This window comes from Centrocercus urophasianus, unplaced genomic scaffold, assembly GCF_019232065.1.
Source record: "Centrocercus urophasianus isolate 14NV4802_14NV808 unplaced genomic scaffold, USGS_Curo_1.0 seq_2, whole genome shotgun sequence".
NCBI lineage: Eukaryota > Metazoa > Chordata > Aves > Galliformes > Phasianidae > Centrocercus > Centrocercus urophasianus.
The window spans coordinates 11,540,274-11,684,452 of NW_024884755.1; the positions used below are offsets into that span (position 1 = coordinate 11,540,274).

At 38.9% G+C, this 144,179-nt stretch overlaps 5 protein-coding genes across 9 annotated transcripts in view; all 5 read left to right on the forward strand.

Annotated features, from left to right (window-relative positions):
* Positions 1 to 20,907: 20,907 nt before the first annotated feature.
* LOC122161916 (hypoxanthine-guanine phosphoribosyltransferase-like) lies at positions 20,908 to 28,177 on the forward strand. Of its 2 annotated transcripts, none has more exons than XM_042821689.1 (9): positions 20,908 to 20,925; positions 23,100 to 23,206; positions 23,669 to 23,852; positions 24,720 to 24,782; positions 25,327 to 25,344; positions 25,575 to 25,657; positions 26,545 to 26,591; positions 26,992 to 27,068; positions 27,896 to 28,177. In XM_042821689.1, exons 1-9 carry the CDS (start codon positions 20,908 to 20,910, stop codon positions 27,941 to 27,943), a joined length of 645 nt encoding a protein of 214 aa, XP_042677623.1. In that variant the 3' UTR covers positions 27,944 to 28,177. The 2 variants fall into 2 exon arrangements, with proteins under 2 accessions (XP_042677623.1, XP_042677624.1); XM_042821690.1 differs by lacking the exon at positions 20,908 to 20,925 and adding an exon at positions 21,230 to 21,247.
* Positions 28,178 to 28,633: 456 nt separating this feature from the next.
* NUDT7 (nudix hydrolase 7) lies at positions 28,634 to 32,076 on the forward strand. 3 transcript variants are annotated; one of them, XM_042821687.1, is made up of 4 exons: positions 28,634 to 28,951; positions 29,300 to 29,453; positions 29,705 to 29,863; positions 31,242 to 32,076. In XM_042821687.1, exons 1-4 carry the CDS (start codon positions 28,887 to 28,889, stop codon positions 31,623 to 31,625), a joined length of 762 nt encoding a protein of 253 aa, XP_042677621.1. In that variant the 5' UTR covers positions 28,634 to 28,886; the 3' UTR covers positions 31,626 to 32,076. The 3 variants fall into 3 exon arrangements, with proteins under 3 accessions (XP_042677621.1, XP_042677622.1, XP_042677620.1); XM_042821688.1 differs by lacking the exon at positions 28,634 to 28,951 and adding an exon at positions 28,958 to 29,053; XM_042821686.1 differs by lacking the exon at positions 28,634 to 28,951 and having other exon boundaries at positions 29,061 to 29,453.
* A 17,700-nt stretch (positions 32,077 to 49,776) lies between these two features.
* On the forward strand, positions 49,777 to 96,489 carry VAT1L (vesicle amine transport 1 like). Of its 2 annotated transcripts, none has more exons than XM_042821472.1 (9): positions 49,777 to 50,006; positions 55,097 to 55,226; positions 57,775 to 57,990; positions 68,536 to 68,678; positions 69,479 to 69,582; positions 70,662 to 70,717; positions 71,229 to 71,423; positions 92,483 to 92,608; positions 93,412 to 96,489. In XM_042821472.1, the coding sequence occupies exons 1-9, from the start codon at positions 49,777 to 49,779 to the stop codon at positions 93,508 to 93,510; spliced, it is 1,299 nt and encodes a 432-aa protein (XP_042677406.1). In that variant the 3' UTR covers positions 93,511 to 96,489. The 2 variants fall into 2 exon arrangements, with proteins under 2 accessions (XP_042677406.1, XP_042677407.1); XM_042821473.1 differs by having other exon boundaries at positions 92,483 to 92,566.
* Positions 96,490 to 108,543: 12,054 nt separating this feature from the next.
* CLEC3A (C-type lectin domain family 3 member A) lies at positions 108,544 to 114,180 on the forward strand. Its single transcript, XM_042821795.1, has 3 exons — positions 108,544 to 108,658; positions 110,602 to 110,682; positions 113,795 to 114,180. Exons 1-3 carry the CDS (start codon positions 108,544 to 108,546, stop codon positions 114,178 to 114,180), a joined length of 582 nt encoding a protein of 193 aa, XP_042677729.1.
* Positions 114,181 to 128,433: 14,253 nt separating this feature from the next.
* WWOX (WW domain containing oxidoreductase) overlaps positions 128,434 to 144,179 on the forward strand; it is a 468,833-nt gene continuing 453,087 nt past the window's right edge. Inside the window, exons 1-4 of the mRNA XM_042821839.1 lie at positions 128,434 to 128,580; positions 130,192 to 130,256; positions 131,837 to 131,894; positions 133,410 to 133,588. Of these exons, the coding sequence (XP_042677773.1) occupies positions 128,474 to 128,580; positions 130,192 to 130,256; positions 131,837 to 131,894; positions 133,410 to 133,588 (409 nt within the window). The 5' untranslated portion in view covers positions 128,434 to 128,473. The remainder of the gene's footprint in view (positions 128,581 to 130,191; positions 130,257 to 131,836; positions 131,895 to 133,409; positions 133,589 to 144,179) is intronic.

Consider the following 144,179-nt stretch of genomic DNA (forward strand, 5'->3'; position numbering starts at 1 on the left):
GGCATAGAATGCACTGCTTTACCATGAGTCTGATTTACCATTAGTTTTCAACCAGACTAATTCTATTGCTGTCAAGTTCCACGCTAATTTAATATTCACTCTAGTGAGAAAATGTTGGAATAGAATGGGTTTCACCTGTACTAAATTTTTGTAATGAAGTTTCAGAAATGCTGACACGCTAAATATGCACAACTCATAACTGTACCTATATGTGAAATCCTTTATATTTTTGCTGTTTGATAAATTTGAAATAAAAAAAATCAATGGTCGAACTTTTAACGTGTTATTTTGAGTTGCTGTTAAGTGTAGATGTGTGGGATGGATGGTCAAAATTTAATTCTAGGATTGCCTTTCAATCAGTCAGAAAATTCTTCCTCTACAATCAGAAATGTAATAGAATGCAAAACGGTAGTGAATTATTGGCCTGCCCATGCTGTAAGAGTGCAAAATACCCACCTAGTGCACATGTACTAGACTTAAGACATTCTGATCAAGTTTTCTAATTGCCATAAAAGTAAAGTCAGCTTATCATATTGTACATGTTGACACCAAAAAAGCTAGCATGCTTTCAACAATTTCTCACCCATCTTATTTACTTATAATTCCCCAATTCAAAATGGATATGCACAGATCTCTTACAGCATCCAGAAACTCCAGATGACTTGTAGCCACAACCTGCAGCAAAAAGGATGAGCAAAATAGGATCACATTTTATCCTTTATTTTTTCCTATTCTCCTTATCTCCCAGTTTGCAACTTGCATGATCAGAGTTCTCCTCTCCCATATGATGAATTTTTTCAGAAGTGTTTATCAGGTGTGCTTAGAAAGTGCGAAAAAAGAGTTTTTCGAATGTCATGTCTCACCTCATCTGGTGTTTCATTCCTGCCCAGCACAACAGTCATCAAAAACTTAACAAAAAAAAGCCAGTGTGCTTCATTCCTTCAGTAGGTTTTGTATAATTCTGCATATATAACTTCTGCATAATAGACTGCTAAATTATATTGCAAGAGGAGAAAGCCAGAATGGCAGACATAGACAGAGCAACTGCAGAAGACAATTAAGGAAGAATAATTTGGGAATTGGGTGGTAGATGGATATTATGCATGTTATGAATTCATATAAGAAATAACTTATTGGGTCTGAATGAGGTCAAACACATTTTGGGATGGAGTACATATGACTGTATGACCTTTCTTTCCCCATGCAATAATTGTTAAAAGAGCTGAATTATTTTTTCATAAAATGATTATGAGTTTTGAGAGGTGACATTTGAAAGAAGGGTATAAATTATAAAGCAAACATATAAATGTTTTCATAATGCTGAAATGGTTATTGTTATAAAATGTATTTGATGTAACAGGAAGCATATGTCTCATTAAGCTGAATGCACAGAAAATGTTCTCTGTAGCCCAACTGCGTAATCATTCACAGTGAATATGTGCCATTCACCTCCCAATATATGCTCACATGAAATCTGGTGAAATACAACTGTATGCTAATACAAATTTAGATGTATACGTTTCACATGCTCAAAGCTCACTTATGCCACTGAAGCCATCCCCATTATACTGAATCCAGTAATGTCCAATGGTTCCAACTGGAAATCTCTCCATTAAATTCATTGGACCTTTTGTAATAATCCACTCAAGTCAAATAACATAACCTTGAACTCACAGCACAAGAAAGCTATGAGGAGGATTTTATCAGCAACACTTACACCAATCTATCCTTTCAGCTGGGATGATTTAGAATTAAATGTTGCTAACCATGTGAATCTCTCACTGAAGTCCCTCTGTCAAGATAATATGGCCTGACCTCTGAAGTTAATACATTGTGTACAGTGATGAAAGAGATTTTAATGAGTTTACAATATACAGTCAGGTTACCAACAAAGCATTTTAATAGCTATTTGAAATATGCTTTACTTAGAAAATCATCATTCACAGACAAACATACAGCAGCCCCTATGGTTTACAGTGCTTTATTAATATCTGGGTTATATGGGCACCAAAATCTTCAAACAAAACTAAATAATCTTGATTTTGTAAGTGGTAGACCTTTGCAAACAATATTAATGTAGGAAATATACATATTCTTCTGTGAGGGAAAAATAAGTATCTAATCAACCCAGTGCAAAAAATCACAAAAAAAACCCTACAGGATTACATACCCAGTTTAACTGAATGCTCAATGCTAACTGGGCTCTGGATGCAACTGTTGCAATCAATATGCTGGAATTGAGAGGGAGTGTGGCAAGTAGGTGGCAAATGGGTGGGGGCAGGTTCTTTCCAGCAGGGCCCAGAAACAGGACAAGGGGCAACAGGCACAGACACAGGAAGCATCACCTGAAAATGAGTGAACAACTTCTTCACTTTGACAGAGCACTGGAACAGCTACATGAGAGGCTGTGGAGTCTTCTTCTCTGGAGATGTTCAAATACCATCTGGAAGCTTTCCTGTGCAACTTCCTGTAGGCAACCTGCTTTAGCAGGGGTTGGACTAGATGATTTCCAGAGATCCCTTCTAAAACCTACAATTCTGTGATTCTGAGTTACTAGAATTACAATTCAAACCTGCTTCAGTCTGAGTTTACCTTAAGTGTGGTTACTGGAAAACTGAGCTTCTGATTAAATTCCTTGTGACATATTGCTGAGCACATAAAGGCTGCACAGAAATTATGTGCTTTGGAGTCCCTTCAGTGTCTGATGCTGACAATCAGGATGGCAAGTGTTCAGCATTAATGCTGATGTAAATGTCACTTAGGACACCATGCTTAATTATGTAAAGACATAATTTTTATGAAGCAACAGATTCACATTTAATATAAACTGTTAAAAAACAAGGAGTACAAACATAAAAATGCCATAAGGGGAAATGGAAAATATAATGTTTGAAAAGAACATCATGGATTGAGAAAAATAGATGGATTCCATAATAAGGCACTGAATGAAAGTCTCAAAAGCAGAAGACAGTCTGTTTAATCACTCAATCTATAAACACACAATGATCACAGAGCACGATGAAATGGCTCAACATCAGTCAGCTTAGACTGAAAACTATTTAATTCATCATAGCACTGCAGTACTTACAAACTAAATATGTGCAGATAACTCTACATCCACTGAATTCAGTGGAAAGATTCTATGATTATTAGCGAAGTTTTCTAGTCTATGAATTATCGATAGGGAGGAAAAAAAAGACGATAAGAGATGAAAATACTCCAGTTATGAGAATTCACCAGGATAGCCATATACTGAATCTATATAAGGCTTTGATTTCATACTATCTCCTCTCCCACAAATGGTCTACATAGCCCACATTCACCCTCCCTTCTTCCACTTGCATTATCTGCAGCTGGTGACATTTTCTTATCCTAATTCCCAAGACATCTTCCCCAACACAATTCTTTTCTGCCCCTTTGACATTCTGATCATTTCTCCAAGAACACAATTCAGAATACATTCAGCATTCTATTCACCTGGTGATTCTCAACAAGACACAGAATTATTGTATTTTATTGTGACATTATCTTACTGAACATAGGAGAAAGAAGTAACAGAAGAGCTTGCATGCCAGCTGGTGTGGAGCAAGGACACAGAATGCTTATTAATGTTTGAGGCCATGACCCATGTCTTTTGACAACATGGGAAATGTTCTACAAATCACCAACCATCCATTTTTTTCCTCATTTTGTTATTGTGCAAATACTTTTCTCTGACTATTTTGCTTTCTTCCCAATAAATAAATAAAACCCTACTATTTTTCTTGCATTTGTATCATTCATCAATGTATATAGCATTAGTCATCAAGTGGACGATAATTTAACCTATTTTTGTCCTTCTGTCACTTAATAATGCATGAATGTCTGCAGTAGAAGCAAAAAAAAACCCAACCCTTCGTTTCCCACCAAATGATTTTGAACAAAATTTACTCTTCAAAAATAGCTTTCACAAGATGGTTCCTTTTAACGTTGTTCTAGACTTTCAAAGCCCTGGCTATTACTTGACAAATAAGAATGTAAGAATGAATTCAGAATGTAGCTGTCACTGGAAATTCACTTTCATTAGACATAGCCATTCAACATATCTAAGTAACTATTTTTGCAGCTGTTCTGTAAGTTAAATAATAGCTGATTCATCAACTCATAATAAACAATTTTTTTTTTGTCTTCTGAATGTTAATCTTCAAAACACACTTATCATTACAATAATCTAGGTCAGGCCAGATTATTTAGAAAAATGTAAAATATTAGCACTAACAGAAGATTCCTTGTTAATAGCTTTGTGAAATTAGGTGGACACATCTTTTTGTTACTTTGGAAGGAGTGCAGGTACGAAGTGATGACACAGTTTAAGAGTTGGTCTCGCTTACTTCTGCACAGTTAGCACACAGTCAGAGAACAGAAGGGCCCTTAGTTACTAACTGAAGGTACCCAGCACTTTTGAGGACTGGTCACAAAACCACTGATTTAGTCCTTTCTTAAAAAGTAGAACAAGCTTTCAAGCCAGAAAAGATTTAGACAGTTTGCCATGACAATTTAGGGCTTCTATGAAAAGCTCTGTAACTGCATCTCCCACATCACATTTCCATGCTTCTATTGTCTATTCAAGAGATACTTAAGCTTCTTGAAATTCCTGTGTCTGACATTCATATGCATGAGTAAATATATAATCTTTTAGTGAAGACATCCAAAGCAGCATCAATGTCCCAGTGCCCACCCTGTCCGCCATAGAAATCTTTACCAAAGGTGTCTGGAGCAGAATATACTAGTTGTCCAAATTTAACTGAAAATACAAGTTAGGGTCATAAATGAGAACTATGATGAGTCTCTCTGAAAATGAGCACAGATGGGACCCGGAATGGACCTTTGCCAGTGGGGTAAACAGCCCCTGCAATAAATAAAACCAGAGCAACTCTTCAATTACAGGAATAAAATGTGATAGGCATGAACAATTTGCTTTCCTTTGGCATCTCTGACCTACCATTTTACTACTCAGTATTTCATTGTAAGTTTCCTCTGAGCCAAACCTGAAACTACACTGATTGTTTTACATGAGAGAGTCTCCTTCATTAAAAAGTGGTAATGTGGGTAATCTGTTGTTTTGTTAGGAATATTTTTGTACTGAAAATGAGTGCTCCTGTGATGGGAAACAGCCTGTGGGCAGCAGTTAGGTGAGAGTGCTAAGTGCTGCTGAAATATGGTCAGAGTTGAGGAAAACTGCCATATCACATACCAAAACTAGGTCACTCTTCTTATTTGGAATATAATCCACCTAAGGCTTTTAAGAAGAGTTCTCCAGATACATCTCAAAGAATTTGCCCTGACAGAGCACCTTTTCAAGCTTCATGATCTCTGCACAAAAAATTACATCCTAAATGTATGTCATGAGGATGAAATGGAAGTTACATCCTAAAGAAAACAGAGTAGAAAGGAGGAGTTCTGTGAAAGGGCATACATTTCTATATGTACTTGATCCAAGAGATACCAAAGAATAACTTTGGTAGCCTAAAGTGATGCCTGGACTCATATCCATATGTTTCTTTTCCCACTGTCACCAGCCAGAATGCAAACTTTTTATAGAAATAATCCCAGGTCTAAGAAATTCACCTGAGATCCTTTGTATTTGTCATTTGAAAACACTGTGAAGTGAGATAGGATAGATTAGACCACAGACAGAGCACAGTCATGACAACAGGTCAGTTTGCCCAGGAGTACAGCCTACACTACCAGAATCACACAGCTCGTAGACTAAGGAGGTTAAAAGCACAAGGTAGTCATATACAGACTAGTCCAGAGGAGAGCAGACAAGTCTGCAGACTCCAGTTTTACTCATATATTTCTGTGTCTTTACTTCTGATGATACTGATATCATTTTAAGTTCACTTGGAATATGTGTAGTTGTGCAGGTCTGGAAAGAGGTGGCTAGCAGTGTGACCCAGTATAGCAGTTTAGAAATAAAGTTAACAGGTTTGTCTTCTACATACAAAGAGGTAAAAGAAAGAGATGTAGTTCTATTGAGGATAAGAGCAAATGAAACCAAGCAGGCTTTTGGCCTGCCTCATCTGAGCCTAACATGCCACTACACAGACTGGAAGATTTTGGAAGATTTTATTTTATTTTTTTTATTATTTTTTTGCCTCTCTCTCTTTCTCTGTCTTTTCTGACGCTTGGAAATAAAGGAACATAGGACAGTCTTGATTTTTGCCCTTCCTCTGATGCTTCCCCAAAGACTCAATCCTGCTTTCAGAGATTGACTGCTGTCCTGCTTTGCCTCAGACAGATATAGGGCTGTTTCCCTGTGGTGAGATAAAATGCGTTCCTACCAGTACACAAAGCCATACATATGGCCTACCATGGCACAAAGCCACGTTCCACACACCAGGGAAAGAAGACTGTGCAGAGGGACATCATTCCCCTGACAGCCAGTTAGCAGTGCTCTGGAAAGCAAAACAGAAGTACTTTCAGCTGGGAGTAGCAGTGGTCATAGGCCTAGGAAGGTTTCCAACTACATCAATCCATTTGCTGAGGCCTTGAATATAAGGAACTGGAGGATGACACATATTACTACTTCAGGCTGCAGTAATAACTGCAGGAGACAGTTCCACTGCAACAGGTATTTATTGTCGCCATCCATCATTCTTTGTGAAGAACTGCTGAACAAATGAAAATCACCTTCAACAAAAATTCAGACCTAAGATTTGAGTTCAGATTTACTCCAACCTGTCCACTTCATTAAGTCAAAAGTGATCCCTTAATAAAGGCACATTTCTTCTTCAGGAAATGTTTCTCTGAAGCATTTACTCTTGAACAAATCAAGCTCAGCAGCATTGCTCTAGAAAACAGAACTATGAAATTGAAATAAAAATTGCAAGAAAAAGTGATACCACGTTCTAACAAAATAGCACAAGGTTGGGTACTGTTCTTAAATGATATACAGTATGTAATAATATAAATTACAATTAGGATATACGTCTGCAGAACCCAACGCAGTGAAAGCAATTGCTTGGGTTTAGATTCAGCATTTGGTATGATCAAGCCACTTTCAATTGCTATGAGGTTTGCTTTGACATAGGTGTTTTTGTGGTGGTGCTGTTTGTTTATCTGTTTATCTGTTTGTTTACTAGAAAGCAGCTCATACAAATTTACTTTGTTTTATCTCCATGGTAACTGTAGAGCCATGGCCTGACCCACTGATTGAGCACCTGGGGAAAGGACCCAGGCAGCCCTGGGAGCACAGGTGAAGGCAATTCAGCTGTGTGAGCAGAAGGGCCGCAGCCTGGCTGCATCTCTCTTAGACCTCATTTAAGGGCTGACTGGCTCTGGAGAAGAGTCTCTTTCTGGAGCTCTGTCCTTTGTGGAGTCTTCCCCTGTGAGTCTAGATCTTCAGACACAGGTGAGCAGTCCTTTTTTTCCTTCCCTTGTAACATCTTTCTATTGTGATAGTCTCTGACAATTGTCCTCTTGCTAATCACCTTTCCATGGCATTGATCTTTCTGATTGTTACATGTATCATCTTTCATATCATATGTATTAGTGTATGGGAACTGCTGAGTCACGGCCTGAACCTCTGATCACCTGAGGTGAGCCATGAGTCAGCCAGAGGAGCACAGCTGAAGGCAATTCACCTGTGCTGCCAGAAGGGGTGGAGCCAGGCTCCAGCCCTCCTAGACCTATTTAAGAGCTGGCTACCAGTGGGGAAGGATCTCTTCTGGAGATCCCTTCTTCTGGTGCTTTCTGTAGGTAAGCCTTCCATTTATTCTCCTTATTATCCTAGTCTATTTTGCCTAACTCTCTTGTGATTATAACATCTTAATATCCATTCATTATACACTTTCCAAGAGAGCTGACAGCCATGGATCCTCCTAATGCTAAAATGGGCTGCGTATCACTTATCTTTTGTTCAGTTTAAATGTTACTTCAGATCTGGAGTTACTATAACTGTTTTTGTCTCCCCCATCTTAGATCCTAGGGGATCTAAAAATACACCAACCAACAACATTAAAAATAGCTTGCTACATATTACTGCTTTTCTAATTTGGAAAGCCTCCAGAGGGAGTTATTATTCTGTGTATGTTCTCAAAAGGAAACTTTCTAAGTGCTCATAAAATATAGCAAGGTAGAGCTGAACGGTGCTATAGCAGATAGTTGATAAAGAACTGTGTGCTTTGTCTTGTCTTCTTTAAGACTTCAACGTCTAAAGCATATTTCCATATTTAACATGAAACATTTAATAATAGGAATAGGTTAATGGAGACAATTGCTGGAAGCTTCTAATTCTTGGAGTATGATATGATTGTAGAGCTCACAGTATCAACTCCATATGTTTTGCTGTCACAATGGGAGATTTTATGAATGAGTTAGAATCATAGAATCACAAAGTTGGAAATGACCATAAGATCATCTAGTGCAACCATCATGAATGAGTTGTGCTCAGCATCTCTTCTCTACAATGTTAAGTACACTTCATCTTGTTTTGCTTGATGATAAAGTTGGGCCACAAGACATATTCCTCTACAGTTATCTTTTTATCAACAGCCACTTAGAAACTAAAGAAATAGATGAAGTTCCAGGAAAACATGCACTGGTGCCTGGAACTGGTTGTACTTGTGTCAATTATCAAGTGAAAGAAAAAAAAAATTGATGGATCACTGACACTTTAGAAAGTATCCCTTATGGTTACATAGATGTTCTTATCTGACAAAGAAGATTTATTGAAAAGATGAAGTTCGCTTCTGAACTTGCACTTCAAAATTCCTCATTTTGCAGCCAGAAAGGTAATGGAAAACTACACTCCATTTGAGATTCATCTAGCTTACAGCAGAGCTTCCAAGATCAGAAATGTCTTGCTGTTTCTGATAATAGAAAGGTAACCTCTTCCCCTATAGGTAAGGGGATACAAAAAGGAGGCAAACAGACTTAATGCAAAGGAAATATCTGTGGAAAAACACAACTTTGTCTTTTTATTCTCTTGAGTAGTGCATCTTTTCTTTTTGATTTCTCTGTGCTAACTTCTAATTTATGTAAGTAAAAAGCTACTAGTTCAGGTGGATTTGATTATGAGTTGCAGGAGGTGGCACATTTCCAACATGCTACTGAGTGAACTGACATGCTTGCTATTCATGAATTCTTCATTTTGTGGGATCTTATCCTTTGATTTATGGGTTGTTGGGGTTCATAGCTCTTAGACTTATGCCCAAGTTTCAGTATTTTTTTCTTTTATACTTTGACCACTATTTATTAAGTCAGAGTTCTGAGTAGAATTCTGGGTAGCATTCCTGTACTTTAACAATGTCTGGGTAAGGTTCTGAACAGCTTGCAACATGGTAATGAAATGCTGTTTTCCTACAAACAAGATGAGGAATAGACAAGGATTAAAGAAAAAAAAAAAGGACTTTTCCCAGTAAAACTACAGCTGTGGAACAAAGCAGACACCAAACATTCTAAAAAATGTTGACCTTAATCCTGTGGTTTCTTGGTAAAAATCAGTTCTTAAAAAGCCTCAGAAGTGAAAGTCAGTCATTTAAATACGTCAACTAATTAGCGATGGAATAAATGTTAAAAGAATCCCTATATAATTTAGCTCAGTCAAATCCTGGACTGTCTGGCCTGGTGTAAACCAGAGCAGATTTCAGTGAATTTACTGTGTCTTCTCAGACTTGCTCCAGCTGAGGTCTGGCCCTCTTTATTTACTCAGACATCTCAATGTCCCTTATCTTCCTCTCTCTTTCCATCCATGCCAAACCAGAACTGTCTCAACTCTCCTGACCCAGTCATTCCAGCCCTGTGACTCCTAAATGGCTCAGAGTTAAGCTATTTCAGATTTTGTACAGCAAGCAGAATTTGTTTTCCCATCACTTCAGAAATTGAGTTAAGCTGTGATTTTGCTGGTTAATACAAAAACAACAAAAAAAAACTTTGCAGAGATAGACCTTCTTGCAGATAATAACACCTTGGTTTTATGAGCATATTGATGCTACTATGCCTGATTCCCTGGCTTAAACTAAAGAACCAGCAGTTAAATATCTGTCTGTATGAGCCAGGATTTAGGAATATATTTCTGCAGTAAAAGAGAAGCAAAGCATTTTATCAGGGCCTGAAAACAGCAACACCAGCTGATGGGCACAGAGGAAAAACAACAGTCGTTCACAACAGGCAGTTTTACCAGTGGGATGTCATCATTACACATGACATGAGCACTGTCTAAACTAGAGAGCAGGTAAATTCTGTTATCTACAGATCTAGTATTCTGAAAGCATTTCAACATACACAATGGACACTTTTCACAGCCTGATTCCATGACACCAGTGTGCATGTTGCCAGAGGATGCACTTTTCTCTGCTGAGTTAGCAAGCTGAGAGTGAGCTCCATGTCAAGATGACCACAGTGCTTCCTGTTTGGGTTGGCAGGAAGCAAGACCAGCCTGCAATGGAGTCTACCTCTGCTCCTGTGATATTTCTACATGAATTTCATTTTGTTTCTTCTCTAAGTGTAGGCTTGCCTTCTCCAGTATGGTTTATCCAAGGGAAAAATTATTCTAACCCCACGCTACTTGCACAGGTTAAAGTTTTAAGAACTATTTCTCTCCTAAAAGTTCTTTGATTCTTTTAAACTGTAAATGATTAAACACAAGGCTAACCATATAGCAAACATTCCCACACTGTCATTCACAATGAGAACTAATGTCAGTAATGAGGCTATGAATATCCAGAATGCTGAAGCACAGAAGTCTACTACTGTGATCTGACATTGTAATGTTTCAGTGAAATCATGAAGTCCCAGTTCTGCTGAAGTCAAGTGGACTTGCCACCAATTTCAGTGGAACCAGATTTTTATGTGTATAGTGATGGCAGTTCTTACTGTCCTAACATAGACATTTTATTTGCTATAGAAAATAAAACCATTTAGCTAAAATGAAGCGGAACATCTATTGCTACACTGCAAATGGAAGTAAGGCTGGAGCCAAGGCTGACATTAGAGATTCTCATCTTGTTATTGTGGCTTGGCTGCTTACCATCTGGTACACTACTATGGTTAAGGACTTGAGAGCTCCTGCACTCCAGGGAAGCAAACAATTCCAATGAAGATCATTTTAGTTCATTACTCTTCTTTCAAGAATGATTCAGACATTTTATGCAGACAATACAATAACCTTTGGGGCACAAAGGCTAGCATGTAAATGCTGTACTAGTATTTAATCTTGTACTAGTCCAGTTTGTAGTTAATTTTACTGGAAAAATGATAAAATTGTAATGTTTTGCCATCAATTATGGGAAGAAGTTGCTTAGTGGTGGAAACTACAGACTAGACATCTTGCACTTGAGCTTGACATGCAGCCAGCAAAAGCATTATTATCTATCCAACCACACTTCATTTCCATTGTTATTTTTAGGATCACTTTTTCATCATGCTAATTAACTACATTCACAGTTGTACCACTATAAAGTATGGCTTAATTTTTTCCTTCTTTAAGCCTTCCAAACAAGGAAGGGGGGGAGGGGAGGAAGATGGAAGCATTTAAAGGTTAAGTAAAAATTATTTGCTTTCTATAGCTTTTGGAACAGGAGAAGAACTTGGTCAGCCTCTAGGTATCTAACACTGCATCTCATCAACAAGGCAGATAAATTGTTCCTCGGATAAAATTTTCAAGCTATAGCTAGATAGACAGTCCTTGTATACACGGTTACAGAGGCATATTCAGTGAGTATACATGTTAAGAAAACTGGAGTCATCTGTAATGTCAAATAAATAAAGGAATTAGAATGTGGCCCAAAGTTATCACTGTGACTAAGGTGTCTTAGGGCAGTCCCTGTATTACAGTACAAACTTGTCAGAGGAAACTTGTAACTCTGAGCTGTCTTCTCTTTGGATCACAATAAGGTCAAGAGACGTTCAGTAAAACACACAAATTAGTATCTGCACACAAAACCTGAGAATCAGGTGTACTTCAAAAAGAGGGAAATGCTTTTCATCACTTTCAAATCAGTACTGAAGTAAACCAAGGGAAAAGAAAAACACTTCACTGGAGAAGGCTGCCCAGGGAGGTCATGGAGTCTCCTTCTCTGGAGATGTTCAAGACCTGCCTGGATGCCTACTTGTGTGACCTGGTGTAGAGAACCTGCTTTGGCAGGGGGGTTGGACTCGATCTCTGGAGGTCCCTTCCAACCCCCACAATTCTGTGAAGCAAAAAAAAAAAAAAATCATACATGGGCACAAATTACATTTAGAACTGACAGAATAATTTGTTGACACATAAATTATTTATTGAATATTTTCTTTCATTTCTCTTCTTTAGATACCAGTTTTGAAATTCTATTTTGTGTATATTATTACTCAGAAGGAGCTAGGTAAAGTTTCACATATAAGTCTGCTTCAGTGTTGAAGTTTGCCCTGTTCTGGTAAGTTGTAGGAGGCATTAAAAACCTACATTCCTGCCTCCAGCAAAAATGTTTCCCATGTGGCTGTGTCTCTTGGCTGGCAATCCAATAAAAAGAACAGCTTCTGTGTTTCAGGTCTGAACTAATGAGAGCCCTTAGAACTGAGGATACACAGTGCAGATACTCCCCAGGAGGTTGCAGAAAGCTCAGGACTGCCTGGTGATCACTTCACCTGACCTGTAGATTTATTGTTTGGCTTGAGTGTGGACCTGTCTCATGACTACAACCTCAGCTGTGATCTGGATTCTTTGTTGACCTGAGCTGCCATCCACAGGCCTGCCTTGCCCTCATCAGTGAGGTACTGTAGGATTAAGCCCTGGCTAGTGGGGCCCCTATCCTGCCTGTTGTTACTGTGCTTGGCTCCTTGTTCTTCAGGCAGCTGCTGTCCCTTGCAGCTCCTGGCAGCCTAATTCTCAACATTTTCCAGAAAGAAAACACAGCTTGAGATCATGATTTTTTTAATATACTTAAACATAACAATATACTGTGTGTTTTAATTCAGTGCAGAAGTCTTTACTTTGAGCCTACTGACACAGCTGTGTAAGAATACTGTTCTATCTCCTAGCTGCCCAAACCTTATTTTTCTTTTAATAGATTGCCATGTTTTTTTTTTTCTGGGTAGATTCACTATATGCACCATTTTATCCTTGCAGAAACCTCAGTGTTACAGACTGACTAGCAAAGTCTTTATTGGTTTAAATTATTATACCATTTCAAATGGACTTTCGTACTGCTTTCTGCATAAAACCATAAAGTTTAGAAGTAAATGTCCTTCTAAAGCTAATGGACTGAAATGATTTCATTAAGACTAAATACTGTCAGCAATGAAAAGCCTGAGCGAGCAGTATGATCACATGCCCTCCCTGTCTCACAGGCTCTTTTTTCTACTGTTTGCTAGTTTATGTCTTATAATAAGAAAGATTATTCACAGCTGTAACATCCCTAGTTGTTAATGAATGTCACATTTTCACAGACCGTAGAAAACAAAGTGTTGCAAAAATTATAAGTTATGCTGCAACTATCAGGTAAAAAAATAGAGATGTTCTGCTTGTGTTTCAAAGCACAAATTATATGTTGATACAAACTCAGTTTGTTCTGCAGTACCAAGCTGCCACTTACTGCTGAGGTCAAAGCCTGCCATGAGCAAGGAAGACATATCTCCTGTGAATAGTGTAGAAGTCATAACCCACCTTGTTTGCCAACTAAAACCTCCAACAAGCAATCTTGCTTCAAGCAGTTCAGAAATCATAACTAAATTCTTTGTAGATTGTTTCTTTGAAGTCCAGTCAGATACTGAATCTCTAGATTTTTACTGGAATAGTTTTATGCAAATATATTTGAGTTTAAAGAAGCCTTACAGAAAATCTTCAGTTCAGTCAAGCTTTCATAAATCTTAAGTAAAAATTCCTCCAAGAATGGCCACATACGCAGACAGCTGTATTTTGTATTATGGATCTTCAGTCTTATTAAAACTAAATCAACATCTTCAGACTGTGAAATTTGTGTACCAACAAAGGCTGTTCTGTCCTGTGGGGCGCGAAAGGATTCAGAAGCTACATGCTAGCCTCCTGTCTTTAAACACTGAAAATCTTAAATTACACATGTGGCTTCAGAAAGCAACTTGGTTAAGATCTAAGAAAGGGGTCTAAGAGTATGAGATATTTCTCGTGCTAGAAAAAAAATCTGAAGAAAAGATGTAGTGAGCTCCTGAGGAAAGAAGACAAGATGATCATCTTCTCAGAGTGTGAGGAAATAATGGAATCAGTGGCTCAGTTAGAGGAGGAAACTGATGGATATTTTTTATCCGAAAATGTGAAGGTACTGACTTCTCAGTTCCTACTGATGACTCCCAGACAAACCTAACTTCTACCACTACACAGTGCAGCTGTCAAAGAGGTGCACCAAGAAAGGCTGCAAAGCTACATAGGAGATTTTTTTCAGTTCAAATTTACCCTAAGTCTGAATCAAATGCCTTTAATTCAAGGATTGCAGCAGACTGAAACCTTAATACATCCTGAACCTAAGATGGGTTATAGCTATTGACTTCATTAGCAATAGACTTAAATTCATACTTCTCTGCTTTTCTAAATTGGACTCCTGCTGCTTAAAATAAATTTTTGAAAAGCCAGTCATGGTGGATGTTTTTAAGTGGAAGTTGGTTGAAGATAATTAAAAGAATAATTACTATAATGAAAATTTAATGCATCCTGACATGACCTAAATTATCACAGCTGTATTCCATGAATTTAACTTTCTTCTTTTTTGTTAGTAAAAGCTAAGAGATATTCCAGCTTTATCATACAGTGGTGCATTTTGAGATTTGTGGCTAGACTGAATGACCTTCAGCCAGTATCAGACCCTGCAGTCTCGCATTCTGTTTCTCTTGATTACCACTGTGTCATAATTTTGTTTTATAAGTCATCTTTTCTTTCAGTCAGTGCTAGAAGTCACTTTCTAAAATGTATGTTAAGAACCACGAAGCTGAAAGAGAAGCTGCCATGTCACATAAGGGCATCACAATGTTACATAATCTGGTTTGTGGAACATACATACAAAATGGAGAGACGACTGGCACAGGAGCAAAGAATATACGCTGCTGGCCTTTAGTAATAGTCAGTCATTGCAAATTTCAGTTGTGGTTTTTGGTTTCATTGTGATGTGCTATGGCTGAACACAGCTAAAATATTTGCTGCATCTGTTATGCTCTAAAAAAGAGTTGAGTGGCTCTTTTGTTTGTAAGATCACTTGGATGATACGCAAGCATTTTGATCTTAGTCAAGGTGCTTCTAGGAGAAGTGAAGGCAAACCTGCGTTGTTTTTAGCTGAATATGCTTATGTACTCAACACTTATTATGAGAATGAACAAGAAACCCTTCTCACTGAGTCTGAGACATAGAAGAGCAGTATCAAACCCGCATTACATTAAAACTTGATGAATGCTTTTGGATAAAAGAAGGCTGTTTGTAAATATACAATTTTGACTTTATTAGTATCTTTCAAATAAAATGATTTTATATAAGCACACAAAAACTTCAACTATTACATTTTAAATAGCTTATATTTTAAATGATTTAGGGACTCAAAAGAAATAATGTTAATTTCACTCTTTAAACAGATAATGGCATAGGTTTAATTACCAGTGTATACATATTTTGAAGCAGATGTAAATTAACTAGAGTAAAACTGTAATAACTTTTAACAATTCAGATTCTAGTTTTATTATTTTTTCTCACAGATTAAAGTTACTCTAAAAGCGTAAGAGAACTCTGAAGCAATGTGCTCCCTTAAAAATTGTTATTTGTCCCACTAATGTCCATGTATCCCCAAAGCAAACCCATTCTCCAAATTCTGGTTAGATTAAAAATGATGTGCAAGTAATTTAAATACCTAGGTCTGAAAATCCAAAGCATAATGAATTGGAAATAAAAGCTGGATGTCAGAAGTTTAGCATCTCCAGAGATGTGAGCTGTATATCTAATTTCTTTAAATTCCTTTGAATCCTGTTTGATTTCAATGAGGTCAAATCCCTGATTTGCTTCTATGTAAAAAGTACAGTGTTACATAGAATAAATCAGTATTTCACATACAATTTTTCATGTGGGAGGACTTAACCTGTACTACACTTTACATATTAAACAAGGAATACTTGACCTTGCAGGTGGGCTAGAATGATGACAGCAAAAGGAAAGCAGAAATGAAGCTGTTTTTGTTACATTGATGACAGTTCTCTTGCACATTTGCTAAATGCTAGCAAAAGATTTTTGAAAGGGCAAATAAGTCAGTTTCTGAAATATCAATGCTGACAACTTACCCTCTTTCAGAACTACTGTGTAAAAAAATGTTGCCTAAGGAGGCTTTATAAGAAATTTATGTTACTTTATTAACAGGTAAACATTTACTGGAAAGAAATCCAAAACTAAATGCAAGCCTCCAGCATAACAACTTTGCAGCTTTGTCTTGTTTCAGTAATGTCTGTCAAGTACCACAAACAAGGCACGTTTAATTTTAAGGCTGGCAAAACATGCACACTAAATACAAGAAACTGTCAATTTGGAATATAGGCTGTTAAGGGGTGAAGAAAAAACAATTAACTGAATTGGAGAATATGTGCAGAAGAGAAATGTGGTGATTCTGAATTACTCAGACTGTCTGGAAGCTTTTGCTTACAGAGGACTCTGGTAGAGATAACTGACTACAGTAACTCCAATAGAATGTATTTCACTGCATTCACTGAAGTAAAAAAATTGAAATTGAAATTAAAATGAAGTAAACAGATTCCAGAGTCACCCATGCTATCAACTTAATGGAAGAAGGAAACAAAGCATCAAAATCAGTAATAGCAGCTTTCTCTTGGGTTGTTCCATTGCTATATTTCTATAGAAAGACCAGCACTGAATTCCCTTTTTAGATTGAAGGTGACACCAAGCAGCCAATGCACACTAGCACTGGTTTTCAATGCAAGCTGCCAACCATGGGAACTGCTTATATGTAAACAGAAGTAGTAGCAGTAAAATCTTTCTAAGCAAGGCCATATAAAAGTGTCGTATCATTAAACAAGATCTCAACAAAAGGCATTGGCAGCACTGAAATAGCTGGCTTTCTAGATTGAGATGAACTATCTTTGTTTGAATATGGTAATTGCATGGTATTTTGGAAAGAGTCCTTTTTTTTATTTTAGCAAAATGCACACTCCACATTTTTCTTATATGCTGTTATTGGAAGATGGTATTTATCTTTTCTAGCAGTCCAACATTGTTTTGCAGAACAGAACATTGTTAACAATTAAAAATAATGATTAGCTGTAAGTAAAGGGAAGAGTTTTAAAGTATTTTTAGTTGTGACATCTCTTTGGTATGTATTTTTGCACTGTTTTAGGTCTCAAGTAATAATATAATCATAAAAAGGTAAGACAAGTAATCCTAAATCAATTACATACAGTTCTATCTTCTTGCAATTCCCATCAAATTCTTTCACTGCACTAAGAATGAATTCAGGAAAATAAATATCCAAGGAGGAATATGGATTTAATTGTTACTGCTGTTACATTGCTAAAAGAAAACAGCTGTAATCACATACTCAGCCATTGTTCAACAAATATTTCTATTAAACATCTCTGCAGTGAAGATGAGTCCAGCTCCCCAAGAGCCAAGCAGACCACTTCCTGGACCACCCATTGCTCCCTAGGTAAAACAATTCCACCAGCTTTTGGCAGGGGAGACACATTGAACACTATGGCAGCTCTGGAACAACTCATATTTGCTCAGTGACATATTAAACTAGAACAACCATTCTTTAACATTCAAGTAAATAGAACACAATCTTTTTCAAATCATTAATTTGACCTAATGACAGCAATGTTGTTTTTTTTTTTTAAATGGCAATTTCCCAAAAGTAACTTTGACCTTCACAGCACATGGAAGAGAAGTATCAGAAAACCATGGTCAGCTCATTACAGGAGACAACAAGGGAAAAGCAGGCGCATAGGAAGGTCAGAGGTACAACAGAAGCAGTCATGAAAATAAACTTGCCAGGGTCATACAGCAAATAAACAGTGTGTCAGAGCTGTGAATAAAACCCAGAAGTCCTGACTCTCTGTCTCTGTGCTCCATTCCCCCTGTCCTAACCAGACTCTCTCTCAAAATGACTTTCCGATACAGACAGTCCAGGAGACTGAAGTGCTTCTTTCTATCTATGAAACTGATGTGGCAAAATGTATTTAAAGATTTTCTCCAAACAGTTGTACCAACATTTTCTTCATGGTTGGAAAGATTTGGTCAGTAAACATGGTACATTTCCTCCATATCAGTGATCAAAATGTCTGTGTCTTCAGAACTGGGATTTAAGAACTGATGTTGGGGTGTTCACAATAAATATTCAAACTTAAATCTGAGTCACCTTTTACTGGGGTGTTTCCTTCAATTTCTGCCATCGATCAGTCAGCATTTCCTAAACATTACAGTACTAGAGGAGTTGTAAAACCAGAAAACCTTTTCAGGCATGATATTTATAGACATCCAATATTGGCCAAGACCTAAATCACTTTTCTGCTTTAATGAAATAATTTACCTTGTATTTGCCAAAAGGCAAATAGCCAAGGAAAGTAGGAATGTTCATACCAATCAATTTTTTTATGTAAAGGAATTATATAATCTATAGTATTAGAGTACACAAAATATAGTAAAGACTTAATATTGTGAAATTGTTTCTAATTTCTAAAAGTAAATGTGCAGTATTTGGCACAGATGTGTTGTGTGTTTCTTCCAAACAGCTTTTTAGCAAGCTGGTTAAGTAGCTGGTCTTATCGATGACTTAAAGCATCCAGATTTAGGATGGGATCCAAATTACCAAAATAGAAATTTTTCTATAGCATATTAATCAGTTTGCTTAATAACACATTGGTCACCAAATGAAAGTTCTTAGCATTAATTTAATGCTTTATCAGCCTCTTATCGTCCATGGATCAAGTCTTCAGGGGTGCCAATTAGAGCAGCTCTCCCATAATCTACAATTATACACATTCAGAAACTGGTCTAAATATACAGGAGGCCTGTTTTAATTTACCTGACTTTATTTGTATTTGAGTGAGAGATCTGTCCATATATTACTTGAACATGGTCTTATTTTTGAAAGTTGTTTTTTTTTTATAAATACTTTTTCTTTCTTCTTGGCAAGGACTGCCTTCTGTGGTAGAGGCTTCCCTCTAGTGGACACTTTCTCTAATGTTTTATTTGTAAAGTTTTAGCAAAATAATGGAACAGATGCAGAACGCATCCAGCAACATGAACTTGCTTCCCAATTTAAAATAACTAAATGGAAATCCCTGACAGGACTTAACCCATACCTGTTTCTTGAGAAGATATAAAATTGCTGCTGCACTTAACAGCTCCTTCAAACTGTAAGAAAATGTAGAACTGTTTAGCAAACTGACAAGTACGTAAACAGCAATGTCCTGTAAAAACTACTTATTGATTCAATAGTTCAGGGAATGAATGCAAGGACAAAAGCAGCATTGTTCTGCATTGACTGGCTGTTGTTTTACCAGTGCTGATATAATTAATCTCCAGTCTCTTTGTGCAGCTACACCTACTGGCTGAACTTTTCACCTGTAAATTTAGAATGTGTTCATAAAAACACCCACAGTAGCACTAATTTTCATAATGTAAATCTCTGACCAACAGCATCTGAGACCACTAACACATCTACTGGAATTTCAAGTAATTGCCCAGTGGCAGTGTATGCACTTACTGTTAGGGCTCAAATAAAGATGTGAGAAGTTTTTCCCAGTTTCAGAGGAAGCGGAGGATTCTTGAATCAGCTTTAAGTTTAATGAAAGCATATATTTTGTCCAATGCTAAACTTTTTTATTTCAAGCCTCCGAGAGTTTCCAAGATCTTTTCTTTCCCCACACCAGCTGTTGACCTGACTATTTCTTATGAATCCATTCAGAAAATACTGGAGTGGAAGCCACATGGTGCCCATTTGGCACTTCCATCTATGGGGATTTAAGCAGAATAGACCTATTTCCCCAGTCTAATGAGGGGAATCTCGTTCCAGCTGAACTGCTGTCCACATCATAAAGCAATGTCATAACAATAATCTCTTTGGTTGCCATCCCAGGTTTTTGAACCCAAATTACTACCTTTTAGAAAGCAGTGTCTTATACTAGAAAATAGAAAAGCATGGCTTTTCACAAGATAGGGAGTTCATTTATACCAGGTAGAGAAAATGATACAGAATTCATGGAAGGAAGATAATGTTTGTTGTATAAAAATAGAGGCCGAATAGTCTCAAGGCATTAATAATTCCCAAATACTACATAAGATATCAATGCAAATTGCAAATATGCCCATTAATCCACTTCAAAGACTGCTCCTGCAATATTCCATGTTATCAGAAATGATCTAAAGAGCTTCTACAAGATTACAAAGACACGGAGAAAAATCTTCTTTTGTTACTCTGCCCTTCCGCCCCACCTCCACCAAGAAAACACTCATATAGTTGAATTAATAAAATGTACTCAATCTGGTAAGAACATTCTGTAACACGATGTGTGCAAGCTGCCTTTAGCTCATTTTGTTAGTAGGATTAATTTTCAAAAATCTAAGACTTTCATGTTAATCCTAGATAATGCTAGGTTTGGTACATTAAAATAATCAGATTACAGTGAATGTCAATGCTATTTGATTTAAAATGTTATGGAGTACAGAACTGGAACTATCGACCTCTCTCCATAAAATGATGACCTGGGTTCACCACGTCTCAACAGATGCAGACCTCTGCTTCAAGTCATTGTGAAAAAGCTGGCTTTGTTTATCCAAATATTAGTTTTCTATAGCAAATAAAAAACAAATATGTGGGCTTTTAAAGAAAAATATTATATAAGAAATTGGTATACAAAACTATCTTCTACACGTAGAACACTGAACTGCCACCTGCTACAAGCAATTAGCAGATCTCTGTTTTCAGTTAAAAAATGCTATCCTGCCTTGTCGTTTTAACTAATTTGATTCATGCACTTTCCTTTTGCATCTCCCTCATTCTCCATTCTATTTACTCTTGATTGGCTGCAGCAGGACTAATGCCCATTTTATTTCTGGTTAATCTAATTAAGTAAAAACCTGGGATTGTGATGTCAGTACATTAGTAGAAGGAAGTAACGCTTCCTCTAGGAAGGATAGCAGTTCTGACCTTGCTGAGAAGCAGGTCATGATCTAACTGCAGGATGAAAATAAAGCAAGACAAGCTGCAATAATAACACCACCTCATTCTCTGGTAGTTTAGTTTAAAGTGAGATTATGGCTTGTGGATTGCAGGTAAGAAAGCATGATGGATTCATATTTGGTTATCTAACTGAAGAGAGCTTTTAAGATGGGGGAAGGTTAATTACAGCCAAAAAAAAAAAAAAAAAAACATTTTTAGATATATTGACAAAATTAAAAGTATTTTTTCTATTCTTACTAAAAAAATTCATCTTTCATAATAGTTTTTATAACAGATGCATGTCTTAAGCTCAATTATTTACCAATGTGACAATCTGTATTTAACTTTAATGTACTTATGTTTGTGTTTTTTCATTCTGTGCTGATGAAACAACACATACTTATGAATCTCACTGCATCCAACTGTTGTAGCTTGTTGGTTTAATTTTTATCACTTTGTAACTAAGAAATCTGGCTACATCAATAAATGAACAGAAAATGAGAATGAATCCCACTTAAACAACTAATTCCACGAGTATGAGCTCATGATAAAATAAATTCAATGACTTGTGTTACAGCTTCGTAGGCTTCTTTATTATAAGAGGATGCTGCTGTACTATTTAGCATGTGCCATGATACAAGTGCTTTTGTGAGCCTGTAAGGTACGGGCAGCATGTTGCTATGGTGATGTGCTCAAACTGAGGCAATCCTTAATGTTCTGTTTATGAACCTTTCAGTAGACCTTACTTTGTTTAGACGTAGTAGAAAACAAAACATTTCTGTAATGACTTTGTTTTCAAAAAAACTGTCTTAATAAGCACAATTATTAACCAAATAAAAGGTATTAAACCGTGCTGTTGGATTAAGCAACTATCACTATGCATGCCTGTATGCTTCAAGATGTGTTTTGTTCAGAAGTTACATTACCACTGGCAAAGCGTACAGCTGATACCAGTGTAACTGCCAGTATCTCCTGCAAGATTAATAAGGCATAAATAAACTTGATTTGAAAACAATCCCTCATCTGAGCTTTCACTTCACTGACTTCAGACATGAGGGATACAGTAACTAAAAGAGGCAAAAAAGCAGCACTGACATACTAGGTTGTGACTAGTGACTATCAACTGCAAGAATATTCTTGCAAGTTTAACTAGAAACATCAAGGCCTATTAATTTTGAGCACTTGTAGAATGCTTAGAATCTCATCCAGGCTGAACAGTGTGCATTACCTTGTATTACAACCTTCTAATATTTTGAAGTTTATGCTAATTGTCCATTTTATTTAATCCTTAAGTGGATTTATGGACAATTCAGAAGGTGATAATTGATTATCTCATTGCAACTGTTACAAATTTTGCAAGTAATAAACTACTTCTATTCCCTACAGTCCTTTTTCTTTTTTTAAGAGCTCATCTCTCCGATGTCCAAAAAAAGCAGGTGTTAACTTCAGGGCTCACAACACTTTATTCTATCGCTACCAAATTCGTAGCTCTGTGCTGTCCGTTAGCAAGCCAACAAATGTTTGGCTCTGAAGTTTGTTTTGAAAAATGGAAGGATGCTCAGTTGGTAGCAGAGTGTCATGCATGCGGAGTCTGACTTACAGTCTCAGCAAGAGGGCAGACTACCATCTTTACATTAAAACTTTGTGTTCTCCTGGAGTACCTGTCCACTTTGTTGCTAAATAAAAAAAGGTATTGGGAACATGCTGTTCCTGACTTGCTCATCTCAAAGTTAAGTCTACTCATATTGCTTCTCCGTGAGTTTCTCTTGCTATTTTCTGCCTTTAAGTGACTAATCTGTAACTTTGAGTATGTTTTAAATCCAAAGCAGGCTATGACTGTGCAGAGGATAGAGGGAAGAGATAAGGTGATTTTCTGTCCTTTCTTTCTGTGCTAGACTGTAAAGCTTTTCTCTTTTTCTCACCTTTGAATGGCTCCATCTTCACTCTTAGCTATTTCCTTTTCAGATAAAAGATAAAGACAGTGGCTATAACAAAAACCTGTTCTGCATTCCTAAGCATTATGAAGAAGATATAGAAAGAGTCTTCATTCCTCACGGACTAATCCTGGACAGGTATGAGAACAATAAATAGCAGTGGTATTGATGGCAATGACTAGTTTCCCTCCAAAAGAAAAGATTGCTGCTCTATCCTGTCTGTATAGCCCATAAGAAGTACGGAAACTCTGTGGCTCTAAAATTAAGTTCTACTCTGGATTTTAATACAAGAGGTGTTTTTTGGAGAGGACTCTTCTATAACTTCAGCTAAGTTTCTGCTATCTCAAATATCTTTAAGCTTTCCATTTCCATGTTATTTACATACGACTTAAATCAGTAGTACGTCAGACAGAGTAGATGTCATTTGGTGAACTTAACTGCATATATGTAACTAGACTGCCAGGGTCTTAATCTAGTCATAGTTTTGTTATTAAAAACAAAAACCAAAATGGCTGGACATTGCTTAACAAGTGGACAAACAAACAAATATGATGTTCAAAACACTTTACAGATGTTAGGGTTTGTTTTTTTTTCTTCCAGGACAGAACGTTTGGCTAGAGATATCATGCAAGACATGGGAAACCACCACATTGTTGCACTCTGTGTCCTTAAAGGAGGCTATAAGTTCTTTGCTGACTTGCTGGATCACATAAAAGCACTAAATCAAAATGGTGATAAGTCTGTGCCTATTACTGTGGATTTTGTTAGAATAAAAAGTTACTGTGTAAGTAAGTTTCTTTTCCTTGGAAAATTGATTCTCCTCGTATGTTGCCATTCTGAATACTAAATATTTATAAGGAAGTTCCACAGAAACCAAATTTATCATGTTTAGAGCAACTTCTGTTCCGAAAAGCAGTTCATAAATTGATTTACTGATCTGTCCAATGATCAGAAGGATATTGTTAATTTACTGTAATTGGTGTATAGATGGACATTTCATGTGACAAAGTCAGGGTCAGATCTTCAGTGTCCTCCTCTCCAGCCTGCTGTTTCCATAAAGGTTCTATTCTCTTTCAAATGGCAGCCTTTCTTAAGAGGGAGAGTGGAGAGGAGCTTAGCATCAGAGACTTACTTACTTTCTCTAGCTGCATTGCTTGCCATTCCTGCAGAGATTTGTTTTGAAATCCATGTGCTGGGGAAGGGGAAGCTTGCTCAATCAACCCTGGCTGGTCTGAGCCAAGTGCTGAAAAACAATGACTTACAGCATTTTCTCATTTCACCTTCTCCTCACTTTGAAGGCTTAAGCCCTGTGCGCTGATAAAAACGTATCCCATGTTAAATACATCAGTTTATAATATCTTATTTCATAAAATTCTAAAACAAATTGGCAGTAACTAAAATAGCTGAAAGCTACTTGGTACCTATTCTGGGACATGAATGTATTTTTGTTCAGAAGCATTCTGTGCAAACATGACAGCATTGATATTTCACGTCCTTGTTCTCAACTATGTAAAAGCTCTCCTACTGAAGCAGTGCTGTGTACAGTTGCAAGTGCCATTTCACAGGTGAACAGCCAAAGCAGCACACATTACATAAATGCAATGCAGTACCTTTGAGTATATTTTGTGTCAATTTCCCTTTCTCCTTCTAGAACGATTCACCCACAGAGAAAATCAGTATTGTTGGAGAAGAACTGTCTGCATTAAATGGGAAGGTATGACTGAGGAACTTCAGTTTTAAGGAGAAAGAGCAGTTCTTATGTATCCTCCAGGAAGTCTACCCTTAAGATTTTGGTATTATACAAATAAGTTTTAATAATAATGATAATAATAATAATAATTCACACTTTTAAACAGTAATTCCCAGTATCAGCACTGAAATACTTCTAAAAGTCCTGTTCCATTTCTTCCCACAACCTACAGAAATGAACCATCTTAAACTGATGCATGCAGTATATTCTCAGTGTTCTTCCTATACACACGATACTATACAAGACCTGATAGTTTTCCCAATATTTTATCCTTCTATACACAATTTCAGAAGAATTCTTAAGAAAGCAACAAAATCCGAGTATTTAAGTAATTCTAAGTAGCTAAGTGACAAGCTCCTTTGAAAATTGATTACAACTTACATGTGAGTGAAGTTTTAATACAAACTGTTTTGTTTTTTTTTTTTTTTTGGCTGTTTAATTTGCTGAAGCTCTTCATGTAAATAAAATACTTCCTTTTCTTTCCTTCCCTATGTGGTTCTTTTTCTAGAACGTGCTAGTAGTAGAGGTGAGTAATGACCTCTTATTTTTGGGAGGGGGGAAGGAAAGGTGTTGTTCTGCCTACTTCGCAAGGTTAATATTAATTACATTTAAAACAACACTTAATCACATTAGCTAAAGTATGCATATCATCTTAATGCATGCTAGAGCTGCTGTTTTTTCTGCTTTACGTTAATATACTGAAAACATGTTTTTTCTTTCAGACTTGAATGATTTTTTTTTTATTATTTCTTTGAGGATATTATTGAGACTGGTAGAACAATGAAGGCACTGCTTTCAAAACTGAAGGACAATGAACCAAAGATGATAAAAGTAGTAAGGTATAACCACATGGTTATTTATTAATGTGTGGTAATAAGATATAGGAAAATCACTGGTGAATTATCAAGACATGCACAAACATTGTTAAAATAATAAAAAAGTTTCACGGCTTTTTTTGCTCAGTCTATAAAGTCTGATGTATTATATTTATGTTCAAAAGAAAACAGCTCTTTCCATAGGTTTCCTAACACCTTTTCAGCTGCCTCAATACTAGAATGATAACAAGACTTATTGCCCCTCCTCGATATCCATCCTTAATTATCTGAGTTTGTAAAATCTTAGAGTTTGTCAGCAATTATGAAATGACTTCAAGAGGCATTCTAGACCTGCTTTTGGTTGGTATCTAAAAGGAATTATGTGGGAATATCCACGTAGACCAACTTCTGGGGTCTAACGTACCAGTTATGCTCCCTGCAGCAACCTTCCAGGTTCCCAGCATCTTCAGAAGTGCACAGGAAAATAAGGGATGGATATGACTTTATGGCAGGAATTGGAGTAACAACTCACAGCTTGTATTTGTCTCTATTCTCTCTCCCCTAAAACCTTTAAATGCTGCTTGAATTTCCCCATCTATCAGTACTTCCCTACTTTGTTGATGCATAACTATATGGAGGGAGGAACAAATGATTTGCAGTACAAAACTGAAAAGCTTTCAGTGTAAAGCAATAAATACCATTTGGACTTTTTGAATGATCCTAGATTCAAGGCTTCATTTATTTCTCTATTATAAGGCTGAAAACTACTACTAAATCTGTTAAAATAAAACAATAAAATTATTTTAACTGCATTACTATAGAAGCTTATTCAGGAAGGGAGGGAGAAGTGAAGAACAGAGCTTGGAGTATGACATTTTAAAAATCTTAACCTTTACTCCTCTTTATTACAGCTTGCTCATTAAAATGACAAACCGAAGTCCAGGTTACAGACCAGACTGTAAGTACTGCATTTGGTTGTCCAAAGTAGGATTTCATTTCATGTATATGAAAACTAGTATGTAAGTTTCAGGAAGGTCAAAAGAAATAGGGAGAAAATATATAAAAGCTTTAAAACTGACAATCGGTTTTATGCTTCATAAGTAGTTTTAAATGTATTCTATAAAAAAATATACGTATAACATTAACTGATAAAGATGGCATAGATTCTAACGTCGATCATCAATTTGCAGCTCTGACTCTTTAACGTTAAGCATTCTAAGTACCTTGAAAGCAAGATTAAATATTTCTTAGTATTATGCTTAAACAGATGAACCATATGTTGAATGCAAACTGCGGACCTAAAAGATATTTCTACTACCTAAATCAAAAAAGACCTGTGGTGTGTGTTTGTTTTACAGATATAGGTTTTGAAATTCCAGATAAGTTTGTGGTTGGATATGCCCTTGACTATAATGAGTACTTCAGAGATCTGAATGTAAGTATATATAAATGTGCCTTGACTGTTACATGCTTGTTAGTTACCTGTGGTAACAGTAATGAATATTACCTTATAGTAGGTGCTTCTGGACGACTAACAAAACTTCAAATTTGACTAGATACTTTCATGAAAAGGGCAAAAACAATATGATCAGATGATAACTTATATGCAGGACTACTAGTCCATGTCTTACCTGTCTGTGAATCTGCTTCACAAGCCTAGTAGCTCAGCCTTGCCACACAGTATCCTGAATCCTCCAGGACGGTTGGCAGCATACTCTGCACACTGCATCTAAAAAGAAATTAATTTGTGATTTGGTTTTGATTTCATGTTTCTTTGTGAAATTCTATGCTGTTTTTCTCTAGTAAAATATTCAAAACTGGCAGTAGACTGGCCTATGTATGAAGGTGTTTCCTATGCTGCAGAATGTGTCAATCAGGACTTCAACTCCTTGGTTCTGCTATAGTCTCCTTCGGCTGCACTGAGTTGTAGATAGACTCTGAGAGTGAGAGATTATTTTCTTTTCCCCTTCACAGTTTTTATAAGCATTTACATAAATCTGTTTAGATGGAAAAGTGTCTCACTTGAAAGTCTTTAATATGACAAACCAGTTCTGTTACAGACACAGTGAGATATTGCAAAACAGTGTAACGGACATTTCACAGCAAGCATAGTGTAACTCAACTTGCAAAATGTTATGTTCTAGTTCCAACAGGAGAATGCAAGTAGGAATGTAACTTAAAATACTCTTTAAATTACCTTTGAAGGTTAAGTTTGACTTAAGCTGCATTTTTTTTTTTTTTTTTTTTTTTTTTTTTTTTAAGCACATTTGCATTCTCAAAGAGAAAGCCAAAGAGAAATACAAAATCTGACATCATCAGTCTTCTGGACTAACAGCTCACCAGCCTGTACTGCGTGTGTGAAGAAGTGATCTACTAGCCATGCTCATTTTACTGAAGCACTACTCTGAGGAATGAATGCATTTCTAAAGACAAACTTCTGCATGTTTTTTTTTCCCTATAATTTTGTGATTAAGGATGAATGACACCTTTCAGGTGTTTCAATGGAATGAGAACAGAACAGTGGTCATAAACTTGATATCAGAACAAAGTGGATACAGAAAGGATGTGCATGTAAATATGTCTGAGTTTTTATTTACTGTAAGAAATAACACGGGTATTGTACATAAGCTACAAATTTAAGTATGTAAACATTTGTGAGTAGTTAAACAGGCTAAACAACAGAGAAAAAAGTAATCATCCACATAATTAGTGTGAATTACCACTCATCATCTCCAGTGCCATGGACTGGGGGGAGAGTCTGGGGCTTTATTTGCTTTTCCTTTGGTTCAGGTGTTTCTCGTGCTGCTGTGCTGCATATTCCCTGAGCTGCGGTGAGCAATGACATTCACAGTTAAGCGTTTATGCCAAGCCAGTATTGCTTCAACGAGCCACATCCGCCCCTCGCCTTTCCATCAGCGCACTCCACGCGCAGCTCCTCGTCCCGCGCAGCGCCCCGCCCCTCAGGGCGCCGCCTTTCCCCTCAGGGGGAGGAGCGTGCAGCGCCGTATTTGGGGGACGATGCCGACTCGTTCCGAGACTTTCTGCTTTCCCAGCTGACACCTAGCGCTACCCTTCCCCGCTTGCTGGCGTGCGGGAAGGCTGCGATGGCTCGTTTGCTCCCCCGGGCTGCTCCGTGCCTGACTGGCTGAAGCCTCTCCACGGCAGCCGCCTCAACGCCGCTGGGCGGGAAGCGGGAAGGCCGCTGCCGCCTCACCTGCGACCCCCGCCTTGCTCTGTCTGCCCGCCAATCAGAATGCGGATCCCGGTGAGCTCGCGTGTTGATTGGAGGGAGCCGTCGTCAGTCTGCAAGAGAGGGCGGTGAGAAGCGAGGGGAAAAGTCGCGCTCGCGTCGCAGGTGGCAAAGATGGCGGCAGCGGAGCAGGAGGACGGGCGGGAAGGGGAGCGCTCCGCCCGGCTCGGGTAAACCACGGCTTGACGGACGGCGGAAGGAAGAATGGGGCCGGCCGCCGCCTTCCTGGGCCCGCTGCAGAGGAAGGCGGCGCCGCGCGCGTTCTCCGCTGAGTGCCGGCCGCGGTGGGGCCCGCTCATCTCGTTGGCGGGACGAGCTGAGGGCCGGACCGCGGCCCTCACCTTCCGTGCCCCGCTGCGTTCCCACGGGCCGCATACAGCGCGGGGCGCCGCAGCTCTTGTTCCGTTTCCTTCCAGAGAGAGTATAAAAGAGAAAGCGAAACTCCGCTTGAGGGAGTGCGATGTTGGGGACAAGTTCTCCCATCTGCCTCTGCGCAAGGCCTCGGTGCTGCTGCCGCTGCTGCTGCGGGACGGCGTGCTGTGCCTGCTGCTCACCGTGCGCTCCGTGCAGGTGTGTGCGGGCCGGGTCCTGGCGATCTGTGCGGCAGTGAGAGGTGATTTCCGGCTCTGAAATGTTAAAGCAGAACGCAGAGAGTGAATTACGGGGTGTTGTACAAGCGTGTAAAACTGAGTGCCATCCTGTGTAGCTCTTGACAAGGCTCGTTTCTTCTGTCTGCAGAAACCTCGGGCCTGAGATGGTTCTGTAATGTGAGCTGTGCGAGGTGAAACAAACTTATGATGTGTAACTCCTTTAAATTCCAGCTGAGAAGATCACCTGGGGAGGTGTGTTTTCCAGGAGGTAAAAGGGAAGAAAGGGATAAAGATGAAATTGATACTGCTCTCCGGGAAGCCAAAGAAGAAGTGGGACTGCAGCCGGAGAAGGTGGAAGTCATCTGTAGGCTTGTGCCTGGGATTGATAAAGTAAGCAATAAACTCTGTCAGTGTATTGTTAGAAAGCAAGTAATTTCCTTTTGTATGGTTGGTAATGGCCTTTTCAAACCTGTAACTGTAAATAATCATAGGTTCTTAAAATATACAGCCTGTGCTGCTGGCAGAGTGAGGGGAAGAGATTCTTTCTGGAGTTTGTGAGACCACTTATGAAGTCCACTTGGAGAGTATCCAGAAGACAGTGGTAAATGGGTGAGAGTCTAGCAGAGAGCCAAGGAGATGCTAAGTGGGCTGGAGAATGTGAAGTAGGAGTAGAGGCTGAGAGAAGTGGGTTGGCTCAGCTTGAAGTTAGTGGGGGATCTCATTGTCATCTTCAAGCACCTCCTGAGTGGTTATGGAGAAGATGACGCTAGACTTGTCTTGACACAATGGACGCAAGCAGCAACAGGTGCTCACCATGTGGTTAGACAAGCAGTGGAATAGATTGCCTTGACTTTTAGGAAACTGGCAGGATTTATCCAGGCACACCTCTGAGCGCTATGATGTAACCTCAGAGTTATCTGATTCAACAACATGCTCAGAGCAGGATTAATTTAAATTGAAAGGGACCTCTGGAGGTTGTGTAGAATGATTCTGTATGGAAATTAAGATGTTATCGGCATTGAAGTCATTGTGTGTAAAGTAACAGGCTGCCAATTTCAATAGTGATATTTAGTATTGTGTGGGACCAGTTTTCCAATAGAGGGGAAAATTATTCAAAAGTGTTGATTTTTGTTCTTCAGGTAAGTTTTCTTATTAATGCGTCAACAATCAGTTTCTGTTAGCTGCTTACTTTCAACAGTATGCTCCTCACATTTGAAAAAATATTAAAATTGCAAAATGCTTTAGTTAACTTTTTTTAATACAAATAACATAAAAACCACGTACTTCAGAGGCTATATGTAAAAAGGATCACTTCAGTTTTCAGGTTAAGTGGTTTTGGACTGCAGAAGTCTGGGCGCTTAGATTGTGCTATGTTTTCTCTACACATACATTCAAAGCAATTTAATTTAAATGGAGTCCCTCCAGACTTCCATCAAATAACACAGATGTTGAGCTTTGCCATCAGTGCTTCCTGTTGAGCAGGGATGCTTTCATGTTACTAATAAATAGAATTAGTAATAGGTCTGAAAGAATTACGGTATGGTGTTCATACAACTTACTATTTTAAATAAATTGCCCCTGCGTTTGAAAGAGGGAATGAATGTAAACAACCAGCTCCAAAAAAAAGTGCATATATCTTCTAGTTAAGATTGTTTCCTGTGCTCCTTTTGTAACATCTGAAATGTTTTTAAAATAAAGGAATTACTTTTGCTTGGTTCAAGCTTAGTGTTTGTTTTCTGTCTTTTTTTTTTTTTTCTTGTTCTTCTAGATGAATCATTTGATAACACCAGTTGTAGGATTTATAGAGGATACCTTCCAGGCCTCTCCTAATCCAGATGAAGTGAGCGATGTTTTTGTTGTGCCACTGGAGTACTTCATCAAGCCCTTAAATTACGTGGCCTTGCCGTTTAAAAACTCATCTGGTTACTTAAGCTGGATGCACTGCTTTACATATGATGACCACGAACGTAAAAAGTCATTCAAGATAGGGGGACTTACTGCACATTTTGCTGTATTTCTTGCTATTGTAATTTTTAGGACAAAACCCACCTTTGAAGTTCATTATGATCTTGACAACTTAATTGCATCTGCTGAGAATGGTTTTATGAACTTGTATGCATCCATAAAGGAAAGAAAGAAGAGTAGTCTATAACAGGCTGGTCTGATGGTCTCTTTTAAAGGAGGAAAAAGGTTTGGGCTTGTTTTCTTTGTATCCATTACTTGACTGAATTTCACATTTGCATTCCTGCTGAATTGGAAAACATTTTTTAATAAAACCGAGCTGTCGATCACTAACTAGATTCATAAATTTTACCTGGTTTTGAGTTATCAAAAGCACACAGTACTTTTTTTTATCATACAGGTTTAGAAGGTCAGGTTCAGTTTCTGCCTTTGTTTTGTGTGATTTGAGGCTGACTTTCTGTGCCTTTCTTCCATTTAATGAAATAAAACTTTTGATTTTTGCCTGTTTGAAATAGAACATAAAAACTTTTTGGAATCTGTCCACATCTTACTATATGCCATATTGCATATCTTCAATGCATACACTCTTGTTTGCTATCTTTAACCACTTGAAAAAATGCATAGTAAAAATATGAAAGGTGGCAAGTGCTTTTACAGTTTATTTTGTTTTGGTTGGGGCTGTGGAGGGAGGGAAGGAGAAGGTTCAATGAGTTTTATACCTCTTGCCCTATTTAATACTTCTCCCTGAATTTCTCTAGGCCACGGAAAGCTTAGTGTACATGTAATGGAACTGAACTTTGCTCCTCAGCGTCATTAACATCATTCTCTCAGCTTCAACAATCACTTTAAGGAGAGAAGAGTGTTATTCAGCATTCATGAAATCTTAATAATGCTCATCTGCGGTTGAATCTGTACCAATAGCGCTGGTATTCTTTGCACAGTGAATCCTTATTGACTAGCTGCTATTGAACTAGAAGCTTATTTATAGTGGTCACAGCATTGTTGGCAAAAGGTTAATTTTTAAAAAGTGAGTTTGTCTGCAGTTGGGAAGTTAACAGGTTGCCAGTTTATAAATTGCAGGTCTTTGAGCAGCAGGGATGAAACTCCTGGAGAAGTAGTAGCTGGGTTTTGAAAGAACAGTTTTTATTTGTCACTGTTAAACACCTGTGAAATTATTGAAGCATTTGTAAAAAGAGAAAACTGCAACTTTAAGCACTTGATCATACTTGTATGAAGTTTCTCTCAATTCTAGTGTACGTAGGAACAGAAAATAATTAAAATGAGAACGTTGTTAACTAAAATAGGGCAAACCAATTGGACCTTTGATTAGTAAAGAGGTACTGTGAGCCATAATTACTAAATTACTAAATTCTCAGCAGAATTATTTTCTTTCATCCCTTAATGGAATCAGCTGCAGAAATTGTACAAATGGTACGAATTCAAACTGCACTTTGTTTTTATTTCTCTTTTCTTAATGTGTGGAACTGTAAGAACAGGAACAACAGTTACAGCTGTTACTCCTGTAGATATTGAGTCAAAACATTTGAACTAATAGAAAAATGGGGTTCATAGAGGTCCACACAACCAAAAGTCCTTGAGTAATCTGCTCTAAAGCCACTAGAATTAATGCTTTTCATTCTACGTAATTTTATTGACACTAATTTTGAAATTTGGGAAGTTCCTTTAACTAAAAAAATTCTCCAGACAACCATCTGGCATCTGAGTTCCTAAACACCCCCTTTGAGCACAAAAACAATAGAAGGAAACAATTGCCTGCACTACAGCTGCAATTCTGCAAGTTTCACAGTAGCTAATGGGAGATTGTTTCTTTGGGCAATCTTTAGATAAAACTGCCACAGTTCTTGAGGCAGAAATGAGAGGAAGATTCCATCCTACAGTTCTCATACCTAATGAGTGTCCTGTTCACACTCAATTTCCTGCCTTCAAGAGGGAAGGAGTGTGCCCCAAGCAGAGAGAGCATCATGAACTCTGGTATTTCCCTGACTGACACTACCTGTGTTCAAGAACTGAAAGTGTGTTTCCCTCATCATGGAAAAGTGCTCTGTTGAGTTGGACAGCGCTTCAAAAGGGAGCTTACAGCTGTTCTGCACTTTGTATTTGTGAGGGAGATCATGACTGTACATTATGTGAGATCAAACTTGTTTCCTGGGGGTGATGGATCTGCCTGGTGCTGCAGGGAAGATGTGTAAACTGAAAACAATCTGGCAAATACCTTGTTCTGGTAATTTCTTATTAGAATGCACTCTGCTCTTTGAATTAGTTCACAGCCTACGTCAAATAATTCTCCATCGTATTACAGATAAAATTTTATGTATCAGAAAAAGAGCCTTTTTGTTCCATGGAGCAAATGCCTTGCAGCTTAACACTGAATGTTACAGTGCCTAAAGTCTGTTTCTTTAAAGTTTGTCTTTAGAGTAATGTAATAAAGCCCTTACCAAGAACTGGGTGTCCTGTTCTCTCTTGTAGCATAGCTGAAAATTATTAAAAAGACATGTATTTTATTTTGAACATAGTGATTTAAAGGACCCCTTTATTTTGAATAATTGATTGCAAATCATCTGGCCTTTGTAAGTACAGTGTGTTAATAACATAGCTTCCAATCTGAAAAAGTCTTTTATATTTATTTACCCTCTGTGTTTATTCTTGTGAACAAATCAGTAAGGTCATTACTCAACTGAAAAAAAGCTATTGAAAATATATTCCAGAGTACAGTCTCTAATTATGGGTATGCAATGCTAATGTGACAGTAAAATGAGTGCAAAGGCTTAGATCACATTAGGAAAATTACTAATATAAAGCTAACTAAAAATAAGTAGCATACAGTTTAACGTGAGTTGTTAGTCACTCTTTTAGTTAAGGTGCAGTGATTCAGCATTTAAGATTTCTATATTTTTGAGTGCTCAATTAATCAGACTTTTGGTATTTCGCTTTCATGTGAAAATTTACCGTGTATCTGAATGGGATGAGTAAATTAATATTTAACAATTATAATAAAGAACATTTAGTGAAATAGCTTTAAAAGGTCAATACTATGTGGCAGCAGTTTTGTGTCGGAAAAACAAAACATTTCATTTCAAGAAGATGGGTGTATGCAGTTTAAATGCCTGTCACTGTTGCATGGCTAGAGTTCATGCAGGGTTAAGGCTCTTACAATTAGATGAGAATGTAAATGTTCAGGAAAGGAGATTATTTATATTCAGCCTATGCCTAAGTTGTATAAGCAATGAAAATTTGGAGATGGTTTTGTCTTTCAAGCACAAGCTCATGTGAGTGCTTACATGCCAATGTGTCTGAGGTACTTACTGTGATTTTTTTAGTAGGTTGCCATAGCGATGCAGCTTTCAAAACAGTGTTAAACTATCTCCAGTTAAAAAAAAAAAAAACACATTATCATAAAAGGGTCCATAGGTAATTCCTCCTTCTCTCTAACCTTACCACTTCCAAAATCTAATCTTAGAAATAAGAAAAACAGAAAAAAGAATCACATTTGTTTCTGATTCCTTGCAGAAGCTACAGTTTCGTAGCCAGAATTTCCATTAGTGTGTGAGATTCTGAGTTGCAAATTAGATTTCTTTTTTATTGACAACTAAATAGTAAAATAAAGGCTTCATGTTTGTAATTATATTTCCTGTACCATACGGTTGTCTGTTCCTTTATACTTCAGATGTAGGCTAGGTTCTGCTTGTTGAAGTGTGCTATAAAGGAAAATACCCAGGTAATAATGAAACACTAATGAAGAATAATCATCCCGTTTGTCAGAACCTGCTGAAGGGGAACGGTTGTTCAGTAGCTAGCTAGAGACTCATTTTTTTGGACGTGCTTTCTTCTAAAGGATTGCTGAATTCAGGATGAGAATGCCCAGCTGTGACCATTCACTGACAGAAGTCTGTAGCAGAAATGCTAAGTGATGGCCTGAGGCAGTGATTGAGCACCTGGTGGGAAGGCAGGGCGAACCCAGGGGAGCTCAGGTGCATGCAATGCATCTGAGTGACGAGGAGTAGAGCCAAGATCCACCCCTTCCCAGACTTCATTTAAGGGTTGGCAGTGGAGGTGATGGCATCTCTTACTGGAGATCACTGCCTACCTGAAGCCTTCCAAAGGTAAGCAGCTCTTTTCATTCATTTCTGTGGCTGCTGTGTTTGTCTTTGTTCTCGTTTGCTGTAATTAAAGACTTTGTCATCCCGCTATTATCATCCCATTGTTGCATTTCTTACATCTTTGTTGATCTCCAGTCTTTTGTAAGCCACAGTTGGACATGCAGTGTTACAGATACACCTCTATATTTTATCTTGCTGCTGCTGCTGTGTTTGTCTGCTAGCCCAGTGGTGTTAAAATATTTGCATGAGAAGCTGGCATCCCCTTTTATGCCAGTAGTAAAACTAGAACTGGTGGCAACAAACATGGGAACTGCTCTTCAGTGGAAAGCTAAACTTGCCTCTGATATCATCATAGTCTTCCAGAGCCTCTTTAAGAGGCTTGTTGAAATAGAAATGAATAATCTTGGACAGAAAGCTCAAAATGTGTTGGAAGGATTAACGATATAGAGATGTAAATCTTTATTTAAATAAATTTGTAATAGAAACTAACACCTATAGGATAGGACTTGACAAGCTGGACATTTAAATACTCTTTATTTCATTCTCCATTTTAAAGAGAATGAATGGAAGAATTTCTAGTAATTTAATTGCAGCTGGTCTGTATTTGGCATAAATCTCAATTTTATTGACTTAGGCACAGCTGTACCAAATTACATGCTCAAGACTTTAGTTTGTACAGCATATCAACTTTAACTGATAATATATATTATCACAATTATATTTGATCTTGTAACTTTCATTATTTTCTCTCTTAACATTGGCATAATAATCCTGTTTGTTTAGAATATTGAAGTTGTTTTTAAAGTATTAGGGGACATCCTAAATCTAATAACAGTGTATTTTTAGATCATCTATAGTACCAATTTGCTGGTATTTATGGGAACTCAACTGAATAAAATGGGAGTGCTATATTTCAGTGCCAGCTTTCATGCTAAAAATGGAAGCTATACAGAATTCACTGTTTACTTTTGTCCACTAATCAATAAATTAAAGATAAAGTAACTAATGAATTAATAGCAAACGTAACCAAGGCAGTGGTTGGAAGACTGGAACTACTGTTATCAGAAAGGCAGTTATTTTAAACACCTGGTATCGAATTGTTCCTTACCTGAGTAATTCTCTACATCATCAGGCACAAAATGGCTAAAAGGCAGCAAATCTTACTGACTGAGAGCTTGTAACAGGCTTGTGAAAGCCTGTTAATGTGAACTAAGATAAAGGCAGCAAAAAGAGAAGTATCATTTGGAGGCCAAGAGCATAGGATTTCTGTGACTTAGGAGCAGGATCTGCCTGATGAAGGGAAACAGCAAAGCACTGGTGTGGTTATGATTAAATTTCCCTTCCAATAAGGGAAAAAGAATTTGTAGGATACTAATGGCAGAAAAGAGCTGTGCTCTGGAGAGAAGGGATGAGCAGCCAGCACTGCATGTGCACCACAAGAGGGTGCCACCTCCCAGGTGCTGCGCAGCAAGCCTGGCCAGGTAAGACTCCTATCGGAGTGGGCAGAACAACGTCCTTAGATGGGCTCCTGTGGTCCGCAGGCAACCAGGTATGGGATTATCCAACCAGTGTTATTTAAAGCTGTTTGGAACAGGGCTGTATACTTTTATCTCCTCAGCAGCACGACTGACCACACAGCTGCCTTTCAGTGTAGCTTGCATTACGACGTGGGGAACAGCATCAACCCCATTTGCTAAATAATTTTCCTGGAATGTGTTCTAACATGCTAGGAAGAATGGTGCTCTTCCACTTCATTCAGATGAACTGTACAGCAGTGGCTGAGCTAGATGGAGATATGCTGTAAGCCTGGATTTGTGCTTTTCCTTCAGACTGAATGGCAGATTTCTAATATCCATAGCCTACCTTGCTCACAATGTCTTATTACTGCATTATAAGGCTGTTTAGTGAAGCCATGGAAATGGATAATTGATTTTCTTAAGCCCTAGTAATGAACGATAAAGTGCACTTAACTAAGAAAAATGTTTCTATCAAGCAGGAAAAAAGATCTGTTGAGTCTGAAAATGGTCTTCCAAATATATTCCTGTTATTAGAAATTGTAATACTGATTTTAATTATTCAAACTTGCTGTTGTTCTCACTAGCTGTGACTAAAGATAACTGATTGCCACACTACTTTACGTACTGCATTGCTCTGAAATTAGGACCATCAGTCAAAATAAATACTGGAATAAAACCTCACTGAATAGAGCTGTTAGATTCTTCCCAGATAGTTTAAAAGGTATATTATTACATTTTAACAAGATATATGTAACTGTGTGTTTGATGTCTTCTCTCTAGGTTGTGTGTATCTTGCCCAATTAAAACACCAAGTCATAGGAAAATATTCAAATTTAATTAAAAACCACTTAATTCCCTAGCTTGTTTTCTCTCATCTTTTTTGTTGTTGTTGTGATTTCAACCTTCTAAATCAAATCATGTTTACAAGCTGGGTTTCGGAAGTTTAATTTTCACTGTGATTGCATCTCCTTCAGGCCCATGTGAGCATTCAGAGGCCCTGCTTAAGATCTGAGCCTTTCTGTTGAGTACGAACATTGGAGAAGTTTTGCTCTTGAACCTTGCTTTTTGAGAAATGTTAATTCAGAAACAATTGGCTATGTAGGAATTTCTCAGTAATGTCTGCAGAGGCAGAAATGCAGCTCTGTACATTCTGTTGACCATTTTGAGCTTGGCAACTGTGCAGCTTACAGCCTGCATTTTGTAAATATTTCATGTACTTATTAAACATTAAGGCTAATTAAGCAGGACAGACAGATGTTCACAGTTTCTATAGGGGGCAGTCATACAGCTCCCAGAGTTTTTTTGCAGAGCTCAGGATCTAAAGGTGCTTCAGTCACATTTAGGCACCGTGAGTCAGCTCTGCAGCTGGTGGAAATTAGTGCAGTTTGAGAGATGCTGATGATTGTCTACTGTGTGAAGTTGTCCATTAGAAAAGTAAGCGTGTTAAATTGTAGCTTTATTCAATACAAAAATGTGCTTTGTTCAACAGCTTGACAAAGTTTTGCTTGCTTTCAGTAAAACTGCTCAGATGAGTAGGACCAGAGCTCTTATTGAATTGGCAGTCCAAATTCTCTCCCAGGTGCCTGTCAGAATGAAGCCATCTACGCTTAAGCAGAAGTCAGCTTTTCAGCCACCAGCACGGAGCCCCCTGGGCCACCTCACAGAGGAGCACTGGATTCCCTTACACCCTGGGCAGCACAACTAATCCTTTCTGCAATTTCTCATAACATTTCTGGAATTCTTCAGAACAATCATCAGTCTTTCGCTTCTTCTCTATATAATTAAACTTTCTCAAGCCTGAGTTCTTTCAGTGTGGCACTTTCCATTGACTTTCAGGTGTATGTGTCTGAGAATAATTCACTGAATGTTTAAGTTTTGAGCTTTCACTGTAGTACAGTGGGGTGATGCATCTTAAAAACAGTCAGAATGTATGTCTGCTTTCCAAAAGTGAGGGTTGTATCTTAAGTAAATGCTTAGTCCATCCATCTTTTTCTGTTTGAATCAGACAGCCCAGAAACATGGCACTGCACTGTTAACTTCTGAGACTACAGTATTTAAGCTTTATGTGGGTTCTTGGAGGTGGTTAATAGTGGGATTTTGGGGAAGAGTTTTGCACTTTATCTATGTGTTACTACAGGAGGGAAAAAAAAAATACTGAAGGTAGAATTACTACTTTTTTCTAAGGAAAAAAAAAAAATTGTAATTAGAGCTACTTCAGGTAAATGTATGGAGCAAGTCTGTTTTAAAAAAAAAAAAAAAACTTTGCTGGCTAAATTGCTAGTGATGACTTGAGTCGGGGGAGAAAAAAAAAATCCTCTGCTAAAGCAAACAAGTGTTTAATTTTAGGCATTAAAAAAACCATCACAGGTAAGAAGGACAAAATTAGATTGTTTGCTTTCTTGAGTGAGATCCCCTGTTCTATTCTTTAAAATTTCTACTATCCCATCAGAATCAATGCTGGATAAAATTTACCACAGTGAAATTTGTGTAAACTGTTCTGTGCAAAATAGTGCACACACATTAAGGGTCACTTAAGACTCTTCTTAAGATTAAAGTGTGGTGTAACTGAGGATTTCCCTGGTCAACATAGGTCTTTGTTGTATATTTGATGCTTCTTTCAGAATCAGAAAAAATGGTGATGGTGCAGAGTCTGTCAGGTGCTCTGTTAAGATTGGCATGTACCTTTGTGCTTTGCTGCTTTATTTCTCTTCTGTCTTCCATTTTATGCCTTCCTCACCCAGGCTCCATTTATTGCTGTTGTTAAGGCACACCTTTTCTGACAGATAAATACACAAAAGGTGAAAGATGGACCATAGAAATTGATGCTCTCTAACATTAAAAAAAAAAAAAAAACCAAAAACAATCAACAAACACAACCATTGTTGACAAATGATTGTAGATGGATGCTATCTGTTCTTTATATTGCATTTAGTGCCTCAACTTGTTGTAACCTCAACAACTTTCTCATAAGGAATCCTTCATTTTTATCTATTTTCTTCCATGCTTTGTGTTTTGAGGGAGGTATTGGAACAGTTATTCCTTTACAAAGCAACACTACATTCCTTTGTAGTGAAGGTGATTAAAGCTTAGTTCTGACCTGAGCTTTCCTTAGGTATGTCAATTATTCCAGAGTTCATACATCTTCAGTGAATGGAGGTATCTAACTTAAGTTGCTATGCTGCCTGCATTATCCAAACCTGCTAATTTAGAGACAAGCTCAGACTATCATATTTGATTGCGCTAGTTCTATTGGCAAGCAGGTTGTTTAGTGTGTATTTATCCACAAACTGCCTTTATTTCTTTTAATTTCAGTGGCACTAAAAGGCAATTTTGGAAAGGTGACCTAATTGGTCTGGTGGATAGAGGGGGAGGAGGAGGAGGGAGAAAAGGAAGGTGGCAATGACTTGGCCTGAGTTCCTGCACTGCCAGAAGCAGCAGCGCTCCTATTATGATTGATTCTATTTGAGATGCTCAAGAGAAATGAGCAGTATATGTAGTTCCACATTTCCTTCATTGTCCAGCTGAAAGGGGAGGAGGAAAGGGAATGGGTGTGTGAGGGGGAATTCATTTGCACATCTACTCAAAATGCTTTGTGCGGAGGTAAAGATGATTTGGAGGACATGAGCTGCTGCAGCATACAGATGTGTTTGTTTAGTTAATTGAGTTGTCATGGCAACTACTTCATCTTAACTACCACAGAGTATAGGTTGTCACTGGCACCTGATGACTCTAAACAAACCATTATACTTCTAAAAAAAATCAGGAAACTGTTTGGCTGCGTTACAAGTTAAAGAATGTCATTTTGATGCCCCCCAGAACACAAACAAAATCTGACTTACTTTTTAAAAGCAAGTCACTACAGCTTCTCACTGGTAGCATTTTTCTGGCTCATCCAGAAGAGTTCCCACATCATCCGGTAACTCAGGAAACATGAAATGACACAGTTGCCCAAAACCTACAAAATAAGTCAATCTTAAGAGAACGATGGTGCTCAGACGAGTCTCTGAATGTGTAATATAGCAGGGTGAAATATATTGAAATCTGAAAAAAAACAACATAGAACAGTTTGAAATTGAGTCAAGACCTGAATTTCTGGTGGAGGACCAGCCCTGGCCAAGTGGTGTTCTATCACAGCCCTCTGCTTCCTCTATGCTAGCTGGAAGCAGAAAAGGGGAAAACAGCTCACAGCAGGAATCTCACACCTTTGCTTGTGCTCAGCTTGGCACACAGACTGACAGATATTTAAGAGAAGTGAGGGCTATGGTACCCCATATGAATAGGTCTGGAAAAGAGATCATTGGCTAAAAATGGATAGAAGCTGTTCCTGTAAGTTCTTGCTGGATGGATGTTTATTTCCATGTGCCTGATACTCTGGGGTGTTCTAAGCCACAGAGTCCCTGGTGGGGTTCAGTGTGGCCTTTTAAGCAGCTGAGCCAACACAGCTGAGGCAGCAGCTCTTGGAAATGAGCAGTGAGCTGCTGAGGAAGGGTAAGCGGGAATACATACTGGTGCTGGAGACTTTGTCTCCATGCGTTGCAGATTGATTTATAGTTTGTCAGTTCCTGACAGATTGTCTCCCAGAACTCTGTGTGGACTAATCTGTGTACTCTTCCTACCCAGCTGTGAGATAAAATGTATTAGGCTAATTGAAAAGATCTTTACCTTGCTAATGGAGGGTTGTGGAAGTGCAAAATCTGCTACAGCAGCTCAGAGGATAGAAAGTAACTCAGCAAGGCGTGACTTCGATCACATACATAAATCAATGAGCAGAGAGCTGCAAGGTGTGACCTACAGGTTGTTCTAAGCTCTGTCATTGACGAGCAGCATATGCATGTTGTGTAGGTGGTGATCCCAGGGTCATCAGCACTGGATAATGTATTGCAAGTCTTGCACAAGGACTTCCTTCTTAGATGGCACTGTTCAAAGCAGAGCAGACTGTGAAGCATGTCCTATAATTCCATCAAGAAGCACATACATTAAGGGTTGGGATATGCTGTTATTTAGGCTGGACTGACCCTCTCAGAAGGTCTTTTTCCCAATAAAGGAATCTCTTGCTCTCCATAAGGAAACCTATCTCCTGCCTGAGATAACAGGAGCAGGAAAAATCAGAACCCAGCAGAAACCTATTTCCTGATTGCTCTTGCCTACAGAACCTCAGACAACTGAACTTTCATCCTGCTGCCCTAAGGGCATGTTTCATTCATATAAGACCTACATTTTCAGAATTGATTTACTAATGTTTTTTTGAGAAAATTCACATGGCTTTCTCTTTTGATGTACTTGCTTCCCAGGAAGTGATACCAGATTCTTTTGCTCAGGTGCAGTGCCTGCCCTCCTCACTCCTTGTTTCCACCCATGCTTCACTTTCAAAATGAAGTGTGTTCAATTTCCCCCCAACATCTTTTTAGCATTTATTGCCATAAGAGAAAAATCTTACAGTACAGTTTGGAGCAGTATTCATCTCTTGTGAACCTAGCTGATACTTTCGTATAGGTTCTTCTCCCTCTTTTAATTTGATTAGCATAACAGCATCTTTATCATCTCTAAACTGGAAGAACTTGGAAGTAATTTAGGGTTTCTTCCATCCTCCTGCTTAGGGGGTAACTGAGGTGACTGAAGGTTTGGCGTCTTCTTAGAAAAATTCCTTCTTTCATGGTCTTTTGGGACTACGTGAGCCAACCTCATTGATTTCAAGGACTCGGAGGAAGTTGGATGACATTCAGCAGCAGTAAGTCTGATGCTGCAGTTTAGCCAAGATAACACTGATATTTGGTTTTGATTTAGTAACTCAGTCCTTTCTCCCAATTGCAAAGCCAACCTACGTCACCTGTATGTGGGACTCCAGATACTACTCAGCATCTCCACGTTTAAAGATGGATGCTGGCTAGTTTCCCGCCATGAAAGGATGCTGCTTAGCTCATAGCTAAAATTTCAAGCAGAAAAACTTGTGTATTTTTCTTATGCAACAAAAGAAGGAAGAGCTTTTCTCTTTGATATTACAAAACAATCACTTCCTGAGAGATCTCAATTTCCTTCATACTAACTTTGCTCTCTGCATTAACCCTTTCTGACTTTTATTTTTCACCTGTAGATGTAGACAGCATTTGAATTCTCACTTTAAAAGGACAAGGCAAATGCCTGCACTTGTGTGATCCACCTGCCATGAGCTAACACTTCCAGGGAAAATACCCTTTCATCAAATTTTCTAAGCCCTTTAACAACAGGAGTGCTGAAGAATCATTTATCTCAGTTGTAACCTTGCTATGCAAGGCTTACATTAATTCCATCTCCAGAAAATCACCTTTCTTTAACGATTAGTTGATTAATGTGGAAAAGTACATTGGAAAATAAGCCTGTACTTCTTCAAAGCCCCTAGGAAACAGAATGGCACAGTCAGTCCTCTTCTGCAAGTTACAGCAAAGCAGCTCCATTTCAGACTACAATACTTGTTGTTCAGAAGTCTGAAAAATTGTAAGTCTTCCTGAACTATGAAATGTTACTACAGATGCAGTAAATCATAAAACTGGACCACTTATTCTAGCAGATATACAAATGCTCAGAACAGTGCACTTACTGATAGAACAAGTTTACCTCAAGCATTTCACTTGCATGCTTTACTTTAGTCTAAAGCATCACTTCCCTGGGTAGGAAAGGCATTACAATTTTTCAGACTCGATTCACATCTTCCTAATGTAGTGGTTTTCCTGAAAAATTACTCGAAGAAGCTGCATTGGCTCACGAGGCAGGCATCTGCCTTTTGGCTGTGCTGCAGGTTAGCCCTGGCAGGCAGCAAGTCCCACAGCTGCTCGCTTACTCCCCCACACCGCGACTGGGAGAAAAACAGAAGAGCAAAACAGAAAATGTGCGGGTTGTGATAAAGGCAGTTCGATAAGTGAAGCAAAGCAAAAGGAGGAATTTATTCAGTACCTCCCAGCAACAGGTAGATTTCAGCCACTTTCCTGGAAAGCAGGCCTTCAGTCATAGCCCCAAACTTTCCCCTCTGCTCTCTGTCCTGAAGCTTTCATTGCAGAGCACACACCATACGGCACGGGGGATCCCTGTGCTCAGGGCGGGCTGTGATGGCCGTGCCCCTGGCAGCTCCTTGAGCAGCCAGCTCCTTGCTGGCCAGGCAGCCTTCAAAACACAAGGCCTTGGCACTGCAAACACTGCTCAGCTAGAACCAAAACATCCGCACCTTATCAGTGCTGTTTGGTCACAGACCCAAAACACAGCACCACGCCAGTGGCAGTGAAGAAAATTAACTCCAGCACAGGATGGAGACCCTGCTTGCAAACTCACGTGCTTTCACGTAGTGATTGCCTGTTCCAAATGCAGTCTAACCCAGCAGCTTTGTAGCAGGCAGTCCCATTAACGTGAACAGTGCTCAAGGCAAACCAATCTCCTAATAAGCTGGGGATGAGGGCTCTGTATGGGTTTTTTGTTGTTTTTTGGCTGTTTTTTTTTTCTTCCAAGTATCATCTGATAGAGAATAGAAAAGAGTGAGATGTGTATGGAAGAGATGATTAATAGCCTGATAACACACTCCAAAGAAAGCAGAACTGTGCTGAAGAGCATCCTGTTCCTTTCCTCAAAGGCCCATTAGAGAGGGCACAACTGAAATGGTACTGAAAGCTGCATCACGACGCTGTGAGGTGAAGAGTTCTTTGTGTTGTAAGCCCAGCAGAAACTGTGCTGTGAATTTGTATAATGCCTTCAGGTCTAAATCCAAGCCAGAAGCACCACTGCTTCCAGACCAGCAATGCTTACATCCTGTGCCACTGGACTGTAACTTAGAAACTCACAAAACAGCTCAGCTTTGTAAACCTAACAGCTCAATTCTGTTGTGGATTGCTCTGGTTTGTTTTGTTTTCAGCACACTCAGGAGGCACCTGTATTATAAGTACTCAGTGAGGAAAAAAGCGCAGCTCACAAAGCCATTCAATAGACTGTAGTTTGTTGAAGAAAACTTTAATCAGAAATACAATGCATTATTAGGTGCAATCAGTCTGGAAGACAACAATCACAGACAGATGCTCCTGACGATAGCACTGTACCATAACCAAGAATATCACCTCCTTATATCCACTACAACAGCTGGATATCCTGTTCAAACATAATCCCATGATGGTTGAATTCTCATCCTTCTATACACTTCAACTCTGTGATACACTTCAGTGACATTTTTTCACAAGCTTTTAACAAGTTACTTGGGTTCTATAATTGCTGAGACCGAACTGAGTCAAAATGCCAAGTATGATTACTCTTTTTCAATGCCTGGAGCCACACAAAGTAAGTGCATAAGGCACTGTGTGCATCCCCAGAGAGCTAAGTGGACAGCTACTGACCATAGTGCTTTCAAGAGCAGGTCTAACAGCTGCGATGATTTTTAGCTATGAATTACCTTAAAGAATAAAGTTTGAATAATGTCTGAATGCGTCTGGTATTCCCAGATGGCACTGTAATATCCTGAAAAAAACCTAAGGCTATTGAGCATTTGAACAGTACTACATGGGAGCTGTGAAAGTCTATGACTGGTCATTATTCATGTGGGGTAAATAAACAGGGAAATAAGTCATACAGAATCGAAATGATGGAGTCAAGACAGGACAGCCAGTCTGCTCACATTCTGAGCCACACTTCTAGGCAATGACAGTCCTAATGTACTCATCTCCCTTAACCTTGCTCGTGGTGATTTACTGTTCCTCTCTCAGTAGTTGCACAGGCAGCAGGGGAAGAGACCAAGTGGTAATTTTTTCCTGCACCAAGTCCCCAAACAAATGGATTGTATGGCTCTAATAAAAATAGTCATAAATGAAGTTTTTTTGCATCCATCACTGAAGTACCTGAACACAATTTCTGCACAAGACAAATGAAAAAATAATGAAGAAGTGAAAGTCCGTGTGGTCACAAGATAAGTCACATTAGCATACCTTGGCCATGCCAAATCTTCTGTGACTGCTTTGTTTTCTTGTCCTTTTTAATTTAAAATGCAATTCCTGATGGCTCTGAGGAGCTTAAAGCTGCTTCTATCTACTGAAGGAAAAGGTGCAGGTCTTTGCAGTGACTACAGACAGAATTGCTTCTTTTGCCTTTATGATTCATACATTGCTGCACCAGTAAGAAAAAGCCCGTGGCCAATATAAAATAAAATAGTTACCTCAATGTGAATAAACATGGGGAAACAGAGGTTTCTCTTGGCTGCAAAAAGCAGACAAAGAAATAAATCTAGCATGCTATATTGTTAGAGGCTCCTTTGCAAACATCTTTGTTAATATAGCCAGTGCATGGATACAGGAAAAAACTAATCAATGAGGGCATTTTCCTATTGATAAGAGACGTTGTGGACTACAGGTTGGAACAGTGGCTGAAATAAGTTTCAGAACATGCTCTCAAAGCAGAAAACATGAGATGCATCTGCTGTCAAGCAAGATGGAGGCTTCATAGTGCACAGTGCTGGAAGGAGAAATGTTGAATAAGATGGAAAAGTGAAGAGAGTCCCGAGGATTTGTTTTTTACCCTGTAATAAACAGATATTTTTTTTAACAGAAGATTTTAAAGAAAGCAATATTTTAGAACACAACATAAAGACTGCACAATTTTTTTTTGTGTTAAAACAGACAAAAAAGCCCCATTGTTTTACTGTTTTTATAAGAAAATGCATCACTCATCTTAAAAATGTTTTTGATCCTTTATAAGTTGAAAGAAAATGTAATTTGATTTATGTCTCAGTGAAAACTACAGTATTCTCCATTCTAGGGGTTTGGTTCTGCCATCTATACATTGCTTCCTCTGAGCAAAGCAATGAGCCATTATTCAGGGTCTAAACAAAACCAAACTACTGAGCTACTGCAGTTTTTGATTGATTTCCATGTGGTCTGTGTTTCCAGTAACAAACATTTCTTTACCTGTCTTAGTCCAAAAGTATGATAGACCTGCAATTAGATTTCCTCTGAAGGGCAGCTGCCCTCCATGAAATCCAGGCACGAACGCTCAGAGCAGTGTCTGTGGTGAAGACAGGTTTGTCCCTGACACAGTCACACTTCGGACCTTTCATTGAATTGATGATTGTGTTCTGAAAATACAGGATTGGAATCAATGAGAACTATTGATGGTAACTGCCAGCATTCCTCCACAAGTATACTGTTCCATTTTCCTGTGCTTTCTAAACACCATTTTAATAGTCACTATTGCAAAGGATGACAGCACTTGACCAGCAGATAAGGATGGAGATCAAAGAACTCTTAATTGCCTTTTGTTCAGCATTGCTGCAAAAATAGGAGTTCTATGTTTCCTCAGTTGCCACAACCAACGAGGGCAAGACCTGCTTCTGTCCTGGGCAAGACATTCCAACTGTGGAATAGCCATCCATCCTTTGGGCATACTGACTGGCAAACAGGATACGATTCAATAACTCAGGATAAACTACAGTCTGAGATCAAAGACGAAGAGAGACAGCTTTAAATCGTTAGTCAGGGTCAATCAAAACACTCCCAAGTAATCAGCATACAGTGGGGACTACGCTAGCAGGCAATCCACTGCAAAATAAATGCCACCTCACTGTCCAAATTCACTTGGGATGTGTCAGACCCACGGTACGGTGTCAGTGAGCTGTGCCTTGGATCACTTGGGATGCGATGCCACTTGGCTGACACGTGCTAGCCATCTTACTTTCCCACTGCACTTCACCATCTGAGCTAGAACTGTAATAAGATGCCAGCTGAGTGAATCATCAGGAATCAAATGCATGTTATTCTTTATTCAACTGCTGCCTGCCTGGTCATGCATTCAAATGGCCAGATCTAAAGTGATAGAACTTTGTATTCCTTTTTACAGCACCAAATTAACTGTGCATAGCAAACAGAGGGGAATATTGATGCCATTACCAGGGGAGCAAGGGAAGAAAAAAATGCTTCCTGACCTTTAAAGTAGCGAGATGCCTCCACACGCTGCTCAGAGCAAAAGGAATGGCATCATTCTCATACGTCACAGAGAAAATTCTCGACCGTGTTAATGAGCAGGTTTTGAATCCTTGTCCAAAAGATGTCTTAAGGACAATGTAAAAGACATTTAAGGCAGCGGACTTCTCTTTTCATCAGATCTGTTTGAACTTCTCGAGGTAATGAAGGCAGCAAAGCTCCCCTGTGGCTGGCATTCTATCTCCTTTGCTCCTGAGATGTATTTGTTTACTGCTTCATTTATAGCAGACTTAGATGAAAAATTCTCAGAAATAGGCTTTAAAGAATATGATACCTGCAAACTTTCTCAAGACTAGGAAGAAAATCCCAAAGCATCACATACTAAGTATAAAGAAATACAAAAACTGTTTTTGCTGTATCTCACACCACTCATTAATGTGAATGAAAATGTTTTACTCCATTACTCATTACAGTTGTAAATAAGGAATTTCTTAGTTTTTCTGCTTTCCCCAAATACAACATGAATACAGAACCCAAGATGAAATAAGTGCTTTGTGAAAATAAGGAATATTGATCAACTCTGATTTGTAACAAACCCACAGCGCAAAGAGACAATCCCTATTCTCAAACAGAACTGAGTTGTTGCAGAGGGCTGGAAGGAGCACTCCATGCACACCCAGTTCCATAGGGATGTTCTCTGCACACACTCACTGGAATTTGAGAAGGCTCCAGGGAGACCTGAGAGCAGCCTTTGGGTACCCATAAGGGCTATAAGCAGGAAGGGGACAGACAATGTAGCAGGGTCTGCTGTGACAGGACAAAGTGAAATGGCTTCATACTGAAAGAGGGAAGATACAGACTTCATATGAGGAAGTTGTTGTTTGCAGTAACGGTGGTGAGGTCCTGGCACAGGTTGTCCAGAGAGCCGGTGGATGTCCGATCCCTGGAGACAAGCTGGATGGGCTCTGAGCACCTGATGGAGCTGTGGCTGTCCCTGTTCATTGCAGGGGAGCTCGACCAGATGGCCTTTAAAAGTCCTTCCAACTCAAGAGGTTCTATGATTCTATGAAATATTCATCGCAACTGCTTCAAACTCGAGTTGCTTGCTTTCAGTGCTTGTGTCAACCGTGAGGCACCTGTCCACCTGGATGCTCTTCCCAGCGCTGAGAGCACCCACTCGACTGACCCCAAGAGCTGAAGAAAGGAAAGTGGTGAAGAACACCTTGACCCGCCCGGCTCTTCAGCTATGTGAGGGCAGATCTGGGGAGGAGGTGGTTTACATTCCCTAAGGGGAGGGACGGGCTGGAGTTCAGGTGCCAGGCACCTCAATTAGAGACCTGAGCGCTGCGCCCTTGTTGAGCGCGACGCACGGCCGGGCAGAGCCGGGCTCCCCGTCCCGTACCGCGCACGCAGCTCTGGGCAAACGCGCGTCCCGGGGGGAACTTTTCGGCCGCGCCTCGCGAGGAGCCGGGCTCGGGGACGGCACAGCTGAGGCAGGGCCGCAGGCTGCTACCTGGGGCCGCCGGTTTCGCCGCCAGCCCGCGAGGAGAACGCCCAGCGCCCTCCCCGCCCTGCCGCCGGTTGCGACGCCGAGCCGCCGCCTCAGCTCCGCTCCGTCCCGCTCCCCCGGCCGCGCGGTCCCCTCCCGCCGCGTGGAGGCGGATGGCGCTGCGCAGCTAGTCGGTGCATTGCGGCGGCGGGCGGACCCGCGCCGTGCCCGCGGCCATTCCACACGGCGGCACCGCGCCTCGCACAGCCGCAGCCGGCGGGAGCCGCATCGCAGCCCCGCCATGGCCAAGGAAGGAGCGCAGCGAGCGGAGGAGACGGAGCAGATGATCGAGAAGGAGGGCGGCAAGGAGGCCGCCGAAAGCAGCGCGGGCGGCAGCCTGCGGGCGGCGGACACCAAGGAGATGAGAGCCGTGGTGCTGTCCGCCTTCGGGGGGCTCAACAAGCTGCGCGTGTCCAAGAAAGCCATGCCGGAGCCGCAGGAAGGGGAGCTGAAGATCCGCGTGAAAGCCTGGTCCAGTATCGCCTCTCTGCCGGGGCGGGGGCGCGCGGGGCTCAGTGCCGGGTGGGGCCGGGGCCGGCGGGTCCCTGGCGGGGGAACTTCCCCACTTGTGGCTTCCGCCGGCCGCCGCCTGTGCCCGGCATCCAGCGGGGAGCGGAGGTGGGGGTGCGCTGTCAGGAGCGGCGCCGAGACAAAAATCATCGATTTTCGTGGTGCCGTCAGGGAGACACGGGGAAAAACCGCGTGCGCCCGCGTTCAGGGTTTGGTTTTGTTGTGTGCTGTCGGTTCCTGCGGTGCTCAGTCCGCCGGTCCCGCTGCTGGCTGCCGGCACGGCGCGGTCCCTGCCCGCTTAGCGGTCTGCCGGCTTTCCTAGACAGCTTTTCTGTTTTCTCCAGACAACTGAAGCAGATCGTGCTTCCTAGGGAGCCACTTCTCGGTGCACGTGTTCCTGTATGAAAATAGAATTATTTGTTATTTTCTTTTCAAGTGGCAGGAGACAACGAGAGGGCCTTCCTGCGCAGATTGGCCGCCTGCTGTCCTGTTCAGTTGGGCGGCAGGATGCTTCCCGAAGGCGAGCACAGAGGAAGGCTGAGCTGTGTCGCAGGGCAGCTCGGTGTGGGCGATCACCCTGTGGATGGGCGCCCTGTGCATGTGCCTTAGATCTGAAGCTCCCCGGGGACTTAAAGGATATCGCAGCCTGGGAGGTGCTGGCACCAGGGGATCGTAAGGGTTGTGGGGAGGAATTCTGCCCCAACAGCCTCAAAGTATCACCCACAAGAAGTGAGATCCATAGACCTGAACAGGGAATGATAACTGTTACTGAGTGTTGTTTAATTGTTTGACTCTTAATGGCTTTGATAAGAAATGCAAGAAGTTCCAGGCTAGAAGAAGTAATGGTAGCCCATTTAGCTCTTGGGTAGCTCGTTCTGCTATTGGGAGCTGTTATTCTACTGAGGAACAGGTCCTGTTGTTTTCTTAGTGATGCTCCTAAGCTGTTAACAAAAGTTATCCTGCAAAAGCTTACATATTCTAAGCACATGCAAACATATTCCTTTGTATGCTTGAGGAATTTGCACACATCTTCAGTGTCTGCATGAACTCCATTTCCATCAAAGGAATAGATCTCAAATAGCAAGCTTCCTGTGAAGGAACTTTTTTTTTTCTTCCAATAAATAGAGATACTGTGCTGTGCTCTAGTACTGTAGTGAGCTGTGTGAGTTCCAGGATTGCTGTTTATGGCATCGGTGGATCTGCTCAGACCATGCAGCTCTGCATGCTGTCACAGCTGTCGTTCGTGCCAGCTGAGTCCATCTGCGTGGTCTGCTTGTCTGGGCATGGCTGTAGGGCTGACATGTGCTCAGGTCACCAAAGTTTCTTCCAAATAAGGCAAAATCAACTCGTCTGATCTTCTTCATTGTAAATAGAGAAGATTTGTCAGGGTGACAACGATGGCTTGTGGTCTGGTCTGGGAAACCGAGCAACAGAAGTAACTGTTGGTTTTCCCCGTGTGGCATCCACCTGTTAATGCACCCAGTGCTGAGCATGTCAAAGATGAGCTTGCTCTAGGTCGTATTGTTGCCAAATAATGCTTAGTGGAACAGATCTGCAGTTGACTTTCATGGCAGAGTTAACTTGTGGAGAAAATTAATCATTATTTTAAGGCAGTATGTGTACGCATGATAAATAATAAATAATACAGATAGTAAAGGCAGTTAAATTATTTCTGCATGTGTATTTTGTAGTATGGCACTATAAATAGAGGTGATGGAGGGTACGTTGCTGTTAGCATGTTGACTTATCCTTCTGAAGGCCTGGCACATCAGTGATCCAACTGAAAATGTCTCAGTTGTGATGAGTCATGTGTTAGCCTCATTCTGTGAGTAATGGATGGAGCAGCCATTGATGTCCAAGCTGAGTCACAGCTTCTGCATATCTCCTGAAATAATTTTTGGTTGATAATGACAGAGCAGCTGAAATTGCTCTGTTTGTTTTTACTGCCTCTTGCAGCCTACAAAATATTAGTGGACGCGTTGTTCGATAGATGAGACAAATAGCTCGAGCAATCCCAGACGGACATTTCAGATAAGATGTGTAAGGAGTGGTGTCCTGCAATTACCTCCTTTTATTTTTCTTTGCTCTGTTATAATTATTTCTTCCTTGTGCCGTTATACATGTGCGTCATGAGGAGTGAAGCAGAAGTGATCCTTCTGATCCGGTGATTTTGAGATAGCAGCACTTAAAAAAATTGAGAGCAAGTGAACGAAATCCGCAGAATAGGAGACAGTGTATCAATTTCCTTTGTAAAAGGAGTCTTGATCATGTGCTGTGGCTGTTTCTGGATGAAAAGCATGTGATTTTCAGGCAATTTACTTGCTGGCGTAAAAGGAGACTTAAGAACCTAGAACTCAGTGCTCTTCTTTGCCCTGTTGTATTTCAGTGACTTCAGTGTTTAATATCACTGGAATCTTACAGTGAAATAAGAAAGATCAAAAGCAGCTCCTGTCCAAACCAAAGTGCTGACGTTGGTCAGCGTGATCTGATGTTTTGTAGTGGAAGTGCTGGGCGTCCTGCAGTGCGTGGATCAGAGCAAAGAGAACCTAAGTGACCACTGCTGATCCGATGGTGAAAGAAGATGATAGAACACTGCACCCACAGGAGTTTCCATAGTTTAAAAAAAACACAGCGAAGTTAAACCTCAATAACAGAAGTGAATATTCAAGAGCTTCAAAGCTATTAAGGCAAAGCATTGCAGTCTTAGAAAGTCAGATTTGAAGATAATTCAATTTTGGTGAACAGTGGGTTTGGAGATGGGCGTGTAAGGCAGTCTGTGTAGCTCACACCACTGTCCTTGCTGCTTTGCTGAGAGCTCCTTGCAGAGCCTCTGTCAGCCTAATTTATGTGCTTCCCTATCTCCATGTGCATGCAGCTTTTGATTTAGGATGTAGAGCACATGACTGCAGGAAGCTGTGCGCTGTTCCTCATTGGGTCACTTAGAATTTACTCTTTTCCTTTTGAGTGTGAGTGTACGGGAAATACAGCAGTCACTTTCTTTTACTGCACACCAGAAGAGGCTATGCTGGTTCGTGCTGATACAAGGGATGAATGGTGGTTATTCTCTAGAACCTCTGACATTTTTTTACAATATTCTTTGCAGCCAAATTCCCTTTTCCTTTATCTGCTGTAGATTGAATCTCAGTGAAGGATTTGACAAGGTTGTATGTCCTGGAAATAGTTACTAAGATAGCTACTTGTTTTTGAGCTCTCTGTCTGATTAAAAATGATAATATTTTGCTGGTTTTATCCTATATCCAGTTGTACTTTCAGCTTTGTTGTGGATAGGGCTTGTTCAAATCTGGCTTATAGCAACTCATTTATATGAGAGGATGCAGAGGAATGAAACCGAATGCATAAATGAGAGTAACAGGGACACGAAAGCACATAGGCCCGTAGGAAACTAATGGTGATTGCTTAGTTGTTTGGTTATGGTTGTTTTGTGGGGTTTTTTATGTGTTTGTTTTGTTGTTGTCATCTTTATTTATTTACTTATTTTCCTTTTCACATGCTGAGTGCTTCACAGGCATTTTGTTGTTCAGAATTTCTGTTTCGTGTATCAACTTCTCAGTGGCAACGCGGGGTTGGCCTTGGCCGCTGGATAAGAAGTGGTCTTTCCAAAATAATTTCAAAGCTCCCAACCCAACTGTGCCCAAACCCTCCTACCCTTGATGAGCTTTGTGTATATGTGTATGGTGTGTGTTCGTGGTTTTTATTTTTTAATTTTCCTCCCGAGTTGGTCAAGCTTGGTTGTTATAGCCATATTTTCCAAAAATAATCAGTAATTCTAGTTTTGGAGCTAAAGGCAATGGGCTCAGGTCATTTTTAAACTGTGTACCTCAATTACAAATATTTACATTTGGTGATTTTTTTTTAATTTTAATTTTTTTTTCCCCATTGACCTACATCTCATGAATGCTGTCTTGTCTTCATGTTTGTGCTGTGTGTCTCTTTTTGTTTGTTGGGTCTGTTCAGTCTGTGAGCGTCTTGATTAGCGTCTGACTAAAGCTCCATCTCATAAATTCTTGTACATATCAGTAATTTTATGTATCAGAGCAGTTGTTGGCATCATATCACATGAGTAGGACTGGCAGTGTGCATAGCTTCATAGACATGGGGGAGTTAGTATGCAGCAATTCCAGCTAATAATAAACACAGAGCTGTGTTTTACAAGGGTGGATTAATGCTGAAGCATACTGTTAGAGTGTTGCTATAAGTGCTAGAAGTTTTAACTGTGTGTATGGCTTTTGTTCCAGGAATCAGTATGTACACATAGGGGATAAACCTTGGCCCAACAGTAGTTGTTGTTTCATTTTGTATTGGAGTCTGCCTTGGAAACTGCATTTTATTAAATAAAACTGGATGGCATACAAAAGATAAAGCAAAGGTGCTTCAAGATTTTTTGTAAAGCTCAGGCTACAGGGGGGAATTGTAAACATCCTGAGCAAGAGCCCTGAGGATTCCAAAGACCTCAATAATCATTGTAAGACTGTGTAAAAGTGGTTCAGGAGGAATAGTTGTAAAATAATGGCGTATCTAAAACTGATCAAGTTCTCATCACAGTTTGGACTCCTACGTGAGATGAACACAAGATTCATTCTTGGAGTCACTTCTGAATTTAGGACAGTTCCACCAAAACACCTACAGTGTTTGAGGGTTCTTCTCTTTGTTAAATTGACCTGGGTTTATTTGCCAGCTAGTGATGCCTTCATGGAAAACATAATGTTTCCCTGTTATGAATTTGAAATGGCCCCTGTGAATTTTTACATGTGACTCCTAAGCAGTCGGAAAGCTTTGGAGCTCTGTTTAAGGATGGATGTGGTTGCCTTGCATTGTGTGCTTCTGCCCACAGCCTGTGCAATACTGCTGTAAAGTCAGTCTGCTCCACATGTGAAGGATGGGAATGTCTGCTGGGTCAGTTCTGTGCTGTGGAGCCCAGGTTTTTAATGAAGATTTCTGTCTTTGTCATCTCACGGGTCAAGATTTCCCCCTTTGCTTTGATGTATGGCAATAACTCTGATTTTGTTGTTTTTTTTCCTCGTGTTTTACAGCGGTTTGAATTTCATTGACTTGATGGTGCGACAGGGGAATATTGACAACCCCCCTAAGACACCACTTGTTCCTGGCTTCGAATGCTCTGGAATCGTAGAAGCTCTTGGAGATAGTGTGAAAGGATTTGAGGTAATATTCTCTTTAATTTCAGGGAAAGACTAAAAAGTACCATTTCACTGAGATTGTTATTGCTTTCTGTTATGTCTTTGCCACCAGCCTTCATTACCACGTTGAGATCTGAAATGGCAATTTTTCCTTTCTGCTTCCCAAGCATGAGAATGACCTCTTCAATTAATACCTAAAGCCACCAGTGTGATCTTCAGATCCTTCCTGAAAAGTCACCTGTGCTGTGCGCACATCCAGGTGGTTTTGTAGGAACTGATGAGCTTTAGGAAAGTAAAAGCAGCTGAGTTAAGTTTTATTGGCCATGTTTGCTGTCATTATAGTTCAATTCCTTGAAGCCCATGCACTGCTGATGCTAGTTCCAGTTCTTGATCTTGAGCTAACAAGGCCCCATTGATGATAAGCATTTTTTCTTACAGCTGCGTGCATTCATATAGTGCAGACAATAATGAGACCTTGATTCTGGGTATGTGACTTAACTTCTTCTTGAGTGATCAGAATCTGTTTTGCCTAACAGAGCAATGATAAATGACAGATAGTTAATGTGTGTAATAAAGCTATCAGAGCTGGTTGGCGTTACGTACTCTTCAGTGTATTGTGTATAAACAGTGCTGTGTTCTACTTACTGTTTTCATTACTGATGTTAAACACCTCAATTCCCTCCAATCTCGTACTCTGTTACTTACTAATGTAAGTAAAAATAGATATAAAAAATTCTGAAATAGGACACAAATGAGTTAATGCATGTCAAACGTATATCAGCTATTTGCTGACTCTATCATGTCATCAAGTATAATTGCGTTTCTAAATTCATACTGTATCTTGATCTTAAGAAGGCAATTACCTAAAATTTATTTAAAAGTAATAATTGTGTGGTTCTGGAAAAACTTCAGAATTTCTCTGTTGAGTGCAGATGGCCAATTTAGTTTCCAGTAGGGTGTCAATGATAAGCTTCTCTTAGGACATTTCTCCATTTTCCCCCTCCTGCCTTGTCTCTGCCTTGCAATAAATTATAATCTTTCAATGTTTTTGTGATAAACAGTAACTGAATGGAAACTTAAGTATCTGAAAAACTCTGCTGATTCAGTTGTTCAGCTCTAGTATTCTGTTACCTGTAGTCCACATGGAGGAATATTTTATGAAAGGACAGTAGGAAGTTTTCTGACATAGATCAGCATTTTCAGTTTAAATGTTCCTGCTATTTTTAAAGGGCATCATGTAAAGCTACAACATGTGGTTCTTGTCTGAGTAATGTTGCCCTGAATGAATATACTGGGCCTCTGAAGATTATGACTTTGTTCTGACCATAAAGCATGTTTGTGCCCTGGTGAACTTCCTGAAATATAAACAAGTCCAGGTATTTTACTTCTTACATATGGTCAATGTAGCTGTGGTGGTGTTTCGAAGATCTAAAACTTGAAATAATGCTATGCGCAGGTATGAACCCATCACCAGGGGAATGTCCCAAGATGGAGCTGCAGTAATACTCTGTCAGCTTCTTTATGGAACTTTTGCACTGAATAGAAGGATGCCAGATGCTCGTTGTCTTGTTGGCGTATGCTGTTACCTCTGTTTGTAATGACTGCAGGAATGGCTGAGATTGCACCCTATATTTTCTGACCTCCTTTCCCTTTGTAGATCCCCTCCAGTTCAAGTCCTGTTCAAGTTGCGTTGTGCTCAGGCCATCTTACAGTTGAGATATTGCCAGCTATTTATTGTCTTCACTGGCTGTGATTGCATTATTATGTGATATGATGACATGGAGTGGCAGTCCGTTTTGATAGAGATGTGTAAAAACATGCTTTATATTGAAAGAAAGCTCTCCTTTTTTGGGGGGAGGGGAAGGAGGAGGTGGAGGGTGGGGGGAGTAAAAGAGTAACAGCCTCTTCTTCCTCCCACCAAAAGCAAAAGATGATTTCTGCTGAGCCCAGATGTAACAGGTGTGATCTATAGTTGTGAGGATGGCCCAATCTGACATGCTTCTGTATAATTTTCATAGAAAATATGATTTTATTAATAATTATTATTTTTATTATTATTAAGAAATCACTCCCAAAAAGGGTCTCTCTCCTTTGCATTCTTTTTGGTAGTCAGTTCTGTTTGCAAGGATATAGGACTGTGATCATACTCACTAATTAATCTGAACAGACTTTAAATTTTATATACTTTGCTAACAGCAAAAGAAAACCACAGAATGCTTACCAGCGATGCATTGCTAATTTGAATGTGAATTTCAAACAGAGGAGACTTCTCAGTGAAACTGGAATGATGGTTCTGTTTCAGTATTTTCATTCTAAGAGAGATATAAACCTTTCAGAACTGTCAGCAGTACCTTAGCATTTAGCTAACCCACAATATCCCAAAGCCAAAGTGACAACAAGTACTTGGGAGACCAAAATGTGCCTGTTCTGTACTGCTGTGGAGCATCATTATCTTTACTATCTGTCATCCACAGCTTGACCAAGAGAGGTGCAGATCTTAGAACTTCCTACCTACAGTTTTAGTTGCACACATATCCTCGATGTTTTTTTTTTGTCGTTGTTCTTGTTTGTAGATTGGAGACAGAATCATGGCTTTTGTAAACTACAACGCATGGGCTGAAGTGGTTTGTACCCCGGCAGAGTTCGTCTACAAGATCCCAGATGACATGAGTTTTTCTGAAGCTGCTGCATTTCCCATGAACTTTGTAACTGCCTACATGATGCTCTTTGAAGTTGCTAACCTAAGAGAGGGCATGTCTGTGCTGGTTCACTCTGCAGGAGGTGGGGTGGTAAGTTGGAGCTTTTCTTACGTTCCTATCAAGTCACTGAAGTAAGCCAGATGCTGCAGTTCGATTTGACATCAGTCTTTCCTACATGAGGGATTGTGGTGCAGGAGCTACGTCAGACAGTGATGCAGGCTTTTGGTGAAATAAAAATGCTCTGACAATCAACTCTACCCCAAAAAGCACCAAAAGCCTTTTTGAGGTACTAAGAAATGAACAAGAAAGTGTTACCTCAAACTTTGTATCCCTGCCTTTCTGCACTTTGTACTTGTTGGTTGTGAAAGAAGGCTGTAAGGAAGGGATTAAATGAATCAGCTCCCAGCATAAGGTCCTCGTGGTAACTGTAATTCTCCTTGCAGTAAATGGCCCTGCTGGAATATTCCTGCAGATACGGTGTGCAGGTGTGATGTTTCTTTGTGAAAGGCAGTGTACTTTTTTCCTCTGTTGGGATTGAAAACAGTGGAAAATATTATTGTGCCAAATCTGAGGAAAATGCCATACAAATGCAGAATTTGAGTCAGAGGGGGCTGCTGCATGCCATGTTTTGGGTTGTTGGTAAAGAGACATTGCACTGCATAGGCAAGGCAATGGTTGAATGGATTGGGTGGAACAGCAGGGCACACAGTGACATGAGAAGCCCACACATGGTGTTACCAACTGCTTCAAATATCTTTGGAAAAATCTCTCTTGATTAAAATATTAAGACACCTACAAGGTAATATGTTTATGTTGGAAATTACGCAGTCCTCTTCCATAAGACAGATTTTATGACCTTAGAACTTGAGCAGATCTCAACCTTTTAAATTAGAGTACCTCCTCTGTTTTACTATCATTCCTTATTTATGCCAAATTAATATTTTATTGTCTGCTGAAGTGTCTGGTAGGCAGCCCCAAACACCTTTTCCCTGATTCTATGCCCTTAGGCCTTCTTTTAGATTCTCATGTAAATGAAGTCTGTAACCAAAGGAATAAATTCATCAGTTCCCTGCACAAAGTATTTTTAGCTAACAGTAATCCTACTTGCAGTAAATGATCCTCTTGAAAAACTTCTGTAAATGAATGGAATTTGTAATCTTATTATGTTTCAGCACAGTGCAACCTAGAGCATTATGGCTGACTTTATTGTTCTATAACATTAAATCTCGTCGTGTGGAATTTAAACAACTGGAGGCCACACATTGAGGGAACTGGATATTCGGTAGGACTTTAAGGCTCTGTGTTTACCTGTGAGGCCACTAGCCCAGCTGACTCTATATGGACCCAGGCTGAGCATACTGAATTAGCAAAACACCCAAGAGTGTGTGCATATGCATAACTTTAGAGAAAATGGACTTTTAGAATAGACTGTCTAGACTGTCTGCATTAGGATAAAGTGTCCTTGCTACATTTTTCTTTTTTTTTTTCTCTCTCTCTCTCTCTCTTTTTTTTTTTTTTTTTTTTTTCTTTGAGCATCACTAATCTCTATTATTTCTTAATTATCTTCCTTAAGCACTGCTAACACTCTACTAGCCTACACACAGTCTTCTTCACTGGGCAAGCCCTGTGCTGGGCTATCCAGTTCAGGTGCTGCTGCCTTTCTTCCTTTCTGCTGTTGCAGATACCCAGTGAGCATTTTTCTGATAGTCCTGTGTTGTGCTGCTTGTGGGCCTCTTCTGAGAGAAGCTAAAGTAGGGAAAGGTCCTGTATGGCTCCCAAGAGAAAAAACACGTTTTTTTCCCCTGTGAAGCAGTTCAATAACAGAGCTTCCAGAGGAAAGAGCAGAGGCGCAGGAGGAACAGTCAAAGTGAGCAGTACTGTTGTAGATCTGTGTGATCTGGGGAGAGCTGCAGATGAAGTGGAAATCCACTGGTTAGCCTGCGGGGCAGGATGCTGATTGCTGTGTCACGGGGGCAGAGCCTTGTGCAGGCTATTGGGTTTGGTGGGGAGAACATGTATCGTTAGGACCAGAAGGGAAAAGCTTTTCCCATTCCTTGGTAGGTCTTACAGGTAAAATCTCATTCTGCAGATGTGTTTTTCTGCTCCAGATTTCAGAGGAAATGTGCTGAAGGCAAGTCTTCCCCCTTAAACCACTCTTATACTCTGTCTGTTAATCCTTTGAGAAATATAACAGCCTCAACCGAGCAAATTATTTTCATGAAGTGCTTTGCTAATAAAACAGAAAACTGACACTGAAGTCACTGCAGGAAGAGATTTGTGTGTGTGTGTCTTATTGCTTTAACAGATACCAGGTCCATTAACGTTTTCACCATGTAGAAAACCTGTCCAGTTTGTTTTTAAATGCCGTAGAAATTCCAGAATACTTTAATGAGACAGTAGGCTCCCTGTGGGACTAGAAGCTTGTAATTTTCTTTTCTCATTATACACAATCATTATTTTAGCCACTTCAGGCAGTTTAAAAAAAAAAAAAGAACTTGTTGCTTCAAAAAGCTTTTGTGAGGTTCTTTGTTCTGGCTCCCCAGCTCCCTTCAGGAGAATCCTGCAGCTTTTTCAGAAAGCACTCAGGGAAAATTCTCAGGGACCTTTATTTTTGTGTTGCCTCAATGTATTTATGTGGCCTTGTTTTTGTTTGTAGATATTTCTGGTAGGGAGGAAACTACCAAACTGCTTTCCCATCTGTGCCTGGGATATGTTTAGTATGTGATGGTATCATTTGGTGTCTGACCAGGTGTTCTAGTTAAGATGATTTACTTACTTCTGGAAGTTTCAAAGGGTATCGGAAGATAATGTAGAAAAAAAAGAAAATGCACTCTGCCTCCCATTCAGCTACAAGGTGAGGGAGTTGTGTGATCTTCACGGTAGGAAAGATAGCTGGCTGTAGGGAAGCATCTTGTCTCTCTGAAACAGGAGGAGAAATACGGACAGTCACCACCTGCTTGTAACACTGCATATTGTAGCCTTCCATTTAATAAGAAAAACCTGCTGCAGCACTCAGATAAGGGGATCTGAAAGAGGAGATAGTGTTTACTTTTGTTTCCTAGGGTCAGGTTGTTGATTTTGACTGTTTGGAATGGGAGCTGCAATGGGTATTTTGGTTTTCCTGTCTCTTTTTATCTGGTGAGATGGGAGAAAGTAAGAGAAACTGACTGTCAGCAGTCATCCTGGAAGGTGAAGTAGGCTGGAGAAATAGCAGGGGCCTTCTGGCTCACAGTTCTCATCAGACATAGATAAGAAATTAGTATCTTGCAAAGCATTTTCTTATCATTCCTCTGTTGCAGATTAAGATCTAACAAGAACCAGGCTGGTCATATGCTATCACTTAACACTTCTGTTTAAGTGGTCTGTTACACTGTACAGCAGGGCAGTTCAACGGTTAACAAGATAAAACTGTATAGTACCTATGAGGTATAAATGCCTAAAGCTAGGAGATGTGCCCTTCTGAACTGATTGCTGAAATAGTGAGGTCAGCTGACAATGAACTTCAAAAATTTAGGATTATACACACACAGAAATCAAAGCTCAGAAGTGTGAGAGGTTTGCAAGCACACGTGAGTTACTGTAGGACAAATACCCAGATGAGAAAGTGGCTTAAATTTAACTGTCAGACTCTATAACTGATGTTTGGAATGTCTGTAAGAGAATGGTAGAATAGGTCCCGTCACAAATATACTTAAATGACATTTTTTTCAAGGGTAGCTAAGTGGCAACTGGAAAAATAGAGTGAGGAAACAGAGCATTAGCATGCACTCCCCTGGGACTGATCTGCTGTGCGAAGCAATTACTTCTTTAAAATGAAGACTGCTCAAGTCAGTGCGTTCAGTGTAAGTTTCAGTACAGGCTTGTATGAGATTACATTAATAATTTGAAGAACAACTTCATAAATTATGAGCTGTATCCTGGATTAATTGAATTGCTGTATTTTACACGATTCCTGTATTTAAAAAAAAAAAACAAAACAAAAACAAAACATTATCATCATTTCTATATGTAATAAATCCAATTTCTCTGCCTGTTAGATCTGCTTGGAATGAATTCTTTTGTGGATTTAGATTTGTTAGAGGCTGCCATTATGCCCATATGCCCATTTGCTCATCTGTTTAGTTTTTATATATTGCCTATTCCAAGTGTTTAGAGCACAAATTACTGGTCATTTACCACAATCATGTAAACGCTTCAATTTCATTGCTTAACTCCTCAGATACAAGGCAGAATTACTAGCCAGTTCTTTCACATTTCACACTCCCCGGTGTAGTACCAGGCTGCTTTTAATGCAGTATTGATTGCTATCCTGAAACTGTGATCTGACCTTCCTTCCACCCTCAGCAGAAGAGGAAGTAGAGGAAGATACAGATGCAAGCTCTCCTGTTTGAATTCAAAGGATAAATCTGACTTGGCAACAGATGTAGGCCATCCTGGCAGGAGGGGTTACTGCTTGGCAGGAGCCCTTATTTTTATTTTGTCTCCCCTGCATAAATTGCAAATATTTGAGGATGTGTTCCAAAATGAATCACGTCTACCTGACAAAGAAGAGGCACTCTTTAGCAGCTGATCTCACGGTATCACGGGAATTCCTTCGAAAGAATGATCAAATTTCTTCCTAAAAGAGAAAAAAAAAATACAAACAAAAACCAAAACAACTCTGCATTTATCCCTTCAAATTTTCCCTGCTCTGTTTTGCAGTATGAGAAGTTTGTTTTCCTAAATTTCCATATTTAATTTATAACCAGTTAATGTATCTCTGTATCTTCTCTGGCTCTTTCATTTAAATTAGCTGTTTTTTCATCTTGAGACAGTTCCTTCATATCTCTTTGGTAGTACGCATATATGGTTAGAAAAATGCTCATGATCAAACCTTTCCTTGGCCTGTGTTTTTTCACATTGAAAGCAAGTTTGCTCGTGCACACTCAGTTTCTATAGTAAGGTCAGATGTCTGTTTCATTGAGCATCCTGCTCACAGTACTCCACACGGAAGTATTTCCTGGGCTTTGAGCTGAGTGACTGCAAAGCAGCAGTGGGCAGTCTGAAAGCCAGCCTTCTAAAACAGATCTCTCAGCATCCCCCATCCTTTTCAACATTGTATGGGCTGACTGAATTTAGGTCTGTCTGCATGTAGCAGGTAGGAGTACATTAAATAGCACTCTTGACTTGTATTTGAGTTAGTTCTTGTTGAATATGTGTTATTGGAATTTACTCCCTTTTTCTGATGATCTCAACTGGTATATTGCACAGTGGCATTACAGCTTCCTGATCTGATAAAAACTTTATCCAGTACCTTCCAGAACACTTGCTGTTTTCTTCTCAGTAGTTCATAGGTATTCTGCACTTAATAAATACACCCCCAAGTGCTTTTCTCCTATTTCTTCTCTGTCTGAAAAGGAAGAGAATAAATCAGCCCACACAAAGCCATGCGTAGCTGCTTTCAGTATCCTAGCTGACTCATTTGAAGCCAGACAGGGTGTCTTTACACCGTGATGCCCTGTGCCATGTGAATGCCTCTAAAGCAATGGATATGCTCCCTCAGCAGCACAGGAAAGTCCCAGTGCCATGTCTGAGTCTATTTCCAGACGCTGCCTCAGAGCATAATCTGTTAATCAAACACAAAAGCTTGGCAAGCCGTACACCAAAAGCAGTTTCCCTGACCAAAGCAAGCTGTGGTGTCTGAAGGCCTTTCTTTCTGCTCTCCCCAGAGGATTTATCCTTTTCCCCAAGTCCCCTACTGACTCACCTCGCAGGCTGCCACTGCTGAACTCTTCCTCAGCTGTTCTGCCTTTTCTGATGGAGTCTGTGTGCTCTGAGCAAGAACTGTGGCAGGTGGATGCTGGCTCCCTTTAGTGCAGAGGGTTTACACCAAATGTAGACACAGCCATGAGTTTTGGTTGCACCCAAACGTCACAATTTTTCAAGGAAGGAGGAGAAAGCATTCCCTGCTGATTTGTGCAGAAAGTCAGTCTTAGGATAAAAAGAGATTGTTACCTCACCTCACCTCCTGCTGCCTCTCCTCCAAAACTTTCTGTGGTGCACAGAGTGTAACGGATGCTGCCTTAACACTTGCTTTGTTTGTCCACTCTGCACTGTTCACTTGAGTTCTTGGTTTCCAATTTCCTCTGCTGTACCAGAAAATTAACACCCTCAGGAGATGAAGTACTGTGCAGCTGGCTTCTCCTGACACCACAAAAAAGTTCTCCTTGATGCCAGGAGATCTGTAGACATCCTCTCTTGCAGTTTTGTTACTCTTTGTGTACTTCGTGCCATCTTCAAATATGGGCATGTGGCAGCAGTGCATTTTGGAAGTGTGTTATCTTCATGTTCAGTTCCAGACAGCTTTTGTGTGCAAGTATAAGTCTGAGTGAGTTTTGAAATGCCATAGCACCTCAGGCTGCAAAAATATCCTCCAGAAGTGATCATTTCTCACCGATGCTATTGATTCTCATAGATGCTGTTTTGCTGGGTGTTGTTTTGTAGATGGTTTGTTCATTCCTGCTGTAAGGCTCGGCTCAGGTTATATCATAGCAAAGTATATAGAGCAGAAAGAGTGCGTGAAAGACTACTGATGTGTGACTGCTGTGCATCAGTGCAAACTGGTCTCTCTTGTGCCTTTTGGTCAGAACCTTTCAGAAATTCAGTAATTTATTTATAATTCAGCCATTGTTAAGTTAGTATTAATAAGCTGATTAGATTAGTAAATTTTCATGCAGTCATGCTTTTCATACTGACTTTTCAATGCCTGTGATATTTCCATGGTTTTAACTTTGAAATTGCTTAAATGAACAAATCTGTTTCTTTTTTTTTTAATTAAAAATCTGCTTTTCCTCTCTTTTATATGACTATCTCAGCATGAGAAGTTTCTGATCCTGCAGGTTTAAAGTTGGGTTTTAAAGCACACAAATGTATAAGAATTTCAGGTTTTTTTTACTGGAACTAAAGCTTACAGAAGTGTATTCACTTAAAATAGATAAATAGATTCTATAATAATTGCGTTTAGATTAGGTTCAATACACTGATGTCATAAATTGTCAGGAGCCCTTGAAAATGAATCTGTCAGACAGACTTTGAAGCTAGTGAGATGTGAGATGCTCTTGTGCTGAGTCCAGTACACAAGACTTGCTTTGCTTCCATAGAACACTGAAACCCAAGCTGTTTGTCAGTGTACAGTTCTGTATGATAAACTGTGTGTGTGCACATAGCTGGATTGCTCTGAAGGTAATGCCTTCTACTGATTTCCATGGAAACTACAACAGGTATAAAGAGCACAATAACATTATTAATAGAGCAAATTCTCAGCTACAAAATGCTGTTTTTTAGTGTAGTCACCACCATTAGCTGTGCATTTTTGCCAGCAATGAGCTAGCTCCACTGTCATGGCAGCAACATCCATTTCTAATGGCATGGGCTGAGATAATAAAAGAGGAGACATTACTTTTGGAGCAGTCCTCATATATAGATTTTAAAGCAGATTAATTGCCTTGTAAGGAAATAATTTGTAACCATGTCTATCACTTCAGTGAAGCAATTGATCAGTTAATTCAAAAGCAGCTAAATCTCCTTAAACATAAAAGTAAGTATCTGTATGATAATTGCTTTTTTTGCCCTTTATCATCTTCCCTCCCTGTGGTCAGGGTGAGTGCAGTGGGGAGTCACAGTCAGCAAGGAGAGCCCACCTACATCTCCATGGCCCAGAGAAGAGGATGGTTTTCCTTCCAGCTGCAAAACTCCTTCTGCATGCTTCTTTTGTAAACTGTGGGCATTCTGAACGCTGGGGCCCCTCACGCTTGCAATTAACATGGATAGCCCTCTAAAACGAAAGCTGCTAATCCAAAAGTAGCTAAATGACTTGAGGGATTAAGAAGAGAGACTTAAGAGCAACTTGCATAGCTGCAGTGCTGTTCTGGAGCTTAGTCGAATTCCTCAGAAATTAGTGAAACATTCAAGTTTGTAGGGTGAGTTCAGTTCTCCCATTTAGGTGAGGAAATCTTGCTAAGTCCAGTATCAGCCTTTATTCCTGTATTTTTGAAATTCAAATGTTAGGAACACTTTGCACGAAAATAAGTGCAAACCAAGGTTAGCTTCAGAAAGCTGTAGAAGAACGTTTCATGGAATTGTCACAGAACAGTTCAGTGATCTTGTTCATCCAGTTATGAAAAATACTGGTCATGTGAGTCAGTTTTAGGGTTTAAGTATCCACAGAAAGCTGGAAAGTATTCTCATGTAAGATCTTAGATAAACTTATCTCTATGGGGGGTGAAAGGAAGAAAATAGGTTATGTAAATTGTGTTGTTTTTCATGCATTTCTCTATTCATCTGACGGTCATTTAGTTAAATGTTAATTAGGATACAAAACATTTCCTGCTCTAATATTTGACCTTTCAAACATACACCGTCTTTGATTCAGGATACATTCATTATCCCTTGTATTCCTGACTTACATTGAAAGTGCAGAAAACTAATTAAAGAATAGATCAATAATGTCAGAATTTCACTCAACTAGCATATGTTATAAAATACTAATGTAGACATGTAATTTACTGGGGGTAATGATTTTCTGGAAGGCGTAGAAAATGAGAAGTTGATTACTAGAGAAAATAGCTGAGAAAAAAGAGATACAGAAGTCAGATTGTTTTTTCTTGTAATTCTGTGTTTTTGGAGGCTTCCGACCGAGCTGATAAGAAATAGGAAAGACATCAGGAGAAGAGTGAAACTGTGCTACTAGAAAACATCTCGTCTTGCGATGTCTTCCCCAGGAAGACATTTGCCTATGATTTCTATTAACTTAAGGATTCAAATCCAGGAAAATAGTGGATGATTTTAAAAAGAAAAGGTCATTTATGTTTGGTATCGGATTATCGTGCTACAAATCTACATGCAGATCTGGGTCCTGCTGTAAGTTTCTCTGAGCTGCTGGACATGTTCAATTTGCTCTGCTATTTCCATTTGTCACCTGTAAAGAATGAATTAGAATGCATCCTCTCTCATTCCCTTCTCTTCACCTGTTGGTATCTGCCCAAAGGTCACAGAAACTGCTCTTGCTGTGTAGCTGTTTACTAACTAACTCTGTTTGCATGCCACCATATAAAAATACTACTGTTGTCCTCTTGAGATGTTCAGCTTTGATGACTGTCACTAGCAATTACACTCAGCATTAAATGGGAAGATGCCAAGACCCCAGGGTATGCAGGATTACCCAATTATTCTATGGTAAATAAAAGCCAAGCACTGATTACTGGTATTTACATAGTAATAATCAGAGTTCTGGTTTGAATGAGCTGAAATGTGTTTATCCATGGATGATTTTACTGGTCATGCATGCTGTTTACAAATGACAATAAGTCATAAGGCTGTAAGTGTAAGTAAGAATCTGCTAAATTCAGCTAGATGTTATTTCCTGAATCACAGTGCTGTTTCTTGCTTCTGGGCATATCCATGTAACCCTGCTATTTCCAATGGAATAATGCGGTTGCAGTGAGGAGTGGAATTTGTTTCTTTAACTGAGGGATAGTTATGCAGTTTTACACCTGTGTGTGTCAGTGGATGCATGTGTATGTGTGTGTAGATAGAAGTTCAGGCGTGGCTGTCATGGAGCACAATGAACTTCTCTTTCTCAGCAGTGTAATTTCCATCATGGCAGTAGAAAGAAAGCGGGATTCTGTTTCAGATCTCAGCAATTAAAACCATAATGTGAAGTGCGTTTTATTTACAGCAAGAAATTCCTGCAAGCTCATTTAAACGTAGGCACAGGGAAGCATAAGCTTACACTGTAGAAGCCATGGAACTGAGAGGATATACTAGGAGAACCATTCCCCTGTGTGTGCTCAAGGCCATTTTCTCCTCTTCCCTACTGATTGGTTTTGAAGATGGGGCACTGGGCTCAGTGAGCCTGTTAGTGTGACTCATGGCTATTTCTGCATTCTGAAACATCAGTAATAATAATGGTTGTTATTAAGAAGAGGGAAAACAGATTTGCTGTACTGTGCAAGATTTGCCACGCTAAACTGGTGTCTCCTACTGAAACAAGAAGAAAATGTGATCCCTTAAAAAAAAAGTAGATTATGTGTTGTACTGGACCACAGGAATCTGAGGAATAGAAGCTGTATCTAAGTATCAGAAACAGTTATCTGCTGTAAGTTTTGTTATGGCATAAAGTGCTGTGAGGCCTTCTTGTGAACAGAGGAGGTTAGAGTCACACATGGAAGCAGCCACAATTATTCTGAGGCATGGAGTGCCGATGTTACTCAAGGGTCTCTGGGAAAAAGGCAAAGTAGAAAGTGTGAAATATTTCTGATGTTCTCTTCCAGCAGTCGTTTTTTATGTTCCTTGTAAATTCATGCAATTTCCGCTAACTTACCCTGCCTTTGTTAAGAGAACAAGAACTCCTTTCCAATACAATTCTTGATAGAATGAATTCATTTAATCTTTGTAATTACTTTGTCTTCAGGATATCCATCTGATTTAAGTGTGTTTTTTTCCTATGACTGAATTGCACTACACTGGTAAGAAATTAGTTTGGGAAGTGCTTGCATGTTTGGTGTTGGATTTTGCCCTGTCATGAATGAATTGGTAACTGCAAAGTCTGTCTACCAGTTTCCATATCAATGAACTAACATCATAATGTGCTTGCAGGGTCAAGCTGTTGCTCAGCTCTGTTCAACCATTCCCAATGTTACTGTTTTTGGAACAGCTTCATCTTTCAAACATGAAGCAATCAAAGACTCAGTAACTCACCTGTTTGACAGAAATGCAGACTATGTGCAAGAAGTAAAAAGGTATTTTTGTTTTTCTCAACTGTTATATACCGTCTGGCAAAATACCATGAAAAACACTGGGCTGATCGTATCTACGGGAAGAGATTACCCTATTGAGTTCAGGAGCTGGAATTATTCAAGAAAACAGCTTAGATCCTTAGACAAGGAACAAAATAGCAAGCATCTCTTTATTTCTTTATAAGCAGCATAAGATTTGCAAAGTAAATACAGTGGAAAGAAGAATACAGATGTGACCAGAAGACTCCACAGTTATCTCTGTATGTAGTAGCTCACTGTAGCTTTACAGAGTAAGAAGTTTTCAGTGAATCTGTAAGTTATCCAAGCTTTAGAGGAGCTCTCTGGTGTGACTCCATCTGCCTGTGCTTCTGTCTTCTGCCAGGGACTGATAGCAGAGTGTGTGATGTCAGTTTTAGTTTCAGATCCTCAGGTTTTGTTTGTTTGCATTTAGATTAGAATTATCCTGTTGCCTTCGGAAATCCTGTATGTTTTGTGTGCTTCTGTTTCCATTTATATGCTTTCAAATACCTTTTTTTGTTTCAGTTTGCCTAACTGCTTTTAGATAGCGATATCAATAAAGGTGACAAAACTGTGGAATTAATAAGAAAATCTTAGTGAAAAAAAAGTCTTTTTTGTTTTACTTGTCAGATAAATAAGAGAAAATGCATTTTCCTGTATCTTCTATCTGTTAAAATACTGACTTATTTAGTTGGGCACAGCAATACATTTCTCAAAGGATCACTGCAAGACTTAAATTCCTGTGAATCCTATTGCAAAGTGAGGTTTCTTTCTTGTTTTTTCAGAATCTCAGCAGAAGGGGTAGATATTGTTTTGGATTGTCTGTGTGGAGAAAATACCGGGAAAGGCCTCAGCCTTCTCAAGCCACTTGGGACCTACATTTTATATGGTGAGTGAAAGCAGGTACATCTTTCAAAACTGAAACTTCGCTAAGCATAAAATCATCTCAGCCACTCATTCCAAAACTGGATATTTATATGAGTGGCTACCACGTGATATTCTCTAGATTCAACCATTTCCAGTCAAGGATTTTGGAGTAGATAAACATAGGCTAAATTATTGAGAAACAATAGCTAATACGAAGAAATTCTTAAAAGAAAAAATCAGAAAATAAATGTGTTTCAGATAATTAAATGCTGAATTCTGCAAGAAGAGCTTAGGAGCAAGCGTGGATCTCTCATTCTTTGCACCACAAGAATCACACTGAGGCATAACAGCTCAAACACAGAGCAGGAGGGAACCTTAGGGGAGGCTTTCAGAGAGAAATCTGTCATTTCTGTTAGCATGACTTTGAGGAATTCAAGCCTGGGTTTCTGTTACCAAATTCCGAATTGCACACTGAGTGCTTCACATACTGAGTAAGCACATCTTGCCTGCAGTTCTGCCAGGTTGCCTTGTTGTTTATTGGTAATGCCACCACAGTCAGCTTACAGGAGTCAGCTGAAGGAATTGCTCAATTCTGCAAATGAAGAATGTATCTCTGTTGTAGCGGAAAGTGCAGTGGCATCACCGAAAAGCATTTCTGCTTCCTTGGTCTCACATCCAGTGGCAGTAACAATGAGGGAACACTGTCACTCAAGCATCTACTTGGAGTGTACAAACCCAACCTGTTTGTTATGTAGTTCCTGCCAGTGAATTTCTGTTGTGTTTGTTATCAGGTTGAAATGAACAATATGTGTATGTTCAGACTTGTAGTAGTCTGACCTTTGATGGTCAGATATATTTATCTGTTGATGGAAGAGAGGATATCACTGTGGTGATCAATCCTGTGTATTTATAGAGATGAATGTTATTTTATTGGGAATAAATGAAGAGCTGCAGAAGAGAATGGTATCAGAATGACTAATAGCACTTAACCTGTTCCTGGCTTTGAAAGAAATTGTCTTGGAATAGAAAAAAATCTACTTACAATAAGTGGTTTGATCGTCAGCATGTAGTTAGTCATGTCTGTGTACTCATCTTTTACAGGTTCATCTAACGTGGTTACTGGGGAGACAAAAAGCTTCTTCAGTTTTGCAAAATCAGTAAGTGTCCCAGCACTGTGATTCCACTCTGCTTTCCTCTAACCTCAGTCTTCTCTGAACAATGTTGCTAAATAGAAGTTTTATGGCTGCACTGTGGTCTGACACGTTTTATTCTGATATGACAGCTATACAGGAATTGAATCTGTGTACGATGCATATTTAAGTTGTTATCTATCAGACATACATCTGTAAAAACAAAGCTGGATAAGCAGTGTATGGTTTCATTGTTTTGAGAACAGTCAAGAGCTGCTTTCAAAGGATGGGAGATCCATTATTTCTAGTGTCAAGTCCTAAAGCTTGACACAAAAATGAGTTTTATTTCTGCATGTCAGTCATTAGCTACTTGCTTTTTAGCCTGTTAAATAAAATCCTTAGCACTTGTCTTGGCTGCTATTTGAGAACTGACAGATGAGTCATGTAGCATATCTGTATAGATAGTTTTCTTTGTCAACTTTTTAGTATAATTTCTGAAGATTGCTTCTCTACCTTGCTGCTGTTTTTTCCTTTCCAGTGGTGGCAGGTTGAGAAAGTGAATCCTATCAAGCTGTATGAGGAGAACAAAGTTATTGCTGGATTTTCTCTGTTGAACCTACTTTTCAAACAGAATCGAGGTAGCCTGGTCAAGATTGTGATGGACAAACTCCTAAATCTATATAACAGTAAGAAGATCAAGCCTGTAGTTGATTCATTGTGGGCTTTGGAAGAGGTAGGAGCAAAAATTTATTTCCACCTGTTGAGGGTTTTTTTTGTTTTTTTTTTTTTTTAAATGTATATGCATTGTTGGATGCAAAATTGGTTTTAAATCTGCATTCACAGATTTCTTTAGTAAATATTTCTGGAGTTCCAAACTCTCTGTGCAACATGCTTCAAAATACTAAGAAAATGTGAGTTTTCAAGATTCCTAAGCACATGAAATTTGCGACTAACTAGTGAAGCATGAAATGCAGATATTGTAATTGAAAACAAAACCTACTTTGAGGAGAAGATCAAATACATAAGCTTTACTTCTGGTTTGTGCTTGCAAACCTCACAAGCTTGAAGCTTTTCAGGAAAGTACTGAACACGTATTACAGAAAGTTGAATCAGAGTTCTCTTAAATGTAAGTTAATGCTCCAGTGATTTTATTTTTTTTCCCTTCTAATTACTCAGTTCTCCTTAGAGAAATGCAAACAAACTAATCTGATCATAGCCTGTGTAGTGACAAGCTCCTTGACCAAAGAAAACTTTTATCACCTGAAACGCTTGTACTTAAAATGACAGTAAATGAACATAAATGTTTTTGGAAGTACGAGCAGATATTAATGTACAAAGAAATGCCATGATTATAGCAGCACCACTAGATTCAGTTTTATTTGTCTGCGAAGTGTGCTCAGCCTGACACGTTGTTAAGGTTTGTGATCACTTAAGAATGCAGAATGTGAATGGTAGTTGCACGGTTTCTCTTCAGAAGGTGCTGTAACAAAATTCTGGCTGTCTTAGTACATCAGCTTGTATTATCATGCATCCGTGAGGAAACAGTAATCATCAGACATAAAAAAAAATGCATTATTATTATTAATGTATTACAGTTCCAGATAGCCTGCAGTTAGCATTTGGAGGCTGTATGGGAACTGCTGAGTCACGGCCTGAACCTCTGATTAATCCCCTGAGGTGAGCCATGAGTCAGCCAGAGGAGCACAGGTGAAGGCAATTCACCTGTGCTGCCAGAAGGGGTGGAGCCTGGCTCCACCCCTCCTGGACCTATTTAAGAGCTGGCTACCAGAGGGGAAGGATCTCTTCTGGAGATCCCCTCTTTTGGTATCTTCTGGTGAGCTCCACCCAAGGGTAAGCTCTTCCACTTATTCTCTTTTTGTGATCGTTGTCTGCTTTGCCTTACTCTCTTGATTATATGGCAATTATAACATCTTGATATCTATTGATTATAGACAATTATATTGTGACTATAACATCTTGGTTATACAGAGGCCAACTTGTTGATTATTCAGGTGGTACTGAAGAACTTGTGATGGATACAGGGAAAGAATACTGGACTGTGTTGGGGCTCCATAGCCTTAGACTGTTCATGGAACAGGATGCACTGCAAAGTTCACTGAGGCTTCAAGGTGCATGGCTAGGTGTTATGAGAAGAAGGTGCATACTGCCCCAGGTCATGCTTGTAAGGGAGCTGTGAGCATCTTCATCCTATCTCTACAACTGCTCCCGATGTGCCCCAACACAGCACTTCATGTTTCCCAGGAGATGCAAATGATCCAGCAGTGTATGGACTCTGTTTTTTCCTCTCCAGCAAAACAGAGAGGAATTACAACTTCACCAGGAAGCCTTGATCTGTATCTGTCCTGAAGAATCTGTTACTGTTTGTTCAAAATGTCTGCTGACATTGTCATTAACAAGCAACTAAGTAGTGCTGTAGCTTTACCAGCCAGTGACATGAAGAGTGGCACTCAGCTCAGCGATTGCACTAAAATGGCTAACTATTGGAGAAAATCAGATGTTGTGGTTAAAAGCATCTGGCTCAGAGCTCGAGCAAGATAAAAACACTCTGTCCTTGTCTGAATGGGAGAGCATTTTAAGAGCACTCTAAAGTAGAACTGCATTCACATTTTGGTTTTCGATGTGGTTTCCATTATTTACTTAGTAAATAACCTTACAAAGCATTTAAAGAATTCAAATGGCACAAGGCTAGATAGACATTCTGCAATTTCTTGTTCATATACTTCTCGAATTTGATCCTAAAAAAAGGAAAAAGAAAAGTATGGTAACAGTGTTCTTAATCAAGATATTTCAGGCTAGAACATGAAAAATTACACATGGTAGGCTGATCTTAATAGCAAACATGATGAGAATTTGCTGGGAGACTTTTGTTTGATAACATTTCATTTAACATTTGGCAGTACCATGTACCATCCCTAGCATTAGATTGTAAAATGTGTAAATACATCTGTTGAAGAGTGCAGTCTAGAAAACTAGACTCATTTATCATGCCTGCTCATTTTTCATGAGCTATCTGGGCAATTTACAACGAAATTATTGGCTATATATTCAGGGATGTAACAGACCAGAGATGTCAAAAATCAATTGCAAAGTATTTCTGAATTATTATTTATTCTGGGCATGATCATTTTGGTATACATTTTTGTAATTATAAAAGTAACTTAGGTCATATTCTCAAGATGAAGTTAATAATGATGCGCAGAAAAGTGTGTCATAGCTGAGGACTAATTGGAGTCAGAGTTAGGAAAGGTTGATGCATGTTTTTGTTCTGAGAAGTTTTTTTTTTTTCTTTTTTAAATGTAACTGTAACATCCTCTGGCCATGTACTCTGACATTTGGTTGCTTTTCCTTCCCTACTGAGTAAGACTGATTTTCTTGAAATGTTCATTTGATTGTTCTCAGTCTTGTTCATTAGACAGCAAGCAGTACAACCACAATTTTTACCACTGCTGTTTCCTGAGGAAATATCCTGACCTTAGGAGCACTGAGAATAATTGCGTTTGAGTGAGAGTGACAGACATGGACTTCCAGCATGGCATTTGGAAAGGAATGTTTTGACTAGCTTTTTGTGGCAGAATGTCACCCTCTCCAAAGGCTCATGGAAGAATGCACTTGTCTTCTGACTAGAAATTGACGCAGAGAGTTGAGGTCGAATCCATTAATTGACATAAAAAGGAAAAATTTCAAAGGAGCCTTAACCATGGGACACCATTCCTAATGCTTAATATTAGATACCTAGTTGTGTCATCAGATACAGAAAAGTTTTTATCTACATATGAAAGGCTTGTCATGCTTTATTAACTTCGTATCTGTGTTTATTTTCATGTATTCTTTCTGCAAATATTAATTCAGAATTGGGTTTCATCCGAAAGCATATCATAAAACAAATCCCATGTCCCTGTCAAATCTGTAGAACAGATGAAGTGATGTCTCGTTGATTGCTGATTAATATTCAAGGTAGTGTTCAAGAATTGTTACAGAGACTTACCTTCCTATTATTTGTGTTGAGCAGTGAAGGCTTGTCTGTGTGTCAAGGAGGTCATTCCAATTAGGATGTAACCTCTTCCAGCATTCTGATTTGTCTTTTTGTTCCTTATCCAAATGCTCTGGAAGTCGGTAAAAGGACTCCTAGGTTCGTCGGCTTTTGTTTAGGATGAGGATTACCCTGCCTCTTTAGTACAGTCTGCTTGAGTAAATTTAGCAGTGGGACAGAACTTGCTCTGGATGGAATTGGAAGTGACTTAATTTTCTTCAGTGCATCCAATTATTGATTCAAAGGACTTCAGGTTCTAGACTATGGACTATTCCTATGGTGTAGAACTGTTTGTGTCACTGCATTATCAGTTGGTGTTGGCTTAGGAAGGTTACTTTTTTAATCTCAGATTTATATCCATAAAGCCTAGTAAAGAAAATTATATTCTCAATTAGGACGGTAGGGCCATTTAATTATGTTAATTGATGAAAGATTTAACTAAGAAAAACAATAACACAATCCACAGATATTTTCAGATGGAAGTCTAACTGAGGAATTATTCTTCATGAGATGAACAAAATCATAGAGTAGATCAGCTGCTGTGTAAGTCTTGCTGATTTGTAGCTATTTGTTCATGCTGTCAAGTGTTTAAAATGCCAGATAATTTATAGATGGGGCATGCTTAAACTCTGTTGTGCAGTAAAAAGCTAAGTGTCTGGTAGGGTTGTATTTCATCAGAAATAGTAGAGTTTAAAGCAGAATTAGTATTCAGTGCATACTTGCTGAGTTCTGTGGTTGCTTCTTTGTCAATAGCTACAAATCTGATCTTTAATTTGCATTTGGCCACTTGTCTTTGTTCTGATCAATTTGTATTTGAGAGTTAGCATCCTCCTTGGAGGGTCTGTATCATCGGCTCTACACAGTAGATTATTCCAGATTGATTATTAAGTAGAATGAAAACTTGAGATTCTTACAAAATCTGGTGTGTTGAACAGCATGTACATGTTGCATTTTTCTATCAAAATTCTGTTCAGCTTTTTATTACTGCAGAAGAAAATGCGTACTTAAGGTAGAGCAGGTTATAGAAATAGAAGATACAAGTGCTTTCTGTAGGACTTGCAGCAGTTAGGAGTAGCAATGATAACATGTAAAACAGAACTGCCATTCTGTCATGAAAGTGACAGTGGAAAATACAGGACGTGTCATCATCTTATCTGTAGGCTCCTTTTCCTCACAGTAGGCTACCTGCTTCAAAAATTACTTTTTTGGTATGCTGGAAAGTCTTTAAATCTGGAATATTTTTGTCCATGTGGGTGACTACTGATATTATAAAAAAGCATGCTGATTACAGATCAGTTTTGTGTGCAGGAGGATTCATTGTCTCCTTCTGCCTGAAGTGAGGTAAAGAAGTACACTGTTCATGCAGTGGTAATGGTATCAAAGACCCATACTGCTGTAGGGCCAGTAGGAATGATGAAAAGCCTGAAATCTGTGGAACACAGTTATTACTTACTCTTATAAAAAAAACTAAGAGGGTAATCTGATAATGTTTCTACATCAGGCTAGTACCTTGTATTTGTGTTAGGCAGTGAATGTTACCCTATGTCGAGAGTTTGTAGTGATGATGTACTAATAATATCTTGACCAACTCCTTAGTTTGCAAATGGTAGTGCAACAACTGTAGCTTAGATTCAGGAGTATACTTTGGTACTCAGCTGTGATTGCAGTTGGTGGAATCAAAGCACTAAACACATTTTAGCAGACTCTAATTACTGTGCCTCATGGTCAGCGCATCAAATGTGTTTGAGTGGAAAGGCACATATTAATTTAATTTGCAGTGATCACTGCATATCAGTCTCGTTTTTCATCCTGAATCACTATAAGAGATGCTGCAAGTCTAGCCAGCTCTAAATATTATTTTTTATACAAGTGTGATTCTTCTGTCTCGGAGCCAGAGCTTTCTGCTGTAGTAAGTTGCTAAAGCAAAATCAAGCTGTGTTTAAGAGCCTAAACCTGAAAGGAGGGCAATGCAACTGATCGCATTGTGATATCATTATAAAATATCTGCTGATACCATATTTTCCTTTAAAGGAATCATTTTCTCATGTGTTTTAATTTTCACATATTTTTCCATTTTCTGCATGAGTTTTCAGTGTTATGAGCATGCGAAAGAAAACAGTAGAAACCTTACATCTAAGATTGCAGTCTTGCCAAGTTGTAATCCCATGGCAAGAAAGAGGACTGAAGAACACTTTCCCTCTGTACTGTGTTTTGGTGAGGGCAAAGCCATCACAACATACCTTTTTTTAGCACTGCCCAATCTCTTCAAAGAATTCAGATATTGTAAATCTTTTATTCTTTTGCCGAATGCATTGTTTAGCACCAATTTCAGTGCATGCTTTTAAATATCATCAGTATTCTAGGAAAAAAAGAAAAACCATATGGCCCATGCTAGGAAAAGAGTGACACCCCCTTACCTTCCTCTGGGGCAGAGACTTTAATTTCATCAAAGATACATCATGCCTTGCAGTGATCTTAGCTTTAAGGCAAAAAGCCTTTCATGTATCAATATGGGAGGACATGGAGAAAACCAACACATTAATAACTCCTAACATAGTAAGAGGATAATCTGGTAATATCAGATTAGGCTGGCACCTTGTTATTAATACTAAGTGTCATCTTGTGCCTTTGTTTTCCTTTCCTGTAGTGACACTATAATAGTGGCTTGTGCAGCTGTTACTTTCCTTTTATCTGCTAGATGAAAACAAATTCCTCACTTGGAGAAATGACACCTTTCTCTGCCCATATTTGAAGTCAAATGCTTCATTTAGATCCTGCATTTACTCTTCTAAGCATACAAAATAATCTAGAATATCATTATAAATATGGAAGTTCCCTAATAAAAAAAAAAAACAATCCACCACTAAATACACAAAAAGGATAATGTTTCATGAAGTGAAAACTCCCACAAACATTTTGATGTTTCCTTTGCTGCTATTACTTCCCTAACATTAGAATGCAAAGTCTGTTTGTTCTCATAGCACAAATATTTCCTTGATAGCACTACAATTACAGTTGTTCGTGAACAGCTTTTCTGATGTACAGGTATTAGCTCTACTTATATTCTGTCCATTGCGCTGCCATAGAACGTTGCTCTCTCTCTGTGTGAGATTCTGTTCCCTTTGCCGGTATAAAATAAACATCTGTAGCTCAAAGTAAATTTAAATGCCTTATCTGTACAGTACTGTTGTTTCTCTGTGTACAAACAAGTCACAGTATCACAGAATTGCAGAGGATGGAAGGTACCTCAAGATCATCAAGTCCAACCCCCCTGCTACAGCAGTTGCCTTACAGCAGCTCACACAGATAGGCATTCAGATGAATCTTAAATATCTACAGAGGGAGATTTCACAACCCCTGTGGGGAATTTGTTCCAGGGCTCCATCCCCCTTACCCTAAAGAAATTCTTCCATATGTTTGTATGGATCTTCCTATGTTCAAGTTTTAGGCCATTGCTCCTTGTCATATTGCTGCACACCACTGGGAAGAGTCTGGCCCCATCCGTTTATCTCCCACCTCCCTCTAGATATTTAAAAACATTGATCAGATTCCCCCTCAGTCATCTTTTCCCCAGGCTGAACAGACCCAGCTCACTCAGTCTTTCCTCATACGAGAGATGCTCCAGGCCCTTGAACGTCTTCATGACCCTCTGCTGGACTCCTTCCAGGAGATCTCTGTTTTTTGTGAACTGGGGAGCCCAGAACTGGACACAGTATTCTAAATGCAGCCTCAATGCAACAAATTTAAAACAAGCTTCCTGCATGTATCAAAGATTACAGAAATTCAGGGAGCTGTGTGGTACTGATGTAGTAGGTTTCAAAGTATGAATGTGGGAAAAGCAAACTGAGAAAAAAAGCTTGAGTAGTTCAGGGTAGCTTGCTTCTGTGTTCATGATTGAATTACACTCAGTTAATTGTATTTTAAAATACGGGAAGAGTAAGGGAAAGCTATTTCACTTAAAGTTTACTTCATTAACATTATATGTAATGAACACAGGTTCCAAATTTATGAAAATTGAGCCATGAGTAAGGTGATTTTTAATGAAGACTTTGCAATTTTTTTTCCTCAAGATACTTACTCTTAAGTAAATATTAATTAAAACTCCAGATAATTTCAGTGCAGTATTGTGTAGAGGAGCAAGCTGTACTTTGGAGGAAAAAATATACCTTAAAAGTACTGTGGATTAATTAGGCACCGCAGTTTTTTTCATCTAAAGCATTGTGCATACCTGATTATGGACTCCTTGCTGCTCTTACACGAATAATTTAATTCCTAGCAAATACCTATATAATTTAATTTACTTTTCTTCCCCACACAATGCTGTTTAACAGGAGTTTGTATTACTTCCTAATTCCTTCTGCCCTTCCTGGCTGTATCACTGTGTGGTGACATAACCCAGTAGTTTCTTTGGTTTCACACACTGCTGATAGCAATGTAACATGACCGTGATTTTGTTGTAAGCATGAGATAGAAGAAAGAAGAAAAGCCTTAAGGATGAGTCCATTGTAACACCTCAGATACGCAATATTAGCTGTGATTACCACAAAATAGGGTTGGGTTAATGAGCCGTTTTAGGGAACTCATACTTCACTTGTCAAGTCTGTTAAATATGTATGCTGAAGTCAGTTATTTCCAATTGTTACCTATTGTTTGTAAACACTGCGTAAAATTCCAGCTACATAAATGGAATGTAATTAAAAAAGTAATTTATTTTAATGTTGTGCTTTTTTTATTTTTTTCTTGACAGCTTCTGAAATGGTTTGCATTGTCTAGCCTGCCAGTTGAATTACCTGTGTGCATAAACAAAAAGATTTGCCATCTAGAGTCTTCATCATGTTGCTTTACATATACCGAGAATATTCATATTAGAATGTTAGTTCAATAGATAGATAAGAAAGCAGAGCCTGATGTCACTTGCCTGATGTTACATTGCATGTTAGTGGAAAGCTCTTGGGTTAGCCTGGCATCTCTGCCTGCCAGTTCTGGCTCCCAGCAGCCAAGCCCCTCGGTTCTGTCTCAGTATCACTGAGGGCCTTTGTGGTTCAGAGCATGCACTAGGGGCTCTCATTTCAGAATTATACACGTTTCAGTAAGCTGGGTAGTTGCAGAGGAACGATATCTTAATGTTTTGGAATTGAGTAGCAGACACGAAAAATTATTTCAGCAATATTTCTGATAAGCATTGATTCTGTATTCAAATATTGCTGTTACAAAGTTGGAACCTGACTAGTGTGAGACTGAAACTTTCAATTAACGTAAACACAGCCCGCAGCTACAGTACTTTTCTAATCTACTTGGTAAGCACTCTGCTAAGAATTAATTAAGTATGGAGATACACAGGCAGAAAGTACTTTTCTAGAAGACATGAGACACTGGAAATTGGAAGTACAGCAGTGAGTCATGGTACGTGTTTTTGGGTCAGGACAGATTGCCATTTTTGTTTGCCCTTATGTGCTACAGAGATAATGGCTTTCTCTAATGGCAGGTCAGAAAAGAACATCTAGACTCAGTTCCTGATGGATAAAGTGAGGCAGAAAAAAACAAACGGTGAAGGAAATAACATGGAAAGCACTGATAGATTCCACTGAGGAAAGTGTGCACTATTAAAGATAAACTAGTCACGTGCTTCCACTTAATTAAATTAGCAACAGGAGATTGTATGTGTGTTAAACTAGTATGTCACTTCTTGGAAGAAACAAACCTGTTAAATGGAGCAAGCTGCTGATTAATTATTGTGAAGAAGCAATATTTTACAGGAGTAGTCTGCTTACTGAAGTACATTAGCTGGCTTTTAAGTAACAAATTGGCACCCGTTCCCTGCGTATTAAACTGACATGATGATATGGTACCCTTGCAAAGAAGTAATGAGACCTAACTAAGGAGAGCTTCACCAGAGCACAGTGGGTATATTTAGACACCAAGGACAGAACTATGAGCAATAAGAGGATGTTTATTCTGTATTTATCTTGGATGTTTGACTCAAACGTGTTTTCTTTACAATTCATTTTTACTGTTTATGCCATAGAATTTAAACCATTCTCAAAATGTTAAAAAAAAAGAGTTTCACAGAGATTTCTTTTGCTATTTGAAAACAATTTATGGAACTTCTATTTTATGAAGTAGTAGAGAATAGAAGCCACTTGTTTTATACTCATATTTAAATACTCCATCTTGCCTAAAAGATGCTACATTGGCAGCATTGGTCCCCTGGCCATTTTCCATGGCTGATAGTGAGCAGAAAGATTCAGTAGAGCAGAAGAGAATGAAATGATTTGTGAGACTGCAAAATTACCACGGTGATAGACGTTAGCAGGTAATATGCTTTCAGCATTACTTCTCTGTGTTTTGTTTTTCTGAGTGCAGTAGGGAGCTTTCACTGGAAACAAGTTTACTTTTCTGGTTCACGTAATTTTACCCTGAGTAAAATGGAATGATCCAAAATAATATTTTAAGTTGGTGCATAACAGTCATTAATCAAGATGAATGTTCTCACCTAATGAAAATGGCTCATAAATCCTTCTTAATCAATTTAAACATAGATGAGTTTGAAGAGCAAAATTAATCTTACAACTCTTAGGCATCTCTTAGAGTAATATAGCCCAATTTTAATGTGATAATTGGGAGTTTTATTTGATAGTGCAGTTTTTTAATGATATTATTGCTTGTTACAGATAATGATATCAATTAACACCAAGGCAGCAGAGCAGATGTATTGTTGATAGTAAAGTGTTCCTGCACATATATGTATAGCCTGCTGTGAATGAACACAAAGATACTTTGTAGGGAAGATCTATGCATTATAATCACTGACTCAAATAAAATAGGCAACATAATTTAGGGTCTTCAGCTGAGCATCTGACTCTCAGCTGTTCTGTTTTTACTCAGTATGCTGGTTTGAGTATTAAAGTTCTGTTTTTGGGTGTGGTATTAAAGTGCATGTGTTTGGGAATGTAGACTGTATCTTAAAAAAAAAAAAAAAGATAAAAAATAAGAAACTAGGCCTTAGCTCATCACAGGCAGCTTCAAATCTTTGTTTATACACATTTGGTGTAACATAGTAAAGTTCATTAACCATCACAAAAAAAAAACCAAAATCCACCACACCAATCTTGGGAATAGCATACATTTTACTGTATTATCCTTTATGGCTACATCCTGCATGAGTTTCTTGAAGAGAATGGGTATAACCTTTCAGTTCTTTAGCAGAAGTCATGAAATGCTGGTTGGTTGGGTCTGTTTGTTTTTGTTGTTCGTTCACTGTTTGTTTTGAAGTTCTTGCCTATTTTCTTGAACTAGCTCATACACACCATTTGAAGTTTTGGTACATCAACACCTAATTGAATTAGATTAGAAGCTGTCTCAGCTGAATGAGTGGCATCTTGTTACACAAAGCCTTATGCTTTAGCTTCCTTGCTATGAACTGCATAGCAATTTGATTTCAGTCAGTGTAATACTAAGTCAAATGAGTATTCATGCATGGCCATTAAAATTGTAAACTAAATCAGTTGTGTTGGTACAGGGTTAAAAATCTTTAACAGCGTCTCAGAATGAAACATTTTTAACTGTGCCATAAAAAACATTAACAAATAAAGCAAATGGGACTGAAAAATGTATTGTAAACTTGTCTGGTAAACAACAAAATAAACTCAAATGCCTTTCACCTTACCTAGATGAATGACTTCAGTCTTACTGTTAACTGATCCAGCTCAAGGTGAGGATAAGCACAAATCATACTAATATTACAACTGTAAAACAATTTAATATATCTGTGCTTTTTGGTTTCGCTTATGTAGAATTTTAATGAAGGTATAGAGCAGCACCCAATGGTCAGATCTGGCTTAGAGAGCTTCTTGAATAATGGAAAAATATGACTATGACTTAAGAGTAATTAGATTTGCAATCCTCATGGCACTACTTCGTGAAACCAAAAAAATTTAAACAAGAAAATAGAGAAGAAATATTTTTTCATTTGGATCTTTAGAGTCCTTTGGTATTTAGCGCGCTGAGATTCAAGAATCTACATAATTGACTTAATGTCTAGGGAGGGAGTTTATTGGAGAGCATCCATTGTTGTGAAAGAACAATTTTGTGTTTTTTCACACAAAATTAATGTGCTCGTGTAATCTGATCCTAGTTGGTGGATTTGTGTATGGAGCTTCCCAGACTTTGGAAATGATAGTGTCAAGTCATTTTAATGATTACATCTCTATTGTCTAGAAGTCTAAATGTCTGCTCTATTTTGTAACCAGTAAGTTTAGTTTCCAAGTCTGAAAGTATTTTATGTTGTAGTTCTGGAATAGAGAATAATTCGTTCTCCACACTTGTATTAAAGGAGGGTAACTACTGCAAGGCAAAGTAGTGACAGTCCTAAGTGTTGCTTCGATGGAGTCCTGCAGAGAAGAATTTAGTGTTTCTCATTTCAGTTGTCATCTGGCATAACTGTATGTATGCAAGCACATATTGAAGAATCACCTAATGTGGTGCAAGCTGATGTGTTTTTAACTCCATGAGGCAACATCCATCCATTTGCCCAGAGGCAGTTAAGGCATGCATTGACTTAGATCACCTTGCAGCTAGTTTGCTTTTGGAGGCAATTATGAATATAGTGAAAAAGATTCTTCTGTCTCTGAAAAGTGTTCTGCAAATGTCTAGACAGTGCGTGTGAAACACTGTGATTCTGGAAGTATTTCAGACTTGGAGTTCTCACATGGCTGTGAAACAATACAGTTCCAGAAAGGCTGTCTCTAATCTTTCACTTGTGTGTGAAGAGAGATCTCTGTTTGCCAGCTTCCCACAGAGAAGCAAGCAGACAGGATTGCTGCTGCAAGGCTGTGCTGAGGAAACCAACAACGTTGACCTTCTGCAGTCTGGGCATTATAATTAGAAAGACAACAATGCACAAAGCAGTGTGCTTGTAATTAAGGGTATGTAAGGGGGAGTGGAGGAGGGGGAGTTTCATGACTCTCTTAACTATTAGAATATGCTTATGGGAGAGAGAACGAATGAGACATATTAGTGGGTTGGTGCAGTTTTTTTCCAAATATTTTTTCAAAGAGGTCACAAGGCAACATGGCTGAGGCAAGAGTTTAAAAGCTTATGTTATGGAGCTCGATAATCGATAGATAATAACATAAAATATCTGCTTTTAATTGCAAGGTGATAAATGTCATAAACTATTTCCTGCTGTAAATTGTGAAGACATTGTGATGAAATGGACCAAACTGAACTTCATATTTGAATTTCACTTACACAAGAGACTGCTCCATGTTAACCAAATACAAAGGGCTTCTTTCTTTTGTCTGCTGCTGCCAAAACTCCTTTGCAGCCAAAGGACTTCTCCACAGCATAAGAACTGTTGCTGCTCCACAGCAAACCAGATTTTTGCTGGAGTGGAATGTGAACCACTGCACTTTTGAATATCCCAAAATCAGGGGTATCTGGGGCATCCTTATGTGAATAGTTGGCTGCAGCTTAGTATAACCTGTTATTGCTCAGAATGAGAGAATAAAGGGAATACAGGTGACCAGTTCTAAGATCCTGTATGTGGGCTTTGATGTGCTAGTAAAATCTGGGGCCATGCTACCTTAATTTCTATCAGCAATCCCAGCAACTCAGGCAGCAGCTGTGAGTCAGTGGCTCACAACTATATAGCAGCAACCAGAAGCACAGTGCAGGAGGGAGGGATCAGTGAGTTTGAGGAACTCTTTATCACAGTAGTTCTGTCTCTTCCACATAATGTTGTGCTCACTTTCAGATTGGTTAATCTCACCCTAGAGTTGATATGATTGTATTTAGCTATTGACTAGACAGATGGCTGAAGATCTGTATTCAGGAGTTCTGGCTTTATTGCTACTCTGAAGAATTCTACCATTGAATTCTAGAAGCTTCTTGCTGATTCACAAGATGTGGCTTTTCTTCTAGTCTGTGTTCTGGGGATTTTTTTCACCAAATCTCCCTTCAGAGAACACCCTTTGAAACTAAAAAGGTAACTTTTTTACAGTATTAATTGCTGTTTGAAAAGATTTCCTTTTTCTTCAAGCTTATGCAAATAATAAGTGATAATGAGAGGCTACACTGTGCTAGGTCAAATCAATATTTGCTTGCCTTATCGTTCTGCAGGCTATTCTAAGGTAATACACATAGTCTAATAGAGATGTTCCTTCTACAGTACTTGTCTTACAACCGAAATGCTGGCCTTTAACTGTTGAAGAAGTCTCTGTGTTGGTGGATCCAACTTCAAAGTCTTTTTTCCCCTGCTTACTGTGTAGGAAGAACTCCCACCAGATTTATAATCTAGGTCCTATTTCGTAGTTATGAATATTTAATTTGATATTGGTTCTTTCTTTTTTCTGCTTTGTTCCTGTTGACTTCATAAGTAAAAGCTGGTAAGATTTGGTTCAGTTACTCTGTAATTGCGAGGCTTTAAATCTCTTTTTCTTTGAGTTTCATCAAGACAAAAACAAATACTCATTGATGTCAGCAGGAGCTTGTTGGAATAAGGCAAGAGTGAACAGTACAGTTGTGCAGCTGTAGTTCTCCGTGTAAAAAACATATAATGTAACAGATCTCTTCGGTAGCCAAGGAAGGATTTGAGTCAGAATTTGCCTGTAGCGTCAGTTTTTATTCCTTTGACATTTTTCTCATCTTGGGTCTGGTTTTAGTCTTGCTGCTATGGCAACATACAGTGAGGCAAAAAGGTATTCCAGCAAAAAGGTCTCTCCTTGCTGACGGGCAGCGGGAGGGAGTGGATGTTGGAGCTGTTCTTTGCAGCTGGGAATAGCAATGGAGGAATGAAAGGGATTTTAAAATGACCTTCTGTTTGCATGTATACAGGAAAAGACACTGGTGCAAAAGTTCAGGGTGACAGCAGAAAACAGGTGAGTCAGATTCAAATCATTCTTGGTTTCAGATGAGTACTAGCAGGATGATGTGATGTATTCGCTTCCATAGCCCAAGTCATCTTCCTCCCGTGTTCTCTAGCTCTCTAAACAGATCAAAAAATTGCTGACTATACTAATTTCTTAGCACTTCAGCAATTAATTTTGATTGTATCTCAGTTTTCTCCACGCTTTTTTCCCTGTCGCTGTTGGGCCGCAGGTACCTTAAGATCATTGTGTCTTCTTGCATATGGTCAGTCCTTGATTTCTGAGGTAAGAACTGACACAAGCAGGAGTGGAGACTATTCAGAGCCCTGTAAATACCACATTTATTGTTACAGCAGCCGAGTACTAGAAGCACTCTTCTGCTAGCTGTTTGCTACGTGGTGCAAGCAGAATATTCCTCTTACGAATGCAAGTGGTTCCCATGAAGGTGTGCTGTGGTCAATACTCTCTCCCAGACAAAACAATGCCTGCGAGCAAAAGGATGTTTTTGACCAGATACCTGTGTCGAATGTCAGTAACCATACTTAAAAAGCTCTTTTACAGAAACTTGTATGGAAGACAGCCTGAGAAAGAAACACACCGCAAACTCACCAAAAAAAGCTTAAAAGAATTCAATGTGTGGCATAGTGAAATATTATTTCACTAAATCATGTTGCGTTAACGTGGGAGAGACATGTCAGTATTAGTGAGGAGGAGGAAATGTGCCAGCAAAACAACAGGACTGCATTTTGACAGAAGTCACTTTGAGGAGCAGGCAGATGCAGTCTGTAGTGCTGGGGAGCCCAGCAGCTGCTCACTGTGTGCAATACAGGAGGGCTGCATCCAGAGCACCAGATTTCTGTCCCTGATCTTAGCACAAGCCACACTAACAGGGCTGTTGCAAATGCAGCCTAAAAGGAAGATACACTTTTGCTCTCTACATCCCATGGCCTAGCACTGGCAAAATCTGCATAGGGAAGAATATCAGTTTGCTCTGCTCAGAGCTACCAGCAAGTTTGGGAGTTATTGTCCTTGGTTCCATAAGCTTCCTGCCTTCCGCAGACAAAAGCTGAAAAACATAAACCAGAAGACGGAAACTACATAGGCTTTTTCTTTGCATGGACTGCCACATTGTGTGGAAGCCTGTATATGCCAGTGACATGAAGGTAAATTCTTCTATCTGAGAGGAGCATCTGCCATTATAATGCAGCTCACACTTTATATTAAAGACAGCGTAGCCTTTAATAGACCACAGCAGTGCTTCTGATAATAAAAATCATGTTGCCTCATGGCACTTATGAAAGCTGTAGTATGAAGTGCTTTGCTTATGGGGTCTCTCAGCTAGAATAGTCTGCAGCATGCATCTTTTTCTTCATTACTGCATACAAATGATGCTTAAATAAATACTATTGATATTAATGTTTGTAATGCTAATGGAGATAGCTCATGAAAATAGAGGCTGTTATGAAACAGCAATGGAGCAGAACCGGTCCTAAAATGAGAAAAAGACAAGTTTTTAATTCAGACGATTCTAGCATAAATCTGAAGAAGATTTGGATCATTACCTGTGACACTTGGGTTGCCAAAGTAACCTTGACTAGCCAGCTGATGTTTGCACACTGCATGACACTGTCACCATGGAGATCCTGTCCATGTGATTTTTGCAGACATGATGCAGTTGCAGGCTCTGCTGACACACGGCAGTGAGATAGAGAGGAATTAATTATTGGTAAGGAATGTTTTTGCCAGCAGCTCTTCTTTCTGTCAGAGAGCGAGCCTGCACAGAGCTAAATTTCTTATTTGTTTAGCTGTTTGTAGCAGGGCAGGATGAGTTGTATGAGGAAGCTCTCTTGGCTTTCACGTGGAAAATTCTGAATTCTCCTGATGGGAAGTTCATGCTCTCCTGATTTTGGAGAAATCCAAAATGTCCAAACTGTTCCATGCCAAAAAAAAAAAAAAAAAAAAAAAAAGTGTTTGAAAAATAACAGCCATCTACAGAATGCATGTTCAAGTAGTGGAAGCTGATTGATCACTGGTAATATTCCTTTATCAGCTGAGACTTCCATTCTCCTAACAGCTGCTCTTCTCATCCACATGCAACTTAGCGATGTCAGGAAAATTATGCCAGTGGAACAGGGAGTGAAATTTGTTCCCACACACAAAATATTTCAAATTTTTCTCAAAAAAAAGCTTCAATTTTTTTTGTGTGTGCTTTCCTTGCCGGCATAGCAGTAGCACTCCAAAGTAGATTTTGGACTTATTTTGTGGAACAGCACCAAATCAAAGGCCATGTTGAGTGTTAGAAAGATCTCATGAGATAACCAAAATTTTTTATCTTTTCCTAGATGTACAACCAACTTATGGTGAACCAAGGCTTATTATTCCAAGCTATTCCAAGGCTAATATTCTAAGGGGAATATTAGAGAGCTGGAGGGAAACAGCCTTAATGTGACATGCTGGCAGGCTTGGACATTTTCAGTGTGTAAGCTGAGGACAGAAGGTGATTCCTTGAGATGATTTGTGGAAATAAATAGTGATAATGAACCAGAAGGTGTGGAAATAATAAGAGAAAAAAATATGATTGTAGATCATAAAGCGAATGCTGTGTTCCACTGTGCCTGTCTGGTAGTGGGGACTGTTCACATTTGGGCGCTGATCTCCTTTGCAGCAGGTGATGGGATAGAGCAGGGGATAGAACAGGGGATAGAACAGTTGGTGAGTATGGTAGGTTATCACTATTGCTGGACATGCTCAAGAAAATAAAGTACAAGTGCTCTGCCGCTATCTGGTAAATGTGCCTTTGGTAAGAGTGAAGGGTTAAGGACAAAGCCTGCAAAGATGAGCCTGTGACTGTGACAGCTTGGGCAATAAACTGCATTCAACCTCATGCAGGTAAAAGAATATCCATTTTTCTATTGCACTGGTGTCTTTCAGTTGCAGATTTTGCTCTCCTAAAGTAAATGCGCAACTTCACTAAAAGTTTTGATAAAATTGCAGATAGTACTGAGCTGAACAGCACTGCATATGATGATAAAACCATCGTGTTTTAACGACCCGCTAAGAAATCTACCCATGGCATTTATTGTTTCTAGCCACTAAACATCTGTATTAAGAATACGGGACTAAAGTCCCCAGTGTGTTGTACTGGCATAGCAAAAAATACAGTGCACAGCTTTGCAGACTCTTATTTTACTCCTGGGACTGGTTCCTTTTAAGAGCCAAATACAGAAATGGATCATAAATAGAACATTTTCTGACCAGCAACGTGAAGGCGTTTATGCCTTTCCTCTCCAACCAAGATCTGTTGGCAGTAATTGTTGCTCTTCTCAGTGTGATACACAATATAGTAGGACAGAAATGGCTGTGGTACAAGAGAAACTCTGAGATCCCAGCCATAACATCCCCTCAGGAAAATACCACTGAATAGTCTTTCCCACAGCAGGCTGTCTTTGCTGCCTTTGTCATTTTCTAGCCTGTGTTTGTATCAAGACTTCTCTGAAGATTTATGTTTGGGTATTGGTAGCACAACATCTATTTAAATGTGCAAGTGTGTGTTAATGGATGAAATTTACAGAGCGATGTTAAAGCTGCTTGATAGCCTGTAATGCTGGCACAATGCAGTGAGTGCTCACAGAGCTCAGAGAGCGTGCGGCACTTGGGGAGTTATGGTGGAAGACGAGTTTTGAGTGTTTCTCACAGGGCCTCGTAACTGTGACTTGTTATTACATAGATCCTAATTACCAGATTTATTGTCACTGCTCAGTGGGGAGATTTAACAAATTATCCACAACTGTGCTACTTGTAAGGCTGAAAGGGATGGGAGAAACACACTTGCACAAAATCCTTTCTTCAATTATGAAAGGATACTCCCTAAAGCAAATGCAATTGTTTCCAACTGGGTTTGAAAATTCCTTTTCCTGTGTTTATTACCATTTTTCATTAGACTGAAAAGATACGGAAAGCTATTTATGCTGCAGAGAATGTTTAAAAATACAATACATCAAACTAAATGAATATGATGCAGAAGTGTGAATTGTGTTTGGGGGAAAAGGCAAACTTTGGTTCCTTTAATTTCTCCTTTCTATTATTAATTGCTTTCTTCTCTTGCTGCCTAGGAGGGTTTATGTTGGGTTCATGGGACTGCATGGCTTTTATTTCTTTTCAGCAATAAGTTTGACAAATTTCCTTAGACAAATAAATTGGAAATTTGAAAGTATTTTCGCATTGTTCACTAATGTGTAAAAACAGTTCAGAATCCAGTGCAGAGCTTTATTGTACGTATCATGTGAATGTTAGGCTTTCTCAGCATAATTTCCTGTAATTCAGCATTACTTCAGTCACAACCACTGTAAGGAGTGAGTTATACTGAAAGGACAATGGAAAATTTGTCCTTTATTCCAGTAGAAACTCTTTAAATTAGGAATTGCACCCTTGCACTGTTTCCAGTACAAGCTGATGATACTGCATAAGGAGAAACTGAATTTACTCATCCGTGTAGAAAAAAAATGTGATTCCTTCACTTTGATTTAAGATGACAAATACAAATAGTACAATTGGTGAAAAGTACTTTAGGGACTTTAAGAAGAGGGAAGCCCTCTTGATCCTCCCTGCTGGAAGGGATGTCTCTTTTGAATCAAACTAAATTCAGCACGTCAAAGTTCACATGGAAAAGCAAATGCTTTTGGAATGTGCACAGAACAGCAAACTGTAACCATGCTTGTTTAGTTTTTAATGCTCTCTTCTCTACAGTGTTCTCTACAGTTTTAATATTCAGGTGTGTTGGGAAACAAGCAGTTGCAATCTTGGTTGAATAAGTGAATTAGCAGCCATAAACTTTAAAATAGAAGAATTACTCATTTATAAAACAGCTCATGGTATTGCATTGGTACAGAATTTGATGAACTGGGTAGGCAAGTTGAAAATGACACTGAAGGATGCTGATGTTGAATCAAACTATTTTTTTCTCTTAATGTATTTTAATGTTTCCATCTGGATCCCGTAGCCACTGTTATTGTTAAAGAGTGTGTTTTCCCTTTTCCAATGCCTGCTGTTTACATTTGCAAGCTACTTACAAGTGTACTGGAAACCACTGAACCTTTCTCCAGAGTCTTAAACTCAATACCATGCTTGTGAAAAATGCAGGGAAAGCACATTTTCTCAGATTTGCCTTGTGAACTGTGATATGGTACAGATTAAAATCAGTGTTGCATGCTTTGCTTTTTACATGATGTTCTGGTAATAAATTTCAAAGATGGGTAAATGTGTTTGCTGATTTCTCCAATTTTATCACATCTGTGTATTTATGCTGTGCTATAGACTCCTGAAAGCTTGATTTGGCTAACAACATTTACAAAATAACATAGCTGCTGCTTTGGAGTCATTGTTGGATGTTAAGGGAATACTGTCCATGTTACAGAAGTGCTGTTGTGGGTTACTTAGATGGGTATTGTTTAAGTATAAGTTACTGTTGTTTTACATATAGAGTCAACCTTTTATCCAGTGGAATTCATACAACAGTGTATTCCAAGATTAATTTGTCAGACAGTTTTTTTTTCTTATTAGTTTTTTTTCATCATTGCAATTTATCTTTTGTTCTATCAGATTTATTTTTTTTTTAATGTCTGGTATTTACTAATTGAGTGAACCACTCAGTAAAATTAAAATTGTAATATTGAGTTCACTGCAGCCAGCTTTCAGAATAAGGCTGACAGATGGTAAAGACATTTTGTGCCCAGTATCCATTAAATTTAATTGAAGCTTGAAAGCTGTATTTGTTTAGTGTCTTCAGAAATGTCATACCACCTCCTGTATTGGACATTCACTAATGATCTTGGGTGCATGGACCTCAATTCAAGCTTTTAATGTACTGTGGGCCCCACATGTTCCCAAGTCAGCATTTTGTTTCTAGCTTCTATGCCATTATTCTTAAAATAGTCAGTAGAACTATGTCACAGATGGCAGATCCTATGAACATAAAACTTTCTTGCCTCAATATATCCTGTTATGCCAGCAAAAATAGTGTGATAAGGCTATGGCAAAGCCTTTCTGTGGCCTTTATTTTCAGTTTTCTGATATTTTTCCACCATGACAGTGAGGAATTCTTGACATCTTCCAATTTCCAGTGATTTAGTAGTGTTCTGCATGCCTCACGTTGGATATTCAGTGAAACACACATGCAATGTCAGTTCATCAACACTGAGACCCCAAGAGTTCTAAAACTGCACATAAAAATAAGCTCCTCTCCAGAGCATTCATAAGAAGTTGTTGTTCCTTTTTTATATGGCCTAATTGCTGCCAGTTATTAAATGTCTGTTGGTATTGGTAAGACAGTATTCATTAAAAGAAACAATTAAAAATGTGGGGAAAGACAAAGGAAAAAAATACTCAATTATGCAATTAGAGCCAGCGTGGTCTATCACAGCCACTGCCTGGATATGGCATTCTTTCTGTAGGAAAGCAAAAGGATATAATTAACCATCATAGGTCAATTAGAAAAATATTTCACATTTTCAATGAAAGTAAAATTTCTTCACAAATATTTTGCAAAGAGGAAAAGAAATTAATCTAATGAACAACCTGTCAAGATTAATTCCCTGATCCTGTTTCTCACCTCAGCTTTTGTACTGCAGTACCGTTATGTAGGTACTCTACTCAGAAACTGTCATTAAGCTTTGCATCCCATTTTGGCAATCAGAAGGCAAAAGTCAAGCCTTAAAAAACCACTGGAAGATGTTTAACATATTCATTTTGTTTAAAGCAGCAGTTTGAATGGCATTGCTCATAGCGTGCCTCACACATACTGCTGATTTTGAAGAAAGGCAATCAGGATTTTCTATAAATGTGTGCTTGTAAGTTATCAATATCTTATCTTTCTTTCAGGTGAAGGAGGCCATGCAGAGAATCCATGACCGAGGTAACATAGGAAAACTAATTCTGGATGTGGAGAAAGCACCCACTCCCCTGGTGAGTGCAAAGCACTGCATACATGGCGTACAGTCTCACAAGGTAAAGCGTGGTAGTGGCATTTGGAGAAATGTCCCTTACGGTTTTCTTGTATACTGTTTTCTTCTAAATCCATAACACCTAAATAGAACCCGTAATTATAATTTATATTTTTAATCCAAGGTGAAACACAGTTGTAACTCCTGCACTCCCAACAGTTAAATTTCTATGCGGCATAGCCATCTCCCTCTCCAGAAATGTGCCTGCCATTCCTAAATCAGGATAAAACTGCCAAATCTATTTGTGACAGAAAACAAACAGATATTTAATGAATACAAAATTGCTGTCTTAATAAGTAGGTTGAACAGAAAAAGACACATTACTTCAGCATCCGAACACAGAAGTGCTTTCATACAGAAGTAGGGAGTACCTCTGCTAGGAATTATTTTCTTCTCTAAGTATCTGAACACTTCCCATCCATTAGCTGCTTTAAAGAATCATATTGTCTATCTCTGGAAGAGCATGTTACATACATTTTGTGAACGTCCTACATAGCTGTTTCTTTTCTGAGAGTCTTAATGCCATTCTATGATAGGTACGCAGATCAAAGTCCACTTGTGCAACTGTCCTAAAAGCAACTTCCAGTTACAGAATTCAGCTGTAATCCTTGAAGGAACAGTTCACAGTTCTAACTGAAAGTGATGTCATACCAACAAAACTTTTGTACTGACAGAACATCTGTTTTCTTGCTGCATCCATGACTTCTTCCATTTTTAAAGTCATTTTATGAGATGAATCAAACAGAAACAAGACTGGGTAAAACCATGTGATAGGTGCTCTGATTTTCTTCATCTTTCATCCTGTAGATGGCCAACGACAGCACAGAGACAAGTGAGGCTGGAGAGGAGGAAGAAGATCACGAAGGGGACAATGAGAATAAAGAGCGCATGCCATTCATCCAGTAACAGCCAGAGGTGATGGAAGCAGAATGATTGATTCAGTAGAAGGGAACAAGACTGGGAAATATTCTCTGCATCAGTGAACAAATGCTGTAGTACAGTGTGTGTTGTATTTGTCTGCAGTCAGCTGAGCTATGAGCTGTTGATCATTGTTTTGAACTCAAGTGCCATTCTCATCCAGTGCAGTATTATGACATTCCTGTGTAATACCCAATTTCCCTGTAGGAGTCCCATGGATTTTTCTGTTTCAGTTTAAAAGCCTCATTAACTTACTGTGTAATTTTAGATGGGCATCTTTCTCATGCAAATTCCAACTTTTTGCATAAAGTTATTTGGAGGGTTGAGCTTTTTTTTGCAAGTTGACAACCACAGTAACAAAAAGTATTGCCCACTTGCTGTATTGAAGATTCTGCTAATTGGAGGGAGGATTCTTAAGTTTGTGAATTTTTCAGTGTTAAAGTAGTTTTCCTTTTATGAACCACAGATAGAAGTTTCAAAAATGGTAAGTTTATTTTCCTTTATCACGCTTCCTCATTTTATAAGCAATCCTGTCTTCATTTTCAAAAATACCTCATTTTGAATTGTGGAATCTGAAATTGTGCATTAATTGACAGACTCTGATTAGTATCGTATAATCATATTAGCCATCAGCACCAGTAATTAAACTCTTCATTCAGAGTGCCAGCTATCTTGCTTTCCTGTTGATCTGAGTTATCGCCCCATATGTTTTAGGCACCAGAGGTCAGTTAGCTACTCACTTTAGAGCCAGAACAATTTGCATTGTTACTGACAGTTCAACATCGTGTTCTATGAAGGATGCATTGACTCATCTGTGTCTAAAATCCGAAACATTTGTAGGTTTAACTTTTAAATCCCATTAGTAAGGATCACTCTTCAGTATGTGGAAGGAATTTGTTGGCAGAGTTTACTGCTCTTAAATCACTATGTATTGATCAACTATGAAGCTGGAGCTGAACTTCTAAAGAAGTTAACCCTTTTAAAAGTGACTTTTTAGACCTTAATCCCATCACAAATTATGCATGGGGATAACTTTACCTAGGCGAGTAATTCTATTAAAAGCTTTGCTCCATGTGTATGGTTATATTTGTGATTATTTGAAGGATCAAATATACAAAACCAGCTAGTCTATCTACCTCCCACTAGTGGAAACTATGTCTAAACATGACAAAAGTAAATATTTTTTCTTGACTTTCACCTATCCAAACAGAAGCTACTCAGGTCCTTGGTGGTCTTGTTGAAATAAACATTTAAAAATAACTGCAAACAACTTCAGTAGAAATGCTAAAAGAAAGTCAGAGACCTTGTTATAATGCCATGTATCTTTGAATTAATATATTTTTAGTATATTTTTAGCAAAAGAAGTTATTTCTCCAGGCATGGCTAGTTGTGCTCCTAATTCTACAAATATGTAGTAGTGATAGAAGTTGAAAAATATACAAAAGGGGAGAGGGATTGCTTCTCAGGCTTTTCTCAATGTGAAAGTAATTGTGAGTCTGGATTACTTTTATGTGTGGTTTTAGAGGATTCTCTTGTGTTGTTTTTTTGTTTTTTTTTTTTTTTTTTTTCCTACTTGTTTAATTTTTGCTGCCTGAGTATTTATGTCCATCTCTTCATAATGTGCTCATGAAGTTGCCGTCCTACTGTTCTAATGCTAGATAATTGTGCAGAATGTTCATTCTAAGCAAGTTTCCCTTCAGTTGAACAAATTCAGAAATGATGAGAAGAACTAACTGTGGAGGAAAATGCCAAAAAAAGCTTTTGTTGAATTATTAGTCAGAATGAACTTCAGCTTTCCTTATATATTGAAGCAGAATTTCATTCTAGTTGATTTTCTTTCTGTGTTGGACTTACCTAGGCTTCCGGTGCCATATCAAACCCAAACAGGAACTCAATATGCAGAAAAAATATATATTCAATGAGTTTTCCGTGTGTTGGGATCGCCCAATGAGCTTTTAAGAAAGGCCATTAAGTTTTCACAATTCAGTAGGAAACATGCCCAATTTTGTTTCGCAGTTAGTGTAACAATGTTGTCCTGCAACAAACCTTAACATAACTAGAAATTTTGATTTGACGCCAAAGTGAGCAATATTGCTGGTGACCTTTGAACTGGCAGTAAAGTGGCATTCTCAAGGCCTTAAATTAGTAGGGCAAGCAGAATAGCAAATCCATTCTTCTGTTATAAACCACAGTATGGTTGGCTCTACAGTTAAATTTCCCTTATAGATAAATAGAGAGGGGTGAGATGGTGGTCATGGCCACAGGCACCATGGGGACAACAATCAGATGAAATAATTTTGGCTACTTTTTCTGGTTTTGTTAGCAAGGCGAAAATACTTTTCATGCTAATTCATACCAATTTCAGGGCCATTTTCTGATCAGCAGAATGTCAGGTAATTGCAATGCGTTCAGAGGACTATTCTGGATCTACATAAGCACTACACAGATCAGTATTACAATCACTGAGCTAAATTCTACTCCGTGTTGTAGCGATATTAATATGGCACATATGAAGGTTACTAATGAAACGAATGAAAGTTTTCAGGTACCTGTTTTGGAAGCAGGATTTGTGCTAGCAGAATTTGGCCCATAAGCCCGAAATACTTTCTAGAATACCACAAACAGTAGTATCACGTTTGAAGTGGTAGAGGGCATGCTATACAAAATGATGGTGAGACTGTTGTTACTGAACAAGTCTTATTGCAGAAGAAATGAAGGTTTGTGTTTACTACTAACACTTGCGTTTAAACAACTGTAAGACAATTTGATAGTTTCTTCAAGTGAAACAAATTATTTCTTAAATTGCCTTAAAGGAACTGTGAAAGCTTCTCTTTATCTTAAGCCTGATTGAAGTGAACTGAAATACTGTTTAATTGTATTTGTTGCTTTAGAGCTTTTGTTATATTGTGCCTACAAAGCAAATTATGTTTACATAAAAATATAAATAAAATACTGAGCATAGCATTATCCTTGGCTTACATATTTTATTCTAATACACTGCTTCACATTAGGGAGCTGACTTGGAATTGGTTAAGAGGAAAATCTGAGGTCTCATTTTCCATTTCAGTTACTGAAGGATAAACAAATATTTGTTGTTTTTATTACAGAATACATCAAGGTTATTAAAATGGCTGAGCAAGCTACTTTACCCGACATTAATAATTTAGTATAAAATGTTGAATGTTACAATCTAGGAACTGCAAAACATTTTATAAGCACTGTTTATGAAGTGTCAGTGAAGTGTGTTATTTTGATAAGGATAAAAACTAGAATTTTTGCCCTCAGATTGCACTGGGAGAAAGCTTGACACGTAAGTTACCCTCAGAGAAAAGGTTCTTTTTAGAAGTGAGGTTACTCAAAGGGAATAATCTTAAAATAGGATCCAAAACAGCCACCTCCAGATTAGCTGATAGAAAGCACAAGGACATGATCGAGTCAAAAATCCTAGTATTCCTGAATCTTGGACTTAACTAAGGGCTTCAAAGAGGTGGTTCAGTTGATATGGGATATAAGATTATCTTTCCTGAAATCATTCTTATACTTTTTCTTTCTAAGTACTCTTTATGGTTACCAAAATTTAACAATGACCTCAAGTTTGCACTTGAGTACGTCTTTAAATCTCTCCCTGCGTGAAAAGAAGAAATAGCTCAATGAACTTCAGTTTAATATCTGAATGAAGAGAAAATGTTAGCTTTGGTTAATTCCAGTCTTTGGTTAATTCCAGCCAGACTTGTTCTAAAGCCTGTTGTGTCCTTGGAAAATCTCACTGAGTAGTTACTGGATCAGTCCTATAATCTAAAAGATGTGAACACTTGTTGATTGAGAAGAGGAGCAGAGTAAATTTCTGCCCTCTGTTTCCCAGCGTTGATAAGCAAATAATGGTCAGTGCATCCCTGATCACAGGCTCAGGATGAAGCTGAAAGCAAACAGCCTTTTGCAAGCTCTCTGTGATTACTAACAAAGCCCTGCCTTTTGCCTGCTTTTCCTTCTGGGGCCTTCTAGGCATAATTATCACACAGTCTAATACTCAGAGGCTGCTACCAGCCAAGCTGGGATGCAGATTTTATGTGGTTTCTGACCAGACAAAATGCACAAAAATCATCTTAATGTGCTGAGTATCCCTGATCCTTACTCCATTCCCTTTTTTTTTTTTTTTTTTTTTTTTTTTTTTTTTTTTTTTTGTGCTTGTCTCATTTTCTGTGTGCTTAGCCATTAATCCTGGTGGCTTTTGCCAAAACGAACTCTCCTACTGCGATTGTGTCTGCCAGCACACAGCACAGCAGCCACGGCTCATAGAGGACCACGCAGGAGAGTCCTTTGCCAGCCCTTAAGCTACTTGGTGTGAGCTGGTGCTTTTTTTCTCTCTGAAAGGATCCAGGACAATCAGTACTCCATAACTGATATCTACACCAAGGCATCTCTTTTCCACGTGAATTTTAATACCTAGGCAGGCACTCTAATATTTTCCTGTGAGAGAACAGGTTAGAGTATAAATGCAAATGTGGCTTTATCTCATCAGCCTGCACTGTTGTGCTGATGAATTGCTTGCAGTTGATCCTAACTCAGCCATTGCTTTCGTGTCTGCCTCAGCCTTCTTTGCCACGCATTTCTGCAGCAAATGGCATGGCTTTCTGAACACAGGCTTAGAGGATGAATGTAGGGAAATTATTATGTATTTCTCTGCCTAGGAGTAACAAACGAGCAGAATTTACAGGTTATCTGTTGATTTATTTATATGTTTTACATCTATTCACTATGTGCCTGATTAGATTAATATGCATTTGTGGTGATTATATTTCTCTTCTAAGGAGGCTTGACCTCCATCAGCAGTGGTTAAAAACCCTGTCCATATATTTAGGGATGATGAAGAAGAAGCCATTTGTCAAAGATTCTACACTAGTTTCTAGGGTTAGAAAAATTGACGCTTTCTTCATCAGCTGATTCCTGTTCTTCATTTGTCAACAGAAGCGTTTTCAGGAAATGTAACAGTCTGTTAACAAGTTCAGACTTCCTTTTAGTAACTGTACATCCCTGTAGCAACCTTGAATCCCCAGTTAGGAAAGGAGAGGGCTGAGAAAGAGTTGGAATCCCTCTGAATTTGTATGCACAAGCATGCTTTGGACAAGGGTTTTCTTGTGTGAAGCCTGGGCTGCAAAAATGCAGGTAAGAGTATGTGTTAGATGTTACAAATGTTGGTATTTATTATTTGGGAGCTTCTCCTGTTCAAAGATAGTACTGGGGAGAGTAGTCTCTTCATGTCAGGAACTGACCATTGCTTATAAATAAGGACATACTCTCTTTTGTTTTGCTTTGCTTTGTTTTTAATTAAAAAAGCTAGTTTATGCCCCAGGGAGATGATTAGCTGGAGCAGCTCATGCTCCTGCAAAGCAGAGCTAATCAGAGAGGGAAGCTGCAGGGTGCTGTGCGTCAGTCACTGCACTGTCACTGCACACCCCTGCCTGTAAGCCTCTGAGGGTTTCTGCTTTTGCTCTTTTTTTACCTCATCATTGGTAATCTAACTCAGTTCAGGGAAAGTGTTCAGTGCTCAGTTTTGCTCCTGTCTCTGCATACACGTGTTTGCCAGGCAGCAGAACAACCCAGCAACAAGGACAAGGCAAGTAAGTTGGGCAGCTGCACCATCGCTCCTTTCTCTGACCAGCCAATCTTACACAGAGCTGAAAAAGGGGAAGGCTCCAAAGTTGCTGACTTCTGGAGTGTGAAGGGGTGCCTGATGCACTGCTGATGTTGCTTAAGGCCCTGTCCTCCCTGGAGCAACACTTAGCAACCACTGTCTTGTATCAGGTTGATATGGAGGTCCCAGTCTTCTCTGTGGGCTTCTGGAGGCCCTGCAGTGCTCAGTGATTGTTCTTGTTCTCTGGTAGTGCCTCAGGAAAATTGATTTTTTACCTCCTGGAGAATACTGGGTCATGCCCACTCTGATCCCCTGCGGAGAGTGACAGATGAAATCTTTGTGGACTTAACACAGGTACATTACTGCTATGGGAACCTTGACTCTAGAGTTGCTAGCTGGCCATCCAGGGATAAAATGGATAGATTAAGAGATGCCGTCAGCACTTGGTAGCTTAGGGATCTGTAAAAAGGGGAAGAGAGCTCTGGTGTGGCTCTTATTAACCAAGGGACGGCCACAGGGGCACGGACCTGCTTGTTTTCCTCCAGAGCTTAGGAGGGCTTCGACTTGTTTGGAGGACCCCGCTGCCATCAGTCCCTTCCACTACCTGCAGCCCCGGCAGAACTGGGAGTGGGCTGTGTTCTGCAAGGCATCAGCTGTGTCCCTGCCAAGCATTGTTTCCCTGATAAGCTGCAGGTACCAGTGCAAATCATTTTGTGCTCTTCTGCTGGGTAGTCTTCCTAAATACATCTCCCACGTGGAGAGATGTAAGCAGTGCAGCAACCCAGCTGCTCTAGAAGAACAGAGCGAGGCTGCAGATACATTAGATGCATTATTTATAATACGGATTTCTGTACTTTCACTGAAATGACTGACCCCTGGGCTGGCTGGGCAATGAGCAAATAACCAAATACTATTTACAAAGGCTAGGAGGGAAGCTGGCTGACTGGTATCTTTCTGCCACTGTCATCGTGTGGCCTGAAGGACGTGTCAGATCTGTGATGTTTTCCAGAGGCCACTAGGAGAAAACATTCATTTTATTGTTACCACAGGAGAGAGATAAGAGAAGTGCTTTTCTTTTCCGACTGTTTGCTTTGGCAGATGTTTTTCCTGTTTCTTTGCTGCAGTTTTTCCCTTCTAGTGTCTGCATTTCAAAAAAGGAAAAAATTCCCACTGCTTAAAAAAAAAGAAAAAGAAAAAAAGAAGAATAAAACCAAGTGTCCTGTGACTGGTCAAGTGCCTCACTGGTCTGATAAAAGCATACCCTCCCTGGGGAGGTGGTTGTGTTTAAAAACCATTTGGATGTGGTGTTCAGGGACATGGTTTAGTCAAATTGGATTTGATGATGTTTAAGATCTTTTCCAACCTGAGCAATTCTATGATTCTCAATGGTGTCATTGTGTTCCTGAGCCACTGTAGACAGGAAAAAATGAAACCAAATGTTTTGTCCAGTGCCCTATTTATTGCTGTTAGGTTTAAGGATTTATAGTTCTCCAGAATTAAATTCTCCCCTTAGAAAGAATCTTGATTAAACTTAGCAGCTGAGCTGGAATTTTTTCCTTCGTGGTTGAAAGCTGTGTCTCAAATCACACTTGTTCCATGGCAAAGGAGATGAACCCACAGAACCTTATGCTAAAAACCCTGCCTGCAAAGCCCCCTAGAAGAGTAGGCAGCTGAGAGACAATAGTCAAGATTTTCCTTGCTCTTTCTCATCAAGCAGGATAACTCAGAACCTGAATCAGGAATGAACATTAGAAACATTTCAGTGGGGCACTGCAGGGAAAAGGAACAACTCGAATTCCCAACCCCAGCCTTTTCTGCTAAGCAGTGCCTAGATTAATATGAGAAAGCAGAACCAGCCCTTTGGGCTCATCCTCACCTTGTGGGCAGAACGGGGATTGCTCCATCTGAGGATCAGATGGAAAATGGTGTGGCATACTGGGCTGTAAAAATTTATGCCGTAATTAAGTCTGATTGCCAGATGATGTTGGAGTCCTGTGTCAGGGGTGTGTTTATGCAGCGTGTCAGTGAGAGAAGCACTGCTTTGGGAGTCTCAGACCCATCTTTCCCATAGGCACGCGATGAGAGATTTACACAAGGAATTGTCTTGAAGTTCCCACCTGAGCAATCAATCTGCAGCTGCACACCTACACGCATTGGATGCCATTGGCTGTGCTGCACAGTACTGCTCTAACCAATTCTCACAGTTCACATATTAAGCATTAGCCTCATTTCAATATTATCTTGCTTGCAGCACATTCCCTGGCATTGTAGGTTAACTTAATAAAGCATACATAATATGATTCACATGAGATTTTTGATCTGCATTTTGTTCAACATGACAGCAATGAATGAAGTTATTACACAATGTTCTGCTTGCTAATCATCAAGCAAAACAGGATAATAAAAGGATAATTATTACAAGCTTCCTTCCTTATTCCCATTAAGACAGTAAATTCAACTGAAACTGGAATCTCATAGGAGTTTCACCATTGACTTTGACAGGGACAGCATCAAGCTGATTGGTCCTCTAAATGAACCTAGTCATAGCTCCAGTATTAAAAATTCAGGGAGTAATATTTATTCCATGACACAGCTTATTAAAAAAGATTCTTTTTTTTTAATCCTTACTCAATTCTCCATATTAAAATACATTGTGTGCATTGCCCAAACCAATTGTCTTTCTTGAGAACACAGTGCTGTTTTATACTGGTTTTATGGAGCCTCTGGAGCAAGTAAAGAAAGGACAAAATGAAAAATCCCTGCATAGAGAATACAGCTGCTCCTCTGCACTTACAGCTGTGCTGCTCCTCACATTCCACAGCCCCTGCTCTACCAGGCTGCACACAAAGGCTGCCCAAACTCCAGCATCAAGTGCCAGGTTGTACAAGAACATACAGATTGGATATATAAAACAAGTGTCTTGTCTGGTGGCTCTTGGTTTCCCAGTCACATCAGGTATCTTATAAATGGAGATCATTCACTGCTTGCAACCTGGGAGCATCTCCATGCAGCACTGTGTGGAGCCAAGATCCTCATGCTGATGAAGTCCCAAGTTATGAAGTCTACGAAGCAGCATGTAGCACTGCTCAAACCTGGCAGCTCCTATCTGGAAACAGCTTTGCCATTTCAGCAGGCCTACAGCTGCACAAATAGAACTGGCTTATTTCTGCTCTTAGATAGGCTTTTATATTTCCAGCTTTGGTGACATGGCATCAATTTACTGCTGTGTGGGGAGATGATCCCCTAATTATCTAATTATCTAACATAGAGCAAAGGCTGCTGGCCTTACTCAGGCAAAGCTCTGCAGCCTTCAGAGATTATTTAAGTCCTAAAGACAGGGAGCTAGATGAAAGCTTAGCAGGTCATGTTAGCTGCAGGTCTGGGGTCAGTGGGGAGCCTAGCCTATCAAGGAGAGCTCTGAGAACTGCAGAGATGTGTCCTGTGGCTGGAGAGGAATAAAGAGCATGCATGGCAGCAAATGTCAGATTAGGCAAACCCAACCCATTCGTTCCCCCACTGCAATGTGGTGCTATTAGCCATGCATGATCCTGAGACTCAAAGATCTTTAGAAGAGTAATCAGGCAGTTTGATCAGGCAGATGTCCATGCAACCTGGGAAATCATATCACCTTGTTAGATGAAGTTAATTTAGTCCATGCAGAACCTGTAGCATTATTTAAGGAAACAGTATTGCCAAAGCCAGCCCAAATAACCACCCTTCCCTTTGAAATCCCAGCTGTAAGAATATGTTTGATCTGAGAGATGCCTGTCTCAACTGCTAACCCTACAGTAATGAAGCCTCAAGAAAACGTGCAACGAGACTGATCCTGACCCTCTGCTGTGTAACACTGGGGGAAAGACATACAGCGCAATGGATTACCCTGAGCATTAAGGAGAAAGGAAACTTGGTCTTTTCTGTTTTGTTTTGATGGAAAAGCAATACAAAATCAGACCTATCCTAATAATTCCTAGGGCACTTAAGACATCTGCTGGAAATGGAATAAACTGCAATAAGAATGCATGTAGCAATGACTAATGTAAGAATGAAAAATTCTGTGATGTTTACATCTATGCAGTGTCTAAATTACTTGGCAAATGCCAGAACAATTTCCGTTCAAAACAATCATTTGAAAATATTTGCATAAATGTGCACAGAGTGTGGTAGTAGGGCTGGCTTTAGTATTTGTCCTGCGAGACAGGGCCAGCTCCACTTTCCACTGCCTGACTTGTCTGTAGACAAGCAGACATCACCCCAACATTTGCATTCAGATCATTTAGATGTTATTTTTCTTTCCCGATCTGGCAGATTAAAAATTCCTTTTACTTTTGAAAGAAAGGTGTTTTGCTTCGACCACATCACACATTTTCCAACCCTGGGGCCTGGTGCATGAACTGATTATGCTTACACGTGGGGGTAGTGCTGCCTCCAGGACAGGTAAAGCAGGGTCAGCTGTTTGCAGATCCTGTGACAACCCTGGGCCGCAGAGCTGTGGTTTGGCTCCTTGCCGCCAGCCAGGCTGGCAGCCACCAGCTGAAGCCTCTTGTCAGCAGGCAGGGGAGCAGCAGCAGTGCAGCAATAGGGACCTCTGTGGTGATACCGACACAGCTGAGTGGGATCTCAAGCTCCTGTGTTGCCAAAGCAAGGGGTCTCAGCTCTCAAGCAGAGCATTCGAGTCCTCTGTGAAGTGCAGCCACCAAAGCGAGACATGATCACACTCCTGAGAAGGTCTGTTTTTCCATCTGCTATAGGAAAATCCTACAAACATCAACACAAGCCAAAACGCAATCCTTCCTCTGGCCAGCCCTACTGGCAGTAAGCAAAGCCACGCTGTTAGTAACCTGCTATGAACCTGTGAATGTGCATTTCAGACTGTCTTGTGAGCTTCTGATTGGGGCCTTTGCCATGCCATCATCTCAAAGCTGGATCTTAGCAAGCAGGGGCTAAATTAAGGTTTTGTCCAAACTGTGTTGTTTGGCATGTGTAAGGCTGTGCAGAACCTATTAAGATCGTGTTAATGCAAAGCTGTAAAACTTCATAGCAGAGAGACTGTAGTGATCAAAACTAAAAAATTAAAGGGAGAAATTAAGTGCTCAGGATGTTTTTAGTTCATTTCCTGAAAGGCAAATAGGTAGCACACATTGCAGGAGAAAAATTAGCACAACAGGTATTTTAGGTTTACAAAAGAGAAACAGACAGATTCTCACATGCTCCCTGAGGGCTAAACAAGCTGTGCTGCCGCCAGCATTTCCCAACACGGAAACCTGGCCGGGTCCGCAGGAATAGCACTTCAAAAGACCCCATTCAACGGCTTTATTTGCACCTGGATTGCCAGGAAACCAAAGCTTTAAATTTTCTCCTAAATTCCCTTATCTTTAGAGATGACATGGAGTCACCTGACTGTGAAGAAGTCTCCGGTTTTTGAGAGATGGTGTTTTGCTTTTTGCACGTTTCACAATCAACAAAATGCTCAGTACCACCTATTTTTGCCAGTAAAACAAGGCTTGGCAACACTACAAGAAGGCAACTTTATCAGTGCTCAGCAGCATTGGGTAGGTAACCAAAAAGAGCAATTTCTTTGCTAACAGTGGTTTATGAAGATCTGGTGAATCTCTTCTGAATTCTGCATCTTTTCTGAACATGATCAACGTTACTTTTTCACGTTTACAATCCATAATTTCACTGCCACTGCAAGAGAATGAAAGGAATACAAGTGATACAGTTTGGTCACTGATAAGATAAAGATACTTACCTTAAATATGTGTGATAGACAGAAGTTACTGTGCTGCCTCTTGCATACAACTTACTGTCCCCCAGCTTTGAGATGATGGTATGGCAAAGGCCCCAAACAAAAGATACAAAAACACTTATTCAAAAACATTCAAAAGGTTTTCATTTTAATCTTTTCTGTACACCTATTATTTATATCTTAAATTTCTTCATTTTCTGAAGTAAAAATGCTTGGATTTACTGTGTGGTAAGTGAAAAGCAGCAAACCTGTAGTTAAAGCAGCTATGTTTGAACTGAAAAAGAAAACTAGAAAAGCCTGTTCATCAATCCCATTGTCAGTGTCAAGGTGAGGATGCATTTGGGATAGGAGTCTTATACTCCTAAGGAAGATGTAAATGCCCTCATTTCAACACTACGCGACTTTCAGTGCAGGTCACTGGTGGGCAGCCTGTTTTTGCAATAGACTGGTATCTTCCTTTAATTTTAGCAGACATAGCAAAACCCTTATAGCTAGCAAATTTCCTTCTAAAAAAGCAAATTTATATGACAGAAAAAACATTGAACTGACTGTATAAACCCAAAATATCATTAAGAATTTTCACAGAACCTCACATACCATAAGGTTAGCCCTTCCCTTTTCCAAAAACACAGCTTGCTTGTACAAATTTCCCCCAAATAACCTTGGTGTTGGGATGTTAGCCATAGACCTGCCTCGTACCTGGTTTGACGGAGACAAAATCCTTAAGAAGGAGTTTTTAAGACTTTTCAAGGCCAAAGAAATCAAGCACACTGTATTTTTCCAAGCATGACATAATCCTGGGTTAGCAGAATTTGCAAAACCTCTTGCATTTAGTTTAAACAAATGAAAATCAACCCATGGATCCCATATACTACCCAAATCATTCATAAAAACTGATGCTTGGGAGGCGATCAACCTCTGTTGGCTACACTGGCTCTTGGATTTACCCCACCTGAAATTCCTTTGGCTGGCAACAGCTCTGATCAGTTCTCATTTTCTGTTTATACTCTCAGTAGAACAGGAAAATAATTACCCATGTACAAGCTTCTTTTCCAAATCTTACGTTGAGCTGAGATTTCTGTAATTGAAATGCTGCAGAAACAGTTGCTCAGATTTCAGCAGCAGACACAGCCCTCAGTTTCCCACTTGGTCCAACAGACCATGATGCAATCAATTCTGAAACCTGGAGGGAACCATAGACCTCAGTAAAACACAATTTGTGCATGGTTTGCTTTTCAAGATACCACATTATCTTTCTTTAAAGATACTATTGCAAGTATTATTCTACTTGTAGCTCTACTACCTCAGGGGATAACAAAAGACACGATCCCCCTGCATAGATCCTATTCCTCATAACAGGAAATTACTGCTGCAGCCAGACTATTTCAGGATCTCAGCCGAGCATCCAGTCCACGTCTCACACTGACTTCTCATACTCTGTGCCCAGTTGCATGTTCTTTCCACGAACTCAATGATGGCTGAGAATGGAAAGGAAAAACAGCTGTACAAAGAGTTTTTCTGAGCCAGTTTACAGGAGCACATAAAGGTGGAACTGTCTCTGAGGGGAATAGACTTTTTAACTTGAAGAGACTCTGTGTAAAAACTGAAATGAACTTTTCACCAAAGGTTGCTTAAGCTTTGAATGGTTCAGTTGTCTGAAAGCAAATGGAATGAGACAGGGAATCAGGAGCCAGAAAACCACCCAGGTGTCTGTGCAGTACAGCAGCTCTGAATTCTGCAAAATGTTTCTTTTCAAACCAAATAATTCAAGAAAAACTGCAGCTTTGTCTTTATGCAGTTCTACTATACTGGTGTGAATAAAGAGCAAAAGCATATTTTAGTCTGGACACAGCTATAAGAGTATGAGTATTTATATTTGTATAGCACATTCTCATACAGAAAGAGGACTAATTTGTCCCAAGAAAAATTACTTTCATATATATGTAACTTTGTTCACTCTCTGGGCCATATGATATTACTCTAACTATGCTTTTAAAAGGAAAATCACAGCTCTAGATGACATTGTTATGCCAGTTTCTAGACCATACACAGAGAATGTATTTACTCTGGAGGGGCTCTAGGCCTCCCATAAGGTTCCGTTTTCTGCTTCCTCACACTAGCACTGGGAGTTTAAATATTCTAAGCAAAATATTTCGGCTTCTCCCTGACTCTTCTGCTCACACGCTGTATACAAGAAGTTAAACTTGCTTTCTTAGTTGTTGTTGATAAGTCCTAAGCTCAAAACAGAGCTTCAGACTGTTCTTTTAGTACTATTCCTAATTTTCTCTACACAATGCAACGTACTTCAATACTTTGAAGCAAACTACTGAAAACAAGTTTTAGAAAATCACTGAATTTATGAAAAGTTTATAAAGTATTAGTTCATGATTAATAGATGTGTACTAGCTATGGAGAATCCAATTAGTTGTTTGGAGGTATCTAAAACAGCTGGTGTAGGTATGTTTTACATTACGAGTGCTGCAGTGATTTTAGAATCTATGTGGTTAGAAAAAAGCCAGTATGCACTCATGTAGTAAAACAGCATGCCTCTAAATCTCAGCTTCCTTTTAATAAAGTAATAAGTCTCTTGCTGTTACAGTTCTAGAAGAAAAACAGTGATAATATGACTAGAATGGAACCAAGGCAGATGGCAAAGAGGGGTCTGGAATCATAGCTTCAGAGTGGCATAAACTTTTCCTGCCTGCACCCATTGCTCAACAATGACTTCAGTGTCAGCATTTTAAACAAACCCTCTTGTTGAAAGTCTGATTTATCCACTAAACTGAGTGAAAGGTGATACTGCTTATAGCAATCCCAATTTAAAGGCACTCCCCAAAAACTCAGTCTCAAGGCAAATTGAAGAGCTCCAAATGCAGACACCTCTCCATAGTCTAGATAGCACTGTCCTGCTTCCAGTATCTTGTACTTTGCTGTGAGCAGTATCTCTTACCCTGGCCATGTACTGAGGATTTGGGAAGTATTGTAAGAGTGTAAAAGATCTTTTGTTCCCCTAACTAGACCCTGCTGATAGCACATAATGTTCTTATTCAGAAGCACAGTAATAACTAGCAGGTATTTATGAACTCTTAATAAAATCATAAATGAACATCTGACAATGTGATATATATACTCTGTGTGTGTGGCTGCCATGTTTACTAAGGGGCAACATCTTTTTTTGTTTCACTGTAAACAAGATCATGACCACTGTCATCATGACCACTTAATCAGCATGGGACAGAGACATGCTACCCCCATCCTGAGGCTGGCGTTACACAAGGCATTTTTGAGCATCCCTTTGCTTTTGCATACCATTATGCTTCAAAGATAGTGTTATCTCTGAAGAAATGGCATTCATCTGTAGCAATCGAAGCACTGTTCAGTGCCCTTAAAGCAACCTGTCTCAGTTGAACCCAAAAAGGAAACAGGAATTTCAGAAGAGACGTGAGAACAAGGGGGCACCTTATGCTGCAGCCAGCTTCAGTATTAAACACATTTCGTAAGCAAGGAGCACAGCCAACCCTGTCACTACACTTTTATAAAACTGACCTCAGTCAGCCCTGACTGTGATGTGTCTGTGTGACTTGCTCTCAAAGCTGCTGAAGAGAATCTCTTGAAGATTTTTGTGAAGTTCTTTAAAGGAGAGATGGCACAAACTGGACTTATGATTTTTCTACTCATAAGCATATTGCTGCTGGATCAGACCATCAGCCAGGCTTCCAAAGTCAAAGCTAGGAAGCACAGCAAACGTAGAGTGAAAGGTACTGGGTTTTAACTGGGAGAAGGGATAGAGATTTATAGACTGTGCAAGGTTACTACGTACTTAACATTGTGTGAGTAAGAAAGTAGCACTAGTCAATTGTTTATTAACTAATGATAGTCAAGTCTATATTATGCCTGTCTTTCAAATATTTTTATGTGAGTTAGTAAAGCCATGAATGATGTGCTAGAATTAATTATAGAAATAAAGCTGCATTGCTTTTAAAAAATATCTTGCTCTTTTATGGCTGTTCATCTCTGTTAACAGCTAACATTATTTATGATACAAAGGTAAAGCTGAGAAGACTCCAGCCAATCATTCCTAGTTACACAGTTATATTGATTAAGAGCAGAAAAATGGAAATTCACGTACATTTGATGGAAAAGAGCAGAATAAAACATTAAGTCTTCAAGGGTTATTGTTCAGGTTTTTGTCCTTTTCCTAATTTTAACAAAATGTCTGTGTAATATTTGTGGGATACTATTTGTATGAGCAATATGGTGAAATTGCAAGTCAAATTAATAAAAAAGAATTTCCAAAAGAAGGATTAAATTCCCAGAGCAAAGATTACAAAGCAAATACAGAACCACTGACTGTTTGGAAAGGTCTGTGTACTTAATTTAAGGGCTTATTTCTAGTAGAAGTGTGCGTGATGGAGGTTACACTAATGGCAAATATTTAAGCTCCTTGTCAGTGGAAAATATGGAGCCTTGATAAAGTCACTGTACAGCACAGTTATACTGCTTTGGAGCTATAGACTTACATATTTTTATTTTTCCCTTTGAATCTTTTCAGTTCTTAGCTTGATATACCCTTGTGCTGCCAGCACATTTTTCTGTCTGCTTTCCACTGATAACTTCTGCATTTGAAACAGTTTGTCAAAATAATGGGTGTTCTGAGGATAAGTTACCCAAAATTATGAAATTCAGGATGTGGGTGCAAAAAAAAAAAAAAAAAGATCTGCATAAATAAGTGTGCTACTACTAAATAAATAAATAAATCAATAGTCCCAGGAGCTCATCTGTTCTGCTTTTTACCTCTTCCAAAGCAGAGAAGGGTCATGGAGAGACTACTGGGAACTGGGAGTCATAGGGAAGAACACGGACTGGGAGTCCTGCCATGGGGAACATAAAGGACAGCTGAGGTCAATCCCCTCTGATTAGGGAGTGTGGAGAAGGGACAAGCTTTCTGGGGTGGAGCTGGAGGATTAGGTGATGTAACATGATCTGTAGGAACTGTGGCTTTGTTAGTTCTGCTGCTTGTGAAAGAGCCTATTTATTCCTCCTGCTCATTACTGCGGCTTCTGGAAGGTTTGCTTACCACTGCAATCAAACTGTAAACTTGTGTAATGGAATCCTGTCTGCTATCTGTTTGATTGTGGTGGGCCATTAGAATGATTAAGAGGAAAAATATGCAAAAGAGAGCATGAAAAAAGAATTATTATGTGCAATTTAGCATCCTTTCTTATCTCATCATCTTTTTGGTACTTTTGTCAGTGTCACAAAATGGTGACATGGGCTGAATGCGGGTGACTCGAATCATCAATGGGGAGGAAGGCTCCCCCTGGGGAGTGGAGATTGTAGCTCAGCAAGCTCGTCTGCATGCATTTAGACATCAAACTTAGATTGTATGGGCTATCCCTCGCTGTGTTAAAAAGAAAGCCTTGTAAAACTTATGTGTACACAGAATCTTCTGTCCTGCTTTTGTTTTTATGACATATATATATATACAGACATGTACACGTACACCCACACACCACAGCATACAGGTTCAAATGTAAACAGGCAAATTTTGCTATAAACTAGAGATGGGCAGCTAGAATACTGATGCTTTAAAATGGCAAAATATGTCTTGGCAATGCAGAAACTCAACAGTTGTTAAAATGAAAAAAATAACTTTTTTGCATGCATACCTGCTTATTTCTCTGTATTTCTTTCATTAAAGAAAAAGATGACCTCAAGACCCAGATTGACAAGTTGTGGAGAGAAGTAAATGCTCTCAAAGAAATGCAAGCACTTCAATCAGGTAAAGCAGCTTATACTGATCAGTGGCATCCAAAAGTTACCACTGCCTTCCCTCTCACACTCTTCAGTCTCACTCATCTTTTTAAAGGTGATTTGAGACTGATGAATATGGCTTCTTAGAGCACAGTATGATACAGCTATACTGATGAAACAAGAATTGAAGAAAGTATTTGGGCAAAAGCAAGTATGAACTAGTGGTACACATGTGGTGATTCTTCACTAAGAGCAATAATTTTTCTGGAGCAAGAACTACCGTTGTCTTTGCTATGCACAACCTCTAGCTGTGATTCTTGTGCATGTTAGGTGTAATCAGACATAGGCACAGCTGCTGGGTTTCAGAGCTTAAATGGTCAATAAGTTGGGTTCACAGCTTGGATACGAACACGGGCTAACTATTAAAACAAAAACAGTCACTGTAAAGGCTGAGAATATATATATATAAAAAAAGGATAAGCTTAAAGGACTGAGCCATCCTAAATGGCGGGGACTGCAACATTCAGATGTGAATGTTACTCTAAAACCTCAAAGTAGTATTCACTGAGAGTCCAGAAATATTCTGTATCAACACGCAGTCCTTTAAATACTTCAATAGTTAGATGGAAATTTCCAAGCAAAATAAGGATAAATATGTGCACGCTTACTAGACAGTTCTTCTTTTTCACAGCTGTTGACACAAAACCTGACATTTAAACATATTCAAGAGGACTCTACAGAGGAAATGACATCATTCACATGAAACAGAACATATTTTGCTTAGGGATGGTAATATGCGGGTTTGTCTTGTTTTGCATCCTGGGAAGCACTGAGCTTTTTGAGCTTTACTAAATATTTTTCTTTTAAATTTCTCATAAGAGGACTATAGAAATTTCTTAAAAGAGGAAACCTGTGCTAGACAAGTAACTCTTGTTTAAAAGTAGTTCTTGTATTTCTTCCAGAAGAAGCTTGAGAGTAAGCAAGCAGTGGCTTAGAAATGAAACCAGAGGCAGGAGATCTGCTATCCTCAAAACTTATTTTGCATTCTATTCTAAATTCAGAACCCACACTGATCAAATGGATTCCAAATTTGGCAAAAAAGAGACCTATCACCCCTCTAGCTCTGACTGCATTTGTTAATGGCTTTATGATAGTTTAAAAAGTAACTCTTTTTTTAGTTTATAAGAGCTTTCAAGACATTCTGATTCCTTCTTTTTCTTTTTAAATTTCCTAGTTTTCCTTTCTACATACTGTGAAATGTTGCCATATGCCATTTAGCAGCATGAACTTTCTCCCTAAAGAGGAATAGTCTCCATCATTACTGCAGAATTGTTGAAATAGATTAAGTCTCTCTGATTTTCCCATGAATATAAATTTGTTGAAGAATTCAAAATTTAGCAAGTACTCTAATTACTTTTCTTTGACCACTGTCTAGTTTAGCACTTGGAAATGATGACGTTTGAAGGATAAATCCCAGCATAAAAAGATGATCTTGAAAATGCAGCTAAGGAATGCAATGACTGCTAGAACTGGAGATGCTAAAGAACTGAGGCATGTAGGATTTGGTCCAGAGTGAATTTCCATATCCTGTTGATCAGATGCATCATTACTTTTTTTTTTTTTTTACTAGATCAGATGACAGGAATTAGAAACAGACTATAGAAAACATCAGGACAGAAGATGTTCATATTGTTTCATGACTGTTCTTATTTAAGTGCAAGATGAGTTTAAGCAATAAATGAAATGGACTGGAAGCAGGCAGATGCAAGATTCCAAAAATAAGTATTTTAGTAGTCTATTGAAGCCCTTTGCTACCTTTCTCAACTTAGAAGAAATACTCCTATGAGGTGGGTTCTGTTCTTGTAAGTACTTTTCTTGGGAGAGGCAGTTGTTAACATACGTGCATTAGGAGAGCTGGAAAGTGAAGCTTGAAGATTGGCTCCTGCAAGCCTGCCCGCACAGTTTGGGCTGGAAGGACTCTGAGAGCAGTTCTGCAAGGCAATTCCAGTTGCAGAGCAGATGCCAAATTCATGTTTCAGTACGCTTGTACTTTACATCAAGACTTCCCTGATATGTTCCAGAAGAACTAAGTCCAAACAGATTTTAAATGCAGATGCTTATGTTACTTGGTTCAGATTGTCACGCAAACTCAGTATGCTTTTTAGAAAGTTTTAATAGATCTAAGTCACTTTACAACATTTGAGTTTGAAGGGATACACTTTGCTGGAAAGATCAGAAATTAAGAACTAAAGAGGTGAATGCCCTCTTCTCTGCAGGTGGGAATATACTTTTATCAATCACTGAGAGAGAGATTTGCATTATGATTTTCAAATCAATATTTTTCTGACAAGCAGGACATATTTAAAATAGCATTTCTAGCATTTCCTTGCTATGAAATAGGCCTAATAAATGCATAACGCTTTACTCTGGAACTTGAATACCACCAATATGAAAAGACCTTTGATCTGCCTGTTTAGTATAAAGCCAAGTATAGATTTCCTAACAATTAACTCACATCTGCCTACACTATGAACATCCATACCTACCCATTCCACCAGTTTTAAGAGATGAAATAAGGTAAGACATGTTAAAAGAGGACTGTTTACAGAAACCAGTGATAAGACATACTGACAACAGGCCTGGGTTATATTTTATTGTTCAGAAGTAGCCAAATTAAATTAAAAAAACCCAAACTCAAATAAAAAAAACACGCAAACCTAAATTAAAGTAGGAATCTGAGGCTTAAATCATGCTTCAGGTTCATCAAAGTAAATACAGGAAAGATTTTCCAAAGTACCTTATGGTGTTAAGACACAACTTTATCTATCCATTCTCTTAAGTGTCTTTTCTGCAGTAGCCCTAAGAGCATGCTCATCTTTTGGCCAACTCTTACACCCCACAGGACCCCACAGTGTGTCTGTGAGCCATCTAGACTTCCTAAAGGCACTCTGGCATGTTGGCTGCATGCAAGATACTACACAAACAGGAGTAGCAGACCCACTCTTCAGGTGCAAGATCTTTTCACTTGCTGAGCAACTGAATGCTTAACCACCAAGACACCTTTAGAAAATCACCGCTTTAGGAAACATCATTTAAAGCTCAAGCTTTTACTAAATTTGCAAACTAATATCTATTCACAGTCTGTCTTCGAGGGACAAAGGCCCATAAGAAGTGCTACCTCATATCAGAAGGCACCAAGCATTTTCATGAAGCCAATGAAGACTGCATAGCCAAGGGAGGGACACTGGCTATCCCAAGAAATAGCGATGAAACAAATACTCTCCGAGACTATGGCAAGAACAGTATGCCTGGAGGGTCTGAGTTCTGGCTAGGTGTCAATGACATGGTAAATGAAGGAAAGTTTGTTGATGTTAATGGCATGGCTCTACAGTACTTCAATTGGGATCATGCCCAGCCAAACGGGGGGAAGCGTGAAAATTGTGTCTTCTCTTCAACACAAGGCAAGTGGGTGGATGAGGTCTGCCGTACTGCCAAAAGATATATTTGTGAATTTCTGATCCCATAATTCCATACACAAGTGATCATGACCGCATTTTGGGTTATTAACATGCCATCTTTTCTTGTTAGCAGCCCCTCCCACTTAGACAGTGGTGAGTTAAAAATATCCATCTGTTGCATTATACTCGCTCTTTCCTGAAACAGAATTTTTCTTCATTAATTTATTTTCTACTCAGATGCTTAAAATGTTATGTGTAGTGAGTGCTCTCATCATGTACAGGAATACATGCTATGTTTTGACCTATATTGCATCGTATTTTGCCATATTCTTTCAGCCTGATGTTCAGGTTACTGGGGTTCACTTTCATTTCTGCACATCTTCATGGTAGAAAGGTTTTTACTTGATCTCACATCTCTAGTGAATTTATTGAAAGTATACAAGAAGATTGCTGTGTGGAGACACGTTCTAACAGAAGATGTAGGGCTCTTCTCTGTTCCAGTGCTTAAGGAACATATTGGGGTTTATCCTGGGAAAACGGCCATCCTCCTTACAGAGTGTAACAGGATGGATTTGTGACCAAGACTTTTACCTATGAGATAGGAAAGATAAAAAGGAAATCTGATGATAATTTTTAAAGCACACAGAGTTAAATAAGATACACTGCTACAAAATGGGGGAAGTAGCTATTATAAATATCAGGTCTAAGCATGGTTGTTTCTAAATGTCTCAATTATGGTTAAATATTAGATATCACTTGCAGCATTTCTGTAGAAGAAACCAACCTGGGACTTGATCATGGTGCTAGCATGTAATCCCTTAGAAAGATGTGCAAATGCCTCTCCTGCTGGATCAGAATGAGGCTTTATTATTCAGGCATGAATGGAGAGGAAGGGTTCCCTCTCAGGCACAACATACCCCCTCAATCTCCTCCCTCCATATTGTGCGTAGCATGCCTTGCTGGCACAGATGAGTGGGGCCAAACCATCACTCACTGAGCCATGTGCAGATTTTTCCATTTGATACCCAACATTTGAGCTAGCTATTTTTTGCTATTCTTAACATCACAATACATATTTGCCTTCACGTTATAAACTGCAGTTTCTCCATCATGTAAAGGAATTTCAATAAATGATTTAAATGTATTGTTGCTTGGAGGCTAATTTCTACTTTTTCTCTTTTAATTGTGCAAGATTTTCTTAAATTGTGCAATAAATTTGCAATTACTGATATTTAAATGTAGTAGTGTTTTTAAGAGCTTTAGCATACATGCAAAGGCCATTATTTTCAAGTGCTTTCTTGAGGATTCATAAGAACTTTGGGTGTTGTATACCACATCTTCACTGTACATACATGCCACAAGACAAAATCCCTACTTGCCTGAGTATCATATAAGATGCAAGCACTCTGTGCAGCCCTGTAATATGTATTGCAATTAATACAATTTGCCAGCATGTAGGCCTAATTCTGAGTTGTCTTACTTGGATCCCTAGTTAAATAAAGGAGCAAAAAGTCCCCAAAATTTTCTATCAGAATCTACCAACTGTGGTTAGGAAGCAATATTCCCGTTACCTATTTTGTAACACAATTAGAAGTTTGCAGTCATTTCCTATGGCTTCTTTACCTCTGCCTGAAATAGTGTGTTATCTGAGCATATCCCTACAGCTACAAGCAAATTGCAAGTTCAGTGCAAATTCAAAAACCTTCTTACTGCAAACAACTATCAAAGTTCGATGAGTTTATAAATTGATAATCAATATTAAGATTCACAGCAGAACTCCTGATTAAATAAGTAATAACGGCAGAGATGAAGTAAACTGGAAAATGACAGAAAAAAATCTGATGTGGCTGGAGATGGAAAGGAAATGGTAGGATGATGAAAATCTCTTGGAAAGGCCTGCAGTGGCAGCAAGACAAACAGAAAAGAAAGTAGAAACATAGCAGGGAGAAAAACTTTGAAAAAGTTTGATGAGGTCCTATCAAATCAACCACCACTACCTCCTGTCTCAGTGCACCTGTGTGAAGGGAGCTCAGAGCAAGGATAAGTATCTGCTGCAAGGTGGGCTGGCTCTGACCCACCAGTTCTCTGCACAAGTTCTTATCACCATCCTTCTCTGTGTTTCCTTTTTCTGGATAACACTCAGTACTACTTGTGTTTTCCATTTGAGTAGATTGGGCTTCCTTCTCTAGTCTTTTGTCTACCTAGTCTCTTCCAATTAGTTTTTTTTAAATCCTCTGAGGTCTCCCGGTGATGTTTTCACTGCAAGTTCCAGCTCTGAGTTCTTCATCTCCTCACCAAGTTGTGCAACAGGACATAACTGCTACTTTCAGGTATGTGACTGCAAATCAACTCCGGAAAAAGCTGCAACACTCCCACCCAGTGGTACAGCAGCAGAACGCAGAACACAAGTCTGAAGCGCCATTTAAATGGCATTTACTGTACAAAACACTGCTTTCAGTTCCTTCCAGTTATTTTCTAATAATGTTTGCAGGAAAATAGAAATTTTTTTTTAAAGACTTAATATTAATTTTCAGAAGTGCTTGTCACTAAAGCTAGACATACATTATTTATATATCTGATGACAAGTATTAGCAAATGTCCATTTTGGGCAGAAAAAAAATAAGACTTTATTGAATTCCAGGTATGTTATAGATTCTGCCTTGACAGCATAGCTGTCTTGCTACAGAGCTGCATCGCTTTGCTTCTGTCATATGTATTTCAGCACATAGTAATGTGAGCTTACACACACAAATGTAACCATAGCCCTTTTACTTACTAATATTTCCTCCCTCTTTCTCCCACCTTTTTCTCTTGATTTTTCCTGCTGCCATTTATTTTTCTCCATACATTATTCTTTTCCACAGTCCTCATACATACTTATCAACCCCTCTGGGCAAGAAAATTCTCTAGGACGCAGAAGTCTGCTTCTGTGTATTTAAAATTATATCAGTTAAGGCTACCCGCTATGCCTTCACCGCTTGTCAGTTCCTGCTCTGAAATCTCCACCGAGGGAGCGGATCTCCCGTCTGAACTGTCAGGAGCAAGCAGCGGGTGTGGTGCAACAGAGGGATTTTCGGGGCAATGTGCTGCTCGCAGGATCCGGCCCGGCGCAGCCCGCGCATCCAGCGCTTACAGCTGCCCTCTCAGCTTCAGCACCGGGCGCCGGCGGACAGCGCCGTCCCGGGGCGGCTGCCGAAGTGCTGCGGTCTGCCCCGGGATGGCGCTGTCCGCCAGCGCCCCGTGCTGAAGCTGCGGGGGCAGCTGGTGAGCGCCTCGTGCAGAGGAGGTCCTCCAAGCGGGGAAAACTGCCTCTGACTGCATGGCAGAGGCTCTGCGGGGTTCTGCCCCAGATCGTCCGGGAGCAGGACTGCAAAACTTGTCCCTGGGTCTCCCTTTGGAGAATTCACGCCCTAGCTCTGCTCCTGAATGAGGGCTGCATCTTCTACACCTTTGAAATACATGCAATTTATGATTGTTTTATATAAATTCAGTGTTTTGATTTTTGATTTTTTTCTTAAGTTATCACGTATGCCAGGAGTTTTGCTCTTTTGTGAGATGTTTAAGTCATCTAGAAAATCGGTTGAAACAGATATTTTTTTGTATCACTTGCACTGTAAATAAAAAGATATTTACCACATATTAATTATATATTTAGGAAAATCTGTCTCAGCTGGTCATGCTTTTGGAAGGCTGGAGTGCAAAAATAATGATAGGAGGAGAAGAAGAGATGAGGGACTATCAAAAAAGGAGAGAGAAAGGATTAAAAGCACAAGCTTTTTTCTTAGGGTAGAATCAAGCTTTAACCAGTAGTGCCCAACAGCAGCAGAACTAACCCTTTGTAGAACATGACTGATTTGTTAAAATTTTACCTATATGTAATCAGAGTTGCCTCTTCTAACTTGCAATATTATCATGTTCTTGTTTTCAGGTCCTTCTTGCATACATGGTAAAACAAAGCTCCTATTCAGAATAGTTTACTGTTTGGATTAAAAAAAGAAAGATTACAAACCCCATTTTACATAGGAGAAGATGAAGCATAAGGAAATTAAGGATTGAAATTAAGCATTGCTTAATAGAGTCCTCATGCCAAAAGTACCCTCTCTTCCAATAGAGACCCTGAATTTTCCTCCAAAAAAAAAAAAAAAAAAAAGGCCACATCATGTCAACTTTATTTTTGATTCTTGAATCAGATAATGCTACGCTTAGCATTCAATTAACAAATACTGTACTTCATATTTACTTCAGAACATCTAGAGTAATTATGTTAGCATGTGCTATATGATTAGTACAGCAAGTGAGTTACTGTTGAACTGCTCTGTAAATCTAACATACTGTTAAACAAATTATCATTTTATAGATTTAGCTGAGCACTCAATTTGAGCTAGCTAAAGCAGTGTGAAAAGCAGCAAGATTAAAAGCATGAAGCAGAACATGGCCAGTACCTAATTAAGCAGGGAACAATATGGTGAAATGAAAATGTGGATAATGCATGTGAATTTATTATAGGAAACCTGTTCAAATTTGACAGGACACTATTTCAGTTAATTTCCATTCAAGACTGAGTTATTTGTCTTTGTTCAAATACATTTTATTTTGTATACTTACAATGTTATGATTTTAAATAGTTAGAGAAGTGGAACGAAAAGAAAACAACTTCTGTTTCACTCCAAATATATTTCATACGCACTACACAAAGTTAAACCATTCCATATAAAAATATGGCTACTGTAAAGATTTAAGATTTTTAGTTAGTAAATGACAGGAGTTAAGCAAATAGATTCCTCTGCTACTTTCATCTCACCTGGTTAGAAGTAACACCCACATTGAAGTCAAACTTAAATGTTAAGACATATACCAGAGCAATACACTAAAATGCTGAAAACAAACTAGTATTGCTAGTAATTTTTTTTCTGAGCATTCAACTCTAAAAATAAAAAGAAAAAACAAACAAAGAAATAAAAAGAATTAGAACTGAGAACCATTTTGGTTTTGGTTACTAGAACCATTTTGGCAATGCTGGTATTATTTGTTCTGAATAACATCAGATTTTTTCTTGAAAGCCTCTGAACTCATCAATATTTTCGATGGGCACAAGCGTAAGTTGCCTCACTGGCCTCAACAGCCAGGTAACCCAAGAACAGACGAAAGGCTGACAAACGAGTTGTTTGCCCTCTGTGCACTAATGGTGCTGCTGTATGAAGTTTGTGATAGAGATCATATACTTCTAAGAAAGCACTGCTCCATGCATCCTGCCTACTCCATAGTCTGTTGGTGAAATAAAGTCTTGGAATTGTTGGAAGCAGCCTATCACTAGTTTATTCTATATCAGTTGTGTAATATTGCAAATCACAAATTTGTAAAATCTGGTAATCTCTATGGGAATTACTTATGAAGGCTAGTGTGCACTGAAAGGAAGACAAGTCAAGGTACACAAGAATAGGAACTGGAAAAGAGCCAGCTCCCAGTGGACAAAAAGACATGGTGCCAAAGTAAATCTATGAATCAACAGTGACTGAAAACAAAAATAAGAGGAAAGGAGTTGAATATATACTTATCACTTTATTTTCTTCCTCATTTGATTTTTATATGTTGAATCTGTAAAGCTGTCTAAGGTTTTTACGTTATAGGGAGCAGATGACCCATATACTGAGAGATAATACATGTGGTAACATCTTATGTGTTACCTGCAACCATCTGATATCTTCTTTTGCTGATTAAAAGACAGCACTAACTAAGAATATTGCATACTAAAAATCAGTGCTTACAACATTGACATCTTCCTAAAGAATTGTCTAGAGCGTTTAGTCTGGACATAGAATCTTTCAAACTAAGTCTAATATTCTTGTTTCTGTTTTCTTGTAATTCTTTCTAAAATAATGCAAGAGATGGGACTACATTTCCACAGGTTTTTCTGCTGGTACGTGCGTTATAAAGAATGTGAGCTCCTTTTTGCATGTATAATCACATAAACATTCTTTTAAAATTAGTTTTCAGATTATTTTGTAGGGGACCATGTATCTTGAGAATGGGAAAAAAAAAAAAAAAAAAAAAAAAAGCCTTTAGCAGTGGATGGATTTGTGGAGAATCCACTTCCGTTTTTGGGATTAGGCCAGATTACATTGTGGAATAGAGGTAATGTAGTGGAAATGCCAAGTCATGGCCTGAAACAGTGACTGAGCACCTGGTGGGAAGGGAAGGCCAACCCAGGGAAGATCAGGTGCATGCAATGCATCTGAGTGACTGGAAGGTTTGGAGCCAGGATCCACCCCTTCCCAGACCTCATTTAAGGGTTGGCAGTGGAGGTGCAGGTATCTTTTGCTGGAGATTCTTGCCTATGTGAAGCTTTCTGAAGGTAAGTAGCTCTTTTCCTTCATTTCTGTATCTTTGGCTGCTGCATTTGGGCTTGTTTGCATTTGCAGTAGCTGTATACTATGTCACCCTGCCATTATCGTCCCACTATAGCGTTGTAAGTAATAAAGAGAGCAGCTTTGGCTTTTTCCATACTTTTCTATGCTCTTTTCAAAATAAACTGTGTTTCTATAATACTATTAGTTTTCCTACAGTATTTTTGCTGGTATGTTGCAGTTAAGTAACATCCACTGGATTCTGGCACAGCAGGGATCCTCGGAGATTTAATGAAACCCTTATTCATCCAAAGGAAAGCTTTGCTGCCATTTTTCAGTTTTTTTTTTTTTTTTTTTTTAATCCAGTTTTTTCTGTTTTCCAGTAGACGTCCTGCTGAAACTCTACTAGTGCTGAATTAAAATTAGTTTCTTAGCAAACAAACTCTATCTGCATGCATGTGCACATGTAGATAACACCCAAGACTGGAATCTTAGTCCATAAGTGCACTTCTACTATGAGTTAGTAAACTGTTAATAGCCCCTTACATGAGTAGTGTGTACCATATACCACTACCTCAACCTGAATCACTGATAACTTTCCAGATATAAGAAGGTAGCATGCAAAAATAGCCTCTTCACCTTTCTAAAAGAAATCTCACAAGTAGTCCTATGCATGTGACCAAATCATTAAGGAAAAATGAAAAAGGCATATGCTTATAAGAATAATAAAATATAATAAATTCATATGAACTAATATGGCACTGAAAATACTCCTTTTGTAAAGGGCCTGGCAGTCAAAGTTTTTTTTTTTTTTTTTTTTTTTTTCAGGATTGTAGGTGGCCCTTTGTTTTAAGAAAGGTTGAGAAGTACTCTAAAAACATCAAAAGAGTTCTCATAGTTAAGAACAATTTATTGGTTGGCTGGTCCATGTAATAGTTGTTTATTGTCATACATTAATCACACTGTAACCTTTAACAAATTTTTTATAAGTGTTAATTAATAAAAAACATCTTTTTGTTAGTGTGCTGTCAGTATTATTAATCTGTTCTTAATATCATGAATGACATATAGCCCCAATAGTCTCATTCTGTTTCTTGGCAAGGAGCAATAAGTAGGAGTGAATAGGCAAGGTTAAATATGAAACATTGATTAGAAGGAAATGATTACCATATGAATTGGGTAATTCTACTGAAATACTAAGGGAAGGTGATAAGAATAGAATGTTCTGGAGATTCTGCCAGTTTTCTTTCCCGTGCATTGCATTAGTAGCACTGCAGTGTTAATCCATTCAGTCATCGAAAGAAAAGAAGAAAAAAAGCCACTGGTGAATAGGCAGGGAAATGTCAAGCTTTACGCAAGATGCAGATGTTCTTCATTATGCAGTGTACAAAGACTCTGAGAAAGGAGCTCATTAGTAGTGCTGGGTGAAAAATGTATTGTCTGGTTTTGTGGTCAAACCAAAAAATCAGGAGGGGGAAAAGTGACTAAACTCAGCCAAAAGTTTTGAGTGTTGGCATTCTTTTCCTTGGAGGGAAGAAAGGAATTGGGTGTAGGAAGGGGGAAAAAAACAGTGAAAAATGAAAAGTTGACCTGCCTTGTAGCAACTGTACCAACTATCCTCTTATAACAGCTGATGAGAACATACACTATTCCGAGTCAGAATGAATATAGTATGTCTATGGAATCAGATGACTGAAGTCACATGTTCCAAGACAGCTAGACATGATTTCCCTTTTCAAAAAATCTATGTAGCATGGAACTATATTTGAACTAACAAGCTCTGCTGAGAGCAACTGTGTGTCTCACGTGCTACAAATGCATGGTTCTTTGGATTGAATCATGAGAAAGTGAGAGCACACCAACTACCATAATCTGTGATTGGTTTACATCTTTCTCAGCAGCAATGTCAGAAAGCATAAAAGGTGATTTTATGCCATTGTTCTTTTGTGATACAGCTTTCTGCACAGACAGTAAGATTTGCTTGAGAAATATTGGAGGGCAAGAACATCTGCTCCTTACTTTTTGCTTCTCCCCACCTTCTGGCTCTGCATAGGTGTCTGTTTTATTGTCAGGAACTAGGAAACTCTTCACATTCTTCTGAGACATCAAGATACAATTAAATTCTATTGAGGAGAAAGAGAACTTCTACTCCCAAATAAATAACATTCGTTACTAGAAGCTAACAAATGGCATGAAAAACATTCAGGAATACGATTGATAGTTGTGAGGACTGAGATCTGCTTTTTAACACTGTTTGCAGTTATGTTTAAGTACTCTGAACACTTGTTGAATGTTTGTTGCAGATCCCCACTGGAGCCTTGTTTCTGGCCTAGGGATGCAAAAGTGTGAAGATTTTTTGAGTTTGTTTTGAGGATTTCGCTTTACCACCAATAATAGAGTAAATGTGAAGAGTTTTGAGTTTGATCAGAGATTTAAAATGCTGGATTCTCTTCAACTGCAGAATAGAGATTCCAGCAGAGAAATACTTTGTGCCAAGAAAAGCAATTTAAACATGAGTAATGAGGGTACATTGTTAAGCATTACTCTTTAAAGATCTATTTTTCATTTTTTAAAGGCTGCACAAGCACAGACTATTTTTGGAAGCAGCCTCCCTGTTGGCCTGTCTTCAAAACCACAGAACATATATTCTCATTCAGAAAGGAAAGGTAAATACCTTAATTCAAATATCTTGTACAATAAAAGCCAGGCTTTCAAGGGAAGTCATGACTGGTGTTTTAAGAGTACATTCAGACTCAAGACTCAAGTTTCAACAGTATTCATCGCTCAATAACTTGCATCCTTCTGAAAATCCATCCACTTGGTGCCGATGTGAGAATTCAGCCATTTGAAATTTTTTCTCTGATACAGACACTTCATTCTGTGAAATGCACTGTTTTCCAGGTCATTATGTAACATTTGATATTAAATTCTATGTATCCATTAATTTGCACTTCCCTGAATGCTTTTGTTCTCATTAGGTCATCGTAATACGAAGTTAGTAGATTAAGTGACTGTGACTGGATTTTTTTTGTTACTAAATTACAGAATCAGTAGAAGTCAGGAATGCAAATGAATATACTGCTAACATTTTAGTGAACTCAGATTGATTTTCAGGCAGAATGAAAATTGGCTGAAGGATCATAAAAAGATAATAGTCCACCAAGGAGAAGTACCCAGTGAAATGCTTCAGGGACATGCATTGGGCCTAATGCTATTTAATTTATTTTATTTAGATGACAAGGCTGGCTCTATGGGACACATTTTCAGCTGTGTGGCTCTGTAGACCATCTAACTTCAAACACAGAAGCATAACTAATGATCAGCACAGTTCTTTTAAGACCAAGTGTTTGTTGTGAGTCTGTGCTGCTGTATTTCTCTTTACCCCTTCTTAACTTTAGTAAGCCTTATATGGAGGCTCGTTTCTATCATGTCTATCCCAACTGGCTAGCCCATTGCAGGCCACATAAGTCCTAAAAATTGCTTTGCCACGATTTTGTTGTTATAGATGGCCTTACAAGAGGATTTGCACAATAACTTTTTTGGAGGTTATGTTCAAATAGGTGAAATTCAGCTGACTTTAGGTAGTTGGCCCCTTTCTCCTGCTTCTGTGGATGTTTTTCTAAGAGGCACAGTATAATTCATGCCAAATGTATGGATAAACTGAGAAGGTTGATAAAGCATTTTTTTAGAACCAAATTCTAAATATTTTGTATGATTGCATGTAGCATGTGTTAAGCAAGAATTCCCACAGTCTCATTAAAAAAATAGCATGTATTACCACAAACCAGGTGTGATGTGCTATGCTGGAATGACTGTTGGAGATCCAGGGAGAGAAGGAAACAAAAGCAGGTTGTTTAAACAGAAAAACAATGCACAATCATTTAAAGGTAACTGAAAGGGAATGTAGCAAGACTTGTAATAAGCTGGACACAAATATCTCATAAGTAAAATGTCACTGTCTATTATCAATAGTTTAAGCAAGATCAGTATCAGCTCAAGATTTCTCAGGGCAAACTTACTGCAATCCATACTGCACTGACATTTCTGGCAGCTTAGTGCTGCTTTTCCTTGAAATAATGCAGCAGTCAGCCAAAGGAAAAAAGAACCATATCTGCTATAATAATTTTATAAAATTTATCAGATAGTGTTTTTTTGTTGTAGGACTTCTGTTTTTTCCCCAACAGTGTCCTATAAGGAATAGAATGTTTTCTTTAGCACAACATCTTTCCCTCTTGATCTTCTCAACCCTGCACTTAAACAATACATTTCTCTCTGTGCTGCTGTAAACTGATGATGCCATCTTCAGTGCTCTGTACTTACAATATGTTGCTTTCACAAATAAGTCAACTCTGGTCATTAATCTGCAAGAACAAGGGAAGGAGCATGTGGCTACTTAGTTATCCTGAGCTGCTGTGTTGAAGGAATTTTAAGAGAACAATTATTAGGAGTGAAGCATTTTTCAAGTGAAATGCGAAAGTTCAATCTAAACAACAGCTGTCTGAACTGCATGCACTGTCCATAGGCTGCATCCACTGTTATGAGTGTGAGGAAGCTCATTAGAAATCAGATAATCACAAGTGATACCTCATTTGTTTCAGGAAGAGTAGTGGTAATTAGTACTTATAAACAGTTATAATTATTGTTCTATCTTCTTTTCATTGTGCTCCATCTCTTTGATTTTTTTTTTTTTTTTTTTTGAGTAGTTACATACAAATCATTTAAATGTTTTTAAATCTCTTACAGTAGAAACTCCACGTTTTAATGTCTGTGGTCAGATATAACATGCATCTTCATTTTAAAATACACTGGTACTTCCCTGTCTCCCACCTCCAGTAATGCTGCACACGCATACTTCAGCATTCCTGTTACTGCTTCAGGTAAAAGCTGGGCTAATGAAAACTGAACCAGATGTTCTCCTATGTCCTCGAGGTCTGATGGTGTCCATATTTAACTTCAGATGTGAGTAGTGTCCCTGAACTCAAGGAACGAGATCGTAAAACCAAGAGTGAATGAAAATGTTTGTTGCGCTACAACATAAGAATTTTATAGATACAGAAACACTTATGACAAAGATTCCAACTCTGCAATTTCTACACTGGTGTTGTTGATAGCTTCCATATGCATAGGTCACTTTTAGAAGACTGTCAAAAAGAAGGCCTATTTGAATCCCTTTACCTATGAAATTATACTAAAAACAATGTTTTTAGATGTAAGAAAGGAGGATGAAATTATTGAAATTTATAAGAATTAACTTGAGTAAAAACATAAGGATTTTAAAAGTTAAACAGTTCTCAAAACTTGAAGGAAAATAGTGACCTTCTCTATATTTTATGTAGAGCTGAGTTTGCCTCCATCCAAGGAACAAATACTAATTCTTTCACTTGAAGGATGTGGTGCATCCATACTGTGCAGCAACTCAAATATTCATTTATCATGTCCTAATGGATCATGCAGAACACAGTCTTAGTCTAATGCTGAGGTTAGAAAGGCATGACTCATGGAGGCAGAATTCTCATCTGAAAAGAAACAGCTGCAGCCTATGCAAACATGTTTTAGCAGCTGCTGAAAAACTATGATCTGAGAGCTGTTGAGAAATCCATGATATTCCTAAATCATGGCTTCTAAAAAACAGACACATCCTCAATCAAAGGGGAGAAACAACATTTTGTTGAGTTATCTGGATGCTTTTGCAATATCATGATCACTTTTCTCTTGCCCAGCTATCTCTCAGTGCTCTAATAATTATCAGATCTATCAGTACTCAGATCTTTGACAATTGCTGTGATTCAGCAAAGCAGACGAGTCTGTAACTAACTTTAAAGAAATGTTAATTTTTTTTGCTATCTTAGGCTTGCTAATGTAATTATATGACCAAATTTATGCCTAAGTTTATCATGGAGAAACAAAACAAGAACATTTGATTTTGAAGATTTAAAGTACAGCTAACATAAAATGAGATTAAGATTCCAACTGACATTTATTCTATTGTGAAATCAACAACCATTTCTAAATGCCTTCCTGTTTTATCCACATTCTGGCAGGCTGTGGAATCGATCTTGGTCTGTTAGGCTTAGAATTATCAGAAGAATTAATATCTAGTATTTCTACAGTTGGTGGATCTGAATGATGTCTCTGAGGCACTGATTGCTATAATATGACTCTTAAAGCAAGTAAGAGGATTTCAAGTAGAGTGGATTGTTTCCCCTTGCCAGAATTTGAAATTGAAATACATGGTTGTATTTCAGTATTTCTTTGAAAAAAAAAAAAATAAATAAATAAAATTAAGTAACTGAGTCACGAATTATAGAAAGTTGTGTTTTTTTTTTCCCAGTGAAACCCTTCTGAAAGGTAGGAAGTAGTTAAAACTAGAGAAGAATAATCTGTGAAAAGTATTATAACTACTGTGAGTGTCTGTCAGTTCCGAAGCTTCAAAGAGGAACCTGTGTGGTTTCTCAAATGCTCTTGTAGAAACAAACAATATAAGCCCATGACTACTGTGGTATCATATTACTCATGTAGTGCAGACATTCAAGACAGTTTGTAAATATCTGGGCTGCTTTACCAAACCAAGAATTAGCTTTTTCACACAAAGCATAAATACTGTTACAGCAAAGGCATTGGTGCACCTTAATGCACTATATGGATGTTGAATAACACGCCTACTTCTAAGATTTGATTTTTCTAGTCAAAAGTACATAGTGTCCCCATAGCACTGAAATACTGCAGAGATGTTGTTTACATCTAGGATGTAATGCATACTTTATGCAACGCAGTTGGGATGTCAGCAGACCAATGATTTCAACATTCCCATGGAGCACAGTTCATGCAGTGCTGGATACTGCGCACTAAGAGGCTGCAACAGGAGAAAACCCAACAAGAGCTTTGCCTACTATTCTAAATAGTACTCTTTGTGTTTTAAATATTGATTTAATCTGTTTTCTTGTGCCCTACCACATCCTCAGTCACCTAAGAAATATTTTGGAAGCTTCCTGGACCAGAAGTGAATGTGCCACTGAATTTCCCTTTCCAATTTTCTTTTTTTTCTTTCTTTTTTTTTTAAACCCTAAAGAGTATGGTTACAGCCTGTTTTAATACCCCCAGTTATGCCTGCATGGGAGCTCTCTGTTGTTCATGAGTGTGTTTTTCATCCCTAGCAGAAAAGGATGATTTACTAGGTGTAATTTCTCAGAGGAGCTCTCAATGCAATGGGAGCAGCAGGGCAGAAACAAGTTCAAGGTACTTCTGTAGACAGGTAAGAGTGTTGTTAGTAAGTAGGAAGGGAACCAGGTAGGTCAGTCTCAAGTAGTGCATTAGAACGTTACCTATGGGAGCCAGAGCCCTGCTGCACATTGCTGTGGCTGCACTGCCACCTGGCGCTGCTTCCCGAGATTACAGCCTCTCTTCAGCGCTGGGTTTGTGTAAAACAGCCGCCGGAGGAGCAGCGGGAAGATGCTGTTGCAGAAGCTTCGACTCGGTTGGGTTATTATATAAATAGATGTGAATACGACAGCGCGTGTGTGTGGGGTCAGGAGCAGTTCAGGGGGCGCACTGAGTAACGGGAACGGACAAGGGCTGTGGTCAGCTGTTACAGCCACAAGCAGGGTGCTGCGCATTAGGTATGAAATGGAAATAAATACTAATCCCAACTCACCAGGGCGCAGTGCTCCGATCCTCGCAGTGACCCTCCACTAACAGCACAGAGCTTAAAGAGTTGTTCCTTTTTCCTTGCTTTCTGGAGCTTTGTTGGGCTCATACCTCTCTACGAACGCTTCAGTCCCCCAGTACCTAAGTTTGTTTTTTTTGGCGCCGTCCTTAAAGATGTCAGCTCGGTCCCGTAGGAGAAAGCGGCTCAGTGACACACCTGAGAAGCGCTCCCGCCGCCTCGGACTGCGTTTCCCATGGTGCTCTGGGGCCGCGCCGCCGCGCCATTGGCGGAGACGGCCGGAAGAGGCGGTGCGGGGGCGGCCGCGGTCCGGCGGGCGGCAGCCGTGCGGGTCTGTGCGGAGCGACCGTCCCGATGGCAGCGCTGAAGTACGCGGGGCTGGAGGACACGGATAGCGAGGAGGAGCTGCCGCCGGGCTGGGAGGAGCGCACCACCAAGGACGGCTGGGTTTACTACGCCAAGTGAGGCGGGGGGGGCCGTGCCGTGCCGTGCTCGCAGCCCCGTGCCCGCGGGTAACCTCCGTGGGGAGCGAGCGGCGCTGACCCGGGAGCGCGGGGTGCGGGGGCCGCCGCGTGCCGCGCTCTGTATGAAGGGCGCGCGCTGAGGCTGTTCCGCGTGCGGGAGGTCCCGCGTGCAGCGGTGCAGTTCGCTTTTTAGCTTTCCTCTGTGCAGGAATAGGAGAGAAACGCGCGCGTTGCGAGTTGAACGCGATAAACGCGCTCTTTAGGCTCTTCCGCGTGCTGCAGCTCGGATTTGCATTTAGCACCATCTGCTGTGTCACTGACGATTGCGGCGTCGTCGCCGCTTACAGAAGGGGTGTGCTGCAAGGCGGCTCACTAACTGGGGTTTGCGTTTGTGTCTTTTTTCCTCTTTGCTGGTTTCTGTAGCCTTAAAGCCTCTTAGCCCTTAAAGGGTTACTCTCTTCCTCAGGAAGAGGGGAAGTGCCGTGTAGTCTCAGCTCAGCTCAGACCTGTGCTGAGCTGACTTCATCCCCTGATTTTGGAGGCCGGGCAGGAGAGGCACTGAGGGACAAGGTTAGTGGGTGTGCGTTAGAGATGGGCTGGGCCATCTTTGTGTTCTTTTGCACCCTTAATGGCTCTCTGTGATGCAGATTCCCAATTCAGGTATCTTTATCTGAAGCGTTGTTTATAAACACTGAGGACATGTAGGTGTCTGTTTGTCTTGGGTCCATCTCCTGTACTTTTATTTTGATGTCACGAATTCTTTGAAAAATAAATGGCTTGCAGAAACTGGCCAACCTACAGAATAATAAAATGCTCCTTCTTGGGATGTGTGCTTGTTGTGCAGTTAATTCAGCTGTATGTAGTTAGTTAGCGGTGGTGAAACTGAAGTAATGCCCTTTACATCAGTGGTGTGATGCATCCTTACTAGCTGAGAATGCTTCCCAGCGCGTCTAAAACATAGTTGGGATGAAGAAGTGTTGCAGTACTGCTGCTTTCAGTGCATGCTCTACACCTGTGTTAGTTCTGCAAACTCTGGGCATCTGTTTTCATGCCTCATTAACAACACGAACTTTGAACTGGAATAGGAATATTTTGGTTTAAGGCCTTTAAAGCAATTTGTGATGAGTCAGTTCTGTGCCTAGCTCGTTACCAAAGCTTGGTGGGCACGCATTTCTTAAGCTATGATACTTAGCCTAACAGATGAACAAAATATTAAGTGGTGTTATAAGGTGGTGATGTATTCATATCAGACAGCAGGATCTTATTTATCTGTACTATAAGAACATCCTGAAGTGTGAGCGCTGCTCAAACAGGCACTTACTGAATCTCAGACCACCAGCTGTGGTTTCTGTAATAGAAAACGCTGTGAACTGCGTGGTTTTTTAAGAAGGAAGAGTTGCATATGTGGTGTGCATGTTGCTGGTTGCACTTGATCTAGCAATTATTTGTGTATCTCTCAATAACACTGTCAGTTCTTATTTGGAACTTGAGCAGCTCTCAGTGGGGCACTCTTTAAGAGTGATCCCATCCTGAGGCTGGATTTTACCAGAAAAAGTATTATTAGACAATTTTTTTTTAAACTTAAACTTTTTTTCTTTTTCCCTACAGTCACCTGGAAGAAAAAACACAGTGGGAACATCCTAAGTCTGGGAAGAGGAAACGTGTTGCAGGAGGTTTGTGTTAAACTTTTGTAATGAAGTAAAATTATGTTACAGAAATCAGTTGAAGATTATGCAGGTGCTATATTGATCTCTCACCTGGACAAGCTGAGGTTGGAAAATATAGCTGATTTCAATGGGGTGTTACTGATTGATGTGATTGTTTCTGTGTAGAGGGTTTGCTTTGCAGATGTATGGCTTTCTTATATTGTTCCAGAAAGACAAAGAGTCCAGAATGAGTCCAGAATGAAGGCATTTGTAGTAATGCCTTGTCACAGGCTTGGATTCTCAGTTTGGATTCTTGTGTCCTAGTGTCTTTTAGATACAGTATTTAGTATTTGTAACTGCCCATCCATGTATCTCTGGCACAAAGGGAAGTTGCATTAGTCTCACTTTTTTCTTGTTTTTCCTAACTGTTGAACTTTTGAGTCAGAACAGAAGATACCCATTCTTGCAGAACACTTCCAAAGCCATATGATTTCTCAAGGGCCTTGAATCAGATCTTCCCAGAAGCTTCTGTGTGGTGTACTTAGGGATACTTCTGTGAAGCAGGGAATTGAAGCAGGAAAAACCCTCATGATAACCTCTTAGCCTTATCTGAGCTAGAATGTGGCTTTGGAGAAAAGAAGAGCTTATATTCGTTGGTAGGATTTTTGAGTAGGACTGACTGGATATTTGAAGAGAAAGCTTAACTAAGTGTTTTTTAAAAAAAAGAGATTGCAAACAAAGCTTTTCATCTGAAATGTTTTGTGTAAGTGGATAAATGGTGCAGAATTCTAATATTTTAAATACACTAATACTATATAGATAATAATATAAAAGTCCCTGTTATACCTAGTTTGGGTAATGAAAAAGGAGCATAGTGTAAAAGAACATACCAGGTGATGCTGTTACTATGCAGTTGAGGGTTTGTGACTTATACTTTGCTTATATTATTCTGGAGAAGAACTAAAGCCCCTAGGAAAATCTGTTGACAGTCCATATTTGTTTTGCTTATGGGATTATAACTTAAATGTTCTTACTAGATTTTGAACTGGTGCAATTATAACCAACCAGTTTCACCTATGTTCAGTAATGCCGTGGAAATGCTCTGTTCAGTACTTGAGTGTCTGTTTTTTCCATCTTTGGTCTAACATATCCCATACTTCCTCCAGGGTTCTGATCTTCCAAGTGTTACGTTGTATATAACTTTTCCTACGTTTAGTTCAGTGTTTTGACAATTTAATTTATCAGGGTTAGGTACTAAACCATACAGTTTAGTGTACAAGTGTACAGACACCTGTATATGTATGTACTAGAAACCATGGTAACATTTTGCTGTTTTGTGCTATAATATGATGTAATCTGTATGAAGAATTACTTACTATGCTGGTCATTACAATTGTATAAGCTCTTTAGGTTGTACTTTAGAGAAAAATTGTGTGTGATTAAGAAAGCAAGTCTCCTTTCAAGTTCCAATATTTAAGTGCAGCAGGAGCCTGAATTACCTACAGAAATAACACGAGCTGTTGCCAACATCTATTTGAGAAATCAGGAACTTCGAATCTGATTGTATTCAAATGCCTGTAAGGAGGTAATGTTTTTGTTTTTCCTAGGTCTGCCGTATGGATGGGAGCAGGAGACTGATGAAAGTGGACAGGTCTATTTCGTAGAGTAAGTATTATAAAGATGTAGAATATGGAGAAGTAGAACAGCTGTTTTAGGCTGGGTAGCCTTTTTTTGTTATGATACAGAGACACTATTTATAAGTAAAACTTATAAAGTATGTATAAAACTTAATCAGTATGTAATTACTATGGATTTAGCAACTTCTAAATTTACATTTGTGATTTACTGAATAATTCCATGTGTGTAGAAATAGTAACTTGGCTGGCAGATTGAAGTGATAAATTGTCAATGGATCTTCAGGCAATGTTTATGTAGGTGCATTCAGTTTATTTAACTTCACCAACACACTCTGCATGTGTAAGAGAACTGTTGTGCCATGACCTGAACTAGTGATTGAGCACCTGTTGAAGGAGTAGCTGGCCCAGTAAGCACAGGTGCAAACAATTCGCCTACCCTTCCCATATGACTGGAAGGGGTCCATCCTGGGCTCATTTAAGGGCTAGCCTCCAAAAGGGGGACATCTCCAGGAAGAAGGCCACTTCTTAAGAAGTGTTCTGTAGCTAGGGACCCTGTCACCAGTTGGATGAGTCAGCTTTTTCCTGTATGTCATTAGTGATATTCCTAATGACTCTGCCTAGTGTGGCAAAGAACTTACCAGAAGCAATTTCGCTGCTTCCAAGGACCAGCAACGTGTGACTTCAAAAACATAATGGTAACTTCATGACTTGGTATTGTTACAATGCTGCTTTGAAGATAAAAGATGGAAACAAAATTGCTGCACCTCTGACTCATTGCAGTCCAAAGAACTGAAAGAATAGTGGATGAGAATTAAGGTAGTGTAGAACTTCAGAAGGCTAAGAGCTCTAGAGAGGTTCACAGAAGCAGGAAAAGATTTCTGAGAACAATTCCTTCCTGTGTATTTTCAGGAACAGGATCAAAAGGAATAGTTATCTTAGACTGACATGGCAGAATTAAGAATATTTACAGGCCAAAATCACATAGCTTCTTTGTCCTGTTACAAAGGGCTGAAGACTGAAAGTTACTGCTCTTTCTGATAACTGTCTGAAGAAAGCTAACCTGTGTTACAGGATGGTGAACTTGACCAAATAAAGCCATTAACATAGCTGATATGAAGTTATTTGTTTTCAGTTGTTTGAAGGAGAAGATGGAAAAAAAGAAAAAAAGTACTGAGCTATATTTCTTGTTGGCATATTGCTTCAAGGGAGTGGTACAGGTCCCTTTTGAAGAGCTCTGTATAGAAGGTAGTATTCCCTAGTATAATGTGATCTTTTTTTTCCTGTGAGAAAATACTGTTTACATGTGAGTGTCAGCTCCAGGATCAAATTGTAATGGATCTATATACAGTTTCTCATGGACACTGCCACTGTCAGAAAAAGAGCTAGTAAAATAATTAGCATAATTTTAACAAAAGTGGGGAAAAAATGACTTCGGGGCTTTTAAATAATAAACTGGAATAGTACAAAACAGTGGTTGAAATACACAAAATTATATGCAAGTACAGTATGTTCAAAGTGGTGTAATTTTTCTGTTCTTTTACAGCCACATAAACAAAAGAACTACCTATCTGGATCCGAGATTGGCCTTTACAGTTGAAGATAATCCAGTAAAGCCACCTACTAGACAAAAATATGATGGAAACAGTACTGCGATGGAAATACTTCAGGGTCGTGACTTGAGTGGAAAAGTGGTCATAATCACAGGAGCAAATTCGGGAATAGGTAGGTTGCCATTACACATACAGTAAAGTGTGATAATCTTTGTTTTACAGGCTAATTTGTCATAATGAGTTTTTCTAAATATCTGTATGCTTGTGGTATTTGAATGTGTTTCACGTGTGGATCTAAAGGCTCTAGACAGTAAACTTTGTTCAGGCTTGTGTACTTTTTGTAATAAAAGTGCAGTGTATGTGGAGCTTAGAGGAGAGCCACGTGGATGACAAAGTTTTGAAGCAACTGATTTTTTGGTCTAGTAAATATTGATGGAAGTATTTTATGTCATAAAAATATATCAAACGTGACTTAAGGGGAAATGAATAGTTTCTTTTTTTATCATCTTGATGGCTAAGACAAGGAATAAGGTTTGTAATGCTGCAAGGGAGTTCAGACAAAATGTTGAGGAAAAACTTTATAATGGCAACAAGTAAACTCAGGTAAAGATTTTCTGCAGAGACTGTGGGATCTTTATGTCTGGAGATATGTTCTGCCTGATGATGAACTTGTGTTAGAATTCTATAGTGGTTGATTGTTTGAGGCAAAAAGGAACGTCTGTGTTCTCTTAGTATTTTCTAACTGGTTCATAAATACTTTTAGACGTGCGTCCCGTCTAAATATCTGTTAGGTAATGTTATTCTTGTAGTTGGTGAGTATTTGAGAGCAGCTATTATATAGCTGCTTTTGTTTTACTTTTGTCCTGAAGTTTGGCTCTTGAGGCTGTTCTGAGGAAAGAGAATTCCTTCTCCAACTTGCTAGGCTGTTTGAAGTTCCCCTCAGCAAAGGAGGAGCCACAAGTACAAGAACCATCAGTGTGGTTTGGTGTCAGATTTGAACACGTTAGGTAAACTTAGGATTCACCTAAATCCTAGATAACATTTTTTCCCCACTTATGAGGACTGTACTTTTTCCGTTTTCTTCGTGGTGGGACCTTGTGAATATTGAAAACTCTTATGCAAACTTTTTAGAGTAGGATCTTGACTGAAATATATCCAAGAACACTGGAAAAGCAGTGTTATCTGACAAGTAACAGATGGAACATTTAAAGCGTTTTTTTTAGTTAGCAATTTGTGCACGTATCCTGTAGTCCTTGTTATAGTCCTGTAGATTAGTATTGCAGTTAGTGCAGCAAGCATCCACAAAAAGTTTGTGTTTTTTCCTATAAGATTTACACTCTGCATTTTTAGTACAGAATGTCTTGAAACTGCATCCAGCTGCAGAATTTGCTCTGTGTACAACTGTGCAGTTTCAGAACACTTAAGAATGAGAGCTTCATCAGGAGAAGAGCTGCTGCTCAGACTTGCTGAATGAGCTAAGTTGTTTCATAGATGGTGAAAGATTAATCCAAGGTGTATGATGCTTTGGTCAAGTCTTTTTCCTTGGTTTCTCCCTTAATTCATAATCTGGAGTGATCACAAGCAAGCTATCCTTGCATCAGGTCTTGTTCACAGGCGAAACTATTGACTATAAGAACACATTGTAAAATGAGCATCTGAAGTAACAAAGAATTGTTGTTTATTGGCTTTCTTTGTTAATTCACCAGCTGGCTGGGTAGTATGCATGTGATTTTTTTATTTTTTTTTTTCTTTTCTTTTTTGACCTGTTCTTTTTTTCAGTTTAAAGGTAATGCATGTAAGCACATTTACACAGGAGTTTGTGTACTGTTCAGCCCTGTGTGTGTGTGCATGTGTGTTTATGCTTAGGCACTCTTACAATTTACTGACACAGACTTACTGTGTACTGCATACACTTTTAGTTTTACCCCATGTCAGATGCATACCAAAGACCATACCAAGACCAAATGCATACCACAAGCTGAAGTATTAATGAACTAAGCCTTAGGCATGTACTTCTTTATGAAGCTGGGACATAGAGAGTACAGAACTATGAAGCTGATGTAGTAAATATATTTGATTAAGATGGTGTTATGGCCTGTATAATTCAGCTGATGCATAACATGTTGCAGTTAGTGTTGCTGTAGTTCCAGGCTTCTTGTTGGATGTTATTTACTGGTTGCTGTTGGAGCAAGGCTTAAGAAGAAAGCAGTTCTGGGGTTTATGTCTGTTATGTTAGCTTGCTAAAAGTCACACAGATACTCTGAATGTGTCTGTTGTGTAATGGATTCCAGTGTGGAGATCCATGTGGGCTTTAGTGGGCTTTACTGTTCTTGGGTCATCCATGTGGAAATACTAATTTGAATGTGTAAATATGTGGAAATACTAATGTGGAAATACTACCTTGAGCATAGTCTAAGCAATTTTGGAGCTTATTCCCTGTGCTAGAAAGTACAGAATTATACATATGCCGTTAATTTTCATTACATGTGCAATTAATTTTCATTAGCGACTTGACGATGGCTAAAGAGTTACTTTGTTCTTACAGTACAAGAAGCTCATAGGAGATCAAGAGTTATCAGTGAAACATTTTCTTTTTTTTTTTTTTTTTCTTTTTTAAATTTTTAAATTTTGGAAGGTTAAAGAGGCAGTAGTTCTCCGGCCTGCTTCTTGTACGGATAAAATAATGCTTTCTGATTGTTTCACTAGAGGGCTCTGTTGCTCTTTGGAAATGTTGAACAAAAGCAACCAGGTGCTTTTTGCTGCTTTTTGGTAAAAGCTCCTGAAATGTTGTGTATGTATTCTTATCAGAGCAAGATTAAATAATAATAATAATAAAAAATTAAGAAATACATCAGATGTTATCTAAGCTTTATTTTGTAAACCGTGTTGCACTTTCAACTGTTCAATATTACTTTTTTAAAGAACAATTGTTTTTAATATCAGGGGAAGTGTAGCGAATTTGTTATTCTGTGCCTTATGGTGTATGCTGCTGTGTAGTTTTAAGATTCACACAGTGACGTGACCTTGAAATACACATTCTATTTCCTGTACCAGGTAAAGTTGTGTTTAGCCTGTTATGACTGTTAGAATATGAATGAGCAGCAAATTGTAAGTGCTATGGTGGTATATTATGGAGGCAAAATGTGTGTGTTCTGTGCAGTCAAACAGGTTCCACGAAGGACTTTTAAAAATCTGTTTCCCAGATTTTTTTGCAAGACTGTATTCATTATCACATCCAAACTGACACAAACACAATCAACTGCTAGTGTAATATGTTTCATTTTGTGCTACGTGAAGGTCAAAAGACATTTCTGAATTGCCTTTCTGAGGGATGCCCAGATGAAGCACAAATTGTCTCTAAAAAATGTAGAACATTTTTGGCTTCAAGCAGCATAACTTTTTAAAATGCTGAACAAAATCCAGAAACTTCAGTTATAATGCCATTTGTTTTAATGTTTTCCTTGATTATGCTTTATCAGAGATGATATTTAAAAAAACAATCAGAAAAACCAAAACAACAAGAACTGTCAGTTACTGTTTTGGTTAAATAGAATTCTCTCACCTGGTGCTTTTATTGTTATGAAATGAAGTCTTAGCTAGGAGGAAAGTTATATAAAAGTGCTATTAATCAGTTCTCAAAAAGTCACTCGCTTCTTCAGTGAGTTTTCAGTCTCCAAATACTTTTGGTGTGAGAAGCTATCTTTATTTCTTCTATTTTTTTGGACAAATCTTCAACATTAATGGCTTTCATTGTGCTGATACCAAAGATTGGGATATGTAGTTACTATAAGTGCCTGCTTTATAACTTAGGCTCTCTTGGATAACTGAGCTCTCTAGTTGTAAATAGTAAAAGCAGAAGTTTCTGTTTTACTCCTCTCCTGTAGCTTTTTACTTTTGATTCTGTTGGTGTATTATGTTTTGTGTGGAAAGATAAAATACAGTTATCATCTGTTTTTTTAATCCTTCTTTTTAAATTGATTTAAGTTACTTCCATTTCATCCCTTTAAATAAATGTAGTTAATTCTTGATTATCCAATATCAGCTATAGGAGGAAGAGAATTAGACTTATAACTCATGTTTTAGTTCAAATAGAACAGAATAGAGCCTATGAAGTTTTTGAAATGTGCTGTAAACATATTTATTGAGCTGTATTCCCACTATCAAATGGCATAATTAATTGCAGTGAGTTTGTGTAATTCTGCAAACACCTCTGAGCACTGAAAGTGTAGAAGGTACCATTTTGACAATGGGTAACTTGATGATTTACTTATGTGCTACTGTGATGATAATGTTAAGTGATAACATCTCATTCACCCATGCTGGTGCTTTAGTGTTAACTATGGGTCGTGTGGCTGTGTGTTTTATCATGTGCCTTTCACAGTATCACCTGCCCCAAACTCAGAAAGCTTCCTCATGCAGGGCATTACAGGTGTGGTTAGTGTTTGTTGATGATTACTTAATTTAGTAATGGGTTTTTAAGCTAACATGTGTAGGGGATGCGAAGTTAAACTTGTGGAGATGGTTGAATGTCTGTAGCGCATGCTGGAGAGTTTTTACAATGTGCTTCATTGGGAATGGAGAGAGATGAGTTGTTGTTGATCAAAAATTGCTCTGTACCTGTAATGAGGAAAGTTTTGTGAAGGTGAGGAATCTTTCTAGCAGCACAACTTGCTGAGATGACTTGTGGACAATGTAGCATTTCTCTGAGGCTGGCTTTTATCAGCCTCTTCGAAGTAGGTAACATTTGCTGAATCCTAATTAGAGCACTGAATGGTCTAATTTGACTCAAACTGAGATCATATGGAAAGAATAAAAACAGATCCTTGCAAATACCACTGAGGACTTTCATTTTAATGGTATTAGTCTGAGTGTCTTAAGTATGTTCCTTGTCTTTTGCTGTAGTGCATGGCGTTTGGTGGTCTAAGCCTGCTGGTGTTTGAATCTGTCAGGGAGGAATAGTTCAGCTCTATTTTTGAGCTGTATCACACCTTGTTCTTGAAAAAATTATGTTTCTCTTTGAAAGCACAAACTTTTTAAAATATTATCTATCCCTTGTTTTCAGTTGGAATGATTTTTAAAAATTATAATATTGGTAGGACTTCTACAAAGGAGCTGCTCAAAACAGTGCTCTGTTTCAGTTTCACGGTATGGTTCCATGTGTGGTTTTTGAATTCTTTTCCCATGCTATAGCACTTGAATTTTATCATCTTGAAAAAAGCAGGCTGTTTTTGTTGGAGAGTTTGTATTGGACAAAACAATTTCTAAGATAAAATACATCTGTCTGGCTTTGGTCTTTAATATTTTTCTCCATTCTATTCATGTGTTGACTTTGTTCAAAGTTTTCTTAAGTATAAATCTCTTTTCTTGTATTTCTTATAATAGAGAGTAAATAGCAAGGAGTTTGGTTCCTAGTAATTTCCTATTATTTGCATCACTTTTTTTTTTTTTTCCTCATGAGAACAGAAAAAAAGGGATGCAGTGTGCTGGAGCAAACTTCTGCCAGTGCCTCTTGAATGGTCTTTTTCTCACATCTATTAATCTTTTTTTTTCTATTTAATGAAAACAGTTTGAATGATTCAAAGACAAATTTATCAATTTGTGCAGATTAATAAATTGAAACCTAAGAAGGCTCTCTGCATATGTTGTAGAGTGAAGTGCAGAGAGAAGGAAAGAACAGGGGTTTTGCTAAGGAAGTAGATCTTGTGTTGTCAATTAACCAGCGTAAGCTGTTGTATTAGATGAATTATTACAGCCTTTGCATGCGTGTACGTTTTCATGCTGGAAGTATCTCACATGGGAGAACAGAAGTGGATGTTAATTGTGTTTGATTTCAGGGCTTATTGTGAGACAGACAGACATATATATAATATTATGTTTAACTTTGAATTATTTTTCTTGGATGTATCCTAGCTATTCCTGAGATTATTTTAATGGGATACTTTTGTATTTACTGGGCTTCTGGAAGCATGAGAGAGTTGTTCTTTGATGTATATTGTAGTTTTTCCTTTGTGGACCTTAGCAGAAAAGCCTTGTTGGCCTGGGTGCAGCTGGGTTGTGTGCATGCTTTGTCCTGGCAGAATCACTGGCTGATACATAAGCTGCTGTGATCCATGCATGTTGACCAAACTCAGCATGGATTATCTTAAACCATAGAAGTACCTGTACTGTAAAATATAAGCCTCTACAGGAGAGTTTTAATGTTTTTTAACACATCTTAAAAACCCAAGCGTACTTTACTAATTTTTTTTAAAGTGTTGCTTTTCACAGAAGTCCAGTACTTACTAGTGGGCGTGAATTTTGTTGTACCAAAGCTTTTGGGGAATGCGAGTACCGCTGTTATCTAGCTGAGGCTGCTGCTTGCAGGCATGACGTATTTTCTTTGGATTTTTTATTTGTTACTGGCGTACATTATGTGTGTAATCAGTATGGAAAAGCATGGTGTAACAAAGGGAAAGCGCCTGCGGGATGGACCTCCTAAGTCATTCTTTTGCTGAATGTTAGTAGCTGTCAGTCACATTAGTCTTGATGTGTTTTGAACAATTAAACTACTAAAAGCTACTTTTCTAAGCTCTGAATAATCTCTGAAGGGGGGTTCTTTTAGATTATGGTGTGAGTTCTATGGTTTATGGTCAGTCACAGTGATTAATTTTTTCATGAGTACCACTGCTCTAGTTTTACTCTGGCTTAGTATTGTGGAATACTGGTATTGCTCTGTTTCACATAAGGCTGCTACTGTCTACTTGTTACCTACTGTAAATATTAAAAAGTCCTCTTGGACTTACATAATTTATTTTTCTTATTGAGTAAGCTGAAAATGGTGTCAGATGTTCATACTGCTTTTCATGCCCATTTTGATGAATCTATTTATTACTTCTGTAATGAGTAGTACACATGGTTGGTTAGCCAAGTTATTGAACTTCATCAACCTTGCCTGAAATTCACAATGCACATGAAACTTGTTGTAACGTGTAAAAAATTGCATCTGAACGAAAAGGTTCAATAATGATTACTTCTTGCAATAGAATCTTTTCAGCAAAGGATGGGATGGAGCTGTATGCCCATGCTTATATTTTCTGGAATCCATTTTACAGGAGAACAACATCTGTAGAACAGGAGTCTTCCTATGTGGTGCTCTTTTTCTTGTCCTCCTTGTCCTTTTACTTTCTGGTAGGTGTGTGTGGGCAAGCAACTGTCGCAGTTCGGTGTTGATTATATTTACTTCCATCATTTGCGTGTACTGTGACTTGAGGTTCAGAGGAATCAGTGTTGCTTGAAGAAATAACAAATTTCTAGGTTACAATATCTTTGCAGAGGCTGTATTTGTCGCCTAGTTGCTATTCATTGTTTAAGTAGCTGTATCCGATTCTCTAATTGGATTTCCTTTATTTTTGATATCTAAACTTGAAATTATAAAACTTGTTGGGCATTTTTTGTTTGTGTTGATAGTCGAAAAGCTGCCTTTAGGCAAAAAATCACTGCTTGTTTAAAAGCTTGTACGAAGGATCTATCGTTGACTTGCAGTACAGCCAAATAAATGAGAACAATGCAATATTGTATATTCACAGATCCAGAAGCCTTGAGAGTTTTTGGTTATGCTCTTCTGCTGCTGGCAAGCATGAGAAGTGTCTCTTGCTTCCGTTACAGACATTAAGTGTGCTACTTGGGATTTTGGGAAATGCATAATTAATCTTGTTTTATATTTATAGCAATATATGGCTGCAGTAATTGATCAAAGCGTAGAGATTATGTCCATATCCACTTTCCAGTTCAAAATGGGAATTGTTTTGTTCTGTGTTAAAAAAGTGTACTTGAGAACTAGTCCCGTTCTTCAGTGGAATGTGTAGTTAAGGCATATAGAATAGAAAATATGACTACTAGAAATGAATAAAGAAAGCGTTTTTGGAAAAGTTCCTTATTTGTTTGGGTCTAAATCCAGCTGCAAGCACTTGCTGAGAGGTATAAATCTTGTTGAATGATTTTTTTTAATGCCAAAGGTAAATTTGAGTTATTTTCTACCTTAGAGAAATGTGAAAATGCTCGTGACCTGCTTGGCAGCACACTTCAAGCATCCTGAGCGAATGAAGATTGAGAAGATGTCTTAACTGTATATATTTTTCAATCTAATCTGTGATCAGAGGGATATTGATTGGGCCTTTTATCTGCTAAACACTTAAGGAAAACAAAAAGTTGTGTTTGCATTGTAAGGCAGAGCTATGCTTAGTAATGGTATATGATGTAATTTGATGAATACGTATCACTTTGTAGACTCTATGCTCACAGAGTTATTTACCTAGGGAACATGTTGTAGAAAAAGCAGGCTGGATTCCTGAAGCAGGAACTGGGCAGGCTGGTTTCTGTATGATCTTCAGTGCACTATTCAGTTTGATTCTTGCTACCTATAGGTAACAATTCTGCTTTCTACCTGCTTACAACGATGTCATAACGTATGACTTATGTCTGAAAAACAGTGGGTTTTTGAAAATGTCTAGTATGCTCTTTCTCCTGGCAGTTCTTCCTATTTTAGATATTAATTTTTTTTATACTTAGGCATTTTTGGATTTAACACTCCCTTCCCCAAACTAGTGAGGTTGAAGTTTTTGGTAGATGAACGAAAACGTGACTTCAAAGATGATTCAGTCAGAAGTCCTTCAGCTTCTGTGTGGGTTGCCAGTATTCCAGCTGTTAGCAGGCAGGCCATAACTGTGGTCATCTAAACAAATATACCCTAGTTGTGGTGGGAGAGTACACTTGATGTATTTTCATGTGCTGGAAGCTGAGGTGAAGAGGACTTAAATAATTTTTTTTGCACATGGCCTTACGCTGCAATTTAATGATTTCTAATTCTTGTTTTCCATTCTTCTTTCTTTTGTGTGGACAGTTTTTGTTAATGCTCGTCTTGCTCTTCATTTTTTGTTTCATAACTCCATCTTCTGCCTTACTTTCTATGTTGGAAACACGTGATGGATCATTTGAGTTACATAATAGCTTTCCATCTCCCTCTTTTCTTCATAGTTTAATACATACCCAAAAGGTTTGCCAATTTTGAACCTTAGGAGGTCTGTACCCATTATGAATACCATCTAATCCAGAAAAAGTAGAATTTTAAAGAAATTACACAGGACTTTAAATTTCCAAACCTCTGTGTCTCTTATCTTTCCCTTTTCTGGCTGTCTCCTTTCATTTGCTTGCACCAGAATGAATGAGAAACTGCATCCTTCCTGTATTCAGTGCTTTCCGTAGGATCCTGAAATTACTCTTGTATTAAAATCTTCAGTTGCTTAACTGAACAAATTGTATTACCTCATTTTCCCTGAAGACAGATGTGGGTAATGACTGCCAGAAATCAAGTGTTGTACTGTTCAGCCTGCTTATCTGTTCCTTTTTCCCCACAGCACAACTGTGAGCTCTTCAGAACAGCACCTAGCTGCATGTGTTTGATCTAAACACACTTTCGTTGACCTAAACTGTGAACTATTCAGGACAGAAACTTGGTTTATTATTTATTTGTCTTGCATATGTTCTGTTTGCGTATCTAAATAAATATCAAATTTGTTTTAAGAAAAGCAGTTTGGTTCAGTTTATGCTGCAGTACTTCTTCAGTATCTTTACATATAATTGACTATTTCTCATGAAATAACTTAGAGATTAAAGCTTGGAGGATCTAGTGCTTTAGCTGACAGCACAGTATGTCTTTTAATTATTCTGCCTTGGATGAAATATTTCTCTTTATTAAATTTACTTCTTACATTAACATTGCACTGTTGTTCTTGCCAAAAGGAGATTCAAAACATGCAACTAATTTTTTTGTTATGTTTAATTAGGGCTCAGCTCAGCAGTACAGAAAGCTATGATACTGTTGGCTTATAGAACAGAAGTGTACTGGAAAAGTAACTAGAAAACTTCTGGCTTTTTTCTCCATTTTTGCTTTGGTGGGAAAAGCTGTTCTGTTGCCTAAAGCTACTGCTGATGCAAAGAGCAGCTTTAGAGAAAGAGAGTTTGCCAGTCTCGTTTCTCTCTGCTCCGAATGTGGTCTTTTAATGTGATTTTTAAAAAATGAAAGAAAAAAAAAAAGCTTGAGACGGTCAAAGATATTTTTTAAAATTCCCTGGCCTTTTTTCAGCTATATGAGAAGGCTTGTGTGAGAAGGTGTTTTAAAAATAGTGGTGGGGAAGAGAGCCCCACAAAGCTTTTTGGGGGTAAGATGAAGGAAGTATATGCCCCTTAAAACAGTATTGAAAACATAGCTGATCCTGAGTATCTGACCAGAATTTTTAATAGACCCAGTCATGAGCGCTTTCATGATGGCACTTCTTACACTCTCCTAAATAGTTTCCATTGGATTAGCTAGAAACTTGAGTCTTTTTATGACTGGCCTTTGATACTTGCTACTGATGTTAGTTAATCTTTAATGCTTTACTATGTCTGTGAGTGTTATGAGTGTTGCTGCTGCTTCTCTTTAGCTTCCCTCAGCCTTATTATAAAATATATATGAAGCTACAATAAGATGCACAAGAAATTTATTTGTTTCCTTAATAATACATTTGTGTAATGGTACTCCTAAATAGACTGATTTTTGTTTAAGGGATAAGTGACCAAGTTTTAATTTAGTGACTAAACATTCAGAAATGGTTGCTTACTGTGAAATCATGTGCTGTAAGTGCCATGTCAAATTTGATGACTCAGTTCTGATCTAGGTATTTTTTGAGATGCTGCTTTGATGTTAATTTACACTGAGCAGGTTTTTTTACTTTTCGGTACTCTAG

Excerpts from the sequence above, each read along its gene's own strand:
- LOC122161916 (XM_042821689.1), top strand. Across the intron at positions 26,592-26,991 it reads TCCAGGTTACAGACCAGACT|ATATAGGTTTTGAAATTCCA; the intron begins GTAAGTACTGCA and ends TTTGTTTTACAG. Across the intron at positions 27,069-27,895 it reads AGTACTTCAGAGATCTGAAT|CACATTTGCATTCTCAAAGA; the intron begins GTAAGTATATAT and ends TTTTTTTTTAAG.
- NUDT7 (XM_042821686.1), top strand. The coding sequence starts at position 29,088 with ATGGGGCCGGCCGCCGCCTTCCTGGGCCCGCTGCAGAGGAAGGCGGCG. Across the intron at positions 29,454-29,704 it reads TCACCGTGCGCTCCGTGCAG|CTGAGAAGATCACCTGGGGA; the intron begins GTGTGTGCGGGC and ends TTTAAATTCCAG. Across the intron at positions 29,864-31,241 it reads TTGTGCCTGGGATTGATAAA|ATGAATCATTTGATAACACC; the intron begins GTAAGCAATAAA and ends TTGTTCTTCTAG.
- VAT1L (XM_042821472.1), top strand. The coding sequence starts at position 49,777 with ATGGCCAAGGAAGGAGCGCAGCGAGCGGAGGAGACGGAGCAGATGATC. Across the intron at positions 69,583-70,661 it reads TGGGACCTACATTTTATATG|GTTCATCTAACGTGGTTACT; the intron begins GTGAGTGAAAGC and ends CATCTTTTACAG. Across the intron at positions 70,718-71,228 it reads TCTTCAGTTTTGCAAAATCA|TGGTGGCAGGTTGAGAAAGT; the intron begins GTAAGTGTCCCA and ends TTTCCTTTCCAG.
- CLEC3A (XM_042821795.1), top strand. The coding sequence starts at position 108,544 with ATGGCACAAACTGGACTTATGATTTTTCTACTCATAAGCATATTGCTG. Across the intron at positions 108,659-110,601 it reads CAGCAAACGTAGAGTGAAAG|AAAAAGATGACCTCAAGACC; the intron begins GTACTGGGTTTT and ends CTTTCATTAAAG. Across the intron at positions 110,683-113,794 it reads AATGCAAGCACTTCAATCAG|TCTGTCTTCGAGGGACAAAG; the intron begins GTAAAGCAGCTT and ends ATCTATTCACAG.